Source organism: Cyprinodon tularosa, unplaced genomic scaffold (assembly GCF_016077235.1).
Source record: "Cyprinodon tularosa strain WSP-4 unplaced genomic scaffold, ASM1607723v1 ctg267, whole genome shotgun sequence".
Lineage (NCBI taxonomy): Eukaryota > Metazoa > Chordata > Actinopteri > Cyprinodontiformes > Cyprinodontidae > Cyprinodon > Cyprinodon tularosa.
Window position 1 is genome coordinate 517,811 of NW_024038971.1, and position 130,910 is coordinate 648,720.

The 130,910-nt window shown below is 38.0% G+C and overlaps 8 protein-coding genes and 2 non-coding genes across 24 annotated transcripts; 2 read left to right on the forward strand and 8 right to left on the reverse strand.

The window, feature by feature from the left end:
• Positions 1-2,407: 2,407 nt before the first annotated feature.
• On the reverse strand, positions 2,408-15,682 carry fam131a (family with sequence similarity 131 member A). 2 transcript variants are annotated; one of them, XM_038289295.1, is made up of 5 exons: positions 15,325-15,682; positions 11,660-11,771; positions 11,394-11,576; positions 3,464-3,598; positions 2,408-3,329 (listed from the first exon to the last, which is right to left on the reverse strand). In XM_038289295.1, exons 2-5 carry the CDS (start codon positions 11,748-11,750, stop codon positions 2,809-2,811), a joined length of 930 nt encoding a protein of 309 aa, XP_038145223.1. In that variant the 5' UTR covers positions 11,751-11,771; positions 15,325-15,682; the 3' UTR covers positions 2,408-2,808. The 2 variants fall into 2 exon arrangements, with proteins under 2 accessions (XP_038145223.1, XP_038145222.1); XM_038289294.1 differs by lacking the exon at positions 15,325-15,682 and adding an exon at positions 11,947-12,227.
• Positions 15,683-18,163: 2,481 nt separating this feature from the next.
• Positions 18,164-48,730, reverse strand: eif4g1a (eukaryotic translation initiation factor 4 gamma, 1a). Of its 13 annotated transcripts, none has more exons than XM_038289283.1 (33): positions 48,311-48,730; positions 46,551-46,685; positions 46,380-46,460; positions 45,032-45,064; positions 41,860-41,880; positions 40,493-40,669; positions 37,147-37,243; positions 36,128-36,238; positions 35,576-35,718; positions 35,230-35,322; positions 33,007-33,079; positions 32,062-32,928; positions 30,728-30,810; positions 30,459-30,642; positions 29,860-29,993; positions 28,760-28,876; positions 28,270-28,653; positions 27,924-28,070; positions 27,591-27,827; positions 26,593-26,697; positions 26,264-26,512; positions 26,027-26,144; positions 25,837-25,936; positions 25,300-25,691; positions 25,079-25,191; positions 24,809-24,981; positions 24,596-24,721; positions 22,037-22,118; positions 21,846-21,944; positions 20,394-20,537; positions 20,131-20,212; positions 19,413-19,553; positions 18,164-19,174 (listed from the first exon to the last, which is right to left on the reverse strand). In XM_038289283.1, exons 2-33 carry the CDS (start codon positions 46,623-46,625, stop codon positions 18,993-18,995), a joined length of 5,163 nt encoding a protein of 1,720 aa, XP_038145211.1. In that variant the 5' UTR covers positions 46,626-46,685; positions 48,311-48,730; the 3' UTR covers positions 18,164-18,992. The 13 variants fall into 13 exon arrangements, with proteins under 13 accessions (XP_038145211.1, XP_038145208.1, XP_038145213.1 ...); XM_038289280.1 differs by having other exon boundaries at positions 30,459-30,645; XM_038289285.1 differs by having other exon boundaries at positions 28,778-28,876; positions 30,728-30,813.
• On the reverse strand, positions 27,469-27,542 carry LOC119786192. Its single transcript, XR_005281158.1, has one exon. It is a non-coding gene; the product is annotated as a small nucleolar RNA SNORD66 (small nucleolar RNA).
• LOC119786191 lies at positions 28,160-28,236 on the reverse strand. Its single transcript, XR_005281157.1, has one exon. It is a non-coding gene; the product is annotated as a small nucleolar RNA SNORD66 (small nucleolar RNA).
• Positions 48,731-52,158: 3,428 nt separating the features above from the next.
• tfa (transferrin-a) lies at positions 52,159-59,778 on the reverse strand. Its single transcript, XM_038289292.1, has 17 exons — positions 59,618-59,778; positions 59,385-59,533; positions 58,411-58,513; positions 58,129-58,320; positions 56,913-57,042; positions 56,723-56,778; positions 55,629-55,792; positions 55,381-55,534; positions 55,123-55,286; positions 54,916-55,012; positions 54,790-54,810; positions 54,533-54,697; positions 54,247-54,397; positions 53,451-53,518; positions 53,167-53,348; positions 52,584-52,773; positions 52,159-52,470 (listed from the first exon to the last, which is right to left on the reverse strand). Exons 1-17 carry the CDS (start codon positions 59,655-59,657, stop codon positions 52,427-52,429), a joined length of 2,070 nt encoding a protein of 689 aa, XP_038145220.1. The 5' UTR covers positions 59,658-59,778; the 3' UTR covers positions 52,159-52,426.
• A 7,897-nt stretch (positions 59,779-67,675) lies between these two features.
• On the reverse strand, positions 67,676-90,117 carry ubxn7 (UBX domain protein 7). The gene is made up of 11 exons (XM_038289293.1): positions 89,986-90,117; positions 77,903-78,056; positions 77,650-77,714; positions 77,499-77,564; positions 77,244-77,356; positions 74,619-74,765; positions 73,869-73,959; positions 73,604-73,734; positions 73,009-73,507; positions 70,619-70,698; positions 67,676-69,667 (listed from the first exon to the last, which is right to left on the reverse strand). The coding sequence occupies exons 1-11, from the start codon at positions 90,053-90,055 to the stop codon at positions 69,506-69,508; spliced, it is 1,578 nt and encodes a 525-aa protein (XP_038145221.1). The 5' UTR covers positions 90,056-90,117; the 3' UTR covers positions 67,676-69,505.
• A 2,173-nt stretch (positions 90,118-92,290) lies between these two features.
• ppp1r7 (protein phosphatase 1, regulatory (inhibitor) subunit 7) lies at positions 92,291-100,036 on the reverse strand. Its single transcript, XM_038289316.1, has 10 exons — positions 99,929-100,036; positions 98,735-98,830; positions 98,493-98,548; positions 98,262-98,327; positions 97,964-98,094; positions 97,726-97,888; positions 97,533-97,649; positions 97,347-97,451; positions 96,928-97,014; positions 92,291-94,440 (listed from the first exon to the last, which is right to left on the reverse strand). The coding sequence occupies exons 1-10, from the start codon at positions 99,966-99,968 to the stop codon at positions 94,264-94,266; spliced, it is 1,038 nt and encodes a 345-aa protein (XP_038145244.1). The 5' UTR covers positions 99,969-100,036; the 3' UTR covers positions 92,291-94,263.
• Positions 100,037-106,925: 6,889 nt separating this feature from the next.
• Positions 106,926-110,227, forward strand: LOC119786169. The gene is made up of 6 exons (XM_038289329.1): positions 106,926-107,168; positions 107,997-108,179; positions 108,266-108,517; positions 109,443-109,541; positions 109,756-109,773; positions 110,101-110,227. The coding sequence occupies exons 1-6, from the start codon at positions 107,102-107,104 to the stop codon at positions 110,181-110,183; spliced, it is 702 nt and encodes a 233-aa protein (XP_038145257.1). The 5' UTR covers positions 106,926-107,101; the 3' UTR covers positions 110,184-110,227.
• Positions 110,228-113,485: 3,258 nt separating this feature from the next.
• On the forward strand, positions 113,486-119,297 carry cdc20 (cell division cycle 20 homolog). Of its 2 annotated transcripts, none has more exons than XM_038289227.1 (11): positions 113,486-113,643; positions 114,002-114,209; positions 114,335-114,471; positions 114,547-114,643; positions 114,741-114,866; positions 114,953-115,149; positions 115,228-115,322; positions 115,396-115,633; positions 116,624-116,749; positions 116,836-116,953; positions 118,853-119,297. In XM_038289227.1, the coding sequence occupies exons 2-11, from the start codon at positions 114,023-114,025 to the stop codon at positions 119,029-119,031; spliced, it is 1,500 nt and encodes a 499-aa protein (XP_038145155.1). In that variant the 5' UTR covers positions 113,486-113,643; positions 114,002-114,022; the 3' UTR covers positions 119,032-119,297. The 2 variants fall into 2 exon arrangements, with proteins under 2 accessions (XP_038145155.1, XP_038145156.1); XM_038289228.1 differs by having other exon boundaries at positions 113,497-113,648.
• Positions 119,298-121,248: 1,951 nt separating this feature from the next.
• Positions 121,249-125,496, reverse strand: elovl1a (ELOVL fatty acid elongase 1a). Its single transcript, XM_038289345.1, has 8 exons — positions 125,172-125,496; positions 124,520-124,612; positions 124,064-124,254; positions 123,878-123,958; positions 123,023-123,079; positions 122,820-122,925; positions 122,546-122,685; positions 121,249-122,460 (listed from the first exon to the last, which is right to left on the reverse strand). Exons 2-8 carry the CDS (start codon positions 124,578-124,580, stop codon positions 122,158-122,160), a joined length of 939 nt encoding a protein of 312 aa, XP_038145273.1. The 5' UTR covers positions 124,581-124,612; positions 125,172-125,496; the 3' UTR covers positions 121,249-122,157.
• Positions 125,497-130,910: the final 5,414 nt, after the last annotated feature.

Below are 130,910 nucleotides of genomic sequence, written 5' to 3' on the forward strand. Positions count from 1 at the left end.
ATAAAAAGATATCAGCGGAATTTTTCTTATTTTAGAGGTTTAGTTCGATTAATTAAAACCTGGTAATGACAATTTACTTATGTATGTCACTTTAAAAAGGGAAAATTTGGAAGAATTAATTAAATATTTTGGTGATTTTTTTCAAATTCTTAATGCAGTAAATAGATAAGGCCAACAAATTTGTAAAATTTTTAATTTTAGAAATGTTTCCCTTCTGAGAGTAAATCCTTTCAATTTACAAATTAAATATTTGTTTCTCTTTTTTGCATGAAAAACTGCTCCATTGCTCTAAATCTCCATTAAGTTTGTCAGCACTGAGAAAGATGAAGCATCCAATAATTTTGTCAAAGATATCTGCACTGCCTTTGGACTTGATTAAAACAGTTGACCAACACACAGAGATGAAGTGGTTCCCAAAACATCCCTGACATCACAGCTAACCTCTGGCAAATTTGATTTTGTGCTTCTCCACCCCTCTTGATTTACAAATGAAACACAAAATCTACTCATAAAAGACCTTGGACCACTTAGCAACAGGCCAGCCCTTTTTTTTTCCTTGGCCAAGTAAGAACACAATTTTTTTCTGATTCAGGAGTGGGTCAACACAAGGGATGTTAAAGTTGTAGCTCATGCCTGGATACCTCTGTTAATGGTGCTTATCTGACTCCAGCTGCAGTGAACGCCTCGTCAATCTGCCCCAAACCATTCATTAAAGGCTTTGCCTTACACTCAACTTTCCATCAATACACTGTCCAGTCAGAAGTCTTCCCCATAACCGTGTAAGCCTGGATGCAATAGTTCTATTGGGAAATACATTTTGAATTGGTTATTCGTGACACTTTAATGATTTTATATGCTGTGAGAAATTCCTTAATACCTTTTACTTACTTGATCTAAAGTGGATACAAGTGGTTGAAATTGCATAGGTGGACACTCCCTTAAAGAACTTAAGGAACTCAGCGTTTAGGGAGGGGCTTGGAGTAGAGCCGCTGCTCCTCCTTATCGAGAGTCAGCTGAGAAGTCTGCCATTTGTTTTAGATGCTTCCCTAGGGAGATGTTCCAGGCATGTTTCACTGAAAGCATGAAGTCTAGCACCGAACCATCTCTATCAACTGGCCTTGGAAAGCCTCAGGCTTGCCCTAAAGGAGCTGCAGGAAGTATCTAGGCCAGAAGTCTGCAACCTGTAGCTCTATAGACACTCGACAATGACGCTTCATCAGTTTGGCTAAACAATGATGAAGAGACAGCTAACAGATGCTGGTTAGTGTTGTAGTTAGTGTTTTCTACCTTAACCAACTGCATTTCCAAAACAACTTGGCATTTACTAGAAATATATGCTTGATCTTTTTTAAGTTGGAAAAATGTTTTTTTGACCACATCAAAATATTTCAGCAACCCATTCCCTCATTTTAAAGTCTAAAATTTGAAATAGTGTGGTGACTATTTAACGAAAGTAAAAATCTTTGGTAGATATTGAATATAAACGAGCTTTATTTGTTGTTCTGAATATAAAAATGTCTCTTTGGATTGTTAGGGTTGCAGACCCCTGGTCCAGACCATTCTGACTGTATGATCTCTAAAGTGCCTTGAGGATGAGAATCAGCACTATATGAATAAACTGAACTGCAGAAAAAATGGTCTGGGCATCTCTGCTAAAACTTCTGCCCTCAAGACCCGATCCTGGATAAAGCATTACGCAATGACAAGAAAACTAAAATAAATTATTTTTAACAACATCGCAGATGGATAACTTTTGACCTGAAATGTTAATTTACTGCGATACACCTTCAGGAGAGCAACAGGTGGGGTCAGTGCTCCATTACTCTATGCTCCAAAGAGATAACAAAACAAAAACAAAAATCATTGTAGCACTTCTTAGCATCTAATTAATATCATTTGAAACTTATAGTAGTTTTATAACTTGTTACTGGCCCATGCCTAGTCAGCTGTAAATCAGGCTTAATTCTTTGTTGCTGCAATAAATATCTAAACGTTTTGATTGCATATGGAACATTTAGTAATGCTTGCATTATTAGGTCATTTATAAGAAATAAAAGTTGACAGGATCTGAGCTCATTTACAGCGTATCTAGTTAAGCAATAAATCTGTAGTATCTCCCTTTATAGTACACTGGCCTGTATATGCGTTGTACATAAAGAAATACACAGATGACTCATTTACATGCTGTTGTACATAGGAGGGTTGCACACTTGGAGCTCAGCTGCCATTGTTATTTTTCAGAGAACATGAGATTGTTTTTGTACATGATGAAAACATTTAAAGAAAAATAAAATTATCGAAAACACTGAGAATTTCTTTCCTTTTTTTGTATTGTGTGTTTTAGTTTGTGCTGTGTTGTTGTTGTTGTTTTTTTGCTGCAGGGGCAAAAGAAAGTACCACCAGTCAATTTTGTTTCAAAAATCATATATATTTATATATGCAGGACACTCATGCTTTCCATATCAAACCCATGGTACACAGCATGACCTGGAAAATAAATCACACTACAAAACATCCATAGAAAACTGACAAATGAACAGCACATAGACTCTTCACCAAAATGTACAAAACTCGGTTTGAACAACAGCTTTACGTCCCCATTGAACTCTCTGACATGTATACTTTTTTATGGCAGCGATAACCTGTGAAAGGAGGTCAGAGAAAGGCCTGGAGGGGTGAGGGATGAAAAGCTCCCAGTGGAGGAGAGATGGAGAGAAAAGAAAAAGAAGGTTCACATTGTAATCGGAATAGATCTATGTCATATCAGAATCAACACCGACTCAGAAAGACATAAACAGAGACGACACATCACATCAAATACTCCTTCTTCTCTTCCTCTACCTCCTCCCTCTCCTCCTCCTCGTCAAAAGATGCCACTCCGGAAGACCTCCGGTCAGAGAAGAAGCCTCTGGGGCTGCAGTGCCAAACTCGCACCTCATGAAACACGCTGCCTTCCTCCTCCTCGTCCTCCTCATCCTCCTCTCCGGGGGACTCAGAGTGAGAGGTGGAGTAGCAGGAGTCAAACCTGCTGCTCCTGTTTCGGGCCCTCCACTCCGGCTTGCTGTGGAAGCAAACATCGCTGTGTTGTTGCTCCACCAGACCATTCAGCCGTTCTTCATCTTCCTCCAAGAATGGACACATGCAGCTGCTGCGGGAAGTAGGCGAGTCGTTCTGTAGGTCGTTATTTGTAGGAGGCCTCTCCTGGAAAGGGCCGCCGCTGCCGCCACTGCCGCTGATCCAGCCTACGGGGCCGATAGATGGTGGCACCTTGACGCCTTGGGTCTCATGGTGGCATGGCACTCCACTGATGGATTCGGACACAGCAGCGTCTGAGAAAGCATTAAACAGAACATCTAAACATGGGTGCGAGGAACTATGGGTGCAGAAAATGAGAAGATGAGCACTTTGTCAGTAGTGACACATGAAAACAGTGAGCGTTATATGATATGAGGATGATGGATACCTGGACTCTCTGTGGACATGGTGGTCTCTGCATTGGTGTGGGATTCTTCATAGTTGAAGTCGTCCTCATCATCATCATCTAGAGATGCCCAAGCACGCAGCTTGGCCTCAGCGATGGCGAATTGCTCAGCCACTCCTAGCAGAAATAAAAGCTTAGTCAATGTAAGCGTGACATCACCGACGCCCTCTGGGCCATGACTCTTCTGGGTAAAGGTCAAATTAAGGCTTAGTAGACTTTCAGGACTGTTATGGTACAGTTACAATATTTTTACAATATTCAGTCTTGCCATTGATTTCTTATGGATCTATGTCTAGAATTTGACTGAACCATTTTCACTAATACATATGAATTCAATCAGCCCTGGGGATCCTCCGTTCCAGTCTCAATACTACTTCATAGTAAGAAGGTTTTCCTCCATGGTATTTCTGTATTACATCTTTACATAAACTCGGACTAGCTTCCCTATTCCCAGAGATAAAAATCATTCCCAGAGCATGATGCTGCAACCTCAGGGTTTCAGTGAGGGGATGGTGTGTTACACTGTTACCTTACCACTACTCATTGAATTTTACATGTAAAACAAGAAATATAACTTTGTGCTAATCTGACCACAGTGCTTTTTTCTATGTTTCATGTGTCTCTTACATGGCTCTGAAAAACTGCAAATGGGAATTATTATGCCACTCTTCCAAAAAGGACTTATTTGTGCACAGCTAATCCTTTAAGCTCATCTAACAAAGATTTATGAGATGTTTAAATCTTGGAATAGAATTTCTTAAAAACAAAAAGCTTGTTTAAATAAATCCCACCAAAATATTCTCATCTAAGTATCGGGGAGCTCTCTGCAGTGTAAGTCAGAGGAAGAAAGGAAGTTATGCCCAGGGGTTGCCCATGGAGGTGGTGGCATTATGATATGGTCAGGCATCACATACACACATCAATTACCATTACGCTTTATTGAAGGGAACCTTCATGCAGAAAGATATCAGGACAAGATTCTCACCCCTATTTTTTGCCTTTTGTGTGCCAGCATCACATCTCCTTTCAACATGACAATGACAGACTTCATGTACATCTACATAGAATTCCTTCAAACAGAGCACATTAAGGTTTTGGACTGGCCTGCATATTGCCGTACATGTCCCCAATAGAGCTTCTTTGGGATGTTCTGGATGGACGTGACCATGTTCCAGTTCCAAGCAATGGAATAACATTGCACAGGCCACCATAGAAAATCTGATCAACTCCATGCAAAGAAAATGTGTTGCTCTGCAAGATGGGGCTGGTGGAATAACAAGTAAACTGTCCTTGACTGACACTGAAAATTAAGATTCCTCAATTTGACCCCTATAATTTTTAAAGGATTGTCAATCTGCAACAAACGGCCATACCAAAATGTTGGAAATGCCGATATGAAGGTCAGTAATTACTGCAAATATATTTTCAGTTTCTATGTATTTTATAACCCAAATATTCATAAAACTCTTTGTAATTTGTCCCAGAACATTTTATATTTTTGTTCACTGTATTTCTGAATGACAAAGGGAGCTTTAGAAAGAAGTAAATAGGCTGACTCCTGATGAAGTTCCCTAAAATGCAGTTTTGCAAGACCTATTACATCACACATAAAACATGATTTCTATATATGAACCTAAATACATTAACGGGGAACAGACACCATAATGCTTCTCAAAGCACCAGGACGTCTCTAATTGGTCTGCCCCAGCTGACTTGGCATGCAGCATTTTGGATGAATGTCCCTTATATATATAACAGCAAACATACAAGAGAAGAGAGGATTACTTTGTATTAATAAAAAAAGAATCAAAGCTGTTCTAAGTTGTCTGTGCAACATACAATACTGTGAAAACAGACTGGTTCTCTTGTCCACAGCTTTTACTGATAAATCACATCTGAATTCTTTATCAAATACATCTTTATAAAACCATTTTCAGATGATTATTTATTTAATAGTAAAGCTCTTTAAACCAACCTGGTCCGATTTAGAAAAAATTATTGACTGATAATCTAATATTTGGTAGCGGCACCTCTGTTGACATCAGCTGATTTGCAGGCTGTTGTAAATAACAGGCAGAGACTCCTTTACAACAGTGTGGATCAAATCTCAGTCACTCTCCTTTGAAGAATAATTCTAAATTTTCCTCACTGAAGATTATTCTTTGACACAGTATGGAAGCCCGTTTCCGCCACTCTGTAAAAAAAAAAAAAAAAAAAAACTATCTCATTATAATGAGATACTATCTCATTAAAATGAGATAGTATCTCAATATAATGAGATACTATCTCATTATAATGAGATAGTAACTCAATATAATGAGATAGTAACTCAATATAATGAGATAGTAACTCAATATAATGAGATACTATCTCATTATAATGAGATAGTATCTCAATATAATGAGATACTATCTCATTATAATGAGATAGTAACTCAATATAATGAGATAGTAACTCAATATAATGAGATAGTAACTCAATATAATGAGATAGTAACTCAATATAATGAGATAGTATCTCAATATAATGAGATACTATCTCATTATAATGAGATAGTATCTCATTATAATGAGATAGTATCTCAATATAATGAGATACTATCTCATTATAATGAGATACTATCTCATTATAATGAGATACTATCTCATTATAATGAGATAGTTTTTTTTTTTTTTTTACCAATTTTTTAAGTTAAAATTGAGTATTTTTGGTCAATAGCTCCCAGGTCATGTGACCTATTGATGCAAAATCAGTGTGAAATTGTTTTACTAGTCTCTGTAGATGGGGCACACTCATTTGTTTTTCATTTTAACTCTTTTTTTATTTTTTAGCAATTTTTTAAGTTAAAATTGAGTATTTTTGGTCAATAGCTCCCAGATCATGTGACCTATTGATGCAAAATCACTTGGAAATTGTTCTACTAGTCTCTGTAGATGGGGCACACTCATTTGATTTTCATTTTAATTCTTTTTTTTATTTTTTAGCAATTTTTTTAGTTAAAATTTAGTATTTTTGGTCAATAGCTCCCAGGTCATGTGACCTATTGACCCAAAATCAGAGTGAAATTGTTCTACTAGTCTCTGTAGATGGGGTACACTCATTTGTTTTTCATTTTAATTCTTTTTTTTTATTTTTTTTAACCAATTTTTTAAGTTAAAATTGAGTATTTTTGGTCAATAGCTCCCAGGTCATGTGACCTATTGACCCAAAATCAGTGTGAAATTGTTCTACTAGTCTCTGTAGATGGGGCACACTCATTTGTTTTGCATTTTAACTCTTTTTTTATTTTTTACCACATATGGACACCCTTATGCTTGAACATGGTGTTCGTTATGGACAATCCATGACGAGCACAGAAGTCCAACAACAGAACACCACTCGAGTTCAGATCGGGGCGACCATTCCTCCCAACCATGCCCCTCCAGGTCTCACTGTCATTGCCCACGTGAGCGTTGAAGTCTCCCAGCAGAACAAGGGAGTCCCCAGGAGGGGCACCCTCCAGTTCTCCCTCTAAGGACTCCAAGAAGGGTGGGTAATCTGAACTGTTGTTTGGCCCGTTAGCACAGACAACAGTCAGAACCCGTCCCCCCACCCTTAGGCGGAGCCCTCTCGTTCACCGGGATTAACCCCAACGTACAGGCACCGAGATGGGGGGCAACAAGTATGCCCACTCCTGCCAAGCGCCTGTCACTGTGGGCAACTCCAGAGTGGAAGTATGTCCAGCCCCTCTATAGGAGACTGGTTCCAGAACCAGAACCATACGTCAGGTGAGACAGACTATTTCTAGCCGGAACCTCTCAGCCTCACACACTAGCTCCGGTCCCTTCCCACCAGCGAGGTGACATTCCACATCCCAAGAGCCAGCTTCTGCAGCCAAAGAACGGACCACCAGGGTCCCCTCCCCCGGCCAACACACATTGCATACGACCCTTATGGCCCCTCTCACGGGTGGTGGGCCCATGTAAGGGGGGACCCAACAATTCACACTGATTTTGGGTCAATAGGTCACATGACCTGGGAGCTATTGACCAAAAATACTCAATTTTAACTTAAAAAATTGGTAAAAAAAATAAAAAGAGTTAAAATGAAACATAAATGAGTGTGTCCCATCTACAGAGACTAGTAGAACCATTTCACACTGATTTTGGGTCAATAGGTCACATGACCTGGGAGCTATTGACGAAAAATACTCAATTTTAACTAAAAAAATTGGTAAAAAAAATAAAAAAGAGTTAAAATGCAAAACAAATGAGTGTGCCCCATCTACAGAGACTAGTAGAACAATTTCACACTGATTTTGCATCAATAGGTCACATGACCTGGGAGCTATTGACCAAAAATACTCAATTTTAACTTAAAAATTGGTAAAAAATAAAAAAAAAACTATCTCAATATAATGAGATAGTAACTCAATATAATGAGATAGTAACTCAATATAATGAGATAGTAACTCAATATAATGAGATAGTATCTCAATATAATGAGATAGTATCTCATTATAATGAGATAGTAACTCAATATAATGAGATAGTAACTCAATATAATGAGATACTATCACATTATATTGAGTTACTATCTCATTATATTGAGATAGTTTTTTTTTTTTTTTTTTACAGAGTGGCGGAAACGGGCTTCCATAACACAGCCTCTCCAAAAGCTTTTCTTTTTTTTTATCAGATTTTTTGAGTGGACCTGGTCGTGTATCCCTTAGAGCAGGACTACCCAAGTCAGCCCTGAGGGCCGCTGTCCTGCAGGTTTTAGAGGTTTCCCTGCTTCAGCACAGCTGATTTCTATTGATAGTTGATTAACAAGATTTCACTGAACTGCAATAATCAGAATCAGCTGTGCCAAAGCAGGGAAACCTCTAGACCAGGGGTTCTTAACCCTGGTTCCCAGGGCCAACTGTCCTTCATGTTTTAGATGTGTCTCTACTCAAGCACACCTGATTCGAATGACTGCCTTTTCTCCTCAACAGCCCTCAAATGCTGCAAAAGCCTGGTAATTATCTTTTCAGCCAGGACAGGTTTATGGTGGCAGGGAAGCACCTAAAACATGTAAGACACTGGGCCTTGGGGACCAGGGTTAAGAAATCCTTCTTCAGACGCTCAAAGGCCGACTTTGGGCAGCACTACATCAATATCTCTTTGGATAACCAAGATTTAGAAACTTAGTCTTATGATCAACATAAGACCAACCCACATTATGGCATTTGCTTTCAGGATTTCTGCAGGTCTCATCTGTTCATCAGTTTCATTGGGCCATTTAGGTTTTCAGGGCACTGGAACTAAAACCTTTTCAATGCCTATTCACTTTTGCCTCATCAGTCTGTGGAATATTTTTTCTTTCTCACTTTTTAACCATGAATTTCATCTAAACTCGTTCCACATCAATAGTTGTCAGAAACCCTGATTTTATCTGTTCTTAAATTATTATTATTATCTTTTTTTTATTGACTATTGTTTCTCTTTGAGACCGTTTAGGCTATTTTATGACCTACCGTATTTTGACTCAGATTTCATAAGCAGTGGTTCTCAATCCTGTTTCTCAAGTACCAGTGGCCTGTGAGTCTTAGGTGTCTCCTTGCTTCCACACTCCTGATTTAATTGAATCAGCCATCTGCAGCACTTGATGGCTGCTGAGAAGTCTGTTGCTGTGTTCGAATCCGGCAGCTGCGTCCACCTAAGGCCAGATTCGTCTGCCAATTATGTTACAGCATGGACCCATGGTCTCTTCAGATTCAAAGACTCCCTCGTATGCAGCCAACATGCAGCCTTCTTAGCGTCCAGTTGGAAGGACAGGACCATTGCATCCTCCATAGCCTAGTGCATCACATGATTCATTGCGAGTCCAACCAAGATAGCTGCTCCATGCTCAGAAGAAGAAGGGAAATGGTGCCGAACAATGGTGAATATTGCAAGTCAGTTTAGTCTGTTGGGAGCGCCTAGGGCTTCCCCCAACAGAGCTGGAGGAGGTGTCTGCGGAGAGGGAAGTCTGGGAGTCTCTGCTTAGTCTGCTGCCCCCGCGACCCGGTTCTGGATAAAACGGGAGACGACGAGTTTGAGTACGAGTTTAACATAATACAAGTATGTGAATAGTTCCACTGAAATGAATGAAAATGGTTATTGAGTCATATATGTGGCGGGTAATATTTGGTTTATTGAAAGATTTTATCTGTCCCTGTGTAAATGGGTTTGGCACAGATTATAAATATCTGCAGAGTGGAAACTACAATCTGATATCTGTGACAACAGTACTCCTGCTGAAGATCCCAAAAAATGAAATGATCATACAGAACAGAAGTGATAAGTTCAGCATCCATTCTTTGCCTGCTTTGTGAGTCAACAGTCAGGGTTGCTAGGCGACAGAGCTTACCCTGAGTGAGAATAGGAGAAGGCTAGACCTGTTTTGAACCATAGCTGAACTTTTCTGGACTCATTTTTTTTTTTTTTTTTTTTTTTTTAAAAAGGACCCAGGTGATGTAGTGTGACTATTAAGATCTGTATGACAATGTAAAAAATGTAATTGTGCAAGAAAAAAAAAAAAAGATATCTGTGAGAGGGAAAATATTTCTTCCTAGCACTGAATAATCTAGGATACAATCCATTGTGGTTAGATTTAATAAATATTTCTTTCTGAGAGATAAATAAGGTATATTGGTGCTACAGCAAGACTTTTACAGACCGGCTTTATCAGTTATCTAATTGGTTAAAGCTAATAAGTTTAGGACCAATTGTTTAATGTTGCAAGCATCTGTGCTTTAAACTTTTTCAGAAATATCTCTATACGGTTAAATAAAACAACCAGCCAACATTTGCCACTATGTTAGGTAATTACCAGCGTGACTGACTTGTTTAAAATAAAGAAATAATTATTTTAACCCTTATTTGATGTCTTTATTTTAGTAATTTATTTCTTCTGCAGGTTGAATGTCTGTACAGTATAGATAGTCAAATGAACGATGAAGTCGCAGGACCCACCAGTTTAAAGAATTGCTTTAAGTCTGATATTGATTAAAAAAAAAACTATACAAATATATATATATATATATATATATATATATATATATATATATATATATATATATAAAACAGAATATGCTAAACTACCTTTTTTATTATTTTTACATGATTGTGTTTGAGTGATCACTTATTTTATTAGACTTAGAAGTGAAATCTTTTAAAGCCCACATTGTTTTCTCGGCATTCAAATTTTCATTTCATTATTCAGAGAAGTTCATGGTTACTGTTTAAAGATAGTCTATTAACAGAATATGATCATATTCTGTTAATATATAATATTAGATAATAATCCTCTGGTTGCCTTGAAAGTGGCACAGACGTAATCAGCTGCCAGTAAAAGGAAAAACAATAACTCTGTCGCTGCTTTTAGTTTTAAATGCTCGCAGTGAGGTAACCTTTAGGCATTTTGCTGCATTAATTAGGCTATCAAGAAGAAGAGACTTCATAATGCATGTGATGTACGCTTGCTTCGTCTGCTCCCTGCTCTCCTCCCCCTCACATTATCTCCTCATCAAGCTGCAGCGATGTCACCGGCGCCAGAAAGGATGAGTCACAGCAAAAACAACAAGCGCTGCTGTACCGTTGGTGGGCAGTGAAGTGTTCTGAGAGTGTGTCTAATAGGCCACCCTCTGCTGCTAAGACAAGCCAGTGGCCAACGGATCCTGCCACAGGGTGGGGCCTTCCACGAGGAAACAGGAGTTTTGAAGGGATTAGTCTCATGACAGAAGGTGGGCGCCGGTCACAAGATGATGCTGTAGTTAAAACCATGCTAAGTAACGGGATGCACATGTACACTCAGATAGACATGTAACTAGTTTACTTTAAAAACTAAATTTGAACTAGGAAACCCTCTTGTTTCTCTGAGGGTCAGAGCGGGGAAAAGTGGTGAATACCTGCAGCAAACCGAGCCTCCTTCTCCCCTTCAGTCAGACGACAGTAAGAGTTGAACTGGGAGTGAGCTCCTGGTGGAGGACCTGTAGGTTTAGGCCACCCTTTCCACTCTATGAGGTGGGCCACCCGGCCCTGAGCCAGGGAAGTGGGTTTTGTCACATGGTCCCTCACTGCCTGAGAGATGCCTGGATGAAACAGAGATGTAGAGGTCAGAAACCTGATTTGTAACTCCATTGTTTGATAATAGAATCAAAAAAAGTTTTCTCACCATTTAGTGAAGATCTGGCAAGCGCCGCAAATTCATGGATGCCGACACTTTTCCTGGAGTCTGCTGGAGATTTTCCTGACTTCGGAATCATTTCACTCTCTTTAAATCTCACCTGTAATAAACAGGGAATTTTAGAATACAGTGCATATTTATTTTCTGCATTAGGGCACACGGTCTACTTGATCTACTTCAGCAAAAAAGGTGTCAACTTATCAACATACCCTACATATGCAGTTTTTAAAAAAACAACATATGAATATACAGCAGTAATAAAAACAAGCTGTTACCTCTGTGTAAAATTGTCCAACCTCTTCCACTCTTTGCCCCTCCATACTTTCAGTCCTCCTAAAGCTGAATGTCATGGCAGACAGTCGGAGAAGGTTTCAGAGCGCTGTAAGCTCACACAACTGAACATCCATGCTCCGCTTTGCTAGTCTAAACAACCAGTCAGACAAGCAGACAGCAATGCCCTAAATTTGCTGCACAGATGCTGCTAAAGCCACAGTAAGCCGGTGAAACCGGTTCGAGTGGTCATGGGTGGAGGGAGCAGAGGGCTTGGGCAGCAGTCTCCATTGGGTTGAGAAGACATATGGCGTGTGGGTAAAGCAGTTCCAGCTGGGCGTGCTCACGGCAAAGCCACTGATTGAAACCGATACTGCTACCTAATGAACTCTCTGCCCACAAAAGGCAAACCCACATGGCCATTTAGATCAGTTAAACCGAGACAAAAAAAATGTCCTGTTTCTAGAACTTTTAACAAGCTGGAGACATGTCCCTGGAGCAAACATGCATGACTTAACAGATATTGTTAAGCAGATTGGCTCCTAAAGAAGCTAAGAAAGAAAATCTTTCTGGCGGTGCTAAAAGGCTTATTCTGAAGTCAAGCATGACAGAAAATGAGAGCAAACAGGCAGATGGGGAAATCCATGAGGAAGTGATATGAAGGTGGAAACTGTTTCAGCAGCTCAGGTGACAGTCAACACTCCCCAGAGGAGAGATTCAGCTTGAAAAACACACCCATAAGACAAGGCTCATGTTGAATGCTGACAAACACAGAAGGAAGTGGAGCTTTGAAAGGCCCCCTCCTGAGATTCAGAGACACAGATTTCAGCACCACGGACAGCTCAGCGCTGTGTGCTTCCTACATATTTCATTTGATTTGATTGCAGATATGTCAGTTATTTGGCCAAGTAAAGAAGTGAAACAATCCAGTCATTAAACATAACTAAAGCTGTACTGATTTTATCTACATATCGACAGTACAAAGAAATGTACTTTAGTTTGTAAAGTCTTTTTTAAACAAATTCATTAAAATAACTAGAGAAGCAAAGCAGCAAATTTCTCCCTGACAAATTCTGACATCCACCTTTAGTTAATACCTTTATACACTGAGTGTTTCCAAAAACGTAACCTATTTAATACACACATCACAGTTCACATTTTTGATTTTGGGGCTAAAAAGTTACACTTTTGTTTATACTTGGTTGAGTCATAGTTCTTTTTTTGTGAAAATAAATAAATTAAAAAATTCACTTTTTTTCAGTTGAGCGTGAAAATGAGAACACAATGAAAATATGAAGAAAATAAATTAATTTACTTTTAATGTTAAATCATAAACAACCAATGTTGTATATGATTTGATACATTATATTGTTTTTGCTTTAATAAAGATGAGTTTTATTTTGTTCCTAAGGTGATGCAAGTTTTTATATTAAGTTTTAATTTGACAAGGATCTTAAACTGTCCAGGACATTTGTGTGACTAATTGTCAAAGCTATGAAATTAAGCATGTTTTATGGCATGCTGCATTTGATTTATTTCTTTTTATTCTAAAAGAACCTAATATTTCCCCATTTTCTAACTTTTACTTTTCAAATGTAAATAAAAATAATAGAAAAACCACTTGTGTATTTGAGATTTAAATGTTAAATTATTAATTATTTTCTAAAATGATTTAGGTTTCAGTGAATTTTGTCTGTGTTCTTTGTTTATTATTTGGGAATTAAAACTCTTACTGAGGGGTCCATGTCATTATTGTCATCACTAGTTAACCTCTCTGAAGACCATAGAGAAGCAAAGTTGTTGATCTTTACATTAAAAATAAAAACTGAAATATTTACTCAAACTTCAGGGGTCTTTTTTACCTTTTGATAGACTTATGTTTAATTTTAAGATTTTTATTTTGCTTAGCTGTTTTTTAATTTGATACCTTTGATATTCTTTATATTTGTAACGTTTTGTACCAGCATTTTATACTTCATCACAAATGATACGATTTTACATGTTTGTAGTCGGGCTAAACAATATGTATGCACTAACATTGAGTACTAAGTGTTAATTTAATAAAATACTGATTTTGAATTTTTTATTTAAAAAATATGTATATATAAAAATAAAAATCCTTTAAGTACCTTGCTGATGAACAGTGAAGCAACATCCCTGTCAACAGGTGCATGAGTCTTACTGAACGTTTCCTGAATATTACAGAAAACATCTGATTTCAGTGATTGCCTCAGTGTTGCTCATCAAAATTTTTGTTCATTAGCTCCATCATCAGGATATATATATATATATATATATATATATATATATATATATATATATATATATATATATATATATATCAAAATCAATGGCACGATAGAGAGTTTTTGTCATTTATAATTACTTTTATCAGTTTATTTATTTATTTATTTTACTGGCAACTGATAGTTTTTCTGTCTATAATGGAAGGATAAGTAAACTTTCAAGCACAGCTGTATTTAGGCATTTCAGTTATTATGTCCTAACCTGCTCAAAGACATAAAACAATAGTGTTAAAGGAAATGTGTTAAATAGATCCAACAGATGCCACCATTGTATCAATGTCTGGTAGGTAGTTAACTGTAATTGCAACCACCTAGTTGTTCTGTGCATGTTTGGAATAAAGCTTTACACCCTCCCTCCTCCATAAAGGACCACATTTTCCTAAATCCAGCCCTTTTCTTTATTTTAATTAAAAGTTACAGACTGGCAAATTCTTTTTAGTGAATTATGAAATTATTTGCTGAAAAAATAAACATGGCAAAACATGTATGATGCGTTTATGCTATGGAGTCTTCACATCACCTCCCACTGCAGATTGAGCCCAGTGTCTCTGATCAGTTGAGCTAATTAAGCCAAGCAAATTGGATTTGTGACTGCAGCAAAAAAAAAAAAAACACTTGTTTTCTGCATCATTTCTCCCCATCTACCTTAAATACCCTCTCAGACAAATGCCCTTCCTCCTGGCACCTCTGGACACTCATTTTGACTTCTATGACCAACAAGTGGGAGGATGAAGCCACTTTGCCCGCAGCTCTGTGAATGAAGTGAAGCTGCAGTGCAGAATGCACACTTATTGAGGGTTTTTCTTTTTTTTCCCCCCTCCTGGAAATGGTGCATTCAAGCAGCAGAAGCGAGACGCTCACAGCTGAATAACGCATCAATCCGCCATTGATGAGCGCAGCTCTGCAGTCTGCAATTATGATGGAGTGGAAATAAAACGATGGAAAGGTGAGCAGAAGCCTGTGAAGTCTCAATCTGCATACCAATAGTTCCATACCTGCACCAGATAAAACAGATCTCCTTTATGAGCCTCCTTCTTATTCCCATCACAGCTGCTCCTCTTTTTCTCGGCCACCTACCTGGAAGTGTGACCGCGGCGGCTCATGGTTATTGCGCTTAATTGTCTCCCGATCCGATCAACAGATGATACCGAGGGGTTTGTTCTCCAGCTGCGGCGAAGCAGAGGCGCTACAGCGACCGAAACATGTCCGTAACTCCAAGGTTCACAGGCTGCGCTTCATCCCCCCCAGCTACTGCGCACCATTTGTTGGTCTGTGTATGGGTTGCATATAGGCTGAAGGATGTCCAAATGTCTCCCGATGGCGAGCGTCATCAGCGCAAGGCGGTGCCGTCTCCTCTCCGCCCCCACCTCCTCCTCTATGTGCCTCCAAAGATCCAGAAAGCTGCAGATTCAGTCCAACAATCACTGCTACATGCTGCTGTCAGAGGGCTTCAGACATCTGCAGTCGCTCAGTAAACAACTAGAAAAAAAAAACATTTATACACACATACAGGATAGTCTGTGTGTGGAAAATTACTGACATCTGAAAGGTCAATAAGTTGGATTTTCTTTTAGAGTGGGTAGTATGTGCAATAATTTCTACAAATGAGATCAAATGTACAAGTCATATACAAAGGTTTGATTTTTTTTTTATTCTATTTGGAGTATTATATTTAACTGCATACAATTAAATGTCTTTTTATAGTTATTGCTGATTAAAGTCCCAGAAAAACCTCTTCATGTTAAATTCAGGCTTAAAGTAGTCCTTGAAAGGTCATTGGAGACATGGGTCAGTCTGCTAAACACAAAAAGATATGAAAATCTCCCTAATCCTTTCTTTTGACGCCCCACTGAACCATTTCATTTTTCTGTAATTCTGCTAATTAAAACAACTAAATAGTTTTCTTATTGCAACACATATGTAGGATGAACCAACTATTGCAGTTAGTTTTCCTACCGCATGGAATCCACCGCCCACCTCAACTAACCTGCTATGTTTAATTAGACATAAAGCATTAGTCTGGTCTTCTAAAGTAACATTCTCAGATTCGGTTAATGTTTTTGTGTTTGAGAAGCAGGGAGATGAACAGTATTATCCAGACAGAAGGCAACAGTTCTGAGGATATTTTTTTTTGTAGCAGCAGCTACAAATTAAATAGATTTTCCTGAGAGATTATTCCAGTTATTACCATGGCATAGCTAAAGGGAGTTTCTGATTATGGAGTGGGGATTTCCAATTTGGTGGAGATTTAGAGAATCTTCCTTTAAAACAACCAGAAACATGCTATGAGATGCATTTCTTGTAATTTTCAGGATACATGTATAATGGATGAGGTGTCAGTTATTATATAGATTTAAGGATGACAACTTGCCTTAAATGGAAATGCTCTAATTTTCCTTCTGTAATGGAACAATAATCCCAAACCCACTAGGGTGGTGTGCTGATTAAGCGAGTTATTGTTGATGTGGTCCAACTATTTTATATCACTACCTGCTTTAATCACGTTTTTATCTTTACTCACTTTTCTTTTTTAATTAATGTAAAGCACTTTGAATTGTCTTTGTATTATAGTTTGCGATAGAAATAAACTAACCTTGCCTGTTTAAGATCAGGAAATTATACTGTATTCCAACAGTTGCTGTTTCAGTCTTCTGAAGAGGATGCTCTTTATGAACAACATGGGGGTTTCCTCTTCAGAAGACTGAGGCTGAATCCCAAACCACCCCCTATCAGGTGTCACTCCCAGTGAAGTCTCAGTCGGAGCTGTGGAAGGTGCCTTGATTGAAGGTGAGGGGTATGAACGAGAATGGGATGGCCACTTCCCTCCAACGGAAAAGGAAAGCAGTCGTTGCTATGGCAACACAGTGAAGCCCCATGTGCGTGGCTGTAGCTCTGTGGCACAGATTAGCATAACATTAAATATTTGCCCCTTTCTTAAAACAAATGTATACGGTCAAATAAACCAGTTCAAACAGGACGGTTCACTGGCCCGATCCACTACGGGGTTTGGGATGGCGCTTCATGTGGCAGAGCCACTGCAGGAATGCACAAAGGGTTAGTGTTTAGGGGCTGGTTTGGGATTGGGTTTGAGACACTAGTAGATTGAGATTCTGTACTAAACAGGCTACTACGACTGTTCAGTACAGTCGATATTTACATGTTTACTTTTTTGGGCTCAAAGTATTTTTGATTCGAACTGAAAACTTGTGGGGAGATATTAAACTACTGTTTGAGGAAAAACCAGGAAATGTTAAGGAATCGGGAAAATCCCATCACCTATGGCCTGAATAGGCTACTTGATCAGTTTCCAAAAGTTGGTCGGATCCATGCAAAATAAATGTGAAGCAGTTCTCAGTGCTTGAATATCCATGTTCAGTTTAAGAATTTAATATGATGGCATTATGCACACTTTGCAAAAGAAAAAATGGACAAGGAAGCAGAGCTGATGTTTCATTCTCCTGCAGTTGCTCTAGTTTACACAGAACCATCAGCTTCAAATGATTAGTATAAAATCGCCTTCAATCAAACTACGTAGATAGAGGAATTCAACATATTTCAAGACTCAAACTCTGCACAGCAACTTAAGTCATTTATTGTAATGTTTCTGTCGCCTCATTCTTCCAGTTTCCGATGCAAAAGAAGCAATCATTTCTTAAATAAAGAAAGCAACAAAAAAAAAAAAAAAAGATATTTACAAAATTGAAATAAAACTAATAATCATTGAATTATCTAAAGCACCTCTCTGCATCCGGACAACTGTGGTTTCGGCTGGAAAATGAGACACTGCAATTACATCAGAAATTCATAGTTTCTGAAAAAAATAAAACAGAAAAAGTTCATCATTATATATTTACAGAAAGGTCCTGAAATTAGTTTCCACTTGAAGTAGAAAAGGCTTCCGGATCATTTCTGTGTCGTTTTTTTTTTTTTTTTTACCCCTCCCCCCATTGTATATATTTCATTTTATCAAGTCATTTTTTTTCTGCAGATTTCAAGTTTTCTAAAGGTGATTGGGTCACTAAGTGTCAGGTAAAAGTAGAGAAGAGGTAAAGATGAAGAGTCAGTCAGTGTGATTCACTACCGGGGATGGGAAAGGATGGCTTAGAGGAAGCATTAAGACCATCCCCCTGTAGTCAAAGTCAACATTGGCTCTCTGTAAGCTCATGACGGGAAACAGGAAGAGAAAAAATAGACAACCTTTGCATTAAAAACTCCCTCTGTCCAATTAAGTCCAAGTCCTTAATGTCAAACATTTTGTCCTCTGAAGCACACTTCTATCATGCTGCACGCTCCAGTTAAGGACAGATGAGGCCCATGAGTCAGGCAACCCACCACACCACACACCCTGCGGTTGCTTCTTGCAGGTCAGAGGATATCAGGCAGAATAGTCTACAATGAAAAAGCAGCCAGTTGGTTTGTGTTACTGTGATAAAAAAAAAAAAAAGAGGGGGTTTGTAGTGATGTGTGAATTTCTCACACGTCATTAACAAGCAGTCCTGCCGAGCATGTTTTCAAGTTTATTTCATGAGGACACTTGCTGTGTAAAGCAGGAGAGGAGGGAAGGGAGAAATGATTGTTTTTCAGAGTTCATCCCTCAAAGAAAACAAAAAGGAAAAAATAAAGATTTATCCTCATTGAGGATTCATTTGAGTCTGCCACTCTGGGCTTAATATACTGTCTCCTACTCCTCTCAGTTGCCTGAAGACCCTCGTCTTGATCATGGCAGGACTTCTTTAATCACTTCCTTAGTCCTTGTCAGACTCCTCTTCGGCATTGCGGAGGAAGGTGAAGAAGCCGGTGACGGATTTCAAGGCCACACCTTTGCCCGTTTGCTCTGCTGGATCTTTGCTGCTCTCCCACTTGTAGAAGACCTCTTCTTCGATCACGTCCTCATCGTAGAGGGTGTTGAAGAACATTAGCAGCAGGCCTGCAGAAACAAAGCAGAGGTCAGTGTCCACATTCAGAGCTCAGAGACTGCTGCAGGCAGGTACAAAAAACTATTACAAGAAACATCCGGTTGCTTTTGAACTTGGCTAAAAACAATGGACCATCTTTTTTTTTTTGCACAACACCAGAATAACCAAGTTGACAACATTTGCTATCAGGACCCTCCAATAAAGGTTTTTTACTGCAAAATCATAAAGGGGAAAAAAAAAAGAACTTACTAGCAGGCTGTTCCATATGCACCATGAGGGCCTGGAGGGCATAGAGGGCTTGTAGCGCCTTCTCCTCGTCACAGAGGTACCTCTGCAGCAGACTGGCTCTCTGTTTGATCTGCAGGTCATCCACCTTGTATGGGTTGTCACCTAAATTGTCGTAAAGAATATACTTCTTATCACAATGGCTGCCAGTACAGTGTGTGCACTTAAGAGGCCAACAATGGGGACAGACAGAAATACACTTAAAGGCCACTATTAGGTAGGTACTAAATCATCTAGACATGACAGTTTGCTTGACTTTAAATGTTAGAACAGTAGCAATAGTGGTGCTAAGAATATATTAGAAACTGTTTGTAAAGAAGCTTTTAGGGAGCAGTAGTTGTACTTTGTCAATATCAGAGAGAAAAAAAAAGGCGACTGACTGCCTTAAAGTGTGAGGAAGACAGGCAGAAGGAATTATTGTTGCATCAAAGGTGTGCAGTTTCCTCTCAGTGCACACAACTACAACAGCAGCAGACCCCAGGATGACACTCCTGTCAGTAGCAGCTACAATTAACCAGGTCCATCCCTTTAAGACCCTGGGACCCTTCTACTGATGGCTCAATTAACCAGGATAACACATCATACCATGGTTCTAATCATCTCAAAGTGTATTTAAAAATGGCCAGAGAGTAAATATACTACAGTTCAGGGAAATTCTACATGCTGGATTTGATCTACTCACATATAATGGCAGACTGGCACACTGATGTCATCAATGCTCGTAGAAAGTGGCTGGAGGTTACCTGCTGTTCATCCAGATTGGCCTAATACAGGACAGCATGATAAAATCATGAATGAAATCAGGAATAAAAAAAGAACATCTAAATATTCTTTACGTTTCAGTATTGGTTAATTAAATATTACCTAGGTGATTATTCTACAGATGTTCCCACTATGAACCTGAATTATCACACTATAGAGCCTCCAACTTCTCATCACACACACCTCAATCCAGTCTCTGATGCGCTGGTTGTTGGCCTTGTCCTGTAGCAGTCTGTCCAGTTCTTTGCTGATCTCCTCTCCACTCAGGACCTTGTTCTTTCCATCCTTCTTTGACTCTGCCTCTTCAAGTGTCGTGAACTCCACTTTCTGAGATATAAACAATATGTAAACAAGACTGAAAACAAGGCCCAGCAAATCTGTGCTGATAGTTCCTTAAGTACAAATAGATATATAAATAAACTAATTAAACTAAAAGTATGCAGTAAAAGGACTGGATCAGAAACTAGATTAGCCAACTGAGTTAGGCCTCATATTGACTCTCTGGATCAGATACTTTGCTTAGACTGTTAACATAAAGCCTGGCTATGGAAACAAACTCTAAAAATGGATTTAAACCCTCCTACCAATTCACTGAGCTACATTTAGTATGTAGGAAATGTCCCAACTGCATTTATTGCACAAGTTGCATTCAATTAGTGACACACCAAGCCCTTGAGCACATTTAGTGTGAATGCTATGGTGCTGAATTTGATCAGTGACTACAACAGCTAAGAGTTCATTGATTAAGAGAAGTAAATACTCCTGGCATTGTGACGCATCAGTTTCTCCTGTGTAATGGGGTTGACAAAAACATTAACAAAGGTATTTGTATCAAACATTTTCCCAACTATCTGTATTGTTTGAAACTTAAAGCGCTGTTTTTTTGTTTTGTTTTTTTACATTGGCCCCTTAATTTTACATTTTTACATGATGTTTTACTCACTCATATTAGTTTTGTGTAATTTGGAGCTGTTCCGAAGATATTCGGTTTTGTTATTTCCAATTAACGTCTTCCTATGGGCAACGAGTTGAAGGCACAAACTAAACTGTTCATAGTTTATTCTTTTTGGTACACCAGCATTCATAACATGTAGGCAAATAACTGTCCCCCAGACATCCGCGGTTATATTTGTTATATCAGTTTACAAACTAGCAGGCTGTTCCAGCACAAACTAACAGTTTAGTTTGTGCCTTCTACTCGTTGCCCATAGGAAGACGTTATTTGGATATAACAAAACCGAATATCCTCGGAACAGCTCCAAATGACACAAAACTAATATGGGTGAGTAGAACATGATGTAATAACGTAAAATCAAGGGGCCAATGTAAAAAAAAAAAAAAAAAAAAAAGTGTTCCCCTTTAAGTATATTGCACCAAATGTTACATTCCAGTTAATTGCATTACATGCATCATAAAATGGGTTTTTAGGCCTTACTTTAAACACACTCTTGTTTAGTTATCAGGAAGAAGGGAAAAAAAAAAAAAGTGTAATTGAAAAAGAGTCCGATTCAGATGACCAATTTGCTCTGCGGTATAAAACTTTTTCACCACCTAGTTTTAATAATGCAATCATCACTATTGAATACAGATATCAACGCTGATCAGAACTGCTTTTGAGGTCCGTGTCGACAGTACCTGATCTGTGACAAACTTGTTGACATCTTCATCCTTAGACAAGAAATCTTCCCATTTTAGACCAGCAGCTTTCCACAAAGCACCGACCTTATCGTTAGTCTGTTAAGGAAAACAAACCCAAATGTTTGAAATTTACCCAAGATGAGGACCGACTAGTTAATTACCGTCTCTGGTTTTAAGACTCAACGTACCATTCCTTTGCAGAGCAACTTAAGAATCTGTGCCAGCAGTAAGCCAGCCTTTTCCAGAGGCACGAGAGGCTTCGAGATCTCTCTAAAATAAAAAATAAAAACACAATGAGAAGGTATGAATGTTTAGTTTCATAAGCTTGTAGAGTGCAATAATATTTAGTGGTTTTATGCATTTGTTAATATTGTATCTGATGGAAACTTTATATCTTTTTGATTTAAGATATATGCTGAGGCCTTGGGGTTAAAAAGATGAGATTTTTTTTAAAAACATGATCTGGTTATTATTCCTCTTTTATTTAAACAATTACTTCCAATGAAGGATTTTGCCTGATAATGAAATAAATCAAAGAGAATTCATAAGAGGAAACAATTTGTGTTTAAAAAGAAAAAAAAAAAGTCACAACTGATCTGTAACTTTAGTTACAGATCAGTTGTGACTTGGCAGAGCGCCATTGTTATTTTGCCCTGATCTGTAACTAAAGTTACAGATCAGGGCAAAATAATAATGGCGCTCTGCGCTGTTAGTCCAAGTATAGAATAAAAGAAGCAGATCAATTGTTAACCTGCAAAGGAGCAATTATTATTGATCTAAAACCCAACATTCGCATTAAACTAGTATAGGCAGTGGAGATTTACATTTTTATTTAAAGATTTCTGTGGAATGACAGTCTACTTTACTAATAAAACACATAATTGGGATGGTAGGGATAAAAAGGTTATCAATAGCAGCAACCAGCTTTAATTAATCTAATAAATATTCAGATGAAAGTATTTATCAATAGATTTTATTGACCCAACTGTATAAAAGTCGCCACAGGCAGCCCATTTGTTTCACCCCTCAACTCACCGTTGACCACAGCTAGAAAACTGGAGCTGAGTGTCTCCAAGTGGGTGGAACAAAATGAGCCAAAATCATAAATATGTTTGGTGCAACAAGTGCTGCAGTGGGAGCAGGACCGTCAGCATGAGACACTGAAGCAGTCCTATTGAGTGAGCAGAGCAGACTGTGCTGGGGTGATAAACAGCAGTAAAAAGGTTGGATTCAGAGGAGAAGAGAGGTGTGACCAAGTGGGGATAGAGAGGGAGGTCAGAATAGCTTTAAGAGTCCAGTAAGAAGAAGCTGAAAATGTTTGAACTGCCAGATTGAAATAAGAACCAAGTTAATGTTTGTCTCTAAGGAAAGTTTTCACAACTACAGCAGCAATGCCAAAGGATGGGGGTTAAAACATGGATACAGTAATAAGGAGACAACATGTGTCTAAATTATGTTCAATTTAATGCAAAAGAAATATTTTATGCAAGGACAATGGAGGGTGCCTCATTTTAAGGCTGTGTTTGGAGTTAATACTTTATTATAGTAAAAATATAGTGCGACAATTAATTCAGGCAGACAACATAGTTCCAACACCTAATTTATAAAAAAAGATTTAAAAAATGCATTTTTCAGTTGCTGATTGTTTGTCTCCCTCCCAGCACAGGCCAGGATGCGTTTTTATCTGTGGGAGTGGAACGGGACAGATATTCACTTCTTTGTGATTCTCTAATAGGGAAACGTAGATAACTAGGATAAAACAACACGTCCCTATTATTGTAGCAGTTAAAAGCCTGTGGAGGAGCTCAGTTTGCTCTGATCCGTTTGCTTTCTGCTAACTTAGAAATCTGTCTCTATTATATGTGCTGCAGCTTTCCCTGAAGTCAAACAACTGGGAATTTTGACCTGAGCACAGCGAAAGCTTCACTGAGCAGCATGCACCTCCACCCAGAGGTGTAAGATCTGCTTGAGTTCACTTTTCTCAGTACAACACAAGAGTGTGCATAAAATAAATTGAGGAGCACAGCTGAGCTGATCCTGCTTTCTATGCAAGCACGGTTTAACCTTAAAACCTAAAAGGTAAAAAAGGCACAGATACCTCAAACACTGTATTTGGGTTTAGTTTTGAAATGTTTCCTTGCAGAGACCATCTGTGGTGGAATTGGACTTCCAAATGAAGGATAAAAAAAAAGTGAAGTTTGAGAAAAAATGTCTACATGTAGAATCCTAATGCATCCATTAAGACCAAGTGTAACCCCTTGCTTCCCTTGGATGTGGAAGCAGTGCGTTAGAACTGCGGCGCAGCCCTGTATTTGCATCCGATTGCTGCGACAGTAGTCGGTCAGGGTGCTTCCACTGGGTGCACCTCAGTGCGTTTCTGAAGCATCCCGATTCAGAGGCAGTTTCTCTAAAATACAAAGATGTTCTATTTTTGTCGTTTGCTGCACAAGCTCGATTTACATCTAGAGCAGAGCGGATTATTCAGAAAATCCAGGTGGATCCAAGGAAAAGACTGTAGATTTTTGCTTACATTCCAAAATTTTGTCAATCAACATACATATTAAATTTGAGATGTGAAGTTTCAGTTATGAACCTAAATTTCTTTTCTCATTGTTTTGCTATGTTCAGAAATGACTTTAGAAAAAAATAAACAAACAAATGTAAATAGCGATTATAATATTTGTACTTTTTCTGTTGTGTCCACAGGTCCAAAGGAAACTGAAAACTTAATTGTCTATATTACTCACGTAAAGAGCTCCCCCATAGGGATGCCGCCATCATGAAGCATAGGTGTAATAAGCTCTGCTAGGTAGAGCCAGATGTGGGGTATATCTATGGCCATGTCCTCTGCTACTTCCAGGATCTCCAGTAGCCTAAAACAGAACAGACAGAACTTGTTGCCTTCACATCTGGAATTTAAACTCTGTTTCTGTTAAGACAACAGTATGACCTCTGCTCACCCTTTATAGTACTGCTGTACAGGCATTGTCCCTGCCTCTACGAGTTGGTGTAACAATAATCCCATGCGCACCCTAGCAATGGTGCTGCGTTCAAGCGTCGACTCAAGGCCAACGCGCACAAATATGTACAGTAGTGAGGCACTTTTGAGCTCTGTCACACACTGCAGCGCCTCCTACAGATCAAGAAGGAAAAAAAAAAATCAGATATGGAAAACAAAATCATATCTGTAACCATAACAAAATAATAAGACTGACTACACATAGCTGTACCTTGATGTCATTGATGTGGAGGTACTCTTCAATAATGGCATTGGACTTTTTCTCCACCTCTTCCTCTGTCATGGAAGGTTTGGGAAGAGAAGCAGGAACATTTTCACGCTTGACTGTAGAAAAAAAAAAAAAAAAAAAAAGGTGGAAATAAGTAAAGTTTCAACATTAAACAATGTGTTATTCTTAATTTCAATGTTGTCCTTGTTCCTTAATATTGATACCTGGGAGGTCTTTGCTTGGACCAGTCTCCCGGCTACCCTGGTCCCGGCTTCCTCGATCCCTACCACCTTGATCTCTGCTTCCTCGGTCCCTACTGCCTTGATCTCTGCCTCCTCGGTCCCTGCTTCCTCGGTCATGACCTCCTCTATCTCGACTTCCTCGGTCTCTGCTTCCTCTGTCTCGATTGTCCGTCATGCTGGCAACGCGCCGCACAGGTTCTGTTGAGCCCCGGCTGTCTCCGCCCCTTCCACCGCGCTCCTGTGATTCTCTGCTGAAGCTCCTCTTGGAAAACTGGTTCCCATCCTGTCTCTCACTGCGAGCAAATCGGTCATAGCGATCTCTGTCGTGGTCATTTCTGTCTCTGTCACCACCACGTTCCCGACTGGCGCTCGACCTAAAAGGCATAAATTAATACATCATAAATAATAGAACTGTACATTTATTAAGAGCATTTCATAAAAAAAATTAAATGACTTCTAGCAAGAAATTGGATTTTAAAGGAAAGTAAAGCAAAGAAAGAATTTTAGGGAGGAATGTACCTCTGAGGAACTCGTCGATCAGTGTCTGTTGATGACATTGAACCAGACTGCTGCAGTGCTGAGAATCGGTTCACAGTGCTAGTGGCTGGACGCCCAGAGTCTTTACAAAAGAAGAGGGAAGAAGAAAAACAATTTGGGGTAAAAACCTGTAAACTCAGAATTCAGGGTTCTATAAAGATAAGTGGTTTACCCTGATCTCCACCAGCTGGTTTAGCCCCACTTCCTCCACTGCTGCCCTTTCCCCAGCTACCCCACATCCCTTTCCCATCCGGAGCAAGTCGCTGATTGTTGAAGTCCATGGCCCCGGGCTGTAGGAAAACAAACATGTCACATTTAGAAAGAGAAGCTTCTTAAAACTTCAATTATGGAAATAACTGAAATTCCAAGAATGGAATATCAAAGTCAAGTGTACAGATTTAGATTTCACCTTCGTAATTTTGCTGAGGCGGGTGATGTCAATAGGTCGATTCTTGGAGATGGGCACTGTGTTCCAGCCCTCGTCTTGGGGCTGGTTAACCCGGCCCCTTGCTGGGGTATGTGGACCACGGCTTTCCTTCCTTGACAGGAGCTGCTGCTGGACTTTGATCTGTTCCCTGTGCTCTTCCATCTCTGCCTCTTTGTGGATCTGGTCGATCGTTTTAGGACCCTGGTCTCCTCTACGAGGAACCCAGTTATTCTGAGAATCAGAGAAGGAAAAGAAGATCAGTACCAGCATCACTCATGAGCTAATTTACTGCTATAGGAATTACCATTTACCTTTCTGAGGTCCAAAACGTCTTGCAGCATGAAGCGGATTCTGGAAGATGTCTTCCTCTCTTTGATGATCTTGTCCATCTGGTTGAAATACTGATCCATGCGAGGCTGAAGAAAAAAAAAATTAGCTATTAGATGCCCCGGTTCCTAAAGCAAAAGCAAACATTTTTTTATACGAATCCTAAAATTATTTATACCCCTTACTTTCTCACAATTATCCTTTAACAACCTCAGACTTAATAACAATGTATTTTATCTGGGATTTATGTCATTGAGCAACACAAAGTAGCACAATATTTTCCAAGTGTCAGATAAACACTACTGTCAAACTTATTTGATGCTAAAAATCCAAACTGAAAAGCATGGCTTATATTTCTAATAACCTTGCCCAGCTGAATCTTTCATAGAACCATCTTCCACAAAATCTACATCTGTGAGTCTTTGTATATCTACAGACAAGAAATCTGAACTGGATCAAACCTTTGCACAGATTCTCATTGAAATTTATCTCTGGACCCAACTCCATTTACTCGTAGACTTTCACTAGCTTTTCTGTTCCTGCTGAAGAGACACATCCCCGTAACATGATGCTGCAATCTCTGTTTTGTTTAGAAAGCCGAAAACGGGTACCTGTGTACACTTATGAAAATTACTTTGCTTCTAACCATAAACTTTGATGTAGGCAGAAAATATTGGAACTGTCATAACGCCATTATTAAACAATTATATTGCTATTTATACAGATTAAGAATTATTGTCTGTCCCTAATTCTGCACCACTTTGTGTTGGTCATTTGCATAAAATACCCCAAAAAATAAATTGAACCGAGTCAGAGCTGAAGGGGTACGAATAACTTCAGTAAAAAATAAAAATGCATGTCCTCTCAGTTCCTCAATCCATCATAAGAATCAGTGGCCCAGACACGTGGCACAAAGATATAGTCATCACAGAAGACCGTTTCATATCACTCACTCTCTCACATGTGCGTCTAACCTACTTACCTTGGCCTTCTCAAAGTCCAGGTCTTTGCCAATTGTGGAAAGCAGTCTGCAGAGACACTCGAGAGATTCTTCATCATGGTTCTTCAGTAGTTTGACCACACAGTCATGCATGATGGCCTCTGTCAGCATCTTCAGCTTGAAGAGCTCACCGATAAACTTAATGTTACCCAGTGAGCGCCTTCGAGCTTTGTCTCTGGACTCTTCCAGCGCAACCCTCAAAGTCTCACGCTCCTCATCCTGCAGAGAAAACAAGAAATGTATCCTTGTCACAGTCACATGATCATTTTAGTCCAAAACCTTCAATGGAGAGGAAAAAAGACAAACATATCATACATTCTTTGAAGCTTCCATCTCTTTCTGCTTTCTCTCAAAAATCTCATCGTCATCTTGGTCCTTTTCAAACTCTTTCTGGCAGCGGTTAAGCAGAATTTTGCGGAAGTTCACAAAGTTTCCAGGTTTATCTGGGATGGGCACTCTCAGCTGGAAAGGGACAACAATGATGCACAGTGTTACTAGATTTTTATTCAATCATAATGTGAGAGAACATTTAGATGGAAAGCTACTTTTTGCTCATTCAGTTCCTCAAAGCCATCATGAGCTTTCAGTGGCCCAGACACGTGGCACAAAACTCGAGTCATCATTAGAGCAGTGAGAGTGAGGACAGCACACCATGACTCACCCCTATAAGGCAGCGGCACATGTTGGCGTAGGCTACAGCAAAGTTGGGTTCTGAGATGGCCTTCTCAAAGATGAGATCAATGGTTCCCTTCAGCCTCTCTTCTGTGTCTATCGTCAGGTCCATCACTTGCTTCATCAGCTCCTGGAACTTCTGTGGGGTGAGCTTGTTCAGAATGCTGCGCAGACGCTTAAACACCTCTTGAGTCTTTTTCTGCTCAGCGTCAGTCTCTTCAGATTTGCCGTCTTCTGACTTCAAGGTAGAGGGTTTCCAGGCGTTAGCAGCCTTGTTGAGCTGCACATTGTCGGTAAGAGACCTGCTGTTGATGATGATGATTTTTTTGGGCTCTTTTCGCATACCTTGCTGGGAGCGATGTGACCCAGAGGACTAAAAGCATAAAAGAAGACATTCCAACAATTATTTTACTTTTTTTTTAATTAAAGACAACTTAAATGATAGAAAACAAAAGTAGGAAGATGTGAATTTAAATAACCTGTGGTCGTTGTCCTACCGATTTGCTTCCAAGACCCCCCAAAAATGTAGGAGTGAAATCAGGACCCGTATTCATCAATCTACTTGGATCAATGGGCCGCAATGGAGTCTTGTTTACCTGGAAACGTAAATAGACTTGTGTCTTTCACAAAACATTCTGCACTTTAAAAAATTAAAGAAAAAAGGTCAGTTTATAAATATTAATTTCATGTCATGTGTGCCATCCAATGCAGATCATTGGCACCATCCACATCTAGTAAAAACTAGTGCAATTGGATGAGTTATATAACGCAAACACTCATTGGTTAGCTAAGGGAAATCATCAGAAGCAAGCAGGTGTTCTTTAAACTGCAAACATGAATTATCTATGCCATGCTACAATGATGGATTCAGAAAAAGATGTTGAAATGTCTGAAAGGTCGGACACAGGCGAGAGCATATCCGCAAATGGAGACCAACAAGACCTCCCTCATCCTTGGCCTTATGTTAAAAGTATTTTTAGAAATAATCGAAAAATTGAGCTTTGAATTCATATACCGACATCTGGCTGTTTTTATTAAAGGTTACTTTATACTTTAAGTAGTTTTTTGGAGCTCATACTTTTTCACTTTTACTTGAGTAAAGAGGTCAAGTTGATACTTCAACTTTTACCAGAGTGTTTTTTAAACTGCAGTATCTATACTTCTACTTAAGTAACAAATGTGTGTACTTTTGACAACACTGTATATATCAAAATCAGTGTATTTGCACTTCATTTAAGCAGTTAATCAGAGGATCTCCCAATAGAATGACTATTTCTGCCTTTAAAATAAGATGATTAGATATTATGCACTGGGAATAAGGTAGAGTTGTTTTTCCTCATTTTACACATATTTTATTCCACTGGCAAATGGTCTTACATTTTCAAAAAAAGCAATATACATTTTTAAGTAGTTGGTTTTATCTATCTTTAAATGAGGCTCTAATATCAATGTCTATTATTTTATTATTTGTTATCGTAGTTGATCTCAGCACCCTATACTGGTTGAAAACTTTGATCAAACATGTACTTTAAAAAGATTTTAGTTATCCTGATCTTCCCACAGTAAAGCCACAGCTCACCTCATCCAAGACCACATCACTGATGACAGGTAGACCCTCAGGTTTATGCATACTGGCACTGCTAAACTGGAAGCGTAACAGGAACTCTCGGTCATATCGCTTCTTTGCTTCTGGGTCTATTGGCTCCCATTGGTCTGAGAAAAAAAAAAACATTTGAAATACATTCATGAACCTGCTCTGTGTGCACGCTTTAACTTTCAAACAAGGATTTTAATGCTAATAGTGAGAAAAGTGTTGCTTAAAATAGGATAAAACAAATGGGAAGTCTTCACTTACGACTTATAGTAAAATCTTTTTCAGCAATGACAAAAACATCAAATGTTTTAACTGCATTAATTTGTTTGTGGCTGTCAAACAGCTATTTGACACAGACTTCAGTTTTCTGATACTTTTATGAAATTATTTTAGTCCAGTCACAAGCAACTGAAATGAACATCAAGACTAAAGCATTGTGAGAAAATATTTCAGATCATCTTTGAACAATTTCTTTCTATAAAAAGTTAGTTTTAAAAAAATATAATCCAAGTATTTTTGATTATTTCAACATCATCAAAACAATTTTCTAGAAAGTCTCATGAATGCTTAAAAACATAACTAACTTTCTTTGAACTGATATTTCTCCTCAGCTGGCTCAAGTGTTGATTTAGGTTTGTCTGGTTCTGCGTTCTGCTTGTCCTCTTTTTCTTCCCAGGTCTCCTCCACAGCTTCAGCAGGAGGTTCAGTTGGAGCTGGAGGGCTGACCTGAACCACTGATGGTTCAGGAACAGGCTTGGCATCCGGCTCCTGCTAACATAATGTTTAAGCCCGATTACAATAGTGATCGGCATGAATGCTGACCTGCTCTTAAACCAACTGTGTTTCTGCTCACCTCTTTGAAGGCATCCAGGATGTCCCCAGTGGCTTTTTTGTTTAGCTCTTTCATGTTCTTCTTCTTCTTTGGCACAGACGTAGCTGCTGGCAACAGAGGAAATGTTATTTTTATTAACAGAAAAAAGAAAATACATTTTAAAATACATTACTTTATAAAGTGGGTCATTCCCCTCAATACTGAATGCATTAACCATTTTCTCTCAATCTGTCCCACATAGAAGATCTAATTTAGGAATAAAATGGACTAAAGTAGCGCAGCTATCTACCTACTTATTAGAAAATAAAGGTCCAATACAGCCTGGAGGAAAAATCTGATGCCGTTTCATTGTAAATCAGGGCCACAATAGTTGAAATGCCCTCTTCAAACAAAGCAAACTTGAGCAGTCTAAGAACATAACCAAGAGATGCTTTAATTCCCATTTGCTCTACAGAATCACTTAAATTCTGTATTGTTGCAGAGAAACACCAGAACCAAATGTTATGGGTTTCAATATATAATAAACACCTGAGGCACATAGAACTCAGTGTTTCCCCAACTACCCTTGTCCAGTGGGTGGAGTGTGCCCAACGAATGAGCCCATCCTTGTTTAGAAGGTAAAATTTGACAATGTGGACAAAAATATGCAAGATCTAAAAACTATGAAAATTGATCAGTAAAAAAAATTCTGCAAGACTGCGTGCTGATAATCTATGGACTTATATACGATTATAGAAGACAATAGATACTTACATAATAAGCGCATATATATATATATATATATATATATATATATATAAATAAAAATAAAGAAAGAAATATCTTTAAGTTCTGTTGTCAGCCCCCCCTATTTACATTATTTTAAGCCATGAACCAGTTGAACTTATGACCTGCTATGATGTTCATAGCATCAACCACTAACCACTAAATGTTCAGCTATAGAAAACGATCAGCACCACTGAAATCTCTCTAGAGAACATTCCCTCAGTGTGGGGGGCAGTTCTGGAAAAAGAGGATCTGACCCACAGTCAACCGAAACAATGTGTTAGTGGCTTCCTACAGGCTGCATGGACCATCATCTCCAATAGTGTACATAGTAAAGCAAGTAGCATCCCTATGCATTGATTAATTACCCTAAATCCTTTGCTCTGTGTGAGATCAAAATAAGCAGGCACCAACCATACCACTAAATGACATTTCTCCATGTTGCTAGACCTAACAAGCTTTTAGTTCAACTCCAACTCTGATAGCAAATTTATTCAAGTGAGAAAGGAGTTAACCTATTTTTGCTGGTGGACACCTTTAAGCTGTATGTTAACACCAAACATAGGGATGAGATATGAGTGATACCTCACCTTGCATAGTAGTTTCCTCTGGGCAGGTAGCAGAGGGTGGAGGGGCATCTTCAGTTTTTTTCTTCTGCGGCCGCTCTTCCTCCCTCGTTTCCTCCTCTTCCTCCTTCTGTGCTGGTGTTGCCGCTTTAGCCACAGGTGTGGATTCCTGAGATTGAGAAGGGTCTGGTTTGTCCTGGGATGTAGTGTCAGTAACTGGGACATCTTCAGAGAGTTCTCCAGACTCCTGAGGGAGGCCATTGAAGAGAGGAGGCTCCATCAGGTTAACTGGTGTCACTTCTGGTTCAGAGCTCTGGACCAGGCTCTGGGTCTCTGGAGCAGCAGGTTCTGGTAAAGTGGGGGGCGGGGGGACTTCGACTGACGGTTCTAAAGGAGTAACCTCCTTCGCAGTCCCCATGGGGGCTGCTGCAACTTCAATGGGAGGCTCCAACTTGGGGGTGGGCGTCCACCCCTCTTTTTCCAGTTTAACTTCTGGTTTGACATCTTCCTGTTCAGCTTCCTTTTCAGATGGAGCAGCCTGTGGCTCCTCTGTCTTTACAGGAATCTCTTGTGTTACCAGTGAAGCCGAGGGTTTGACCGGAGCATCGACTGTGTCACCTGCATTAGTGCTAACTGCATTTGCTGCTTCAGCAATACTACTGGTAGCTGCTGCTGATGGGAGGGCAGGCGGAGACTGACGCTCCTTTATTGACGGGGATGGGGAAAGTCTCTCAGTAGCAGCTGTAGTGGCCACAGACACAGTATCCAGTTCAGCCGGAGGAGGAGTAAGCTGTCTGTTTACTTCCTCTTTGGCCTCAAACACAGGCTCAGTGTTTACTGGAGCAGAAGGTGGAGGGCTTTCAATGGAAGCAGAAGGCTCCACATGTTCATCTGGTGAGTGTAAAAAATGCAGAAAAATAAGCACAGAGCCAACTCATCTGAAAATCCAATCTGGCTATATTTTCTCACCTCTTGTCACTGCAGCAACAGGCTGTACAACTTCACCATTGGTCTGGGCAATACTTGGTTCAGTTACAGATGCCTGAAAACACAAACAGAAGTGTTTCTGAAGCACAGAGTAAAAGAAAAAACATCTTTGTCCAACAAAAGGTCTGGATTTTACTGGGAACATTTATGCTTGCTTATCCCATACAAGCTCTATAGCCTTGCATGAAACTTCAAGTTAGGCCATTCACCAAAAAGTCACTTAAAGGTATTTTTCTTGTCATACACTTAGACACTTGTGGTGAGAAAGGTGAGCTTCAATTACTGGCTGAAACTGTAGCTCACCACACATTTTCTTGTTTTTTGGGGAGGGGGGGGTTACAGCATTGGTGGCTTGTTTTTTGGACAGAAGGCTAATAGGAAAGGGGGTATGAGAGGGGGAGAGACATGTGGTAAAGGACCACAGGTCGGATTTAAACCCAGTTAAGCCGCGTCAAAGACCAAGGCCTCCGTACATGGGTCGTGTGCGCTAACCACTGCGCCACCAAAGCACCACATAGATGCGGCTGAAAGTGCGCATGGGCAGAAAGGGTACAAAAAGATATCACCAGAATGACTAATAATAAGGAGGACCACTTATTTAGCTGATCCACCTGGAAATAAAAGATTGTCCTCTATACTATTAAGTTTAGTTAACTCGCATCTGAATAAGTTGAAAGTTGCGCCCCCTCAAAACCTGTGTGGCAGTGTTCGTGCTGCATGCAAAACCGGTCCCTTATTAGCTTATTCAATGGACTTAGTAGAGCATACACTGCTGTTAGCACTGAAAGCTGGATTAGACCTACCTGACAAAACCAAGACTCTCAGAAATAAGCATTTTTGTTTTCATTTTAACAAGTAGTCGTCAAAAACCTGATTTAATCTGCATCTCATTAATGAAATTTGTTAGAATTTTGGAACAAGAGGAAAGATCCCAACTCAATGGAAACCAAAACCCACATTTTGAACACAAGTCAGTGGAATCAAAATGCTGAGAGAACATATGTTCCTTTATTTGCTTTAAGAGGCAAAATAAAACATTGAAGAAATCCTAAGAAAAATGGGTCAAGAAAAACAAAAGTCTTATTTTCAAACTTAGCATGGTTTAATTATTGGAAAGTTGAAATTAAACTTCATAATTGGCATCTTTTGGTTTATTGGTAATGCTCATTGATGTTTGTGTTGTTTTCATATGAAAGTAAAGGTTTTGATTTTAAAATATCAACCCAATTTTAGGCAGGTAGCCTAAAACATTTTGTTCAAAGATTTAAAGTTAAAACAGGTTTCATTTCTAATTTGAAATGGAGAGGGCAGCTGCATGTGGGCTTTAAAATGTAAAAGTTTGTGCTCAGGGACATTACTGCTGCTGGCAAAAACAAATAGGTAAACACTGCATGGAAGGAGAAAACTAAAAAATGCAACAGCTTGTTTGAATTTTATTTGATAAAAAAAAACAAAAAACAAAAGGCATTTTTCATCAAATCTCTCACATAAAGTCATGTTTCCTCTGAGGTATGTTTGACCTACCTCAGATACTTTTATAATGTTATTAGGTTGGAAATCACTACTTTTTTGATGGACATACCATTCAGACTACAAACTTACAACATTGGCATCCTATTGTCGTAATGGTTCCAACAAAACAAAATACCCATCTCAAATTTTCAGTGCAGCTGCTAGGAAAGCTTTAACTAGAATATGTGTTCTTTTACAGTTAAACAAGGGACAAATAAAGAAAAGATGGAGTTGCATTTTAAGACCTAAATTTATTCAGAAAAAAGTTTGTGTGTAAACTTTGATAAAAAAACAGAAGATTCTGTTACATTTAAGGCATTCCCCAATATTTGTAATAAAAAGAAAAAAAAAACATCTAATTTTACTTGTAAGCTCTTTAACCAAAATAAAAAAAAAGATAAACCAAAAAACACGCTAATTTTAGGTGAAGAAATCTTAACAGTGAACAGGATACCTCAATAGATTTAGTAGAATCGATTGGCATTGGCAGTAGTTTGAAAGCCAAAATGATTTGCTTTTATTGCTCATTACTGATGCAGAAAGAGACTTTAAACAATATTCCCTTTTAGATCGTAATTGTTTTAGTTTACCAAAAGAGTATTAATGTTATTGTTCAACTGATGCAGATAGTATATTTTATTGTTAATAGGCAATTCTTTATTTAAGAGCTCCCTTTCTAAATCACAGCCTCACCTGTGGAGGAGTCGCTGGTGTAGCAGATCTTCCACCTGACATGATCTCCTTTGTTATATCACGGCCACCTTGGTTGGGGTCTCGTATTGTTATCTGGTAGACAGAGTAAAATAAATAAAATCAAGCTAGGAATTTTACTCCTCAAAATACACTAAGAATTTAAAATACAAAACAGTGTGTAAAATTCTAGTCCATTTTGAACTATTGAGCCCAAACACAACATACGGATCATTTTCAGGTGAAAGGGGAAGGTTCCACATTGACAAAACAAAACACTTTCTCTCTATTCACTAATTTTTCCCTTTTTAAACAGGATAAGCACCAGTCCTTTGTTAGGAGACACTACCTGTTTGCGTTCCCTCTTTAGTGGGCCTTGTGGCTGTGTGGGTGGTTGCTGGGGAGGGGGGGCTTGTTGCTGTGGGTTAATCATCACCGGCGGGGCCTGCACTGATGGAGAGTACTGCGGCTGAGCTGGATAGTATGCTCCTGCTGCTTGGAGAAACAGGAACATTTATAGTTTTTAAGTACAACGTTTCACCAGGTTAGCAGACACATTGTTATATTTATAATAAAAAAAGACAGAGAAAAAAAACAGGAGTCCAGACAAGCAAATATTATTACGCATGCATTACATACTTTTTTTTTCTCACAAAGTCAAAAGATGGTCCAAATACCGCCACCTTGTTCTAGCAATGAAAATCTGCTCTAAACTTTTCCATCACCATTCATTTTTTGTGTGTATTCGTGTATGTAAACCATAGAATTCAGCCCACTGACAGAAAGTTTTTATGACTGTTGCCCAAAGAAAACCTGTAGGATGTGATTAGAGACAGCAAGTGCCACAGCTTATTACCAATGAAGCTAGCTGGCCACAAGCGCGCAAACACACACTACTCACCGGGGTAGCGCTGGGAGGCGAGAGGAGCACCGTGAAGAGAGAGGCGGCCATTCTCTCGCCCGCCCCCTCTCCCCCCACCACCCCGCCTCTCCCTCGCAGCAAGAGAGGGCTCTGAACCAACGCAGCAAGGGAGAGGAAAGAGGGAGTGAGGGGACAGGAGGAGGAGGAGGAGGAAAGGGGAAGAGAGGGCAGGAGACAGATGCTGTATGAGTTATTGAGAGGACCCAGAGGAAGCAGGGTGTTAAGAAGGTCCCATGAAATTAGCATGTCTTTATTGTCCTACAATGGTCATTGAAACATGTCAATTCCCTTTAACAAAAGCCCAATCCAAGAAGTATAAAACAACTACTTTTAAAACAGTTTGAAGGTTGTACAGTAGCCTCTAGAGTGTTGCACAAAGAATTGATGAAGACCAGAAGAGCCAGAACAAACAGCTAAGTTAACTAAACTGCAACAGATTGGCTGAGAGAAACTAGCCCAACTGTTGGGACAGTTTTTCATCGTTTAGGATTTGAAAGCTAATCTGAAAAAGAACGGCAAAATGTTTAGAGGCTTATACGTTTGTAGATAAACTTTAATAGGGTTAAAGAGATGTAAGTTTACTCACCATACCACACAATAAAATGTATTATTCAAGCACACTTTCACTATGAGTTATAATGGTTGTATCAAAAATAAATTCCCTGAAACTGTTTGAAAAGATACACTACAACAAACCAGACCAACACCATTTCATGGGACCAACAAGGAAGTGTCAGATGACTGCAGATAGAGAAAACAGACCAAAGCAGAATCAAGCCAGACCACATGCAACTGGCACTAGAACACATAGCATTATTATAAAAGAAGCATTGGAAATATGTTAAAACAACCAAGCAAAACCCCAATTTAAATAGAGACAATACAGATTATAGGCTATATACAGCAGATCATTTTGTGAAATTAAGCTGTGTTGATTACATTCCTTCACTGAAGGTTGTGCTTGGTTGCTGCCGTTGGTCTAAGGCCAAAATCCTTACCATAAGGAGAGTATTCTGCAGGGCTAGTCCCAGGATAGTAACTGGTGCTGCTGGTCACAGAATACTGCTGGGTAGGAGCCATGTAGGGAGTACGGTACTGCAGGATCAAAAATCAGATTCAAATAAAAACATTTCAGCTATAGCCTAAAAAAGAAATACTGCACACTGCATATCAGATGGTGTTAATGATAGTTATCAAATTTAAACTAGCACTAAAAATTATTTATTATTCATATTTTTAATAAAAAGGGATAAATAATGATACACTGCTGGAGTCTCATACAAAAACAAAATGATCTGTTCCCATTCTGGGGGCTGTAATCAGTCACTGCAACATAAATTAGTTCAAAAAGAGAACATGCACCAGAAGCTTCCTGTTACAGTAGTTGCGTTTGGGATTGAGGGTCATATTAAGTTATTGACTTGATCTGATCCAACAAATGAAAAGGTCTTACTTTTAAATGGCCTTACCCTCCACAATAACATCTGAGTTTTCTGATATGTTGACTTTAAACCAAATAAAGGGATATGATCAGTTTTAGCCACTGATCTTTAGTTTTATGATTTTTCATGACTGTTTAAGGTTCCCCTTCTGGTTCTAAATGCTGACAGAATAATACACTACCTCATACGGCTTCTAGCTGGCTGTGACAACAGTAATTGTGGATTTTTAACAGATCACTCTGGGTGCTTTGAAAACTTCAGGCACCCCATTGAAATAGTAGCTTTATGAAACAGAGTGTTTTTAATTCAACAGTTTCTTGTTTTGTTTTTTTTTTAATTCTGGGACAGGGGAACCTTATGTATAAAAAAAAAAAAAAGACTTAGATTTTTAGTTCCAAGGAAACTAGACTGAACCTTTAAATAGAAGTTGTTACCCCATTTAACTAAAAAAACAAAACTCAAAAATGTCTTACTTTCAGTCATGTCAAGATAGTTTCAGGTTATTGGTTTTCCCCTATTTTAACAGACCGTCTTAGATTTTCCTGTAACAGCCCCTTATACAAAGATTCAATGACTGGGAGCTGACCAGGTTTTGCTGCTGCAAAGCATCTGCAAACCATAGCACCTCTTTCTCTGTGGCATTCAGCATTTTTGACAATTCACTGCACATTTTTTTGCAATCCTAACTCTAGAAGCAGATCTCAAACCGATATTGCTCAGGGCTACTGACCTTCTCTACACAGCCTTCTATAACCCCTTCACCTCTGACAGTGGAGAGATCCTCCAAAATTATCATCATAGTGATTACTTTAGGATCTCCAGGTTTGTGACACTGTTAATTCATCTGTCCACACATGAGACTCCTCCTACGTTTCCTGGTCTGCTGGGCACTGCCTCAATAGGCCGCATTTTTTCAATATATGTGGGTAGAAGTAAGGCTCTGGAACGGTGTTGATTTGTTCTTTATCTGTCAGAAAATCATTACAGAAGTACTGGTGTTTCTCTATGTCCTCTGCAGCAAACTTCCATCCGTCTTGTTCCTTTTCTTAGTAGAGCAAAGGTATTCAAAATATCCACATCTCCTGTGGAAGTTGAATCTTTTTTCTGCACTTAAATAGTTTGTGTTCAATGAAATGGCTGCCTGCAGTTTTAGTTAAAGCCATCTTTAAAACCCAAAAAATGAAGTTACAATCTTTTTTTCTGAAGACCCCAGACTTTGCTTTAATCTCCTCAAACCCCAACAGTCAGAAGCACAACAAACTATAGCGCCATTTACACTACGTTTGAAACCGTAAGAGATAATTCGCTTGACTCTCCAAAAACAACAAAATATCTATGATAAAACAAATATTCCTGAATGTCACAGGCGCCACCATGTTTATTTGCTTGTTTCCCTCTAGAGAGCAGTAGTACCGTAGGTCGTCACTAGGAGGTGAGGAACCCTACTGGTGTGGTGTGTAAACGGTTGTAGGGATCGGTTTTCGGAGGGTAGTGTAAATGTAGGGCTGGGTATTGTTAAAAAAATTTCGGTTCCGGTACCAATACCGATACCTTCACTTCGATACCGGTTCCTGAACGATACTTTTTTCGATACCAGTTTTATAATATCAATTCGAAAAAAAAGAAAATTACACAACATAAAAAAGTACAAATCTTGAGTTTTATTTTAAGCTCTGTTTTTCCATTTACATTTTTCCTCTTACATAAAAAAATAAATAATTCAGTGTCTAATATTCACTGTTACATTGTGAGGACCTTTTTACTTAGCAGTTTTCCTTTAGAAAAATTACCATGTCTGACAAACAAGCCCGTTGAATGGGATCCTACTGACAGCGCACCGCTGGTATGGGGGGGGTCTGAGCGGCTCCGACAGAAATATTGAAGGCAGGATGAACTGACTGCACTGATTACGTTTTCAGGTGGATTTTCCCACTTAAAAACATAATAAAACTACTTTATTCCCACTGATCACAGCAAATATAGCTGCAAGGCAAATAAAGGATAGAGTAGCTCCGCCCAACGCGCGTCTGACCCACTTTGCGACCGCGCAGCCAGAGCAGCAAAGCTTCTTCAGCAGCGCGTCAGAAGCTGGTACAAGCAGCAAAAATGAAGCAGCAGACGAGATTTTGCTGCTCTTGCTGCGTCCAGTTTGAAAGCAGCATGATTCACTCCGCTCTGGCTTTGCTCTGCCCACGGGCTGCTGAGAGGAGGATGGTCGCGCTGGCTGCGGTCCGCTCTTCTTGCAGTCAAACACAGAGCGACTTTCTGCTCTTAAATTATTTCCGTGCACGATGTATTGCATTGTGCACTATTAGCATCAGTCTTAATAAAGTGAAGCCGCACTTTTGACCTGGGGGGCATTTTAAAGGGGTTCCGCGACGCTGCAACCAGTTCACAAAAGATACACATGAACCCTGGCTGTAGGCGTGACCACCTGTGTATTTTTCCTGGATGACGCAATCACCTTAAGTGTTCCAGCCAATCACCGAAACTTGGTACCGAAAGACGAGGCATGTTTCGATACTCTGTAGAACCGAAGCATTTCGGTCGGTACCATAAAAGTACCGAAGTTCGGTACCCAGCCCTATGTAAATGGGACTTATAAGGCTTAAATGGGGCCAGTCCTATTTAATGAGTAATGTTCTGCTTGTGTGCACATGTGATAAGACTCTGCAGGATTTTAGAAACTTTTAGTTGAATAAGTGCAGTGACATTAGTGATTCCTCACATTTTTGTTAAAATGCAAGATGTTACATTTTCACTTAGTGAATTAATTTGTTTGTTTCCGTTAACCATCTGTTGATAGAATACCTAGATTTCCTTTCAGTGGACTGAACAGCTATCAAAGCACCTCTGAAAACAGAACTTAACTGACAGCTAATAATGGATGCCATAAACCAACCTGTCCAGTTGGGATAAAGTAGTTCTGAGAGCCAGCGAACTGAAGCTGCTGTGGGGGGATCATCATCATCTGGGAGCTGGGCTGGTAGACGTGTGGAGGGGCAACAGGTCGAGGGCCACTGCTCGTCTGCACCCTTGGAGCACTGGTGGCCATAGCAGCTCGACTTGGATAGTAACCCTACAGTAAAGATGTAGGACAATAGAAGACATTAGAAACATTGAAAGGCAGGGGGAAAAAAAAAAAAAAAACTGTTCATACATTTCTCCAACTATGCTATGTCTAATTCACATTCACACGTTGGGGGAAATGGTGTTGGTGCTGGTTTCCTATAAGCTCAATATGAAGCAATGGACTCACAGCACCAGGTTAACTTTTTGGAAGGGGGGGGGGGGGGGGGGGGGGGTCTGCAGTGCCTACAGTGGAGTTTCTTGGGTGTGGGAGAAGTTTGTGCAAGATATGATTGGTTGGATTAAGTTTTCTAGGAGAAGTTTAAGACAGCTCTGGTTGGTTGGATTAACTTGGAAGTTAAATGAAATCACAGAAATTTAAGATTAACAAATACAGATATTTAGACTTTATTTTTGTTGGATTAGGGACTTTTAGACTGCCTGAAGTGGCCAGGCATGCGTACTACAGGGTGGGTATGCCTGCCCGTCAAGCAGTGAAAGGCCTGCTTTGTGCGGTAGTCTGCAGCGGGAAGCCTGTGCAAGCCTCACACAAGCCCGGTAAAGTAAGTGCTGCGTTGTTATGCAAGCTGAGAAACCCAAACTTTATGTATGCATGTTCCTAGGTTGGCTCAGTCATGGGAGTGTGTACACCACCATGCTTACTAACTGAAGGCATGGAAACAGACCCTGGGTTTTTACTTTGAATGTAGTTGTATAACTGTCAGTCTAACACAGGCTTGGAGACATACCGATGTAACAAAATCATACAAACTGGTTAAAAGTTAGTATGCTGAAACAGCTTTGTGCAAATGTCTCAAACCACTGATAAATCTAACATGAATGCTATTTAGCTGTTTGTAAGCAGAAGCAGCAGGTGAGCTGTTTTTTTCTTGGGTTTTTCTATAGTCTTAACCAGTGGTTTCCAACCCTAGTTGCTGGGTCCCACTGTCCTGTAGCTTTTGCATAACTTTCTCCTCCTGCAGACCTGAATCAAATCAAGTCCCTCAACCACTCACTGCTTAGACAAACTCATCCCACACCTATAAAACCCACAATTAGTCACTGTAGAGACCTATGAGACTTGGCTAACATATGCAGTCAAGCTGAAGTTTCCGATATACTCATCTACAGTGTAAATTCATTCTTGTTTCCCTGACACTCTGAGGCTAGGAGAGGTCTGACGTAGAGAAAAGCCGTTACCTGCAAAGCTCTGTATCCACCCTTCAGCCGCACAACACATGAGCAGAGAGCAAGAGAAGGTGTGAGATAAAGGGGACAATGAGGACACGAGACAATGAGGAAGGTTGATATAGCAGAAATGTACAAGCAAGGGTTGTGACAGGAAGCAGCTTATACTAAAGCCTTAACCAGTTAAGTTTAAATAATTAGATGCACATGCAACCCTGGAACGACATCCCGGCCAAGTCCAAGGTAAGGGTGTAATAATGTCAAGTAGGGCTGCAACTAACGATTATTTTAAAAATCGATGAATCGGACGATTATTTTTTCGATTAATCGATGAATCGGACAAAAAATATTTTTTATATTAACCTCTTTATTCCAAAATAAACATTATAGACAGAACAAACAAGCACACAAGTACAGGTTGCTCATTAACTGTACTGGTGCAATATGAAAAATAAATGTTTGTGTTAAAACTACGCAAACTTACATGAGAAATGTAGATGTACATCCACAAAATATAGGGTACTTTGTTTCATAAAGCGCAAAAAAAGACATTTTTGTTTTTAAAAGCCTCTAAGGGGTTCAAACAATAGGCCCCCCCATTTCAACAAATGAGTTTTTTTTAGACTAGAAGAGTTCTGCCTTTTAAGACAGGAAAGTACAGCAGTTAAAGTTGCTGCTTGAGAAAATACTGAACCATAGAGATAAAAATAGCCCTGTGATTCAAATTATAAATTGTATTTGAAATAAAAATGAGAGAACTAGGGGTGCTAAAAAACACATCCTCCAAAGACAGATATTTACATGGGAATGTGGCATATAATTAATTGACATATTACTGATCTTGCTGGATTTTATTCTGCTTTACTTCCATAAATTGTAGAATCATCTTTACTTTATCTTTGCCAGATTTAAACTTTAAAAGTCTTGCCCTCATAATTTGCAAGTTAATTTATTTATAAAGTAAATGTAAACGCTGCTTAAGCTAGTTCAAATGAAATTTAAAGTAAAATAAGTAGCCAACCTTATCACTGTCTGTAACCTACTAACAAGATAAGGAAAGCATCAGATGAGCTACCTGAGAAACTAACGTAACGTTTCCCCACTTTAAAACCAAACAAACATGGTGGTTCCGTGCCATGTTAATTGCTTTTGAAAAAAGTTGCATGTTATCACTTTTTTCACTTTACAAAGCGCAGGCTATTTTAATTATTGTGATCAATTTGCGCCGTCAATCCCGGTGCATGCGCGCTTCATTTGCAGTCTGGACGCTGAGGCTCTGACTGAGAGGGACTCCTGCGGGAAAACGCGGTTGGGGTGGGGGAGGCGCCCCACGGCAGAGTAGGAATGATACATGCTTTCACGTAAGAGTCTCCAAAAGCCACCAGTGACACCGAAAAAAGTCGCCAGATTTGTCGCTAGTCGCTTTTTTGAAAAATAGTCGCTGGAGGGGTCTGAAAAGTCGCGGAGTTGGCAACACTGCACCTGCGGCGCTGACTCGCTCTGCCGTATTTTTTTTCCTTCCTCTTTCAGTCAAGAGGCAGTGATGACGGCGGATGACGCAATAATCGCGCGACACAACTAATCGATGATGAAATTCGTTGCCAACGCTTTTAAAAGTCGATTTTTATCGATTTTATCGATTCGTTGTTGCAGCCCTAATGTCAAGGACTGCAGGCCCATGCTGAAACTGGTGGGAAAAATATGAAAGCAACAAAGGATTCATCTTAAAGGGGCATAGTCGCGCAGGGAAGCTGATAGGTGTACAAGTAAATATCCTCATTATTACTGGTACTGGTGATAGGAATTCTTAGCTACAGCAGTGAATGTAAAAAAAAAAACAAGACAAATAGATTGATTGAAAAAAAACAGTTGATCTGGAGTCAAGTGATCTCCACAGCATGCATTTTTTCTACCCAGCCACTGAACCAAGTGAGTTAATTTGGAGGTAATTTCTACACTAAACCCAACCATTACAGGTATATACCCAGCCCTAACCTCAATTCACACCTTATTCCGAGACCCAAACCCTCCACCTAAAAACAGTAAAAATCTCCCCCAAAGGGACCTGGCAGAGGTCCCCACGATGTAGCGTTTTAACAAAAGAATGGTCCAAAAACCATGTAAGACAAGGCCGCAATACAAGCATACATACAAACATACACACCTTTTCATCAGGGTCTCAGCACATTCTCTTGTCGGTTTAAACAATACCAGTATCTACATCAAACATGTACTAAGTGCCCTACAGAAGGCTTAAGACTGGCAAGTACAGAAATACACTGCGAATATAAAATGACTAAATTCACATATACTGTATATATACACACTACACAAGGAGTTTTGAGTAAAGCTAATTTACATAGTGAACAAAATGAACGTGGTTTTACCATAAGCAACACTGATGTGTCAACCAATAAACTGATATTCAAGTAGAACCTGAAACATTCCCTTCTAAATTCATGAAGTAAGCAACACTTTAAGCTGTTGGTTAATTTGGAAGTTTGTACAAATAAGGGGACCTAATAGTTTCTGTTCAGTTACCATTCGATTTATCTGCTAATTCATTATTTTTAGCAAAGGGTTCCTTCAAAAAAAATTTTGACAGAATTAATCCAGATGAAACTAAACCTTTTTACAGGAGGAGTTCTGGATAGAGCAGGCTGACAGAGAAAAATGTTTTTTTTTTTTTTTGTTTTTTTTTTTATCGTATAGTAAATGGTTTCTCTGTTAGGTAAGGGAATGTTTTAGTCTAAACTCCAGCTAACAATTAATATATTACTAAAAACTTATTTCCATATTTGATTTTTTTCAGCCCTAATATTGATAGAATAAAAAAATACTGGTTAAAGAATTCCACTTTCCAATAACCTAATCTTCAGAAGGCCTTTTTAAATCTGTGTGCTAGTTTGAAGAGCATTTTATGGACAAAGGATGTTGGGAAAAAAAAAAATACTCATGTGAAGGGTGGATAAAAAAATAAATAACTTCTTTTTAGAATAATATTTTCGGACTCAAGTTTTAGAAAGTTTGGTGTGAAAAAAAAAAATTGGAATGAAATGTGGACCTATGGAAAGAAAAGGACAAAGTAAAATGTATGTCTTCTCTCTGAAAATGTGGTTCTAAGAACATGCATTGCACTAGTGACATAAGAGGGATACAGGAAGAAGAAAGTTAGAGTTAGTACCTGTTGGTGTAAAGTACGAGGCCCTGTGGCAAACTGGGAGGACAGCAGAGAAGAGTAAAGAGTCACACCAGACATTCAAGGCTTTTACACAGACACCAAGCCAAAGCATTGCAGCAGAAGAAGCCATGTCAGAAATTAAAGTGAAAGAACAGAAGAGACTTCGTACTCTGCACTAAAATAATACTAAAACCTTAACATTAAAAATAAGGTTAGGCGATTTGTAAAAATGTACCAACCGATATCAATCAGTCTAACAAATGGCGATGAATGATATATTTGTGCAGGTGACTTTGCAGGCAAAGACAAGAACCCCCTCAGAGGGCATCTTCGCATCTTCTGCACCGTTGGTAATATTAACCACCTGCACATGCTGCTAAAACCCAATGAGGTAAACGTGCTTTTTTTCCCCCCTTGTCAAAGATGCATACATTCGTTCAGTGGGAATAGTTTCCTCTTTTACAGTTTTTATGATTATGTCATGAGACGAAGTTTTTTGATTGTTATTCATTTGTTAATTTGAATGCACAAATCTAACAGCTTCACTGGAGGAATTTTCCTTTTATTTCTTATTTCATTTTGTATTTGCCATGTTAAAATGAAGATGGAGCGCCCTGTAAAGAGACTAAAATTAATAAGTAAATAAAAGATATCTTTCTGTGTTCTGGTTTGGCTGCTGCACGGTGGCACTTTGGGGGGAAAAAAAGGCTGCAGCTGGAAAAAAAAACAACCTTAAACAGAGGGGTGGACTCAGATTTCGGCTTTCAAAAACTTACAATGCAGGAAATGAGTCAATCCCGTCCTGCTATCATTGCAACCCCAACACCTCTAAAGGGGAGCAGAGGACCTTGCTTATTCAGCCAGGCCACCAATTCCCCTTTAACGGCAGCCCTTTCAGAGACTTAGACAGGTGTGGATTGTGTGCATTGCAGGCTAAACAAAGAAGCCAAACGACCCCCATTCCAAAGGGTGGACCCGTTTGTTTCAATTTGCATGTTTTCCAAACAAAAAACACGGTTTAGATGGGCTACTGTATAAAGCCTCAAACTCAACGCTATTCCTGACATTTTTAATTGAAAAAGCTTCCTGAATGGGAAACGTCTTCAAACTTGGAAACAAAGTCCAGTGAATTGTTCTTTTAACTTTTTTTTGGAATGCTGCTGGAAGGAGTTTGTGTGTACCATTAAAAACAGCATTAGGTTTTTGTCACAGGGTTACTCTTAACCCATAGGTCCAAAAAAATAAAAAAATAAAAAATATATATATATAAAAACTGTTGTTGAAGGGTTGAGTCTATCGTCGATCAAGTCTATTGTGAGGGTCAATCACCAAACCTTAATTCAAAACATACCTGTCTCGGCTGCTGTGCAGAGTTCATTTGTGGAGTGGGTGCAAAAACAAGCGATGGTGGCTGTCCGGGGCCGTAGGCAGCCTTAAGAGGACAGGGGGGAAAAATTTAAAAAAATGTTAAACAGCTCCAAACTACCCAATCAATAGGTAGTTCCAAGAAAGTATCCCTCACCTGTGTTAGTCCAGGGGATGGGGAGGGATTTGGGACAGAGGTGGGTCCCGATATAGGTTGCGGTGGTTTGTTCATTTCACGTTCTTTTACAGGTCTGCATCAGGGTGGCTGTGTGCTGCCAGCCTTTCAGAGAAACTAAAATGAGAAAAAAAAAAAAGACAAGTCTACATCTTTATGTATTAAATATAAGACCTCCATCAATCAATAACACTTTGGTGCAACATATGAAGCCTAAATATATTTCCAGCAATGCTAGGAAGAAACACCACTGTATGAACACATCTTTAGTGTGGCACCTCCATTAAGCAGTGAGGGTGTGGTCTGTGAGTTTTGCCAAAGATTACAAACATCCCCACCTCCCTCTCTTCCATATCGCAAGCATAAACAAAAGTTCAAATGAAATAAGTAAAAAAATACATTCATTCCTTGTCCAATCAAAAAACTTTACAAACAAACCCCAAAACAAAACAGGCCACAGCAGAAAATAGGGGGGGTGGGGTGTAATATCTGAAGAAGACGGATTTACCCCATTATCTTAAACTGATCGGAAATAACTCCGGCAATTCTAATTTTCAGTAAGTCTAAGAAAATGGATACCTCAGGTCAAAGTGCATTCACTGTGAAAACAGTGTTGTGCTAGGTCCATGTGAGCAGATAAATTATACCAGAACATTGTTACTAAGGAGATACGGCATTTAGTTTGTAGTCAAACATAACGGAAAGTTTGATATATTTTTTTTTAAATAGTTGAACCGCTTCGCGTAGGAATTATGGTGAAAATTTGATTATCCAAACAGAATTGACAATCTGACACACGAACCACCATTAGCTGCTAGCTACTAGAGCCGTGCTTTAGGGCTTTAAGCTACCATATGGTTGCGAAGCTTACAGTGATGGATAACCGGTCGGCAAACCGTGATTAAAGATGACAAGCGCTCAAATAAAATATTATTTATTAGCAAATATTCGGGCTAACGTTGTTTTTACCGAACCTCTAGCGTGGCTGCCGCTACTAAATGGTAGCCACCAGGCTGCGTGCTAACATTACGTGTCCCCCCCTCTACCAGACATTTTCGACAGTTACGCTACGTGGCTGTCCGCATTTAACCTCGGAGTACACGGTGTTCAATTTTCTATCTACAAGTAACAACCCAAGTGTTCTCCCAGAAAAAGCTAGAAAAGTAAACGCTGTGTTTCTTGGCGAAAAATGATTGACACGTTCTAGTAACAGTCGAGCTATTGTTGGTTAACCTTAGCTAGCAGTTTAGCTCCGACGGTGATGGGAGTAAATTAAAAACAGGCCTAACAGGCTTCACGACAGAACAAACCCATCCAACCTACCGTTTCACCGAAGCATTTACAGAGACATATTCTTCAAACAGCTTTACAATAAACACGCTGTCTATGCACTGTTCAAATTTGTTTTAAGTCAAAATGAGGTAAGAAGCAGCCGATGGTAATAAGAGACCGGTGAAGATTAGCCACCAACTGTCATTTCAGCTAACGTCAGAATAACTTTGGATAAACGCCTCCAACGGCTTTCGAGTATAAGCATCCAACTTATAAATGTAAAACAGTTATATATTAAACGGATTAAACGAACTTTTGTTCAAAAAACCTGCACTCGACTGCTTACTATCCAAGCGTGCGAAGTGACAGCCGGCGGGGCCTGTTCAACCTGCATGCCTTTGACAAAATTCATGCCTAGCTTAAGCGCACATAAAGCTAGCATCAACATGGCTAACCGACTTAATTCTTACCAGATACCAACAGTGACAGCGTTGTATATTAGGAGCGGTGGGTGTTCAGTCTTCTGTTAATGAGTTTTGTCTGTTTGTCCTTGTTCCAACAGACGAGTGAAGCCCTTGTTGGCTGACTTTAGCAAACTAGTTGGCTAACCGGCAGATGGGATGAGTGCTACTGATGTCACCTCGGTTTAAATCCCAGGATGTTCAAAAGTGAAGGTGGTAGAAAAATATAATAATATCGTTCTTCGGGAGTGCTATTGGTAATTTCGTTGACTCCCCAATGAGCCTCTGGACTGGAGGTCCATGTTCAAGGCGTCGATGGTGACGGATTGCCGGTTAGATAGAACTCTCGCTATGCAGGGCTCAGTGTGAGGCCATAGTGCGATGTTCTTGCTCTACGGAGCCGGTGCGCCTCCAGTCGCATGGGTTAGTTCCGGGGAAATTATCATTTGATGCCGGTTCCTTGGTCATGTGATGGTGGAATATGAATCATCTGAGGAAACGTTCAAGAGCCTTTGAGACTATTTATATAACCCATCAGACATGTATTAAAAATGTATATATTATATACAGTGCCTGAAACAATCTCATAATCTAATAAATATAAAATCTCATCAAATATAAAAGCTTCACTTTGTTTTGTTTTAGTTAATGTTACACAGGATTTGGTACCTAGGTGTGAATATATATCTAAAACTTTCATGAAAACGTTTTTTTTTTCCTGTTGAAAATTGGATAATGATGTTGCTTCTCATTTTTTGATGTTGTTAACATTAATCTTGTTTTTTGAACCTTTATAGTGCAATCAGTGAAATAATCCAAATTTCAAGCCAATAGTGTTATTGGAATCCAGGATAAGACCTTATTACCTTTGTAACATAAATAAAATATAGATATTTTGATGGCAAGAATGAATGTCAATGTAATAAGAAGAAACTCCAACCTGCCGAATATATTACGAAAAATAACAAAAGTGCTTCTATAAGAAATTCATGAAAAACACTCTGAGACTAAAAGAAACACATTTTTTTTGGTACAACATAACCTTAGAGGCATTAATGCTGATACTGGCAGTTATTTTTTTTAGTTTATAAACATAAATATACATTTTAACTAGGCTTATTAACTTTTTAACTTTTCAATTAGCTTTTTACGTTTTTTTCTTGACTTCCCTTTTTTTTTTGTACTTAACTTCCAGTAGGTAATATATCATTCAAGGGCTGCTGTACAGCCATGTAGCAGTATCTTTGCTGAATGGCTGGATATAGATCTTGTGCTTCTAGACCTATGCAAGTGATCAAAAATAGTCATTTAAAAATAGTGGTTAAAGAGTAACCACACTAATATACGACATGCAACGGCTTTATAGACATGCAAATATGGTAAAGAAAAAAATCAAAACATAATTTATTTGCTATAAACTCTCACCTTTACAGAAAATATTTGGATCACCCCAAAAACAAAGCAAACGGCATTGCTTTTTAAAAACTTACATATATGATTTATGTAGAAAATTAACTATACTTGTCCTAATAATGACTCCTAGGGGACACCGCAGCAATGTCAAAGTTGCCACATTTTCAAAAATAGTTGGATACTATTTAAATTAGGTTAAATTCAATTCAGAAATACTTCATTAATCCCCAAGGGGAATTCAATGTTGCAGTAACTCAAACACCTCTTCATCCACTTCAGAAACCCCCATCAAAAAAAAAAAGAATGTTGTATGTTTCTTTTTATCCATGGATGTGGTGAAATCGTCTATTAATTCTATAATTTATTGTGTCCTCATTTGATTAGCCTTACTTTGTAAAAAAAAATACAAATATATGACCCCTTTTCATTTAAACTGTATAGATTTGGTCTTTGAGGGGCTATTGTAATGTTGAGGTGCTTGTTCACAATTATTTAGTTTTTGTTTTTTTAGCTCTACAATGTTTGTCTCAAAACTGTATAGAATTTATCCAAGTGGTTCCAATTTGTTCAAATAGTACATGCAGGTATATGTCTACATCACTCAAACAGGCATCCCAGTGTTTTGTTATAAATACAGCTTACTCAAACATGCCTCCATTGCAGTCACCATGAGGCATTGTCTCACATTTTTCTGGAGCTGAGTTTTGATTTTAAATTTTGATTTTTTTAAACTTAACTAACGGACAGAGCCCAAGTCTTTAAAAATAAACCCCTCATCATAACATAAGGACAAAACTCTGCAAATTTAAATAGCCTTCTACTTACTTGTTATAATGCATTTACAGTTAGGTTTGATGACATTCATATAACTAATAATTGATTCAACGAAAGGAGAAGAACAGGGGAGCATAGAAAGCATAAACCTGGCCTGGGCTGATGAGAAAATATAAAAAAGTGAATAGTAAAGTCTGTTGGAGGTATTTATTTATAGTTGTAAGTACTAAAATAATAATTTAAAACAAAAACAGTATATTTATAAGTACATGGGTGTATCTCAACTTCAGCGTGGTCTGGAAGAATAAGTACAATGTTCAGATGAAATTAGAAATATATTTGAATATTTCTATATACCCCACACATTCTGGTTAAAAGCTATTTAGATGGTAACCTTCAGGTCCAGGGTATATAGTGCTAATAGTAAAAACAAACTGGCACAAAGAGTTTCTTTGCTCAGGCTGTATTTGTGATAAACACACTAAACACCTCACAACTAGGGTGGTTACTCTGCTGGAAATAAGTAAACATTTTGCAATACAATAAAAATGCCAGGATGAACACAAACATGACATACAGCTCATTGTTTTTATTGTATCTCTCTTAAGTGCTTTTATGTGTTTTTTGAACATAGGACTTAAAAAATGAATTGTGATTAATTGATTATTGAAATAATCGTCAACTAATTTAGTAATCGATTAATCATTAACTGGAGAATAGAGACTAATACAGGCCTTTAGCTGACAGAGCAACCTACTTAGAGCAGTAATTATACCAAAATTGAAAAAAAAAATTTAAACATTTCGCATTTTGTCAAAATACTCTAGAATGCTCCAGAACTTGTCAAGTGGAAAAGTTGTAGTTTCACCCAGTTTAATTTTGTAAAAAGTCTTCTTCAAGGAATCTTTGGCAATCCTATTTTTAATTGATTAATTTATAAATAATCCACGATTAATCAATTTGCAAAATAATCGTTAGTTGCAGCCTACTTGAATGAACTGATGATGGTTTTTGATGTTAACTATAGAAACTTCATGTTTGTGCATACAAAATTTTCCAGTAAGATATCCTGATTCAGAAAGAACCCACAAAGTTTCAGAAAATCATAAAACAGATAAGACCACAATAATACCACAAGGTAGGAAATATTACCTTGGTTAAGGGCTGAAAGGCAGGAGCTCAAAAAACATGGATCTAGCTTCACTATTACAGTTTGGCCCTCTCCTGATGCACAAGCAAAACAGCTTATGGAGAAAGGTTGTGCAGTCAAACGATACAAAAATGTTGCCACTGAGATGTTTAGACAAGGCTTTGAAAGCTACAAACATTACCAATTGTAGAGCTTGAGCTTTAAGGCAGCATCCTGCTGTGGAGCATTTTGGCTTCTACTGGTACTTACGAAGAGCAAAAACGGTTAAAGAAACAATTACCTTATTTTAAGATCTGCATAAAGTCAACTAGGAGGGTGAAGTTTTCCAACTGGACAATTATCCCAAATGCATTGCAAACCACTGTTTGAAATGGATAAAGCTGTTCATGAATTTGATTAATTCAAACAGCGCAACCAAAATTTTTCAAAAGTGCATCTATAATTAAGTGAAAAATGAATAAATACTTTAGATAACATACATTTTAGTACTGTTGCAACAAATAACATACGGTCCACAAAAAAGTTTTTGAGAAGTTTTATTTGGAAATAGTAAAGTGGTTAACAAAGCAAAATCAATCATGTCATGTTGGAAGTCTGATATTTTTTCCAACAGATAGCTAAAATAAAATGATCCCATGATTGTTTATCTTAAGTGTGTAATATTTCTGTTGTTATTTTGAAAAAAAAAAAAGCAGATTGCAAGATCAGCTCGCAATTTGATTTGGATGGTGAATGTAGGAAGTGTTGCTGAATCAATGATGGAATGATGGGAAACTGTTCACTACACTTTAGGGTTGCTGGCAAGTATGGAAAGTGCAAGATTTCTCCAGATCTGAAGGGAGGAAAGAAAATACATTTTCAAATACTGAGTTCAAATGGGCTCCAAAAGCAATGCATGTTTGCTGATAATTGAAAATCCTAGTAGCAACTTTGAGTAGCACAAACCTGAAGCAGTGTCACTGCATTCTCTCAGTGAGGACATGGCGGCCATGTACTCATTTCCCAAAAACTCCTTAAAAGTTCTTCCAGATGGAATTTCTTGGAGACATTTGGTGGAGTCCTTGAAGAGGAGGTTCTTTCCATTGGTTGATGAGAACATTCTGAACGTGGAATCCACGCGGGCTCCAAACTTGGTCTGTAAAGTAAACAACATTTTTTTTTTTTTTTTTTTTTAGAAATATGGAATCTATATTTGGTTAACTTTTAAATTTAACTGACTTTAATGTTGTCTAACAGTTTTGATTTGATTTCAAAATCAGTATTCTACTTCAAATCGGCCTCGTGAAGCTGCCAGGTTGATGAGTAAGACTAAAAATAAGGGTTAGGTACTGCCATCAGATGGAAAAGTTCAAAAATGTGAACGTTTTCTGGGCAAAAATTATATATATATATATATATATATATATATATATATATATATATATATATATATATATATATATATATATATATATATATATATAAAAAGCATTGTCAATCCTGTGAATAATAACAAAGCCTATAATTTCTTTTAAAATGTATGACTGACCTGCTGGTCCTGGAGGATGCGAACCACATTATCACGAATCTCAGGGCGGGTTACCACAGCGTGTGCTGGGACCTTGGCCAAGTGACAAGACATATACTCAGAGAGGGGCATTGGATCCTTTCCAGGGCAGATCAACTGGTAGTCATTAGAATTCACACCACGAGCCCATTCAGGACCGTTACCTTTGATCAGGAAAAAAAAGGGCCATAGGTTAGAGCGACGCTGACATTTTTTAGCTAACAATTCAGCAAGGTACTAGCGTGAAGTCAGGTAATGTTCTTTACCATCACTGTTTTCTCCAACAGTTGTGTGTTTAATGAAGGCTACATCACCAGCACCTTCAACCAGACATCTGCAATAATAAGCCACACATGGTGTCATGATGGTGTCATGATGATGTCACTGACCAGATTAATTAAGACTTTTAATTAGATATGATCAGACCTAATCCAGAGGACTTTGATATGTGTGAAACAGACATTTAATTATGTAACAAATAAGGAACCGTTGATCAAATATCAATCTTTAGCATCATTATCAAAAAACAGAACTAAAACAACTGGACTCTGTTTAATTCTTAGTCATTTCAAACTTTTCCAGGGGTCTTCATTAGTTCTGAATTCTTGGTTGAAAGTTGCCAGGTCTTTAGGTTCCTTCTTCAAGAATTAAAATAAGTCAATTTGTTTTTGATTCAGTTTTTTTTTTCACGACCTCCACTCACCTTATATTGTTCACAACAAAGAGCAGACAGAAAAACAAGCTACAGAAGAGTCATTCTGAATGCCAGCTAATGTTGCTTACTCTACAGCCAAAGTTTGTAGTTGATTTATATTGTGCAGAGGTCATTGTGAAAAACTTTACTACTTTTCAGCTAACCAGCCCAATGGAACCCCCCAAAAAACCCTTTACTTTAGCCAAAAGCAAAGATGTTGAAAACATTTTCTTATCAGAAATTATAATTGTCAAAGCCACACTCAGACAATTAAAGTAGACAACACTAGGCAAAATAGCAAAGAGAGATTACATGACCAACATATACCATAGACAATGTCATACAGTCACTGATGTGTCTCAATGTACCTGAAAGCTCCAGCATAACCATAGTACTGCTCTTCAGCACTGGCTTTACACTTGGCTTCATCTCCCACGGCTTTGCCGCTACCTTTACACTCACGGCAGAATGGAGAGCTGGGTTCGGCACCTGGGGCACAACCACTGCTGAAGAAATTAGCTGTGGAGAAGCAGGGTGTAATCAATCAGTCAGACTGAAAACGTTTTCAAAGACGGTTCAGGACGCCAAAAATCTGTCATTTTACGCAATTTTGTCTTGTAATAAAAAATGAGTAAGTAACAGTTTTGCACTGACCGAAGTTGCAGTCTTTAGTCTGGGAATAGATTTGGCCCATGGGCATGTTCCAGCCAGCTGTCCTGCCTACGCCTGTGTGGCAGGATTTCTTTCCCTTCAGGTTCTCCCAGTTCACTCCTGAAGTCTTCTTTACCACAGCAACAGCGAAATAGGAGGAGGCTGTGTCTGTGAAAGCAGAAGAAGATGAGTTACAGCAAGAACACCTAAATATAATATTTGAGTGTCTTAATAAAAGTATAAAAGAGATGGTGTAATACCTGAAGGACCAGTACACGCCTCTGAGCAGAGACAAAAGTTGAAAATGTTACAGATTAACCAAAGTTTTCCCAAAACACACATTGTTATCATCAATCAGGTTTTATGTAAATTTTTTGGCATCATACGTTCATCGTATTGCTCCACCATGGCAGGAACCAGACCGCACTTTCCAGCAGTGTACACCTGTCCTCCGTCCACAGCCATCGCATCTGCCTCTTTGCGCTGCAAGATGTTTCAAACATTTAGAAACAAGCTAAAAAAAAATAAGGGGAAAAAAAGAAACCAAGAATTCCCCTGTGAAAAGTAGAGCGCATAGATCTTTTTGGTTTTACCATAATTTTCTTGAAGCAATCCTCAACGGTTGGGGCATTCTGGCACTCAATAGAGGCGCTGTCATCAGTCACGCTGTTAATGCTCCACTCGTCACACTTTACAGTCTCTGCATGGCCAACAGCGCACCATCTGATGCCAGAGGATGCAGTTCCTGTGGCGGACTCTTAAAAAAAAAAAAAACATGTTTACGGCATGACTATTGACAGATGAATGTGTGAATCTGGATATTTCTTTCAACGGGTTTTCCCCACTTTTACCTTTTTTGAGGGAGTGGACAATGCTCACATAATTAGAACCCAGATACAGGAAGGAGTCTGTGTTTGGAGGCACTCGCAACAATTTCTGTGTTGAGTCCTTGAACATTAGATTTTTGGCAGGGGCGTAAGCCTCAGAGGAGAAAAGGTTGAAATTCTGAAGAGTCAAGAAACACACAAAGCACAGCTCAAGTTTCCTTCTGCAAGTTTGAAGTAGTCTCTGTATTTTCCTTATGCTTAATTCATTTTACCTGCACACCACTGAGACTGTTCCAGATCAGGTTAGCCAGCTCTGGGTCCTTGCGGGTGATAACTGCATGAGCAGGTACTCTGGCCAGATGGCAGTCTTTATAGTTATCAATGGGCGCTCTTGTATTATCCTTGCAAAGCAGCTCGTATTTGGACTTCTCAGAATCTAAACGAGCAAATTCAGAAACCATATTTTTATTTAGCTAAATTCATCTTGCATTTATAATTATTTTTATAATTATGTCCCATCTACAAATATCAGAAAAGCTAATAAATTGTGGTTGATTGTGTTTTTTTAATGATAGAATCTTATAAACTTGCCATTATCTTGATGCAGAGAAAAATGGAAATTCTACAACCACTGGCATCAACATGTATCCACCGTTGCTGGCTGAGCTTTTTATGGCTCATGTTGTTGCTCTTCAAATGGGTACACATTTGTAAATAAACTGCATTTATGGGCTGAGCATTAGAGTTGAGTTTGTACCCCCGACCAAGACAGAAATTTGAATAATTTTTATAAAAATTTTATTTATTATTTTATTACCATTTTCAAATACTTGAGTTGGTCCCTGAAAAGGTGTCCTTTGTTTTGTTCGCCATTGACATTATGTAAGATTGAGCTCAACCAATAAGAGTGGAGGTATATTGCCATTGACTTTCTGCCTTCAGATTATAATCCAGTAATGACAAGTTTCCTTTTTCAAGGTAAAGCATCTCACCATCACACCAGCTCCACAGTAAGCTATTTGGCTTTGGAAGACAGGGTGTTATACCTAACCCTGATGCACAACCCCCAAAAATGCATTTTTCTTACAAATATAACAAAATTTATGAGAAATTTAGAAGGGTTTCCAGTAGCATAAGATTTGATGTTAAGAAACATTGTCACAAAAAAGAAAATAATACAGAAATGCCCTTTATTTTTACGCTAAGCACACCATATTTGTGACACAGATGTGCTTGGCAATTTCTGACTATTAATTTTTAAGGTAAAATACAAAAAAAACACACACACACACACCAACAACAAAAACCAACAAAACAGCTATTATGTAAACGTATAAAAGACAATGATCCATTGAGCTATACTGACCGGGTACAGTGAGGTGCTTCACAAATGCCACATCGCCTGCACCCTCCGCCAGACACCTAGAATGTTAAACAAGTAGGAAAAAAGAAACAGAGACAAAAAAATAAGGATGTGAGACGAAGATATGATTCTTCAAGCCTGTCAGAGATAAAGAAAGCGACACTGGAGAGACGTGAGGATAGTAAATACTGACTGGAAGGCTCCAGAGTAGTCGTAGTAAGGCTCCTTTTGGGACCTGGAGCAGTCTCCCTTGCATATTTCACACAGTTTGGAGCCCCGTGGTGCTCCTGGAGCACAGCTTGATTGAAAGAAGGTGCTTACCGCTGAAAATACATTAGATAATTAATTAAAACCAAATAATTCCAAAACATTTCAGTCCTGTCAAAACATTTATGGAAAATGAAAAGCATGCAAAAGGCCTTAGCCCTGCTTACCGGTAATTGTTCATGAAATAATATAAGAAAAAAAACTTTAAAGGTATGGTGGAGGATTTTTGCGAATTTTTGAAAAGACTTTTCCGCTCCACTTAAAAAAAATGCATGCTTTGTTTAAAAGTTGCTGTTTGCATCGCCCATACAAGCTTAATTTCCAAAAGAAGATTTGCAATTTCTCCACTATGTCAGACTCACCAACAATAAGTGAAAATGGGTATGAGCACGTAGGATGGACTTAGGTAAACATATCACCAGAATGATTGGCAATTATTAGGATCACTAATTTTGATGGTACACATCAAGAACATCTTCCAATATGCCTTTAAATTTAATAAGCTTATTAGATAAAGGCTTGAAACCAAAGCAACACCATCTACATTGAAGGTGATAGCATGAATAGAATAGAATAGAATAGAATAGAATAGAGTAGAATAGAATAGAATAGAATAGAATAGAATAGAATAGAATAGAATAGAATAGAATAGAATAGAATAGAAAACCACTTTATTGTTCCACAATGGGGAAATTCTGGTGTTTATAACAGCAAAAAGAATATACAAAATATGATGTTGATGTTGAGGCCAATTGATAATATTCTTGCTTAAGGGGAGAACTATTTCAAAACAAGGCCATATGCTGCCATTATGTAACTGCCTTACATAGTGGTAATGCTGGATATAGGAATGAGTCTAGAACCAGACTTATTGTCTTACTTTTCACTGTACTGGTCTTAAATCTTTGTGCCAGCTGTCAGCTTTTTACCTTGACCAGCAAATTCCAGAATTATCTCAGAAGAAAATGTGGATTTATTTAAGATTAGAACTAATACTGTTTAGAGCTAAAGTAAACATACCTGACTGATTGTAAGTAGTCCAGAAAAATAACTCACAATTGCATAAGTGTACCTTTATACTGCGTAAACTATCCAAACACACAGTCCAGGGTGAGTTCAAAGAACAAATACAGATTTCTTACCTTCCTCCACAGGTTTGTCCTCAATGCCAGCCCACTGAAGGACATTCTCTGAAATCAGAGTTCCAATGGGAATGTTCCAGCCTGCAGATTTTCCCAAACCGGTGTGGCAAGATTTCTTCCCTCCGAGATCCCTAAAGCCAAATCCAGTTCCTTTCTTCACGACAGCCACAGCATAGTAGCAGGTGTCTGAGGCTGAATGTGTGAGAATAAAAAGAAGCAGTGAGTAAAGCTGCACTCTTAATGCTTGATTTATGTACAAAGACAGCTGCTGCGTATGCATACTCTCTCCGTAGTCTTCGGCAATGATAGGATGTAGATCGTAGTTGTTCAGTCCTGCTGTGTAAATGTCTCCTCCATCTACTGTGATTGCATCTGCTTCACCAGCCTGTCAAAAAAAAACACACACAAAAAAACAATCCAGAATAAATGGGTCTAATGTCCCTAACTGGACATATACTGGTAGAAAATTCCTTCTCTAACAGTAAAAATATTGGATTTGCAACAGTTATCTACTCTTAAATCATGTTTTTTTTCTATTTTGAAATTTAATTAATTTATTTATTTTACATATAACTTCCCGATTTGGATCAGTTCTGCAGTGTGTAAAATATATTAGTTAAAATGTTCCTGCATTCGGGGAAATAAAAAACAGCAGATTAAACACATGGCATTATATTGAAGTTAAGGCTTAAAACTTGATTTAGGTGGAATTTTGTGATTTGCGGATTATTGCTATCTCATCACTTTTTGTTTCAAAGTGCAAAACAGGGAGTGTGTCTGACATGTAAGAAAGTTAAAAGGGTCTCTAGAATTTTATCCCCAATCTATCTTCCTTTAATGAGTACAAACATCTAATGAATAAGCAAACTGGAAGGTGGCTTTGGGCTTTCAATTTACCATTTTCTGAAATAACTATAAATAGTATATTTTTTTATGTTTTTTCCTAGTCTGCTGTTTGCTGTCCCTTGGCAACATAAACTACAGATCTAGTAGTTTTCTTCCTGCTGTATCATCAGCCTTTAGCATCATATGGATTATGATCAATTATCTTTAATAATTGTCAGAATCACATAGTTTGTGTCAAAAAGGAAGAAAAGGGAAACACTTTTTTCAGATGGAAGCACAGTGCTGAAGTTTGGATAACAATGAAACCGTTATTGGATGTTTTGCAACAACCTCTATCATTTTAAAGAAAACTGCTGATGTAAATGATAAGTTAACTCAAAGAGAGTTATGTCTAAGGGTGATATGCTTACCTTGATTGCAATAATGCACTCAAGTGTGCTTTCCTTCTTCACACAGGAGAAAGCAGGAGCCGCGGCTACAAGATCCGTGCACTTCCTTAATTCTTGGTCCGACTTTACGCACCATCTCACTTTCTCAGCCGGGGCTGCAGACACAGCAGCTGTAAATAAAGAAACATATCAGTCAGGATTAGTCAGCAGAAAATTGAAATACATTTTTTTTTTGTTTTGTAAAGGGTTCTTACCAACGCATCCAAGCAGCGCCACAAGGAGGAGAGGGTTCATGCTGGTGGACTGTGTGGTCTCCTGACCTGAAGGACAGAGCAGATCTACTGCGAGGGGGCTGCTGCTTTTATAGCAGAATCTACTGGAGGTGGCCAAGAGATAAAATACCACAGTTTGCTCAAGTTTCCTAATGGGAGGGCGGCTTTGTACTTTGGTGTGCTGATAAATGAGAAACAGAGGAGTGACCCAAATTTCCTCATAATGGAATTTCACATCCTTAGAAATAGTTTAGATAACCAAAGGAGCTACTTTTGGACACATTCGGAGTGTTAGCTGTTTTGTTTTTGTTTTCCCAAAGTTTATTTCAGCGGGTTTAGATTATTAAACCATGTTGATGGTTCTATTATTGCCCACCTCTAAGTTGGCCTAAGTCGTCCCAAAGGCTGAGAAAAAAAAAAAATGGATTAATTGATTTGATCATCACCTTTGTTTCTCAGGCAACGTTTGTTTGGCCAGGACAAAACAAGCAGCAAATAGTCATGGAAGGAAAATGACTCTATTAAGTCAGGGTTCTAATTCATGTAGATTTAACGTAAAACAATGACAACTCTCAAAACCCGAGGAGCTTGTTCTTTTATTTCTCTGTTTATAGATTATGTGTATGCCTGGCTGCATTTTGAATTCACATATAAAATGTTTATTTTGTTCTTACTCTTTATGAAAATGTAAAACAGCTTTACACATGGATCAGATATTTCATTACAGCAACAGAAATAACATCCCTATTTACATGTGTTTGAGTCTCTTCTTGACAAAACAAGAATAATCACACAAAGAAAAGATAAAAAAAAGAAAGAAAACTTTATAAAAAAATAAAATAAAATTTGTGTACTTAAAGCTGTGGTTAGGCTCAGCTAATGTCATGTTTCTAAAGTCAATATTACCTAATACTGACTGAGCCTTTGGTTCATGTGGATTTGCAGAACGCCTCCTTCTTTGTTGCCATGTGCCAAATGAAATATTGCAAGATCTCTTAATGGCTTTTGCAATATATTCTGGTTTAACATGCATGTAAAGTTGCAAACTTTAGGAAACCAGGGATTTCCACCTAGACAGGGGGATTGATCAGTTCATCAGTTCTGCAACGTTTCACATCAGATAAACAGGATTTCTTTGGTATGAGAGCAACATCAATCTTATCCAGATAACCATTATGTTCTTTATGAATTAATTGGCGACATTAATGTTTCTGTCAGTTATAGGTTGTTGTTTTTTTAATACTTTTTTGTGCATTTCTTATATGTTTGTGCATCTTTTACAACCCTCGCAAAAATGCCTATTTTAATGGTACGATGAATATTTTTGCTATTCATTTGTCTGTCATTTTATGAAACATGACATGACTTAAATAGTGCAGAAAATAAAAGAATTTCCACTTTACTTGTTTGCTAGTGATGCATCTACAACAAAGGGGCAATAAAGTCACCTAATTATTCTGATTTTTAAATGTTTTATTTAGACATAATCTTCAGTCAAGCATAGAGCAGGGCTTCTAGATCTCTGTAGAACCAGGAGGAACCTTTAGATGCTACTGTCATGAACCTGAGAATCTTTCAATTGCTTATTTAAACCAATACCTAAACCTGTTGATATCATATAAAAATATTTGATAAAGAACATTTTAATTTCAAAGATTGCTACTGTTCTTTCAATAACATTTTGAAATCACACAGATTAAGTGTTTAATTTTTTTTTTTTTTTTCGTCTGTAGAAACCAGAAGTCATCTTTGGATGTCAAAGTTTAGGAAGAAATGCTTTTTCATCTTAAATGTGATAAGTTTTAGGTTCAAAACACAAGCAGAGTTTGGACTCTTGAGGCATTGATAGGTTTTCTCAGTGAGCCTTTATCTCCAGAGGGTCAGACTTATTGGTTAGATACAGTGTAAAATGTGACAGCCAATCACTACCAAGTGAACTACAGCTCATCCAATAAAAAAGGACCAGTATGTCAGTCTTTGATATATACATATCATAGGTTCCCACTTTGTATGTGATATTTTCTACCACTAGTCGATTCTATTATGTTACTGCACGGTGCCGTCAAGTACAAATATGGCAAGAGTATAACAGATGCTTTTTATCTGGGTGTTGAAAGCCACATATCCAATTCTTATTTTCTCTGGTTACTTTGGCCTTATCAAATCTAACGACACTCATATTTCTCCTCTTTCTGTCCTCATGTCTTGTTCTTAGTCCTCAAGAAGATACAGGCCACATGAAAAGACGTCTTTGTTCCATGGATGTCATAAAACAGGTATTTTAACCCATAAACTTTGAGTCAAAGAATGTCTCAAATCACTTGGTTGATTATTAGGCCATTCTTTTATGTTGGAGAAAAAAGAAGATGTGCTTGTGCCAGCCTTCTCTCTTACAACACAAGCTCCTGTTTTTTGTCTGGGGCAGACACTCTGTCTGCTGTTAAGACTATAACTTTGCTTTTTGATAAAGATTATAGTTAGATCAAGCTCAGCTAGCTCTGTAGTGTTTGACATACTCAGAAGGGATGCAACAATACATTGATCCACATAAATACATCCATAAATGATCCAATGGCATCGATGCCAAAGCTTTTTAAAGAAATACTGGATGCCTGTGGGAGCTTAGAAATAAAATTACCAAATCCATTTTGAGTTGTTTTTTTGTTTATTTATATTAATGAACAATCTGATGAGAAAGGCTGATTCTGTCCTAGGTTGCACTCTGGACTCAGTGGAGGAAATGGCTGAGAGGAGGGTGCTATCCAAGCTTACATCCATCATGGACGACACCTTTAACCCCCTGCACCAGACTGTAGAGGAGCTGAGCAGCTCCTTCAGTGAAAGACTCTTACACCGTTTGTAAAAAGGAGTGCTACTGCAGGTCATTTATCCCGGCTGCAATGTGACACTACAACGGCAATAACTTGTACAATATCTAATGTGCAATTACCTTTTAACACCCTGTGCAATAACCAGTTTTTTTATATGATACCCTGTGCAATATATATAAATACCCATGTTAATACCTGTGCAATAACCCTGTATAGTAATCCTGCTAAATAAGAGTCTTCAGCTGTCATATATATATGTTCACTGTATATACTGTATATATTCCCATGCACCTTTTCCTCCTTTTGGTACCTTCTTCTTTTTGACTATTGAGCCAATTAAACGAGTAATCAGATCAGTACTTGTGAACAAAATTATGTTGAATAGACTTTGTTGAATCAGGAGTCATTCTATTGTAACTTTGTGTCATAATAACCCTGATGATGATTTATATGCCTGATACTCACAATTACTTATTCTGGTAATTGTTCTTACTAATCATTATTCATACAAAAATTGGTGTCACTATCTTTATTTTCAAACATTTCACAATTGTTTTATATCTGTTTGGTCTTTGTACTGAGGTGTTTTGAAGACTCAGACTGTATCCAGCTAAGGATAAAATGAGAAATACACTTTTTCCCTCCATTGTAATCCTTTACTCTTATTGTTCTTAACTAATGGGTAGTGGGCAGCACCTTTCATAACAGCAAGGCTGCAGACACAGCTCCATGTCTAATGTTTTTTGTCTTTTCTTGGATTGGCTGTACCAAAAGGAAATTTAACATTTTGGAATCAATAAAGTGTCATTAATAAAATATGAAATGACTTGAGTAATAGCAACACTTTAGCTGTGACATCTTCTTGGAAGGTGCTTTTAGTTGAGCTACTGCTAACATGTTTTTTCAATGGATGGAACACTTTTCCTCTTTCATTTTGTCTCAAGATGACATTTAGATTCTCTAAAGTCTATGTAATGTTATGGAGACACTGTCCCAGATTCCACACTTTGCTAATGTTTTCTAACTAGTCTCTGCTGTCTTCCTTATTTGGGTTCATTGCAAGATAAATATGTATTTGTGTCAAGACTAAGGGGCAATAGAAACAGGTCTATGTGTAATAGTTTTATGTTGCAGTAAAACAGAAAGTCGTGATCAAAATTATGCTATAAATAAGTAAAAACAAAAAAAGGAGTCTTCAGTTTTAAAAGTGATGAAAGTTAGTTGTGCCATCGCAGTTTTGTGAAAGCAATCAATTCTTTAAAAAATATTTTTACAAATGAAATAAAGAAAAACTCAAATTACAGGTTGGATTTTAACGATTATCTTGCAATTCAAAATAAGCTTATTTTAAGTTTTTTTGCAAGTGCTTACAAGATGTGCTTGTTTTTGTGAAGCAAAGAGTTGAGTGAGAACCTTCCATTGGTTTCTTGTTGGTTCCAGGCCATCAACTGTTTGAGTCTGTAGACAGTTGATTTAACATCTTCAGATGGTGCTATTTCCATGTTTTGTCATATTTCACAGTAGAATTAAATTCCTTTTAAGTAATTTTATTTTCTGTGCCTTTAGAGGAACACATCACCCTTATCCTGATCCGTCTTTCACAGATGAGTTGGTGTTGCGTCCTCACAGATGGCTCGTTCTTAGTCAATCTGTACTGACATTTCACTCAGCAGCGTGATGATGGCTCATGATAACACAGTAACATCAATGTGTTTTACTCACTGGGGAGGTTGGGATTTTCCAATAACCTTTTCTAGAATCTGTACACAGTAAAGGTTTAGGATTTGAATGGTTCCCACTTCTGTTCTATAATGAACTTTGATTAATTTAAACTCTGGTTCTAATTAACCGAACACCACTGACTCACATCCCATTTAGGTTTTACCTATAAATGCCCACAGATTCTAAATTTGATTTAGATCTTGACTTTGACTACGACATTCCAAAACATTACCTTTGATACGTCCCTTTCTTAAATAGCCGTAGCCGTGTTCTGTAAGATAAACATCCACCCTAGTGCCCAGAGTTCGAGCCTCTTCAATGTTTTCCCTCATACTCTCCCCATCAACCTTTCCTTTAACCATGGAAAACTTGTCCATGCTTAGAGTCGCCACAGCATCATGCTCCCATCGTCATGTTTAACAATTGTGTTAAGAGTTCTCTGCCTGCTGTAATTTGTTGCGACAGTGGCATTGGATGGCTTTGCCCTGCAACTGGAGGGTTGTCAGTTCGAGCCCCGTTTCTGGCTTTCAGTTTCATTATGTTCTTGGGGGAATGACTGAATGTAGTGTAAAGCACTTTGGTCAAGTCCTCTGACTTGAAAAAGCTCTGTATAAGTACAGGCCATTTAACATTGAATTTTCTTTCACTTTAAGCAGTTTGCATAAAATGCAAATGTTCAGTCTCATTTGAAAAACTAAATTATTCACATGATTGTTGTACATCCTGCAGTTTGCTGGTTGTAATGTGAGAAAATACACAAGTTCAAGGGTATGATTACTTTAAAAAAAAGGGACTTAAGGCTTCATCTCCTCATCTGAAGGTGCTGTTTGAACAGAGCTCAGTCAAACCTAAAATCCTCCGCTTAAAAATTTTATTTTCCTCCATTCAAAATATACTAGATGTTTAAATTGTCAGATGTTTGTTTTTGACTGAAATTTGCATTTAATGAGCTATGGTGAATTACCACAGAAGCCTAATTCTAAGACTTGAGAAAAGGCCCAACCCCCCCCCCAAAAAAAAACGTCTTATTCAGAATTCGCAGACGAAGGGACTCTGAGCTGTACATAAAGTTGAGATAAATTTCAAAGAAACTCAAAGCTTTGACATCTCTGCTCTGCACCCAAGAAGCAGAAACTAAACTTTAACCTGTGGATTCAAATTCTACAGCCTACAATGTTATTAATTCTACATTCATTTTTTAGGTTGTGGATTGTCATCTTTATTTAATGGTTAGGTTTTTGTCATGACTTGTGCTATTTCATGATCCTTGAACTGATTTTCATGTGAAAAACTCAGTAACTCATTACTTTGAACTCAGATCTGAGATGGCCTGCTGGTCAGACATTAACTTCTATTGATTCTTTCTCAGAACCAGCTAAAAGGCCGGATTATGGTCGAGGGCAACAGCTTGTTATGCAACCAGGCAACCCTCTGCTGCCCCAGTTACATTTCAGAACTTATACATTTAGAGATTGTGCGAGTGTTGGCCTACTGGGTTAGAGCAGGGCGCTTGTGCTCTGAGAAGGCTGCAAGTCCCTGGTTCATTCCTTAAAGCCTTTACTCTGGGTTCCTGAGCAAAACCATTAACCCCACACTGCTCCCCGGGCGCTGTGCAATGACAGCCCCACTGCTCCTGAAGGGGAAGGGTAAAATGCTGAGAGTGAATTTCCCCATTGTGGGACAATAAAGGGATTTACAATAAAATGTGGATGTTGGCTGCAATCTTTTCTCATTTTAGGAAACGCATATAAGTGCAGGGCAGCAATTAAAGCTCCCAAATGGAAGAAAGGTAATTTTCATTCATCCATCCTCTCCTGCTTAGTCCTGCCAGTGTCGTGGTGGGGCCCGTGCATATCAGGCAGTCTATGGGCATGAGGCGGGGAACTCCCTGGACAGGTTGCCAGTCTGTTGCACGGCAACACAGAGACACACACTCACAGCTAAGAACAATTTAAAGAAGCCAATGAAGTCATGTTTTTGAACTGTGGGAAGAAGCCGGAGAACCCGGAGAAAACCCAACCCTGCACAGAAAGAACCTGCAAACTCCATGCGGAAAGACCCTGGGCCAGGAATCGAACCCAAAACCTTCTTGCTGCAAGACAGCAGCACTACCCACTGCGTCAGTGTGCAGCCAAAAACTTTTTATATATAAAAAAATGCACATATACTCTTAGTAACACCCTAGAGCAGTAAAAAGTACTGCATAGGATTAAAGATCTAACATTTTCTAGAAACATTTTCTGTTTTAAGTTGCTCTTTTTCTCTACTTTCCACATAGAACAAGAGGTGAATAACAGCGTATCTAAAACTGTAAAATGCACACAGAAAGGCAAGTGAAGCAGAGTCAATGCCCTCATCTATTTGTGCAGCTGCAAGACTTTTTCCCCCTCTAAACTGACCTTTGCCCCCGAACCGAATGATTGTTGCTAATACGGTTTGTGGCTCTTAAAAAATGGCTGGGCATTCAAAGAAAATGAAAATCAGCACGATGACAGAGGGAAACCCTTAAATAACAATCAACAGATACAAAACACAAACAATGCTTAAATAAAAGGCTATAATTTCATAAAATGGTGGAAAAATATGAGCAGCTTAGGATGGGTGAGAGATTGAAGGAGACGCCTAAAGGAAGAGTTTTTGTCTATTGCAGTCAGCTTCAGTAAGGTGTGTTATGTATGTAAGGTATGGCCGTCAATTTTCTATTTGAAAGGGACAAATCTAGAAAGGCTTTAACAGCTTTCAAAAATTTTTGCAGTTACAGTCTTTGCAGTTAATTTTTTTTTTTCCCGTTTCTGGGGTCTTAATATGTTATAAATAGGTCATAAACTTGCCAGTGTATCAATTTAGGTTCACACAATGCAAGTAATGGATGCTTTTTGAATGGTGGTCTAAACCTCACTGTGGCGATTTCAGACCCTCTTTTTACATTATTTTTTAGTTTTGGTGAACACCTTACTAGTACAATTCATATTTTTAAACCTACATCTATGCTCTACTCCTCCACGACCTTCAGACCTCAGGCCATAAATAGAAAATGATGTATGGGCCTGTGCCCACAATCACTATCTACAAGTGTCTCACTTAATCCATATTAATAGTTGAACATTTGGGCCTTTCACCTGTAATTCTTATTCTATTACACCAATGGATTACATGAACTGCATGTCCAAACAAATCTATGCTGCTTTACCTGTAAATCATTGATTTAGAAACTTGAAGAAGAACCTATGGTATATAAAACCAGTTATTAGCCAGTTGGTGAGCTTTAGGAGCTTAGATCCTAACACTGGCCGATAGATAATGTTATCCATCATTATGCTTCATTATCAGAAAACACCAATGTGAAGCAAGCTAAAAAAAGAACTGTGAAATAAGTTGTCTTTAATGTGAACTCTTGTGCTCTTGGGAGCCCTCTAGAGGCGTGGAAGCCCAAAGCAGCTGTTTACCAATCAGGCTTCTGCAATCGGACCCCTTCTCAGATGTTTGGTCTAGTTTTACTTCTTTTTATTCTGGTGATCTCTAAAAACTAGGTCATCTTGTGAAGGCCTCTGCCAGGATATTTTGTTGCATGATATCCCATTTAAAAAGGGTAAAAGCATACAAGAGCAGATAACAGGACATTACTCAGCAGTCTAAAGGTCTCTTTAAAGCAACCCTCTAACTTTTGACTCAAATATTAGCTTTACCTGAGACATATTAAATGATTTTTCAGGTCAACATACAGCTCCTGGCATGTATCGATGTTCCGTTCAGGCTGCTCTTATCCAAAACATGAAAGGGTGTGTAAGAACCCCCTCAGTCATCAGACGTGGAAGCGGGGAGAGGAAAAGTTTGACTAAAGTCAGAGGCTGGTAGAAGAAGAAGCTAATCTCTGAGGTTATTTTAGCTAAAACACGCAACGCTACCACTAGACTCCTTTTCCTTAGCTAGACAACACATTTCTGTTTATATTTTTTGTTTAATCACTTCATGAGTCATGTTCATCTTCGCTGGTCTCTAAGGAGGACTGATTTGAGCCAAAATAAAACAAAAAGAAAAAAAAATCACCTTTAAATTGGATATCATGTTTGTTCAACAGCAACAAACCAATCGTATCTGTATTACCAGTTTAAATTAAGAACAGCTTCAGGTTACCAGACAGCCCCTGGTTTTCAACTGGATAAAAAAAAACAAATCATACACAAAAACAGGGTGTTTGCCGAGAACCTTTAAAACCTTTCCTTTTACTATAAATAATGGTCTTCACATTTGTTGTTGGCATTTAAAGGCACGATACCACCACCAGCTGTTCATAAGAAAAAGTTCAGATTAAAATTTTTGGTTTAAGTGCCGAAACATTTGCTTCCACATACAACCGTCTCGGCACCAGAAGGAAAAATCAAAACCAAGCAGTGGTGAAAAGAACAGCAAAAAACATTTTTGCTAGAAAATATGGAGTCTGCCTAAAATTCTCCAGAACTCAGAAGCCTTTTTTCATTCTTGAGAGTTGCGCATCAAAACCCGAGTTACATTTTGACCTTTGATTAAAAACCTGCAACTATTTGAGAAAAGATCAAACAGAATATTTTAGTTTTTTGTGGGTATATTTCAACATCAGCATATTTCCTCTGGAGCATATAAAAAAGAAAGAAAATAGAAATGAAACAGTGACTACGGCTAAATGTCAGTCTTATTATGCTGTCTGTGTACGGTGTAGGTCCCTCTAATGTGCTGCACGACCTTCCCTTTCATTCCCTTCTGCATTAATAGACATTTTAGTCCGACTGCTATTTCTGGACCTGTTCTTCAAGAACTCCTGCATTCTGAGTTTCAACATTTGAAAAAACGATGAAGGGAAAAAAAAAAAAAAAAGCAACCTCCCTTTACTTGTTCATTTACAGAATAAACGAAACAAGGAAGAGCTAGAAAATAAACTCTGACATTTAATCTACATTTTGGGAAGTAAAAGTATTTTTTGTACAAGTCTCTGGTGGCCCACAGTCAATTAGTGATTCGTTATTTGAGGTTTTATGAACAGGAGATGACCTTGTGTTTTCTGCTCTAATGTGCTGTATTAGTGCAGAACAGACATCATTAGGAAAAAAACTGATATCTGAAAGCCATACTGGCCAATTCTTTAACATTTTAAAGGCATTAGACTGTCGGTGGAGATTTCAGTATTCAGTCAAAGTTAACCCTTTAACATCAGCCCTGACACAACAAGCGGCCTCCTTTAGAGCTGAATGTATCGCCATCAACGTCAGCCCAGGTTGTCGATGTGTGAAATGGTGAAGTCTATTAGAAATACAGAAGCAGAAAGAGAAAGTTTTTGGGGTGGCTAGTTCCTCTCCTGAACAAATACAGTCTCCTGTGGACAAAGCCCTGCCTCCTGCAATGTGATCTCATAGTCCAAGTGGGCAAGCTTCCTTCTGGGGAAGTTGGTGACGAGTTCAAAGCGTTCATTAGGGTAACCCTTGGACTGGACGTGTCTTACCAGGGCCTAGAGGGACAGAGTGTAACAATGCGTTAGTTATGAAAGCTGCAATTTACAATGTTTAGCACAATCTTTAAAAACTATTAAACATTTTTTTCTAAACTTCAATGTTTGTACAGATAAAGAGCTAATGAGAGGATCTGTTGGAGCAAAGTCTGGATTTTGACTGTGCATCCTACCACAGTCAGCATTTACCTAAAGCATGCTATTGTCGCTGCCTGTATGTTAGCGTTGCTGTTCCTCATTTTCTCAAGTCTTTGTAACTACAGGCTGTTACTTTTTCCACATTTTTCTCTCGCTCCCACAGAGAATTGCATAATTTTGCTCTGGTCTCACTGCTTGTTTTCGACACATCTGGGTAGAGATTATTTTTTTCTAGGCAAGTGTCCTACTACTGGATTTAGGTGGCGATGTTTATGCAGGAGCAGAGATGCCTTAAGTATCTGTTCAACTTAACACTGTAGTTACAGTTAAACTATGTCTTAGTTGGAATGGCCACTTCAGCACACTCACACCATTTTCTCTTTAAATCATCCTAGCGAGGTAGTCCACCCACTCACTTTTCTTCACTGACGTGCTTTAGAGGGGCGGACCTAAGCAGCTGAGTTTCTCATGCAGTATAAACACTTGAGGGCACTTTTTACTTCTTCTTGCTACTTTGAGAACAAGAAAAAGGCCTCAGTCGTAAAGTATGTAACAGCCTTAACAGGTTCTCCTATATATGTCAATCTGTAAACAAAACCTTTTATGACTTCCTTTCATTACAGGCTTTTGTCTTCTAATTCTTCCATAAAGCTTTTGTCATAAGCGTGATTTAAGCACAACTTTGTGTTCTTCCAGCAGAAAATCAGACTAAAATACACACTAATGGTTTTATTATGAGGAATATCAAATAAATAATGGGTAAGATAATACTGTAAGGCACTGTATGGTTATTAGATTATGGGTTAAACTCACCAAAAGCTTTGCTTTTGAGGATAGGGAGATCTGCTCTCTTTGTCCGTCTGGGTAACGAAGCATCAACCTGGCTTTAGGGCCTTTGGAAAAAAAAAAAGGAAAAAAAAAGCACCACATTAAATCCTTTTCTACAGCAATGAAGCTGCTTTCTAAACAGATCTTACTTAATTGTGCTGGAAAACAAAACTGAAACTCAATCCTTTCTTTAAACGGACGTTTTTTTTCTCTCTAAGATTCACCGACCTAAATATTTTAATCACAAAAATTAAAGCTGGAACACCTTTCTGCAGTGGTTAAGCCTGTTTTCTCTTTTAAATTGTAGATGGGATTTGAGGATAATCAAAAGAGCTTAATTCATCTCTACAGTATGTTAAATCAAGTCTACAACAAATAAATTTGTGTTTAAGGATATTATCAGACCTGGCAAAGAAATGCACTTAAAGATTCAGAGAGGGCTAAAAAGACAACATATCCTAGTTCAATCAAACATATTGGAGAAAGGAAATTTCAAGCCAGAGATCTCTGTTCTTTATGTTAGTTTTAGAAAAAGTATAAAAGCCCATTTTTACTAATTCTACAGTGAGAACGAGCCTAAAAGAAAAGAAAAAAGTGAGAAAGAATAAGGTCACAAGGAAAGAAGGAATTAAGAAAATGAAAGAGATAGGACACAACAAAGGGCAGAAAGAAGAGAAGAAAAAAAAGCAAGGATGGGAAACAGGCACAGTGGTGAAATTATACCTCAAGGAAAGGGTGAGCTGCATGCTGAGTAGAACTGAGTAGCACCATGAGGTTAAAGGCCTGAACACACCGGCTGCGTACGACTATTTGATCTCCGCTCAGATTTTTTTTCCCCCCATGTTACACTGACTGCGACTAGGCAGGGTGAGCAGACCTGTGCAGAATGTTTTCACAACTGTCTCTGCGCTACAAATTAAAACAATTGACCAAATTTGACATGGACAAATTATGTTATTTAAAAAAAAAAAAAGACACCAGCGAATTCTATAAAGCAAAGCCCCACCTAACTGACAGAAAATGTTCACAGGCCTATATTAAAAACATGAGATCTAAGTCTGTAGAAAAGAAAAAAATAACAACAAAAAACGCGGTGGGGTGGTTTATATGCTGCCTCAGGCAGTGAGATGTGATTCTCAGAGAGAGATCTATGAAGTTTATAGAAGTTTTTCTTTTGTTTTTTTATAAAGAGGTGAGAAAGATACGCCGTGCTTACCTGCTCTATCTGCCCCTAACACATTTTTGTGAGGCTCAAAGAGGATCACCATTTCACTATATCCATTTTTCTCCTCCTGAAGTGATCCTTTTTCGGGGAGGTTGATGTACTGCGCTTTCTGTCCCTCTATGTTTTTGCGGGGCTCCAAGAGGGTCACAGATTTATCCATTTTCTGTCCTCCTGGATTCCTTCTATGGGTAAAGTATTAAATTTTTTAACGTTTCATTCATTGTTTTTGCATGAGTCTGTCCTGCTTGCGATATAAGCGATGTGCGACTCCAAAAAGGGACTGTTTACCCGTGCAATTAACAGATTTTATTTTGTATTTTCCCCCAAAGCGGATGTGTTTTACTTTATAACTGCGTCTCTCTCTTTCTGTTAATCCCATGAATTTGCGGCTGAATTTCTGAGTAGTCCGACTAACAGCGTCCATATACAGTGAACATGATCTGCCGTCTATCTTGGTTGGAGCTACGCAAGCCCACTTTCTGTCAGATTGGACGCAAAGTCGGATTTAAGGGTTGAAAACCCTTAAGGGTTTTCAACAGAGACAGGAACAGATTGTGTTTTGAAGATATCATCTTACAGCCTCTAATTAGGATCTATCTCTAACAACTAAGCCATCACTCCACATTAAAGGAAAGGGAATACCAGAAGTTCAAAATCCAGTTAACCATAAGTACAACCAAAAAGGGCTCAAGAAAGTCATTGCCATAAACAGATATACAAAGATGGAAGACAGGAAGGACATAAAGTATAGAAGGACAGCATAGTCTTAATCTAAATCCTCTGTCGAAGTTAGATATTAAGGATTGTGTCAGCAGCAAGTTGAGCGTAGGCTGAAAACTATTGTGATTTGCTAAATGTTTTGCCAACAAGCTAACCAAGTCTATACAGACATACTGTAAGTCTATTAATGTCAAGAAATGTGAGTCTGTACTTTATTATGCTGAATGCTAAGTAGGTCTAAACTCTCAGATGTAGAAATAAGCTGGTTTTCTTCTGCTATTCTTGTATGTTATAGAAACAGCAGCCATAATGAATCTGTCATCAAGGGAACATGAAGATCTCCAACTTATCAAATTTAAATGATGACTTAAGAACAAATAGAATGCACAATCCTCCTGCAACAAGCCTTTAAATCGGTACTTCTTCATACCATTGTCATCAGGACAGTCCGTGTCGCACGTCGTACTGATGATGTTGGACGCTCCGGGGCTTTTGCTTTGTGAGGAGCAGTGATTTCCTCCAGAGTCTGCTTCAGGAGGAGCAGGAAGTGGACTAGGAGCTGGGGGCTCCAGGTGGTTCTTTTTGCTCTCCTCTTTTTTGTGGCTGTGATTGTTCTCTTTGTACGGGGATTTTCTGTGGGAGGAAGTGGAACTATCAGGATGTAGACGCTGGGCAGTGGTGACCGAAGCACTCGCTGTGTGTTTGCTTGTAGAACTTCTCTCTTCGTGTGGCGCTGGCGTTTCGCTGTCTGAGCCGTCAACGGAGATGGGTCCCTCGCTGTCCGAGAAAGGCTCAGCTTCGGATTCATCCTCTGATCGTGGGGAGTCGGGGGCTTCAATGACATTTGAAGAGTCATAGTGGGTCTCCTGTAGGGAGGCTCTGATCGCTGCCTCCAGCTGGCTGTCTTCACTGGCATCAATCAGACTCTCCTGAAAGAGAAAACGCAGTAAGCAGCTGGAGGCGCCAGAGCAAAACAAAGTTTAGAAAAGGACTAAGTTGAACGGTATTACAAAGCTGGTACTCACTGCCCGAGCCCGTTTGGCAGGAGGGGCGTTGCAGGTGGGCCCGTCGAGCTGCCCGTGCTCTGCCAAGAAGCCTGTTGCCTGCTCCATGAACGACGCCACATCCAGCTGGTTCCACTCCACCATTTTTTGACCTGAAATGTTCACAAAAACACATCATCACATAATTCATTAAAAGGTTCAAAGCTACAAATGAAATTCTAAAATTTTTTTGTAACCAACATTACTCATCAAAACACAATCCATAAAATATATTAAAACCTTTTACCTGTCCGTGGATCAAGAATAGAAATGTAGGGAAACTTGTTCAGCTTGTAGAACTGGATATATCGTTGTCCCTCCTCACTGTCATGATAAACCTAGCAAGAGAAGAGCTGTACCGTTATTTCCTGAAATAAAATGCACGAGAAAACCGACGAGGAGAAGATTTATGCATTTATGATCCGTCCCAGAAAACACACAATTGTTTTTTGGACAAACAGTAAAAACTCCCAAAATGTCAAACATTTGACATTTATTCATAACAGAGAAACTTTCATTCAAAAGAATTGATGGTGTCTGTCGGACTTTGGGCAGGACAGAAGGATGTTGAGCTTGTACCTGAACTGAACAGCGTCCAAATACAGGGAACCATGATCTAATTTTACATGCTGCATCACTTTCAGCTGAGTTGCACTTATTTTCATTTTCATGGAGTCACGGTGATGAGATAATATGCAGAAATGTGAAGAAATTGGTATTTCCCTTGCAATGAAATAGATTTAGGAAGGAAATGGATTTCTGTCGGTGGAATGGGCGAATGGACAGGCAGATAAAAGGATAATCTGTTGTACGATCACTACTACTACTGAAAAAGAACCTCAATGGGCATATCCTGACTTTGTTTTAAGGAATCAGTAAAACTAACTTCATAATAATAGCAATAGAGCTGACCCCTTTATGTCAAACTGCATTGATCTCTTACTGGATACACATCACAAACACGTGACACTGCAATAACATGATATAACATGCGTACCTGCCAAAATATAAAATGTTCTCGTATGATGTTCTTCACAGCATCGTTGCTCCAAACATCCCTGTTGAGGCACTGGCAAGCAAAGTCCTGAACATTTTGTATGTTGATCATTAGCCACTTATTTTCAAGTTGTCCGCAGTCTTTAGCCTGTAACACACAGAAAACACTTTGATGAAAGTCTATAAAGCAGGTTTCAGTTATCAATGATAATGGTGAGGAATATAGATTTTCATATTTTGTGATACTGTCATGAGTAGGGATGTAAACAAATTATTGTATTAGGAATTTCTTCTGGTGTTGTAATGTTACCGCCTCTATTAGTTGTAACCGCTGGTCATTCTTAAGCAGAGCCTCACTGGTATTTACAAGAGAAGTTAAGAGGAGGAATGCTAGAGCAGAAACATGGAGTTGATCGAGGGTCTGGTGTGGGATTATTACAATGTTTAAAGCTCTTTATGCAGTTCTGTTTGTAAATATAAACATTTGAAACACTCCTGAAGTAATAACCTAATAAGTGGTGTGTTCACACTGAACGCGTTTTGGGCATCTAAAATTCTGATTTATATGCAAAGTCTAGGGGTTATGCCGTTGAGAGGTCCAGAGGCGAGTTTGAGCATCGGGAGTGGCCCATCCGATTATTCTGGCGCCGAACGTCCAACGCTAGAGTTCAGAAAATTGACAGTGTAGTGCCACCAATCAGAAAAACAGATCCATGAGTTTTTTGGGGGAGATAGACACTACATGCAAGCTGTTATCATTTCTGCAGCGCTTTCTGCATATTAAAAATAAATATATACAAAGGGGTTAAAGTGCTGCCAGCCAGCGGTATGCTGGGAGTCTGGCACTCCTGACTGCAAAGATTGCATTGTGATGAGGATTTTCTTGATTAAAAACGTCTTTAAACTGTTTTCCCAACTTACTGAAGTAAATAAAGCCAAGCTGCTCTCTCGCTTCTAGCATCAGAACAGAGTAGATAAAAACCAGAGCAGTGAGCATCCACAGGGATGAAGGGTCAGCAACTTTATCAGTGTCCAAATATCAGTGTTTAAACGGTTTTGATTCCCAAAACGTGTTCCGTATAATTTCTTTTCCCCTTTATTAACCCTTTTTATTATTTAGTAACTTAATAAGTTCCTGCTTTTTATATCTTATAAGTAACTATAATAATTTGCAAAACAAAATTATTGTTTGTACATTCAGTATTAATTACAGCTATCACAATAAATTATTGAAATGTAATCGGCCACTTTTATTGACTTGGCATATAGTAAAAAAATATTTAGCCATAAATGTTTTGAAAAGATCTGTCTGCTTATTAATTAGTAGGCAATTGATAAGAGAAATCAACTTTAGATTAATACATTAACAATAACTTGCATCCCTAATCATGACAACTAAACAATTATGAGAAAAAACTATGCATAACTTATTTGCAGTCTCTTTAATTTAAGTATGGCTACGACTGCATGGGGTAACAATTAAAGCTCTACAATCACAAATACCATATTTTCCAGACTATTCATTTTTGTCTGCACCTCACTATAAGCCACACCCACTCAATGTTTTTTTTTTTTTTACTGGAAACTTACATATATGTCACACCGGGCTATAAGTCACTGATATCTACTGAACTGTATCCAACCAAACCCGTAGGGGAAGCTCTACATTTTTCCCCTTAAAAAGGGAAAAATAATACTAGCCTGTTAGCTTGTTAGCTCACAGCAGTAAAAGCTTCTACTGAAAGACGGGGCTTCAACAGCTCTTTATCCCAGTCTCTTCATTGGTTCAGCAGCTTGAATGCGGCAAATAAATGTCAAAATGTGTGAATTTGGGACATTGTTCCCCGCTGTGCCTGCTGCTACCATGTTCTTGTGCTAAATGAAAATTAGCCCCCTATTCTTTCATTTCCAACTTTGACTTCCCCCTCTGGCGGTTAGGAAAAATCCACAGAAAAGCTGCATCTTCTTCTAAGCCGCATGGTTCAAAGCGTGGGAAAAAAGTAGTGGCTTATAGTCTGGAAAATATGGTACTTCTCTTGGAAAGCCTACCTATTTTAAAAATGCTTCTCAAACCTTTTTTATTTACAAGTATGATTTCTTTATCACTAGACTAATAAAAACACCCCAACTATAATTGCCTGTTTATCCACTTTATTTAGGCCCCTTAAAGTTTTGTAAACAAAACAACTCTTTAGAGCTGATGTTTTCTGCAACACATTTTCTCCATAGGGAACCCCAATTATTCTTTTAACAACATCCTGTAACCAGTTTCATTAAAGACAGGTCAGTCGCAAAAGTTTTACTGAGCAAATCTAAGCAGAAAACTTTAAATGCATTTGCATTTTAAGCAGATAAATCTTTGATTGAAGATGATATTGGTATGAACTTCAGAGCGCTTTTTTTAACTTTCTGTGACCAAGAATCCTCTAAACCTAGAAAACATTTTGTGTTAAGATTCTACATTATTCCCAGGCTTATGAATGAACACTGACAAATGAAAAAAGTTTAGGGCTTTTTTTTAAAACCCGGTTTCCCACCAAATTTACACAGCTACTGAATGAAATGACACATAAAGTCCAGTCAGACAAAAAGTGTGGTATAGGGTGTCCTGAGGGTGACTTCTCACCGTCTCAAAGCTCCCTTTGTGCATGAGCTCAATAGGAGGACGGAAAAGGTCTGCCAGAGTGCTAAGTTTCTTATCCACTGTTCCACCGTTCCGCAGCTCCTGTTCCTGACGGACTTTTAGACAAAAACATTCCAAGTCATTTTAGGAAAGAAAATACAACAGAAAGTTAAAGATACCTTCTTGCTGATTCCTGTAAAGGAGAATTCAACACTATCAAATTTTTACACAATCTAATTTAAGAAGTAAAGTACACACTTGTTTCTGTTTGGAAGTCTCTGAAGCCGTCAAATATTGATCGAGCAGGCCGTCTTCGCTTTGGAACTAAACAAATACACAAGAAGAGACTTTCATTTTATAATTTCAGCAGCCACGTTTTCTGCAAGACAGGGCAAAATAAGAATGTTACCTCCAAAAAGAGGTTCAGGTTCCACCAAAATGTCCTGCTTCTGGGGAATGGGTGCTCGTACTTCACTGAAATATTAAACAAAATATCAATATACACAACAGCAAAAAGTCATCCCTTCATTATACAAATTAATTCATGGCTTTGTTCAATCATCTCAATACAATGAAAACTAGTTTGCTTCTGATGCTAAAGGTGATAGTGTGAGTCTAACTTTAGCTAGAATCAGGGTGGTAGAGTTAAAGTATGAGCTCACTCTGTAGGGGGAGCTCTGCTGCTTGAAGCTGCCGAGCTGGAGCTGGTGCTGGGCTCCTCTGCCATCCCACCCCCATCCAGGAACATGGTCACGGCCATCTCAAGGTTATTGTTGCATGCCTCAAGCATGTGTTTTCCAACACTCTCTGTGGCCCCTGAACACACAAGAATGAAATAAAAAATCTTAGTCATTCAATTAGAGGTTTTGTTTTTCCCTTTAGAAAATCTATCAGGAAATAATCAATAGTGAATCCTACATGCTCAGGATCTCTTTTCATGCATTCAATACATTTTAGGACTGACAGTTTATTTTTAAAATGCTGATAAAGACAGGCAAAATTTAAATTTCCCAAGGGAAAAAGATTTAAGAGTAAAAAAAAGCTCTTTTTTTAACTGAGTCAAACTCTTTTACAAATTGGGTTAAATGATTTTGAAAAATATTTTTGACAAATATTGATATGATTTCAACTAATGATGTTAAATCATCCTAATCACTTCCATGTAGAGTTTCCATCCAAAGTTTCAGTTTTTTCCATGGCCTTGAAAGCTTGCTCGTCCAGAGTCCATTGTTACATGACTTAACTGTAACCTTTGTGTGAAAAAGTGTTTACTTTGATTTACATGCCTGAATCTGTCTGCTAGATGCTAATCTCTTTCTTTTACCTTCTGTGTGACAGCAAACCCAGTTAAAGAGTTTTACCACCACCTAAAGGGCTAGAGTGAGAAATTTAATGTCATACTCCTTTGTACTCTGTGACGAAAACTGAGTGCATCTGCGATTTAAAAAAAACTATAAAATAAACTATACTGCACATGCAATTAATTGCCCAGCCCAAGAAATTTGCTTTATAACTCTCCTTTAAGAAACAAAAGTTAAGATTTTACCCCAAAAGATCCACAGGGTTAACTGGTGACAACAATTACAGCCTTAAAAATGGTTAAAAAAAAAAAATTAATAATAATAATAAAATAAAATAAACTCTTCAGCCATAAAGCTGTCACCTGCTATTGTTTTTTGTTTTTTTGCAACAGCAGGGCTATTCCTTAGCTGCAATCTTTACTGTACCAATTTTTTCCCCCTCATTTCTTATCTATGGACAGATGGTTGAGATTTTTCCCTGGTCTGTTTGTAAGGGACATGATGATACTTGTTAGAAACCACAGCATTCATAAAAAAAAACCCTCATAGAAAGTGCAAAATAGCAGCTTTTCAAAATAAGTTGGGGTAATTTGCACAGATCTAAACAAAAGAATTTTAAATCAGGGGTCTTAGAAGTTTTCCAGGCCAAGGACTCCCAAACTGATGGCGAGATGGATCAGGAACCCCCTAATTTTATATATATTGTATGAAATTGTGTTACCGTATATCAAACTGGTCCTACATTCACTCTATGACAAATGGAGTAACGTAATGGAAGTTATTTCGCCCTGGGATCATTAAAGTATTTCTGAGTCTGATTTCTCGTTGATGGGAGAGGTGTTCTGAATGAAACGTTGCCCAGCTTGAAAAACCTCCTGCGTGTTGCCGAATATTGATGACTGAAAGACATCTTTTGCCTCGCCTCCATTTATCTGTTTACTACAGTGTGTTGAATTAATATTAATGTGTATTTAAAGACATTTCAATTAGTGGAAAAAGTTGCAGGGGGGAATATATAAAAAAAAAGTTAAATCAACCAACAACAGGGACTCCCTGTTGAAGACCTCCACTTTAAATGGTTGGGGACCTTTAAAGGTAACTCAACACAGTGAGCATACCATAAAGAGTAATGCAGTTGATGACTTATAGCCTAAACAGCTGCCATACTTGTGGGTGCCTATGTTGCGCCCTGAAGGGTTACTATCCTGCAATTGTAAACATGCACGCCTCCTTGAGAAAAAATTAATCAAATGAGTGAATTCTTTCATATTCAAAATACTGATAAAAAATTATAGTCAGACGGACTCCATTTATTTCACGTTGAATCCAACATTCATCACTTCTAAACTTGCTTTGATGAACTCCGATAGCTCAGTGTGAAAAAACAACTGATACCTGGCTTTTCTTTATCCAGTCTGTTCCTCTGCTTGGTTTTGATGTGTGTCAAAGCTAAAGATGAAAAAATATAACTTTTTGGTCGAAAAAAGTTTGTTTTATTCTTTAGTTGGGCCCTCAGAAAGCAAAACAGATCCCAGCCCTACTTTAATTTACTACCTAAGAAATTTAATTTTTTCATGTACCTCTTGCAATGCACTCTCGGACCAAAACGTGTGCGTGTACCACGGTTGGTAATCCCTGCTCTACATCAACAATATTTACACTAATCTCACCATTGTGTATTTTCATCTTTATGCTGATGATACAGTAATGTACCCTTCAGCACCCAAAGACAACCTGGCACTCACTCTGCCGTAGCAAACCTTTAAATTTGTAAATTCAATTTATCATAAACATAATGTATTTTTATCATAAAAAGTAAGGTTTGTATCATTTGACATGTTATCAAACATCCCTTTTAAGGGTTCAAAGGCTGAGCATCTCACAAAGAAAATAAATTGAGGTTTTACTAAGTGATTCTCTTTTATCTCCATTTCCTTAGATGCTGGTTAAAGAGTTTAAACCAAGATAGTTTGTATTTTAGAAATAATAATAATGTTTTTATGAGACAAAAAAGGAGGCTAGCTTTATCATGCTTTATATATACACTGGATTATGGTGATGTCATTTACATAAAGGCATTACCCCAAAGCCAACACTGTAGAAAATGTCCTTTTGTCATTTAAAATTGAATTCACAACTACAGTTTCCTATAAAACTCTCTACCTTATAGATGAGGTAGTTATCTTTATATCAACATGGCTATTTTATGTCAACTGCTATTTCTATGACATAAATTCAGCTGAGGGTCACAGTCTTCTGTCATCAGAGTCTGGCATCACAGAGGGATGCATTGGTGCAATATTTGGTGTGCAGGCCAAGAGATGTGCATCCCGATGAAAACTTTTAAAGGGCTGCATGAGTTATATACTAGGGGTGGAACGGTTCACAAAATCCAAGGTTCGGTTCGGTTCACGGTTTCTGGTCACGGTTTTCGGTTCGGTATATGTTGATTGTTACCCTGAAATCCAATAATAATTAATGAAATGAATGAAAAAATCCCAAAAAATTAATGAATTGTAATTATTTTTAATGATCCGCAGAAACCATGGATCCTTACGGCATGTTTTGCTGCTTTGAATTTAATCATCTCGCGCATGCCCTCTACGATCTCCAAGGAACTCAGAGCAGAGCGGACGGGAGCCACAGCGGAGGCTGTATGCTTTGCTTTGCCCAGGCGGTCTGGAGCGCAGCGGGGCGGAGCGGGGGTTGCTGACGGAATATGTGGGATTTCTGGGTTAGCCTGACATGTTGGTCATGTTGCTGTTAGCATAAACAAAACGTGTTACACAATGCTTGCACACTGTTGCACTTTTATCCACAACTTTCTTTCCGCCGTCATCGTAGGTCACTCCAAATGCAAAGTGGTCCCATACAGCAAACCTATAAAGTGCTGCTGACGCGTCTTTCAACTCCTGTTCTTTCCCACTCCCCATACCCACACAATTCTCCACAACTACTGATTTTTTTCTGCTACACCCGGCTAAACTGCTTCGCTTCTTCTTGTATACTACTGGTAGTTGGCTTTGGTTGCAGTACCGCCACCTTCTGCTCTGGAGTGTAAACGCTTCGCCTATGAGAAAATGGAGCAGCGCATGAACCGAACGAAACAAACGCGAACCGAACCGAGGCAGTCGAACCGAACGGTTCACACGGTTTTCATAAACCATTCCATCCCTATTATATACCCAAACCTAACACCGACTCCACTGACAGTGATTCTTAAACTTAAGAGCGGACAATTGGAACATTGTCATGTTGGGGAAAAAAAAATAAAAGTTAATAAAAAAAAGCTGTCGTATTCACATCAAGCATAAATATTGTCGTGCTTTACCTTCGGGTGGCGTGGATGTTCTGATGAAGCACACGACAAGGAATCTTCTTGAACTGAACTTTACTTTCTCCAGCAATAGGTGAGTTACAGACACAGCTGATGGTTTATACACTGCGTTGTTTTGGCCTCTAGCTCTGGCACAGACAGCGTTTTAGCAGTGTCCGTACAGTGAGCCTTGAGTGCCTTACAACCAGAATCATAACAACGAAAACTCTCGCGATGATAAGGTTAACTAGACGACCGTGTTGCATTTACTGACTTAACACTAGGCTCGGAGAAATCAAAACGAAACAGAATAACAGTCTTTTATAATCATAACAGCCTAAATTGCCTTACACTACCCCCCCTTTTCAAGACTACTGAGTCCCTTCAGTATCTTTAAGGTAAAGAAACAACTCTGGTAAACAGAAATAAGTCCAAAATTACGAAAAAACAAATACCATGGGGCGATAAAACTAACCAATCCCCTGGTTACTTTTAGTTTTAACATTTAAGTTTTAACCATAACATTTAGCTCAGTATAACTTCTACTAGTGTCTGAATCTCTCTGGTCGATTGACTATGCGACCACTCGATGTTTTAAAAGTCTTTTCCGAAGATTGTTCATCACCTCGTCTGCCTTCCTGGTGGTACGCTGGACCCTTGGGTTGAACAGTCTGACCTGAACCTTCATCCTGCGATGCCTTGTCCGGATCGTCTGGCAGTGGTAGCACTGCCGCCAAAGGAACATCCTCCGCATTTAGATGGTCTTGATCCTGGCACTGTTGCAGTATTTTACTCCTTTGACGTGAAACCCAAACTGGTATCACCTCGCTGTCATAGGGCTTAAGTCTGTCATGATGCATTATTGTCCTGTGCTTGGGACCTTGGATCTCATACAGTAAAGGACCACGGTGTGCTGCCACAATCAGGGGACCCCTCCATAACGCTTGAAGCTTTGGGCTAAGTCCCTTCTTTTTTGTGTCGTCTTTGATGAACACTAGATCTCCGATACTGTAAGTGTGCTCGTTTGCTCGAAGGTCATACACCTTTTTCTGTCGTTCTTGTGCAGTGCGAAGATGACTTCTTGCCAGGCTTTGTGCTTCCTTTAAGCTTTCTTCAAGATGATAGATATAATCTACAACTTCCATTGCATTTGATTTGAGTCTTGCAGTACCACACTGGATATCGTGTGGCTGGTGGACCTCCCTTCCAAGCATGAGTCTGTTCGGTGTGAATCCTGTTACCATGTGTCGTGAACTACGGTAGGCCGCAGTCAGCAGGGGCAACTGTTCATCCCAGTTCCTCTGGTTTTCGTCCACATAACATCGAAGCATCTGCAGCAAGGTCCTATTGAACCGTTCAACCTGCCCATTAGAGGACGGATGGTAAGGTGTAGTTCTGGTCTTGGTTATTTGCAGGAGCTTACACACATTTCGAAATAGCGAACTTTCAAAATTACGCCCTTGATCTGTGTGTAGTTCTAGGGGGGCCCCAAACCTGGCAATGAAGTCGTAGACAAGTTTCTTTGCAGTCGTTTCCGCACCTTGGTCAGGATTAGGAAAGGCTTCAACCCATCTTGTGAACTGGTCAATAATAACAAGAATATACTTGTTGCCAGAGCTTGACACAGGAAATGGTCCAAGAATATCAAGGTGCAAACGATCCAGTGGTGCTCCAACCTGGTAACTCTGCAGTTTTGCTCTTTTCTTCGGTCCCATAGATTTGCATGCACTGCAGTGTGGGCACATTTTAACAAAGAGGTGAACATCTCCACCCATGCCATACCAATGATAACTCTGGCGCACGCGTTCCAGAGTTTTGGCTTCTCCCAAGTGACCAGAGTATGGAGGGTTATGGCATGACTGTATGACTTCTTTCTGCATAGTTGTTGGAACTAATAGCAGCAAAGTTGGGGACTGGTTCCCAATTTTCTTCCAGGAGTAATAAAGGACTCCTTTTCTCAGTGTAACTTGGGGCCAACAAAGCCAGAATTTTCTCACTGCAGGACTTTCAAGCATCACCTCGTCTCTGCTGGGGAGCGTCCCTATTTCCTTCCATGTATGAAGGATGGCGAGGACAGGATCTGCTTTCTGGAGTGTAGCAAGTTGCTCAGGGCTAAGCGATTCTAGCCAGTTGACCTCTGGGCTCTCTGAGAAGGATGCAGATGACTGTACTGACTGAGTACCATTGCAATTTATAAAGCTTTGAGGCTCTATGCAACGCACAGCTAGTGGCACAACATCATCCACGTCTTCTTCAAATTTTTCCCACCGCTCATGAATTCTCTGGCAGTACTTGCACCCTCTGCATGGCAGATCTGCCAGATTTACCCCTGCTTGGTAACAGTCACATTTTTCCATATTTTCTTTTGGCAGCCTTGACATGGCATCTGCATTAGCGTGTTGCTTACCAGCTCGATGCTCAATGTGGAAGTCGTACTGGCTCAATTCTTCAAGCCAGCGAGCTAGCTGTCCTTCAGGGCACTTGAACCGAAAGAGCCAGGTGAGACTGCCATGGTCGGTCCGAAGTAGGAACTTTCTTCCTAGAAGATAGTGGCGGAACTGACGTGTGAAACGCACAACAGCGAGTAATTCACGACGTGTGACACAGTACCTTTGTTGAGCTGGCGAAAGCTGACAGCTGGCATAGGCCAAAACTCTCTCTTCTCCCCATTGGACCTGTGACAGGACAGAACCGACACTGTTGTTGGAGGTATCAGTATCGAGAATGAACTTGCCTTCAGGATGGGGATATCCCAGCACAGGTGCAGTGGTCAGTCTCTCCTTGAGCTTAGTAAAAGCAGCCTGATGTTCCTCTGTCCATACAAACTCACTCTCCTTTTTCAGAAGATGATGAAGGGGGTTTGCCAGTTCTGCAAAATTTGGGACAAATTTGCGATAGTAGTTGCATAGCCCCAGGAACGCCTGTAACTCTTGCAGATTTTCAGGGGATTTCCACAGCTGTACATCTTTGACAAGAGCTGGATTCGGTCTGATTCCTTCTCCACTCACAATATGGCCGAGAAACAGGACTTCTTCTTGAAGCAGGTGACATTTTGATGGCTTTAGCTTAAGCCCGTGGCTCTGAAACCTTTGAAAAACCTGCTCGAGACGATCTAAGCTTTGGTCCACTCCGTTTCCAACAACAATGACATCATCCAGGTAAATAAGGAGGGTTTCCCATTGAAGGCCTCTAAGGACAAACTCCATTGCCCTTTGAAAAGTACTCGGAGCATTACAGAGTCCAAATGGCATTCGGGTGTATTCATAAAGGCCCCATTTTGTAATGAAGGCTGTCTTTTCACGATCGTTTTTGTCTACTGCAACCTGCCAGTAACCAGACTGGAGGTCTAGTGTAGAGAACATGGTAGCTCCCCCAACAACATCAAGGCATTCCTCAATCTGAGGTAGCGGATAAGCATCCTTGACAGTCAAACTATTTAGACTGCGGTAATCTACACACCACCTTACTCCTCCATCTTTTTTGCGTACCAGGACCACTGGAGAAGCCCATTCAGAAACTGATGGCGTGATTACCCCGGCTTCTAGCATGGATTTAAGATGTGCTTCCTCTTCACCCTGAAATCCCAGAGGGGTTCGCCTAACAGGTTGGCGTACAGGTCTAGCAGAACCAGTGTCAATCTTATGTGTAACAGCAGACATGTAACCAAGATCAGTCTCATCTTTAGCAAAGATGGACTGGTATGAGAGTAGCAGTTGAATAAACCGCTGCTGTTGTTCTTCAGTTAGAGCTTCACTTGTAGCAACAACCAGGCCTTGGAGATGCTCAGGAATGTCAGAAATTGTTGCTACTCTTCCCACTAGCAATGGTGATGCACTCTCTTCCATACAACTAGGCTCATCATTTTGCTCCAGTTTACATGTGGGTTCAGGAAAAGCTTCAACGAGGACTCCAAGGCATGCTCCTTTTGGTAAAGCTGTTCTCTTGGTTGAAAAATTGCACACTCTGACAGGCACTTTTTTTTTCATTGTGACAACGACGCTTGCAAGGGCCACATTTTCTGCAATGTCTGAGGGCTCTAGCACTGCTGTAACATCCGGCCTTGGCTCCTCCACTTCCCCCCACACAACACATTCAGATGTAGCTGGTATGATGATGGTTTCCCCAAGAGTCACTCTAGCTACACAGTAGTCTGACCCATTGTCACGTACAATTTTTGAGGGCACTAGTTCACTTCCAATAAAAACCTTCCCACAGGTATAGATGACAACATCATGGGCTTTCATCAGATCCAATCCAAGGAGAACAGAGTCTCTTATTGGAGCGACATGCACATCCCATTTGAAAGTCTTAGATCCAATTTCAAACGTTACTGTGAGTCCATGTTTGGCTTTCATGCAATCTCCAACTCCTGCATTCAGTAGGTAGGTCTGGCGAAGCTCTACAGGTGCTGTTTTGCTTTCCAGGAGACTTTGGTACAGCTCTTCCGATATCACAGTTGTTTGAGCTCCTGTGTCTGCCACTGCTTGTGTTGAAATGCCATTTATGATCAGAGGAACTTGTAAACTCTCACCTCTCTTCTTGGTGCAGCCAATCTGCCGTCCTTGTAATTGTGGATCTGTGATAGGGGCTCCATTTGACTGCAGCATGTGGTCTGTAGGCGTTTCATTATAATTACATGCCACAGGGCTGGGTGGCCTACCACGGTCCTTTCTGAAATGTCCTGTCTCTCCACACTTAAAACATGGACCGGCTGCTCCACGATTTGGGCTTGGTGTTTGTGAGCGCCCTCTGTTGTTTTGCACCTGTTGGTAACTTTGCTTTCTTTCTGGTACAAAGCTCTGGGCTGCTTTTTGCTGTTGGGCTCTTGTGTTGCCAGGCTGGAGACTTTCAACCTGCAGCTTCAGATTTCCAACCGTGTTAACAAGAGTCTTAACTTGTTCCACTAAAACAGCAAATTGGTCAGATGTAACATACTGGGGAGTCTGGACCCTGCGTGACACTGTAGCTGTGTCTTCACACTTGTCCTCTTCGTCAACCCACGAGATGCGTCTTGCTCTGTTTTTTATCTCAGTGTCGCGGCCTACGGTAGCTTTGAAATTATGCTCATGGGCCTCCACCAACTTTTGGGCCTCAACAAGGGAACTTGGATCACGATTCATAACTTCATAGGCCACCTTTTGATTTCGTAAGCCTTTGAGGAAAGCATCAGTTGCTAACTGATCCTGTAATTGGAGGTCTACTCCTGAATAGGCAAGTGTGACCAGGCGTCTCACCTCTTCTGCAAACTCAGCTGATGTTTCCAGTCCTTGTCTGAGTTCTCCAAGTTTCCTCCTTATGGTGGTTGGGGGGTCTTTTTTCCCAAAACGTTGAGCGAGTTGCTCCACCAGCAGAACATAATCTTCCCTTGTGCGTTCTGGTAATGAGCAGACGTACCGCACTGCAGCTCCTCTTAAACACTCATGTAGTCTGTCCACTCGCTCTACAGCACTCCATCCATACTTCCTGGCTTGACGTTCAAACGGCATCAAAAATGAATCCCAATCCTCATTTCCATCACACGTAGCTAGTTTAGGCCTCTGGGGTTCTGGCAATGTATGGTAATGGGCTGTAGAAATATTTTGCCTCCTATCATCATGGTAAACAGGTATGTTTTGGGCTTCACGCTCAGAGTCTCTTATCTCCCTGCGTCTAGTGTCAGGTTCAGAAGCTATAGTCCGCCTTGACGGCCCTGTGCTTCGAGATCTTTGATTTATGACCTCTAGTTCAGCTGCAAAAGACGCATTATCCCTTGGTCTAGTAGTCATATCAAAAGAGACACTTGGCTCAGGTGCATGCCTTTCTCTTGTCTGCATTGGGATTATATTCACCCCCCCATTAGCAGAAATAGGTGATGGTGTGGGTTGTTGTGCAGCTGATTGCCCTGTAATGTGTGAAAGGACAGGGGCCAGCATCATTTGAAGGTTTCTTGTTTGTTGATTTTGATTTTCCAAGACAGCTTGTAACCATTTAGGAGCTGTTTCTGCCTCCCCAGGGGCTGATGTAGCGCCTTGTAATTCTTCTGTCATTTTTTTCGTTAATTTTTTAACGCTTTTCTGTGTACTTCCGGTTACGCTCTTATTTTGAAGGACCGCACCGGAAGTTGTCCGCGGCTGCGCTTCAGCAACTTCACAACGTTTTTTTTTTTCTTTTCTTTTCTTTTCTTTCTGTAGCGTAACTTGACTTATTAGTTCAGGATGCCGTTTTCTTTTTTTTCTTTTTGGATTAACACAGAAGTTTTAAGAAGATCCCACTTCTGACACCAGTTGTCGTGCTTTACCTTCGGGTGGCGTGGATGTTCTGATGAAGCACACGACAAGGAATCTTCTTGAACTGAACTTTACTTTCTCCAGCAATAGGTGAGTAACAGACACAGCTGATGGTTTATACACTGCGTTGTTTTGGCCTCTAGCTCTGGCACAGACAGCGTTTTAGCAGTGTCCGTACAGTGAGCCTTGAGTGCCTTACAACCAGAATCATAACAACGAAAACTCTCGCGATGATAAGGTTAACTAGACGACCGTGTTGCATTTACTGACTTAACACTAGGCTCGGAGAAATCAAAACGAAACAGAATAACAGTCTTTTATAATCATAACAGCCTAATTTGCCTTACAATATGTAACATTTGTTTCCCAACTATGAGTTTTATTAATGTTTGCTGTCTATAGCCAAACGCAATAAAATAAAAACTAAATTAAAAAGTATTTAAACTTTTCTGCTCCCTACAAGCCAAACCAATACTATCTATTTTAATAAATCATAAATATGAAAGTCTAACTGAGGACTATTTTGCTAATGATTAATCCGTGTATTATTTATTTTTCAATTAATCAATTCATAATTTGTTGACAAAAGGTTTAAGATTCTTTAAAGATTTGAAACAGGATGTTAATTAAGTGAAGCGAAAACTGTGCCGTTTGAGGACCTCTAAACATATATGAGAACCAGAGCCGTAAAATGTTTACAGTCGACTTTTAAACTTTAATGAGAACCCCCATATCGTAGAACTACAGCTCATGTAAAACATGCAGCAGTATACGAAGGTCCAAAGGAAATAGTCATCATGAAAATGTGTACATAACAGCTCTATGGCAACATCACGCAAAAGTTAACTAATTCTGACTTTTTTCTCACAATTCTGATTTTATTCTCAGATTTTTTCTCTTCTTAGAATCCCGAGTTTAATCATAGAATTCAGACTATTTTTCATAGAATTCTGACTTTTTTCCCCAGAATTTTTTACTTTTCCTTCTAATTTTTAGTTTAATCTCAGAATTCAGACTTTAATCTGAGAATTCTGATTTTCATCTCAGAATTCTGAGTTTAATATCAGAATTCTGACTTTTCTCCCCATATTAAACTGAAATGAAATTTAAAAATCAGTTAACTTTTTTTTTTCTCTCCAGTGGCCCTAATCCTTTCCGTAAAAACTACATTTGTTCACTTTCAAGCACATTTTAAAGCGTCGAAAACTCCACAGCCATTAGTAGCCTTCCGTCTGTACTGCGCATGACCGCGTCACTTTTCAAGTCCATTGGTCCCTGTTTTCACTCGCATCTCTTCTCCAATAAATAACTTTAGAGAAAGGCATCGCACACGATCTGATAGCGTTTAGAAACTATTGCGTATCTACACACTAATTGTGTAAAAGAAAGGCGGTGTCTCTTTGGACATTTTAAATGACAGCGGCAGTGACGATGACAGTAGCACAAAATGAGGCTGGCAGTGAAGAGGAGGGAATGTTCTACAGCCGACGTCCATTCCACTCGCGGAAAAGAAGCTATCCAAAGAGCGAAAAAAAAAAAAAAACAGCCTCAAGACTAACATGTTTTAGTGTTATGAGAACAGTGAGACAGTACGTTATATGATGAATGGGTATGAAAATCTGATTTCAAAGCAGTTATTCGTGTCAGCGTTTTATGTGTGATTTTACCACAGTTTAGTTAAAAAACTGCCTGGTTTTTTTCCACTCTGCATCGCATTGACAGCGAAGGAGCCACAGCGAGACCAAGCGTCCATTTTCCTTATTTGCGCGCTACTCCATATGTTTTGTGGAAGAATAACCTATCCATTATAACCCCCCATGAGACCCTATGATTTACAAAGCTTAGTAAAAGCTTATTTTTACCTGTTATTGCTGTAAATTGTTGTATTAACCCGTTCACCCCCGGAGCTGAAGAGTCTCCGAGCGCCGCCATCTTACCGCCAGGAACAACAACATAAAAGTTGGCACATGCGCGTTGCGGTCTTTTTTTCCTCAACGTCTGGCACGGCGCGAATCCGCTGCTGTTGCATTATGGGTGATGTAGTCAAAATAAACAGACCTTTACTGTGGATATGCAAAGCCCCTAACGATACTGAGTGCTTACAAAGGACATAAGAACAATACACGTTTTTGAATATTAGATTTTGCATAATTAAAAACCCATAAGATTTAAATAAAAAAGGTATAACACATTTTGTAAGTAGTCAGCAAATCCTCATGGGATGCTTTCCTCTTTTTGTCAAAACAAAGACAGGAGCTTCATTTGTATCTCTAAAAATGCCTATAATTACTTTATACTTTAAAAAGATGGAGCTGTGATAAGTGCGTCATGCGTTTTCTGATGATTTCCCTACACCTATTTTTAAAAAGGAAAAGACAAGAAAATATTCAGTGCTTATTAAGAAGAAATAAAGCTTAATCAACTAATAATTAAAATCTCTAAAGCTAACTCTTAAGTTAACTGTAACAATGAATAATAACAATAATCATGCCAATGACAATGGTTTGGAAAAAACTCCCTCTTATATCCGACCCTTTACATACCAAAAAATAAACATATCAAGTTTACTTTGGTAAAATTAAACTAATATTGACAATCTGAACAACAAATACCACAGTGTAAAATTAGAAAACAAAAATATATTCTAATACTTAAAATGATTTGTTGTTGAATGGTTTCTTTTTAATGAACCGGTAGACCTTTGCCATGTTAATGCAGATTCTGAAGCTTTAAAATCACTGAAACTTAATGTAGTTCAATTCAAAGATACTCAATACCAAAGAATTGGATGTGTTGTATATTGATCTTTTAGCAGGTTTATAGATTAAAAGAAAACAGATTGTTAATCAAAGATAAAATAGAGTTATTCCATGATCATCCCAGTCCCCATACCTTGATATCATACACGAAATGAGCAAAAATGTTTTTGTTTTTTTATGACATGGTGCTGTATGCTGTAAGAACACAACAATTGCAAGCTAGCCATTCTAGGCAGGGGCCAGAAGGGGCCAGTGCCTCTTAGTAGAGCTGAGCCTGGTCCCTCTTATGGCATCTGTAATAAGGACATAATATAAAATGAATTTATGATAAATGAGTTAGGATACGAGAAAAGCACTCTGAGATCGCAGACCTCACCAAGCAGAAAACTTCGCCCTATATTGTGATTTACACTTAGAACTAAAACTGGCACATGATCTAGATCATTACCAAATTTTAATGAATTATTCCTTGGGATGAGGTAAAAAAAAAAAAAAAAAAAAAGTCCTTAAAATCTGTTCATATGTTTTAAATTGATCCTTTTCTCCCTTTTCTTGTGTTTTTGTCTTCAGTAAAATACCTCCAGATGTTTTGAATCTGATGCTGAAGCTGTCAATAGTCGGTTCTGCCACCCTCAGGTTTATTTGGAAACAGCCATGCCAACAATTCCCTCTAAACGACCCCCTTTCAGATAGACGGGTATCGATCTTGCAGGCTAACAAAGAACCCAAACAACCCTCATTCCGAAGGAGCAACCAGTTCTTCCGGTTCACTTTGCTTGTTTTCTAAGCCAAAACAAAGATTTGGCTCTAAAAATCCTCGAACTGAACACTATTTCTGACATTTTGAAATGAAAAAGCTTCCTGGATGGGAAGCGAAATGTCTTCAAACTTGGAAACAAAACTCCAGTGGATTGTTTTACTTTTTTCCCTTCAATCAATTATTTTTTCTATTTTTACAGTCTTATGATTAAATAATTAAGTTTTTGCACTTTCAGCTTCAGTCATATTGCTATAAGATCAGTATTTAACTTCTAGACCTGAAGTTTCCAGAACTGCTCTTTGGTTTACTTCATATATGTAGAAATAAACTTTTTGTTTTTCATTTCATTCCTTGACTTCATAGACCTCTTGGCATATTTGGTCTAGAAGAAAAAGTATTTAAATCTGAGATGGATACATAGAGAATTCTAGGGCCCGTAATTTGAACACTAGAAAAGACTCAAAAGATTGAGCAAAAATGACAATGTTCACCTATATTAACTGGAAACCAAAGTGGCTTTAACCAAGCTTGTTTAAAACTATTGATTACTCAATCATTAAATAAATAGTTTGTTTTAATGATCACATATAGTCACACAATTTCAACTCAAGTTTTAAAAATGTAGTCTGTGGTCAAGACAAGAACACATTTTCTGCTTAAGTAGTGTCACTTTATTCTTGTTTGCATATTACATTCATTTTGCAAAGAGCATCAACCAGGTCCCAGACCTCAGGACGCAGATCTGACAAGAAGGATCTGAAAGCAGATTGCTTTAATGCTCCTACATGACCAGAGAGGTTTTGTTCTGTTACTTTTCTGAATCTCACAGCAATCTGTTGTGCTGCCTGGCACAAACGACACAGTAAAACATCACTTTACAAAAGGAAGGGTGATGATGGCACATGACACCCATATCATGAGATGTCCCATATTTACAAATACACACTGTGGCCCTTTCAATTCAGCTCGCAATTTCATCAACTAAATAGAAACTTACATTCGTATTAGCTGTGGGTACTGTTCTTTATTTAATGGGTCTATAGTTATTACACAGCCTCATAGTTGGTCCTGACACAATTTTTAATAAGTTGCTACCTTTTAAATACATCAATTTTTCCATCCAAGCAAGCTATAGTTTTATCTCGCCATTTTTGACAAAATTTTTTTCTTAAAAATCTTTTGAAAATGTACGTATTTATCGATTAAAGGCTGTAAAGAGGTTTGATAATAGAACAAAAGTGCACAAATTGAAGCACTTTTTCTGATGAGTTATTCTGTGATCTTCTATCCCTGAGGTGCGGCATCTTTTTGTGTTAAAGAAATCACCAGTCAGTTGGACCAGGGAGTTATTCATCAGCGCTCGAGACTAATACAAAAACTTACCGGATAATTTTGTATAGATTAGGATGATTTTGATGCCATTTAATCTAAACAATCTTTAAAAGAAATTTACAGTTTCTATCAATGAATTTAAGCCATACCACAGGTCAAGAGCAGAATATTCATATCCAAATGTAGTTGAATGTCTTTGTGCCAACACTGAGTTTATATTGCATTCGTAAACACTTTGTGAGATCAGTCCTGCCATTAGAATATAGTTAATTCAGATAAAATCTACATTTTATTGTGTTTAAACAGAGAAAAAAACAAGCTGCTAAAACTAAATGAGACCAAATGCTTTATGATTTAGGGCTCACTTAAGAAAATAGTGCGACGGTATAAATATCTGTATGGACAGTTTCCTACATTCTCACAGGCTTTACTATACTGCAGAGGTCTTAATAGTTCACCAGCTAGAAAATCTATGCAATTATGTATGTGAAGGAATGGACAAGGCTGCCAGACGCATAGAGGTGTCCCTTTGTGTTGATGTCAGTTTATTTAATACGACAAACAAGTTAATGATGTTATTGCTAAAATAAAACTGCATGTGACACTTTTCTGGACTAATTTTAATTTTCAGATGTTTTAAGGCTTCAGTTTCTGCGTTTTCCTACATTTCTAAATGTGGATTTTATTTTTTTTGCCTGAAGCATTTAAAAAAAAAAAAAAACCCAACAACAATTAGGTCAATTTTAACTTGGATTTGTTTCTTCTACAATCTCCCTTTGAGTGTTTGATCTTTACCTGGTCTTCAGGTTCACTTATAGAAAAAACATAATACAAAACAAAATCTCAAAAGCAGTGGGATTTCCCCCCCCTTTTTACTAATATGGAAACAGTGCAACATGATGTGTTTGGTAAGACTGAGTCCTGTTTTTCCTGATGGCCATAGAACGTCAGAGGTGCCCACTGTATGCCACATGCGAATAAAACAAAAAGGAAAAACAACAAAGTGCAGAGGAAATATGAGGAAATGAGTGTAGGGAAGTTCTTCCGTATTCACAGTTCCACCTTAATAAATAAAATCTTTCACACAATATCTTTGATCGAGGTTTGTATGAGTGCATACATGCAAACCTGTATGTTGAGTGAGTTCTGTGCTGGAATGTGTATCTTTTTGTGAGTGAAACTATGATGTAGTGAGGACAATATGCTAAAAGAGGTGTTTTAGTGGGCAGGGCAGGCAGGGAGGTGAGGTGACACACATGTTTGGTGGTGGGGGGGTGTTACACTGCAGCTTAGAAGCGAATAAACGTAGCATCGATCTGACGCACACTGGGCAGTGCCAGCATGATCTTTCTTCTGTACTGAGGATCTTTTTGTAGAGGATTCCGCTCCAGGTACACCGTTTCAAGGGACTTGGCATTCTTCAGCTCGTCAAGGTCTGACCAGTTCTCTATCTGATTATCATTCATCTGAGGAGACATGCAAAGACAACACTGCCATAAGTTGGACTTTTAATGGAAAGAAAAAATAAAATGGAATAGGCAAGAGTGAATATTGGAAAAATTTAGAGTTCTCAACATAATAGTAATGATTATTAATATAACAACGTGCAGCATTTTCCAAATACAAAGGTATTGACCACATTTATATGTTATTAATGTCCTCTTTTTGCTTTGGCAAAATTATTCAGGTGCAGCTTCACGGGACCAGGAGAATAACCAAAATATCCTAGTACAGCCATGGTATCAGAGAGTAAGAAGGGATTTCAGAGGATGTGTGACCTCTGCAGCAATATAGTCTGGGTGAAAGCAGAGATCTTTCAGTGTCTGTCTAATCTGATAAATGCTTTGATCAGCAGAACCTGTTGTCAGATTCTGCTGATCAACATTAATGTCATGAGCTTTTAGGGTTATTGAGGTCTAAGCTAACTTAAGATTATGATATATTTACAGTCATGTTTGATAAATTACTTTCGTTCTGATGATGGTGAATCCTAAAAATAAAAGTTGCTTAAAAAAAAAAAACTTTAAAAGGAAGATACTCATGTTATAGTAAATGTAGTAAATAACAAAGAGATATACATAGATAAAAGAAAGACCAAAAGCTGTTTGATTACGATAAACAAAAAGGTAATATACACGAGGCTAGGGCTGGGAAATATGGTCTAAAAATAAAATCAGATTTTTTTCATTTTTAATTCGATTTATGATTTTTTTTTTCCAATTCACGGGAAAAAAAAAATAAAAATAAATAAATAATCGGCAGGAACAAAAATTCAGAATTGATTAATTGAATCGATTTTTTGCACAGGCCTACACCAGGCTTCCACTCTGATAAAGTTTACCATCGCTTCCGTAGAATAACAGTAGTATCAATACGACTCAGGACTTTTACCCATGTATTCATCAACTGGACAGGTACATCTGAAGGTTTTGTAACATTAGCTTCCACTTCAGTGAACATAAACATCCACACTGTATTCCAAACTGTATTCAGGTTTTTATCGTGCTTAAGCTGCAGTCAGACCTAGCACAGTGTCAGCAGTTTTTTTTCGCGAGCACTGCGGGGAGTTCACCACTCTGCATTTCACATGCAGAGTTCACACCGTGGACCGTGTGATCAAATTGAAGGGACACTCCATCCTCATGAAAAAATTCAGCAATTAGAATGAAAGGTTATTGCTTCATTAGAGCAGGTAGGTGCACTTAAAATGATCATTTATAATAAATAAAAAAAAATCATATGTGCTACTTTTTATTTTTTAGGTCATCCAGAGGTCAAACATCCCATCATTAGACTCCAAATTATGTAATTTTCCAGTGCCACTTGATTTCTGCAGGTAAAACTGTTGTTTGTGCTGATTGGGTTTTAAGATCAAATCATTTTTGACTATGGCTGATGACGTCACCATTCCAGCAGACGTTAGTTGGCTGGTTAGAACAGCTTTTTTAAAAGCCAATTAAAAACATCTATAGAGCATCCCTTGGGTAATTTTATTTCCGCCATGTTCCATTCTAACTGAAAAAGCTTCCCCTCAGCTGCATGACTTTCACCTATTTCACAACTACAACCAGTCCCCTATTGGTTGCCTCAACACGATTTCGCAGTAATGTTCAGATGTCTACATCTTCAGTGACCAACGCTCGTCTCTCTCCTTGATACACGTGGATGAAAATGTTCCTTCAGTCACTTGGGGTTATGGTAAATATACACATAGTGGCTTTATTTACTTAGAAAGTGGGTAAAACAAACAAGCTGAGGATCTTTTTGTAGAGGTTCCCCATGGGGGGGGTGTTATATTTTTATAGAAAAAATGCATTCAACCACAGCGAGATACTTAATACAAAGTCTCTTTTTAAAGGTCTAATGTAATATTTTGATATTTAATAACAGATGGCACACAGGTCTGTTTGTGTGTGCTCATTCCAACCTGTGCTGAAATTCTATTTAGACTCAAAAAAGGACCATCTAAACCAGAGGTCACCGAACTTTTTAGATTTAGCTCAGAGCTACTTCATGGGTAATGAGTCATGAGCTATCAGTACTGACTGATGAGGAGGGGTTAGCGTTAACCAAAGCTTCAGGCATAATAAACATATTCTTAATGTTTTTCTTATAATTTCTAATTTTCTGTCATTTTGAAATCTCTACATGTGATTTGAAAAAGAAGAACAACAGGATCAAATAAAATGTTAAACTTAGTCCACTGGTGAGTTGTGCTGTTTTCATGGGGCCCCTTGAGGGCCCATGGCAGAAGGTTGGTGACCTCTGATCTAAGATGGAGTTTGCTAGCTTATTTCATCATGATCCAATGGTCTCTGATTTTTTTTTTCTAAAGGCATATAATGCAACTATGCAAATTTGATATGATAAAAGGTTGTGCTCATTTCAATAAGTGCTACCTGAAAGGTAAAATGTAATTGATATATTGATATTATCTTTGAAACAATCCATACCCAAAACTCCTGCAGCTCTGTCAGGTGGCTGATGTTCTCAATTTTCTTTACTCGATTGGCAGCAACATCCAGCGTGGTGAGTTTTTTCTGTATGAGAAAAAAATCATATTAATTACAAACTGTTGGAAGATAGAGGACCAAGTAAACACTTTTCCTTAAATCCCTTTTTAACAACAGAAGTCTCCATAACTTTCCGTAAAAATTCAAAAAATATCCACTGGACTTGGTTTTCAAGATTTGAAGACGTTTCGCCACCTCTCCAGGAAGCTTTCTCAATTCAAATGAAAGCTTCCTGGAGAGGTGGCGAAACGTCTTCAAATCTTGAAAACCAAGTCCAGTGGATATTTTTTGAATTTTTACGGAATGACTATGACCTGGATGACTGAGAACCTTCATCAGCACAAGTCTCCATAACTCACATTGTTCTCCAGGCCCTCTATGACCTCAATGCCATTGTGGCTCAGATAGAGCTCTTTCAGGTTGACCAGGTTCTGAAGTCCTTCAATTTTGGTTATCCGGTTGCTCTATAAGGAAATACGCAGGATATTATCCATCAGTCTCCTTTTAAGCCCCCTAACCCCAACGCTTAAGTGAAAAATTGGTACCTGAATGCTTAAAACAGTCAGATTGTGTAAATTGTCAAGATTCTGAAGCTTTGTTATTTTATTGGTTCCAAGAAACAAACTTTGCAAAGATGAAAGAGCATCCAGGTTTTCAATCACCTGTAAATACAAGACAACAGGATGAAGGCACGGCTCAAGTATAAATCACAGATGAAACAGACTCTTTATGACTCACTCTAATGCGGTTAGAGCCCAGCTCCAGCATCTCTAGGCCAGTAAGCTTGTCCACGTTGGAAATGGCTGTGATTTTGTTGTGGACCAGAAACAGCTTTTTCAGCTTGGTTAACTCTTCCAGGTTTTCCACTTTCCTCAAAATGTTAAAGGAAACATCGAGCACCCTGTGGATTACATGCAAAATGAACATCAAATACCTCCACATATGTGTTTTCTGGCTAGACATATACAAGACTTACTCTAAATCCTTGAGACTGCTCAGGTTCTCTAACTTGCGGATTTGATTGTCATAGAGATCTAGTTCTCGAAGCGAGCTCAAGCTCTCAAGGTTCTCCATCTTTTTGATGAGGTTCTGTCTTAGGGATAGAGTCTGGATAAGAGTAGAGACAAGGGATTAAAAAAAAGAATAAAGCCACTCAGAACCACTCTTTGAGTATAATCTATTTTTATGGATCAAAAGAGTACAAAAATAAACTCAGTTTTTCATCAGCACTAAAAAAAAAACAAAAAAAACAACTAAATATCCAACATTCTTACTTTAGCTTTCTGTAGCACCTCCAGTCCTTCAATTTTTCCAATACGACAATGAACTAGATCAACATCCTGGAAAGAAAGAGAGAAATTAAGATGACACAAGACATGAACAGTCCGTGAATTAAAATGAATCCTGCTGTAAATTATGTCAATTTGCAAACTTAACTTCACACAAGATTTGTTTTTGATATTAGTAAATAATAATAAAAAGAAAAAACATTCAAGTTTTCTGACCTCTTCCTCTGGATCCAGGGTTATAGTGTCCATGTCAACAGGGGACTCTTCTTTAACTTAAGGGAATGAAAAATTAGATAAGAACATTTTAAGGGGAGATAAAAAATAGGGAAGATATGACACAGAAGAAAAAAAAAATCTATCAAAATTAGCACTTTATCTCACATTTATTCCATTATGTGATTCAGAAACATCAAATAAATCGGTTTCTGCTGAGCATGTGGGAGCTAATGATGACTCACTTGTGCTTGTGGGCTGATTTGGGTCCACATCACCATTGATACTCTTTCTTCTGGTCTCATCATCACCAGACTCCTCAGACTCACCCCTACGGTCGACTGAAATGTAGAAAAAATTCCTTACTTTACTAAATTGCTGCAATTAAAAATGCATGTCATTCAATGTCAACTTTAGTTACTATAAATCTGTGACTGATATCTTTGTTTCAAACCCTTGAATTGGAATAAAACCACACCCTGTAAGGCCCTTTTAATAACAGCTTTTTATTTGCTATATGGGATCCAGTTTTTACTATAGCCAATGACCATGGAAGCATACTCATTATACCCTTCTTTAATTCAGCAGAAAGGGCTAAAGCTGTCCAGTCTCCATTAAATCATCAATATGGTACAGATGTAACCTTAAAGTGTTACACAGTTTCAGTGTAATATTATAACTTGGTTCAGCCCTGAGTTAAGCTTTATAAAAGCTCTAACTACCTTAATTTCTACTCCACAAACATGAATCTAATGTAATTTAAGAGCTCTTTTAATGCAATGTTAAAGCTGCATCTAACAGCTTAGTTGAAAAAAGAAAATCCAATATCCCAAATGAAACATCCGATGATGTCTTAGTTAGGAGGAGCATTAAAGACTCCCTGTAAGCCACCTATAGCTTTATAACAATACATTTGCTCATAATAACATGTTTAGGTTGGATTTAAGCAAAATATTACCACTTTAGTTTATTTAAATAACAACGTTAGCCCCCTTAATGTAATGCCTCGACGATATTTCAAGTCTTACCAATCGTTAGCACAGGTTAGCTGGTTGAACTGCACTCTAAAGGATGCTAAACATGCTAAGTAACTGGTTAACTCAATAAACGACTACTAACGTTCAAGTTAGAGAAAATTTAAGTACGCTAAACGCAGAGGTATTCCTAATTATATAATTTGTATGCGTCCAACCAGACAGCATCAACACTTAGAGCAAAAAAACGACGATAAATACAAATATTCCAGATGTTAAATGGGTTCAGCTAACGCTTTGTGCTAGCCAAGGAAACCAAGATGAAGGTCTGGGTCTTAAAATAACAACGGGTCGCCCAGAGCGCCAACATTAAACAGCAAAAAGCATTTTTCAAATGATTTATCCTCTATCAAAACTATACCGCCAAACCACGATGGGTTTTTTGAACATTTTCTTTATACTCACCTTCCATCTCTTGATGCTCTCCTACAGACAGAGAAGCCATGTTTCCTGTAAACACTCCTGACAACCGCTTAGCGTATCCGGGGAAAGTAGTTACTGACTTCAGACAGAAGAGGGCGCTGTTGTTAAACAATGAAAACTAACTCAATCCAAAGATGACTTGAATTAATCGTACACGGTAGATATTAATTTAGTACAGTTACATTTAGACAGTTATAATCAATATATTCAAATTTATACAGATGCATCAAAAATAACAAGGAAAATAGGAATAGCTTTTGTAATACCAGAATTCAAAATAAAAATAGGAAAACGAATTTCAGATGGATTATCAGTATACACAGGGGAAATGTTGGCAATATTACTAGCTTTACAATGGGTAGAAGGTATAAAACCATTAAAAATATTAATTTGTTCAGATTCAAGCTCTGCATTATTAATTTTAAAATATAATCAGTTAGATAGTAGGATGGACATTCTATTAGAAATATTTCATACATTATTCAGAATAAAAAATATGGGTTTGATTGCTGTATTTATGTGGGTTCCAGCACATACTGGAGAAAAAGGAAACGAGAGGGCAGATAAAATGGCAAAGAGGGCAATTCAAAATCCTTTTAGTTTTACAGTTAAAACAAGTAAATCAGAGGTAAAGAGTATTATTAAAGAAAATTTGATGGAGAAATGGCAAAAAGGGTGGGATGAAGAAAAAACAGGAAGGTGGTTTTATAAAATTCAGAAGATAATAGGAAAAAGAAGAAATGGAAGATGAAATAGGAGGAGGAGAGAGTGATAACAAGGTTGAGATTTGGGCATACAGGACTTAATTATACACTTTCCAAAATTCAAAAGATACTACTGGCAAATGTGATTACTGTGGTAAATATGAAACAATAGAACATCTTATACTGGAATGTCATAAATATGAAAGCAATAGAAGATATATGAGGAGAGAGTTTGACTGTATTAAGGAAAAGATTCATTTATTAGATATTTTGAGGTAGAAATTGGGAAGTAAACAAATACAAATAATTATTTGATTTTTAAAGCAAACAAAATTATTTAATAAAATTTGATTATAGAGAGGGCGAATGTGTATGATATAGACAGGTAGATACAATGTTATGTATTAGTATTTATGTTTTTGTTGTTTTTATTTTTTGTCTTTTTTTTTCCTTAGAAATTATATATATTTATCAATAAACCAATAAATCCAACAAGAAGAAGAAGATGACTTGAATAGTTAACACAACAATATCCATCCATCCCTCTTCACCGACATAGTCCTGTCAGGGTCATGGTTTGCTCGGTGCTAATCTCCAGCAGTCAATGGGTAAAAGGCGGTATACCCAGGACAGGTCGCCACACTGAGACAAAGACACACAACCATGCACACACACCCTCACAACTAAAGACCATTTAGAGAAGCAACACTCATGTTTCTGGACTGTTGGAGGAAGCTGGAGTACCCGGAGAGAACCCATGCATGCACGTGGAGAACATGCAAGCTCCATGCAGAAAGACCCCAGGCCGGTATTTGAACTCAAAACCTTCTTGCTGCACGGCAGCAGTACTACCAACCCTGCATCCCCCACAAACAAAATATGTACTCCAAATTTTGGTATCTAATTATCTACACTGCTACAGCAAGGAGGTTATATGGAATTAATAATATTGATTACAGCAACTTAAAAAGGTTTTAGGAAGGGGTGGGAACCTTCTTGACCAGGTCAAGCAATAATCTTCTTTACATAAGTAAAGGATTATTCCGGAATAAAGGATGGTGATATTTTATCTTGAATGTAATTTGTTGAAAGTTATTTTTCGAAAACAAAAAATTTCAACTCTCTGTTTTTCATGGCTTTCATACCAACCATGCAGCCCCAAGGATGTTTCCTCAGATAATTTAGATCAATTAGACAGTTAGACAGCCTGGTGACTTTGTGCATGTTTGTGTGTCTGCGTGTGTTTTGTACTTTTTTCTCTTTTGTTTTAATTGTAAAAAATAACATATCTTTATTTCTTAGGGAATACATTTCCTGCGTCTTTCCCTCTTATCTTTGTGACACGAGTTTATCTGACAATACCTTATTTACAGTAGAGATTAGAGTTGTTGTTATGAACAAACAAAACGCTTGGCACTATCTTGTACAGGAAGTGTGGTTTGGAAATTAGATTCAGGGGTATTAACATCTACTAATCTTTATGTTTACAAAAGTTCCGGTCAGGAAAACCTACAAAAACATAGTTTCCAAATGATTAGCAGATATTGCTCTAAGAAAGATCACATTATTGTTAAATGTGCTTTATTTATTTTAATCACCATCTCAAATTTCCCTTCCCCCCAGTATTTTTATCCCTACCCACTATCCAGTTCTGTCTTCATTTATCATGTTGACTTGACTTAATCCCAAAGAGAGACTGATTTATACTTGACATGATACAATTATCTTGTCCACAGAACATGCTGTTTTCCTCTTGATGCCAAATCTCTATTAAGAGTTGATTATTTCTGTTCAAACTGTGCTCCATTTTGCTAGACTCATTCTAGAAATACAAGACAATTTAGAGTAATGGCTATTTTATAAGTTAAAAGTGGCTTTTTTATATGGGTATATCTCTAAATGTAGCATTTCCCTCTGCTCAGTTTAAAACTAGAAGAGCTGTGCAGCAATAGCTTTGATAAGATAAACTGTTGTGGTCTGCAATGTTAAACTAGAACAAGAGATTTACTAATTTACATAAACATGAAGTAGTGAGCTCCAAGAAAAACTGCACTCTGTTCCCTCACAGAAGTTTGTTTATACAGTCACTTCCCATCTGCATAGCTTCCCATTTTAGAACACGCCCGCACAAGGTCCAAACTCTTACAGTCATCAAAAGAATTGATGTGGACAAGAGGATTCTAACAATTGTTAATCATAGCTGAACCTTTGCTGAACAGAACTGTAGTAGTCAGCATTGTCTTTTCACTTTAAACAAAGCCTTGTGTTAAAGATTATCTTTATGATTATTTTCCATTTGGTGCTTTCATTTGCGTCAACAATTCTGTGACCGGTTTGCTGGGCTTGGTAGAAAAAAAGGGCTTTTCTCACTTAATGAGATTTTTTTGGTCCTGTAATATATTTTAATTCTGAGGCTCTTTTAGATGGGTTTTATTTGGTAGATGTAGCTCACACCCTGGAATACAACTTGCTGTGGATTGGCACAAACACTGGTAGTTAAAAAGAATAAATGTATTAAATATGTAGAGGGATACATGTTGTATACAGTATAAATAATAATGATTGTATAAATTAAAACAGAAGCCTTTATTTTGTCGTTCTGAGTCATCTATGAAGTTGCCTTTCTCGTCTTGCTGGCAGACATACAGAAAGAATCAGAGATACAAAAGGCAACTGGCAGTCAGCTCCACAGGCGGCCCCTTCCAGGAAACACATAGCAAGAAAGACAAGCTCCTAGCCAGCTCCTATGTCAGAGGATGAAGAGAGCACATCTAGTTAGTCACAGTCAGAGAAACAGGACTACACCTAAAAACAGGCTAAGCTCCACAATCTATAAACAAAGGTATTGATGGCAGCAGCACAGCTGATATTTCTCTCCAGGATGGAATCACAGCCAAACAGGAGATTGAACTAGCAAATTCTGCAGATTGGGAGAATATAGATAGAAGGAAGCAGAATGATGAAAAAGGGGTCCCTATGTCCTCCAGCAGTCTAAGCCTATAGTAGCATAACTATAGAGATAGCTCAGGATAACCCGAGCCACTCTAACTATAAGCTTTATCAAAAAGAAAAGCATGAAAGTTTATTATGGTGTAAGTGGTCACTAACTAACTAAGCTTACGTCTCGCCACCAGTTACCCATCTTCAGTAATTCTATTACCTGACTAATAAAGATAATCAAATTCACAAGGTTACACACACTACCTTAATATTAATGATATTAATATTTTTATTTATATTATTATTATAATTCTAGGACTGTCTTTTACTCCTTGAACTGGGTCAGATGTTTTGGGTATTCAAAGACGTCTTACAATGGTTTGCGTTTAAACAAATCTGGGAAGCCTAGGTGAATATATTAGAGCTTTGTGAGCCTCCGAAACTGAATTATTCAGTACATTTGAGTTCATTGGAGGTACGCCTTCACAGCTTCTTCTTCTGTGACATCATGGGGAAAAAAACAAAAACAAGCTTAGATCTATGGAAAAGGAACTGCGTACCTTTACAAGTCTGGTTCATCATTGGATACAATTTTCAGATTTCTAAAGATAGCTCATCTATGGAGGTAGGAGAGCCTCAATATTCACAAACTCAAAAATGTGATCCACAAAAGCAAAGGATAAAGATCCACATGTGCATATAATGGTTAAAACAAGCACATAAAATGTACATATTCAAAACACTAGATTCACAATTCACTCTATTTGTGATGTAAACATAATCATATCTGTATCTATAAACTACCAGTGGTCTTTTTTTTTAACAAGCTATGATTATAGCTTACTTGACTCATTTGTTACAGCCAATCACAAGAACATATACCACATGGGTGATAATGTTGCTGTATGGAAAAGTAGGATGTTGCAGAAAGAAAGAGGTGAAGACTGACCGCATGTCAGACCCATACCATATTTGCACGAGATATCCTGCTCCAGCTGCCATTTTCCATGTTCTGTTTTTGTTTGTGTTTTTATTTTAAAATCTACTTTGGTCACTGTTGTTTCAAGTTTATTAAGATAAATGTTTTAGAACATTATATTAAATACAAAACAGTTCCACATTAAAAAAACAATAAAGTAATAAATTAGATAAGGAGAAGAGTGCAGTGGAAACAAAGCTTTTTTCAATCAAAGACAGAAAATCTTGATGAAGTAATGAATGATATTTAGAGGTTTGTGGAAGGCTTTTAAAAGAAATTATTTATTATTCGTCCTCCTCATGTAGGTTCCAGAGCTGACCGCTGGACCACTCTGCACTCTGATCAAACTCTGTTATCCTCCTCCAATAGAGAGTGCGCCAGAGCAAGACAGAGTACACGGACTGTACCCCACTCTGTAGCAAAGAGAGCTGACAGTAGGAGATCATAATAATAATTTAACTTTATTGATCTCACACTGGAGAAATTTACCTCTGCATTTAACCGATCCCCTTGGGGAGCAGTGGGCTGCCATGTGTGGCGCCCAGGGAGCAGTGTGGGGTTAAGGGTCTTCGCAAGGAGCTAGAGTCGCAGTCTGCAGGAGTGGGGCTTGAACTAAAAACCTCCGGCACCCAAACACAATGTTCTAACCATTAGGCCACCGCTCCCCCTCCAGATATAGCAAGGTGCTACTCTTCCATCAATTAGTTGTATATATTCTTGTGATTGGCTAAAATAATGAAGTTAACTAATTTATTGCAAATCATAGCATCAAGTCAAGTCAGATCAGTTAAAAAAAAATAAACACACAGATGGAGTACAAAGAACACTGGTAGTTTATAAATCAGGATATCTTGTCTTGTGAATAAGTCAATTTTATGTGCTTGTTTGAATTATTATGTGCATTAATTGATCTTGTGCTGTTCATGTGTGGATCTTACACGCACATATGGTGATCAGGATTCTATTGGCAAAATACGCAAATGGTGAGTTTAAAAGACCAAAAATAAATCCAAAAAAGGAGGATGAAAAGTCCTCTATGTCTGAAGGATTTAAGAGAAACAAAATTGATGTGAGTGTAAACAACAACAAATACCTGCTCTGATATATCGTGCTATGGAAATAGACAAGGAGCCAATTAAAATGCTTTGCAGGGAGTCAAAAACAAAGGACAGATGACCAACCCACATCTAGCAGCCCTGGTAAACACTGTCACCTATAGCTGCCTGCAGGAGGCATACTTTTTGAAGGACTCAGCAAACCCTGCTGATCACCTGTTTTAACCTCTGTCCCCCGCAGTATGGAGGACCAACTCTGCCATATTTAAAAATAAATACATATATAAATAAATGCTCAATAAATATATAAGCATACAATTAATTGGCAACAAAAATACAATAAACAAATAAATGTAAGTAGAAAATAAAATTAAAAAGTGAGACATAAATGTATATAACTCTTAATTAGCTTCTTTATTTATTTGCCTTTGTAATATTTACGTTATTTATTTTTTTGTCCTTTATATTCTTCATCTTTATTTTTTAATTACTTATATTTTATATTGCCAACAAAAATACATAAATAATGTAAATATTACAAAGGCAAATAAATAAAGAAGCTAATTAAGACTTATATACATTTATGTCTCACTTTATAATTTAATTTCTACTTACATTTATTTGTTTATTGTATTTTTGTTGGCAATTAATTGTATGTTTATATATTTATTGAGCATTTATTTATTTATGTATTTATTTTTAAATATGGCAGAGTTGGTCCTCCATACAGCAGACATTACAGAACCACTAAAAACTATTTCATATGAGGTTAATTTTTTATTTCTTCTTTCTAAGCCAATAACAAAAACTCTGCCGTTTACACATATTGGAAATATCTATTTCTTCCTTATATATATCTAAACTGAACACAAATCCTAAAGAATATTTAAATACCAAAAACATAGCTATCACTTAGAACGCATCCATGTTAGATATTAAGGTAAGCGGTATCAAGAAACCTTTGGTTTCCCTAGTTGGAAGTAAAATCCAGGGGGACTTTAAGTTAGAGAGTTTGGGGAGTGTTGCCCTAGTGGTTAGAGCAGTGCGCTTGTGCTCTGAGAAGATTGTGAGAACCAATGGCATTGTCAATGGCAGCCCACTGCTCCCCAAGGGGGTGGATTAAATGCATTGTGAGATCAATAAAATTCAATTATATTTTTAAGTTATTTTGTGCTGTTCCAAACCAGGTAAACCTGGTATTTACAGCTACACCTGTGAAGAGTTCAGCAGTGCAGGGAGCCAATCAGAGGCTGTCAATCACCATATCCTCCTGCAGAAGAAAATGGGCGTGGAGCGACCAGTCCTGTCAAGCTGCAATCTGCGTCTTTTAAAGGCTGCAGTTGATGTGTTGGGGAAATGCTGTGGGCTCTTCTTAAATGGTCTAAAACAATCTTCCTGAGTGTCTTTAAACTGGGAGAAGTCATTAGGTGTTGACATTTCGCTGAGTTCAAGACTTTAACGGACTGCAGTCGCAGATATGAGCTTGTTTGGATTTGTTTTGGTTGTTCTCACTCATTTATCGAGCGCTATTCCTCTTCACGTAGGTAAGAAACTTTATATCTGTTTCTATTCCGTTATGAGAATAAACAGGAATAGTGTCTTAAAACCTGATCAACTGGAATGGAACAAATTTATACGTTAGTAAACCAGTGAAATCAGGTTGTCGGGGTGTCAAAATATTTGACACGGTGTGTTTGTTTTCATTACTTTAAGTTTAGTTTCAACAGCGCCACATTTGACAAAATCCACCCAATAACAGGGGCAGGTTATTATCAACAACATAGATACAAGGCACATAGATGTTTGGGCGGACTGAAATAAAAAAAATAAAAATAAAAAAAACAAGGAGGAGCTTCGCAACTTTCCAGACTATTAGTCGTATATCATCAGGGATTTTGCTTTTGGTTTTACTTTTGTTTTTCAGCAACAACTTAAACTATAGTAAAATGTGTGTCTTAGATCATAATAAAATATTTAAATTTTATTTTTATTTTTTTGCCAATACTGCTTATAATATAATGTAATATTGGCAACATAAAATAAATTATGTTTTTCAACATGTGCTTTTATTGTAATGCAGGTATCACATTTTCCTCTTTTTGTAGAATAGAAAAGAATCGAATAGAAAATCGCTTTATTGTACCACATTAGAGAAATTCTGGTGCTTACAGTAGCAAAAAGATTATAGAAAAAATGGCCACACTAATGTAGATCTTAGAAAAATGTAGAATAACATAAGTGTAAAGAGTTAAAACAACAAATAAAAAAATAAAACTATCATAAAAATAAATTAAAAATTAGAAAATAAACAAATAAAATAGTGTACTGTTTGAACAATGTAAATTTTCACCATCTTTCTAATGTCCTTCTAGATGCCATCATAGTACAGATCCAGCAATGGGGAGTGGTGGGACACCAGCATGTCACAGAGCAAGTTCTGCTCAATGGAGTCTCTCTCTTAAACCCAAACCAAGAGGTCAAAAGTATTATTAAAAGCATCTTTACCCATGCCCTTCTACCAGCTGGAATTGACAACAATCCAACTACAGCTCTGAGTAAGAGCAGCAGAATTCTTTTTTTATTTATTTTTTTTTGTCCAAACACAGTTTGGTTATCTATATTTGTTACACTCTGCCCTTAGACAATCATACCATTCTTCGGTCTCGGGAATGCATCATAGAGGGGTCGCGGCTCCACTGGGCTGACCGGGTGTTTTACAATGGCAAGGTTTTTCTCACCCTTGAGCACAACGACACCTGGGCAGCCCATGTACCAGAGGCAACAGCTCTAAGACAGCTATGGAACCAGGAGCACTCGCAGATGGAGAGGAGACACCTGCAGGAGGGATGCACAAAGCTGATGAAGGAGCTGAAGCTTTCAGAGGAACAGTCAGGTATCGATATATTTTTCCGGCATTTCATAAAAACCTTAAGAATGCGTTTTTTATTGGTTTCCCATCTAATTAATGTGAAGATAAAAGTTTACCAGGTGATCAAAAAGATGGATCTTCCCATGAGGTTTGGGTAAAATTTTGTGATCTTTTTTTATATTTTGTGAATGTCTTTTTTGGGGGAGTGTTGAATAATCTCTCTGACAGCTAATGTATACAACTTATCAAAGTCTACTATATACACATGGCTACATATTGCTTATAAAAAGCAAACGCATTGCCCCTTTTCTTCTAAATGTCTACATTAAATCCCATGCACTAATTTAGGTCTGTGAGGTTCACCAATATTGTTTATATTGGCTTAATTCCAGCTTGCTGAAATATTTTTTGAGATCTTTTCTATTTTTACATTTTATTTCTGACATATTTCAAAGATAAAACTTTTTAGTATCTGTCTGGATTTTCTTTTAAACAATATGGTTCTGGGCCAAATGTTTTTAGTATCACTAAACTTCCCACAACAGTTCGCCTTTTGATGATGTCACTTCATTTATCAAATTCAATGGTTCTGTTTGATTAAAAGTCAATGTTTTACAACAGTAAGATGACAGAATTACACACAACAACTATAATCTACCACTGAATTTAATACCAAAGAGAAAATTAATAATATAAATCAAATATTTTTTGATTCAAATAGTTGTGGATACTGATGGCTGTGGGAAGGGCAGATCTTCTGCAGTGATTTCTCTTAAACCTGCTCCTAAGAAACCTCTAACAAAAGGCACTATTGTTGTACAACAGTCTGGTGATCCAAATACATTAATGCGTGATATGGTGAACAGATCTTGGAGCAGATAGTCTGTCAATATGTTGTTTACAGTCAAAACATAGATGTGTGAAATGTTGTTTTTCTTCCTTTCTTTAGCTCAAGAAGTTCCTCTGCCCAGATATTTGGTTCCTATTTTGGCTGTGACTGCTTTTTTAATGCTTATTATAATGACCATTCTTCTCTCCAGAAGCCCAGGTAAGCAACAGCTTTTTTTTTTTTTTTTTTTTTACTTTTAAATCGCTAAACGTTGCTTCAGGGAGAAAAATCCTATTGGTGTTCCATATTTTCTGCTTATGCCGACATGCTTTTATCTTAACACCCTGATTTGACATGTCTAGTCAGTATGGCATCCCATAGTAAAAAAAAAAAGTAATATCATGTGCTTTTTCTTTGTTTACAATCTGTTTAGGTCTAAGAAACCCTGGAGGTAAGAACAACAACACTTCTACTGTTTTCTCGAGTTTTTGAAAGCTTCAGCTGAAAGTCTTAGGAAAAGATTGATAAAAAAGTTAAATATTAAATAAACTACATAGCCTTTGGACGAGTATGTTCTACTTGATGATTGTGGGTCTGTCATGTGTTTTTTCTTCTCCATCCAAATTATATATTCGCAATCTGACCTCACTTGTCTTTGCTGATTTTTTGATAATTAACATTAAACTAGTGTGGATAGAATAATGAAAACTGCTTGGAAGGCTCTTCTTTTTGTGTCAATCTCTTGCTCTTTAATGAAGAATTTTTTTTTGTATCATAGGTGTAATTGGCTCCATTATCCATTACCCCAAGGATATGACTGACACTGCTCCTACAAAGAAAGGTTCTTACAGTACACTGTGACTCAAAGGCTTATGAATAAATGGTTGTAGCATATTGTTTGTAAATGTTGTTTCTTTGTTTTGTTTATTTGTATTTTTCTCTATTTTTGTTTGTTTTCTGTATGCTCTGTTTATCGTATAGCATACTTTTAGAAAAAGTAACAGAGGTGCTTGGTAAACTGATCATTTGTGAAATTATTGTCCAAACTAATAAATTTTTTACACCAAAACCTGGTTTGTCCCTGACAACACTCTTAAATCATTAATTAATCACAGCTCTGTCAGTATTTATCAAATAATGGTTTATTGTTGTTACTAAAGTCTGCAGCATTATAAAAATGCTGTAAATCTGATCAAACTCCAAATAACGTTCCTATTAACATATACATCATAATTGATTATAAATTATTGATGGTGGGAATCACCCTATAGTTTAACTGGGAATTATATTTAAACAAAAATACTTCATATTTATTAGGCAAAACTCTTATAACACTGTGGCTGCTTCTTTAGGTTTGAAACAAGGCTAATGATTTGTGCATAGTTGGAAAAAAATCTGTCTTTCAGCAGGAATATTCTATAAAAAGTAGTTTATGAGCAAGAAAAAACTTTCAGAGTTCAAATGAAAAGTTAATAATTTATGCAGGATTTCTTTTGTGAGTGCATTTTAGGTAAATGTAGGTTGACTTGGACAATGGTTGACAATGTAGAGGTGCACAAGGGTGCTGTAAACTTACATGAATTTGAGACCATGTAATAGGTAGAAATAATTAAAACATCTGGGTTTTTCAAGATAATTCATGTATTTAAGAAAAAGTTGGAAAAAAAGCATCACAGGGGCCAGGTGTGTGTGTGTATATATATATGTGTGTATGTATGTGTGTGTGTGTATATGTGTGTGTGTGTATATATGTATATATATGTGTGTATGTGTGTGTGTGTATATATGTGTATATATATGTGTGTATGTGTGTGTGTATATATGTATATATATGTGTGTGTGTATGTGTATATATATATATATATATATATATATATATACACATGTGTATATATAATTTTTTTTAATGAAAAATAGTTTAAACTCCAAAGCCCTCCTTAGGTGATATATTAATATGAATAAAAAGTGTATTTATTCAAACAACTGGATTTAAATGCCAAACCTCACATATAGATTCCTTAGTTATATATTTAAAACTTTTATTACAATGACTTTATGTTTTTGTAGATCTAAAACATCCACCGATCCAGCATCTCAGTCATTATATAATCCCCCAAAAGGAATTTGATTCAGGAATGTTCATTGCATCCTTACAGGAGTTACTAAAAACAAAGCCTATTTAAAATTTGTTCACAGGTGATTCAAAGGCACAGATATATCATACACATCCGATATCTCTGCTACATTTCTTATTATTTACACTGTTTTCCACTCTACTCCTTGAGAACACTAGCAGTATGAAGTTGGTGAGATTTGTGGAATGATATCTGCTGGTTTTTGATCCACTGTGTTTAATCAAGACTAAAGTAAGGACAGCCGTCTACCATATCAATGTGTTTTTTGCAACATGTTTTTTTTTTTTATCTCAATGTTTACTTTTGACCACTGCTGGCACTTTAAGAAATAGAAATGTCATGAGAGCTGTACAAAACGAAATTTCGTTTTGTATACTCTCTGTGTATATCAAACAACAAAGTTTGTCTAAGCCTACCAGGAAATTTTTGTCCTCCTCTTTGCTGACATGCTGATTTTTATTTCAATAGCACTGAAAAGGTAAACAATGCTGTTGAGGAATCTGGGACCATTCATATACAAGTTAAACTGCAAAACTGATCTAGGGAGTTCTTGAGCTATATAATCATAACCAGAAAATGCATCACAATTCTTTGAGACATTTTAACTGAAATAAAGTATAAAGGGTGGACATGATGAACTCATTTGAAAGTGAGGATTTTTTTTTCCACAAAAAAAAAAAAAAAAAAAAAAAAAACAGAAGTAAAGAATTTGGTAATGATCTGTGTCTGTCTTGCAACATTAGGATTAAGATTTAACCCATCCCCTTGAGATCTGGGATCTTGCTCAGGATGCCTTGGTTTCAAACCAGGAACTTGCAATCCGCTGGGTCCCAAAACCCCAGAAAGGCACCGCTGGGTTTTAAATCCAATATCTCCTTTTTGCTCAACAGTGTAACTGTGACATACATTCCTGTGATTTTCTTTTAAAATTATGATTTTTAAAAATTATAACCAAAATAGGAAATTTATGGCAAAAACATCAGAAATGTATTGGGTGTTTAAATGTGATTGTACATTCAATAATTTAAATATTCTAAATATAAACTTTTTTATATAAATTATAAAAATATGTTTTTTGTTGTTTTAACCCTTTATCTAATGTTATTATGTGCAATCATAATCTAATTCTAGAACCATAGCTGTTTGGTAAGACAGCTGTCATTAAAACCTATGCATAAATGTCTGCTTTTGTAAATGAAGATCAATAATGTAAATACATTTGATTAGATTTGTTTGTTCATTGTTAACACTTAGATACATGTGACCTCTGATCATCTGTGAGAATACAATTTATAGAAGTTAAGAATGCAAGACAGAAAATAAAAACTTTGCAATAAGACAAATTTAAGAATTAGAATTACTCAAACTCGATCATTTATGATTTGTGCTCCTAAATTTTTTAATTCATGTTCCTAAATGTCTAAGTCTTACACAGAAATGTGTAACTCATAATTGTAAATCTGTGATTTGTACTCGTAAATGTGTGACTTTTGCTTGTAAATTAGTGATTCATACTCATACATTCTGGAATTTGTGATGTGTACTTGGATTTTTGCAGTTTCTAACTACCTAACTGGTCTGCATAAGATTTCAAAACTGAACATTTCTGATTGACAAACACAACTCTTAAATCTATTTGCATTATTGACTTTCATTTTCAAATTTAGAAATCCATGCGCACTGTTTTTATAGACAGATAGGCTATTTTACTCCGTACTTAATAATAACCAGTAGGTGGCGACATAATTTTAGAGAGGTTCTTTTTTTTTTTGTTTATCCCCCGAGAGATCAACGTCGGAGTATTAAAAAGGTATTTTAGGGACAGATGGAGATAGGGAGGAAATTTTGGTTATTGATAAAGCATTGTTTTTATTTTTACATAACACAAAAATAAAAATAGAATATAGTAGGTGGAACTATAGAGCTACACACTCATGAAAGAAGAAGAAGAAGAAGGTCAACGTCACAGGATATAGAAACCAACCACCAATGAGAATAACGCTTGTGCTTACACTATCGTGGCAACGAAACTAATTTAACGGCAGCGTCTTGAATGAGCCAATCACAGAAGCCCGTCGTGCGATTTAAACCGTGACGCAACAAATTTGAGAAATTCAAATCTGAAGCAGAGACGTGCAGAAGTCGAGTCATTCTTCCAAACAAGTAATCCACGTTTTCAGCTGGAGGTGAGGTTAGAATGTCTGTGTTTTTTATCTGAAGATACAAATAAGTGCGAAGTTGCCTCTCAGCTTTCGATTCGACTTTTTTTTTTTAAGACACGTCTGTTCTACACAAGCTAATTATGTAAAACCCCGTATCGTTTTTTTATTATATTTTTAGATTAATTCTTAAACGTATCAAAACTATCCCTATTACTATTAAGGCGTAACTGTTCAGCTTTTGAAGTTATTTTTAAAGATGAAGCTAATGCAAGTTTAGGAGTTGGAGCTAGCATTAGCACGTAGCCTAGAGGCATATTTCCAAACGAAGATCATCAGCTTCGGCATTAAGTTTGACTATTGTTGGTTTTTGGTTGATGCTCAGGTCTGTTAAAACGTGGATAAGATGGCGCAGTTTGGGTTCGAGAACGACATTCACAGCATCCTGAAGCTCGACATGCCGATCACAAACGCTCCCATGGCGAGGTGGCAGAGAAAGGCGAGCTCATCCAACACCTCTGGCCTCAGCGCTTTGTCCCCTGGAAAATCTGCTAATGTATCACTGAGCTCCAAAACACCCACCAAGACACCAGGTAATCCATATAATCTGACCAAAGCATTTTTGCTGATATGGGATTGAAATACTGTAAAATAATGAAATTAATGAAGTTATGTAGAAATGTTTAAGGGAGATTTGTAACTGGGATGATTTCTACAGGTAAAGGCAAGAAGACTCCCTCAAAGATGGGAGGCGATCGCTTCATACCCATCAGGAATAACAAACAGATGGACGTCGCAAACTTCCTGCTTACAAAAGAAAATGAACCAGATGATGGAAAAACTACTGTCTCATCAGTAAGTGGCTTGAAAAACCAAATTGAAACCCTTCACTTGTTTTGTTTTTTTTAATGCACGCCCCTATGTTTAAAGGAAAGCAAGAAAGCTTGGTCTGTGACACTAAATGGTTACAACATTGAGGATGCAAAGATCCTGCATCTTGGAGGGAAGCCATTGAATGCGCCAGAGGGTAAGAGCTGCACCTGCACTGTCCCTTTTAAGGTTGAAATATTTCACTTCGCTCAGCTTATCTCCTGATCACAACTTTTATTTTGTGTTTTTCTAAGGTTATCAGAACAACTTGAAAGTCCTCTACAGTCAGGTTACGACACCTGCCTCTCTCAAAAAGACCAGATACATCTCTTCGAATCCAGAGAGGATCTTGGATGCGCCTGAACTTCTAAATGATTTTTGTAATCCATACAAAATCTGTTTATTTTTCATTCTTAAAGATTTCCAGAAAAAAATATTTCATACTAACATACCTTCTAACTTTCAGATCTAAATCTTCTTGACTGGAGCAGTCGAAATTTTGTTGCCGTGGCACTTCATAACCATGTGTACCTCTGGAATGCCGCGTCTGGAGATATCCTCCTCCTCATGAAGCTGGAGCGTGATGAAGATTACGTATGCTCTTTGTCTTGGACCAAAGATGGAAGCTACCTGGCTGTTGGCACCAGTGACAGCAAAGTTCAGGTAAATATTTGTACATGTGCTTATAGTCCATATTGGTAAATGTTCCTACTAGCTAAATGTATCCATCTTTCTATTTAGTTGTGGGATGTCGAGAATCAGAAGCGCCTGCGCAGCATGGCTAGCCACACAGCTAGGGTTGGTAGTCTAAGCTGGAATGATCACATTCTTTCCAGGTATGATTGCTCTAATTTATGTGTGGAACTAAACTAGAACATTATTTATATAAGCATTTATTTCCTCCCCCAGTGGTTCCAGATCAGGACACATCCACCACCATGATGTGAGGGTGGCAAACCATCACATCTCCACTCTTGCTGGCCATTCACAGGAAGTTTGTGGCCTCAAATGGTCACCTGATGGGAGATACCTGGCAAGTGGTGGCAATGACAATTTGGTTTGTCTATGGCCCCGTGTTCAGGAGGGAGGTTCTAACGGTGAGGGCCAGTTCATCCGCAGCTGGAGCGAACATCAAGGAGCAGTCAAGGTGAGTCCATACTAGCAGAGCTAGTAGGCATTGAGATTTAGCAAATATCACTGTATGTGTTTTAATGAACTATAAATGTTGTTTTTTTACCAGCCCTTACATAAACTTAGTGGAGTTTTTTTATTGTTAAAATAAAAAATTAAAATCTTGCATAATAGTTCCCATCAGGAGAACTCTAAATGCATATAATTGACCAAACTTGGCTTTAAGTGACCCAAAAGTTGTGCTGGTACAGTTGTATTTTATTCAAGCTGAATTTAATGTGAACAATATGAGAATCGGAATGCCATACACTGTTTTGCAAGCCACGTAATGCATGTCTTGAACATCCTCCTGAGATCTGCGGGAAAAATACTTTAAATTCCTTTATGTGATTTCATAACTATGTAGGCCAAAATGAAAGAAAAATTAAATTAATTTTTTTTTTTACATACATTTTAATTTTGAATTTAGAGCTTGTCCATTTCATTGAAAATTAAGAAATTTGTTTTTCTGATTTTTAGATTTGGCTTTCTACATTTTAACAAAAGGCAAATAATTTTTGATCTTCTGTAAAAAAAAATTTTTAAGGGGCAAAATTCAATTTTTTTTTCTTTTTTTCCCCAGTTCTTCTATTTTATTTTTTTTTTATTGTTTGTATGAAATGACCTTAAATTATATAACTCATACATGCTAAAACTAGTTTTCCAGTCTCTCTTTCTATTTTAATAGGTGCTAATCCATGTAACACCTTACATTTGGTCATTTCTTATCAAGTTTATCATTTATCTTTTAACTTAACTTTCTACTAGCCATTCTAATTAAGGAAAAAATATCACATGACCCATCATTGAAAAGGTCAGGGTGTTCTCTAAAGAGTATATTAATGGATTATGAGTTAATCCTAAATTGTAAAAGATTAGGGTGAGCAAAATGTCTGTTACAATGGACACAAATGAATGTTCTGGGTCTCTATTGTAAATTTATCGCATCTTGCATTTCTTTTGACAGGCTTTGGCCTGGTGTCCGTGGCAGTCAAATGTTCTTGCTTCTGGTGGCGGCACCAGTGACCGTCATATACGCCTCTGGAACGTGAACTCTGGCTCCTGTTTCAGTTCACTTGACACTCAGTCCCAGGTAACCACACTTTCCTCAACCCTTTAAGTTCTGTGTGCTTTTATAATGATTTTTCCTGAGCTTAAAACAAATTGCTTAAATTGCAGATTTCGTCACTTGTGTTCGCACCCAATTACAAAGAATTGGTCTCTGCACATGGATACGCCCATAACAGCATTGTCATTTGGAAGTACCCCTCACTCACAAAGGTTGCAGAGCTTGATGGTAAGAAACGACTTTAATTTATACAGGTGCTGGTCATAAAATTAGAATATCATGAAAAAGTAGATTGATTTCAGTAATTCCATTTAAAAAGTGAAACTTGTATATTATATTCATACATTACATACAAACTCATATATTTCAGATGTTTATTTTGTTTAATTTTGATGATTACAAATGACAACAAATGAAAATCTCAAATTCATCATATCAGAAAATTAGAATATTACTGAAGACCAATAAAAACAAAGGATTTCTAGAAATGTTGGCCAACTGAAAAGTATGAACATGAAAAGTATGAGCATGTACAGCACTCAGTATTTAGTTGGGCCTCCTTTGGCCTGTATTACTGCAGCAATGCGGCGTGGCATGGAGTCGATCAGTCTGTGGCACTGCTCAGGTGTTATGATAGCCCAGGTTGCTCTAATAGTGGCTTTTAGCTCTTCTGAATTGTTGGGTCTGGTGTATTGCATCTTCTTCTTCACAATACCCCATAGATTTTCTATGGGGTTAAGGTCAGGAGAGTTTGCTGGCCAATTAAGAACAGGGATACCATGGTCCTTCAACCAGGTACTGGTAGCTTTGGCACTGTGTGCAGGTGCCAAGTCCTGTTGGAAAATGAAATCTGCATCTCCAAAAAGTTGGTCAGCTGCAGGAAGCATGAAGTGCTCTAAAACTTCCTGGTATGTGGCTGCGTTGACCCTGGACCTCAGAAAACACAATGGACCAACACCAGCAGATGACATGGCACCCCAAACCATCACTGACTGTGGAAACTTTACACTGGACTTCAAGCAACGTGGATGAAGTGCCTCTCTTCTTTTCCTCCAGACTCTGGGACCTTGATTTCCAAAGGAAATGCAAAATTTACTTTCATCAGAGAACATGACTTTGGACCACTCACCAGCAGTCCAGTCCTGTTTCTCTTTAGCCCAGGCAAGACGCTTCTGACGCTGTCTGTGGTTCAAGAGTGGCTTGACACAAGGAATGCGACAGCAGAAACCCATGTCTTTCATACGTCTGTGTGTGGTGGTTCTTGAAGCACTCACTCCAGCTGCAGTCCACTCTTTGTGAATCTCCCCCACATTTTTGAATGGGTTTTGTTTCACAATCCTCTCCAGGGTGCGGTTATCTCTCTTGCTTGTACACTTTTTTCGACCACATCTTTTCCTTCCCTTCGCCTCTCTATTAATGTGCTTGGACACTGAGCTCTGTGAACAGCCAGCCTCTTTAGCGATGACCTTTTGTGTCTTGCCCTCCTTGTGCAAGGTGTCGATGGTCGTCTTTTGGACAACTGTCAAGTCAGCAGTCTTCCCCATGATTGTGTAGCCTATAGAACTAGACTGAAAGACCATTTAAAGGCTTTTGCAGGTGGTTTGAGTTAATTAGCTGATTAGAGTGTGGCACCACGGGCCATCAATTTTGAACCTTTTCACAATATTCTAATTTTCTGATATGATGAATTTGAGATTTTCATTTGTTGTCATTTGTAATCATCAAAATTAAACAAAATAAACATCTGAAATATATGAGTTTGTATGTAATGTATGAATATAATATACAAGTTTCACTTTTTAAATGGAATTACTGAAATCAATCTACTTTTTCATGATATTCTAATTTTATGACCAGCACCTGTATTATCTAGTCTATCTCTGTATGTTTTTATCAAGCCCTACCTTGTGGGGACAGTTTAGGAAATTTGTCAGGGAATATGCTGTAATGTTTGGACCTAACGTACATGAGAAGTTCTTCTTGGGTTGGATTTATTATGCAAGAAGAGCTATGCTCGATCTTTGACAGTTGGTACGAGTTTATTGCATGGATCATTACAAATTAATAAATGTCAAATGACTGTGGAGAAAATGCACTCAAAGACGTTAATTTTATTTTTTTATTTAGGTCATGAGGGCAGAGTTCTCAATCTTGTTTTAAGCCCAGACTGTTCAACCATGGCAACGGTTGCTGCAGATGAAACCATTCGAATCTGGAAGGCCTTTGAGATGGATCCTGCAAAGAAGAAGGCTAAGGAGAGGATGGCCAAACCAGCCACCAGCGTCATTAATCAGTCAATCAGATAGTTTCCTAAAGCGTTGACATTATTTATCATATGTTATCTAAGCAAATGTTTTTAAAATGCAATAAAACTTACAATCCAGTTCTTTTGACTGTTGGAAATGTTATGTGTTTTAATTTTTTTTAGTCTGTTAAGAGAACTGGTAGAGGTGTGCTTTTTTTCTTTTTCATTTTAACTAATATTTGAGAAATGTATAGCTTGCACTGGTTTTATCACCATGTTCCCTCTACTATTGGTATCAGGATTTTAATAAATTGCATTTATGACATGCACCTGATGTGGTTCTGTTCATATTTTTCAAGATCAGTTGTGGCTGTGGTTAGGAGTTTCATTTCATTTTAGGTCCTATAGTTGAAAATATAGCGGAGTATCCATGTTCATCTTATCAAGTGAGCACAAGAAAGGTTGAAGGGGGAAATGTGTTTGACTGTTTTGGGTCAGCTCCTTTTTGAAGTGTCCTTTTATGACAGGCATCCCCAACCTCGGTCCTCGAGGCCCGCTGTCCTGCAGGTTTTATAGGTTTCCCTGCTCTAAAACATCAGATTTTAATGACTGCAGTAGACCAAAAGTTTTTTTTAATCAGCTTTCAATTAAAATCAGCTGTGCTGGAGCAAGGATACCTCTAAAACCTGCAGGACAGCGGGCCTCAAGGACCGAGGTTTGGGATGCCTGCTTTATGACACTTGCTCAACCAGAAAGCTTTCATGGGGATGATTATTTAATCTGCCACTAGATGGCTCAGTGAATCCGTGCAACAGAACGTTCCAAAGTGGAGGCATAATGAACCTAAAGGTTTAAATGGTGATCATGGCAACTTATTTGAATGCCATTTCACTTTGGGGGTGGGATTTTGGTTACAATGTCACTTTGGACATAGACATGCAATAATCTATGCATATGGGAAAATTCTTTAAATGGAGGTTTTATAATTTTGTTGCCTTAAATTATTTTTGGATGTGCAAATCAAGTTATGAGGGCTTTTCAAAGCTATAACTAGAATTGTCTTTTCTTGTACTTTTGTAAGGTGGAATAACCATCTGCCCCTTTAAGAACAGGGTTGGACTAGTCTTTTGTCTCTATCTGTAGGTAGATAACTTAAAGTTGCTTTAAAGACTTTAGGACCATAATTCACTACCCAATGTTTAGACATTTTTTCTGATCTGCTCATGATTAGGAGTTTGCATCCCTATTGTAGACTGTCAACTTGTAAAGGTGCAACAATCAAAGCAGTTTGCAGAAACTCAAAGTGGAATGAGGATTTCAAGATGGATTAGTGCAGGTTACGTATTTATTTTCAAATGTTATGCTGTATTACATGAACGTATTTACAGATGTTTGTTTAGATAAGCTGATTCCAAAAATATCCTATCACTAACAGGCCCAGAAACAAGCTTTCAGGTTTAAGTCTAGAATGTGGTACCATTGGAATTTCTTTTTTTTTTTTGGTGTGTAAATTCAGGACTTGAATTTTTTCTTTATGTTCCTATTTGTGTCTCTTAAGTAAAAATGCACAAACATGGTTGTGGCAACTATTTCAGTATCCTGTGTGCTTTCTCTGCTGGCACAATGTGAACAAGTGTGGCATTGACACCTACGGAAACTTAAAAGGTGAATATTTCAGACTTTAACCTTGAAATTTTGAAGTTGAATTTTCCGGTTCTTAAAATTCTGCCTAATCGAAAATATATTACATTTTTTTTTTTTCTAATACTTGTCCTAAGTGTGCTATCACATTGTATTGCTATCAAAGGTTTTACAAGTTTCCAACAAGCAGATATTTAAATTGCATCGTTAAAAAAAAGTATTTTATTAAATCTTTTAGTTGCAAAGATGCTGCAGATTTGTTGTGGAGATTGCAACTTATTAATCTTTCATTTGGCATTAGTCCGTGACTTGCAGCTCTAAACCGGGAGAAAAGCATGATTATGATCCAGGGACTGCTATGAAGTTTCTGAAAATTGTGCAAAGTGGGATTCTATCTACAAAATGTCCTACTGAATGTTTTAAGCCCGAGGATCCCGTAACACTGACTTCACTAGAAGAGATCATTATCCCCATTTCCATCTACAACATCCAACCCTGAAAAATATTAGATTGGAGTTCTTTTGGGGATTAAATATTTTCAATTTAAAATTATTTTGACCCTCATCTGTTCTATTGCACAACGCATATGCATCCTGGATTTATTATGCATAAAATTTTAGTCATGAATAAAAACACATTTTTTTCACCCCACTTCAGTGAATATTTTTATTTCCATACAAGTTAATAGGTTATATGTAGAACTTTGTATTTTTATGACAGTAACAGCTGCACTGAAAAAACAAAACACAAACATTGATAGATTTATTTTCACAGCCGTTTGCACAAATCATTAAAGCTTTAAAACAAAAAAAACTTCATTGATGTCATGCCCTGTGTACTGAGAGATCGATCAATACAGAGTCTTGAAAGAATGTATGGAAGGACATGTATAACAGTGTATGTGTCACCGTCACAAAAAGGCAAAATTAAATGCATCAATACTGTAATATACAGTATAATAATTCTATAGTTCTTCATAAAAAATTAGATGTGGCATGTTGCTCACTCAGTGCACATAATCACTGCTTTCTAAATGAAACAGACCTTTATATTTGATTTATTTCAAAAGATAAATAAAAAAGAAAAAAAACCTTAATATTTGACATTTACAATGAAAAACACTTATGCATGAAGTTCATAGTAATATTTACACATACTTGTGTTTAGTGGAAACATTGCCATACTCCCAAGCAACAAAAGGGCCTCGTTAAGCCGAACAGTGCTGCAGGTCAAGCCTGAGTTAAAGAATACTATCAGTGACAAAATGAGCACCAATTTTCCATTCAGTGTTCATCACAGTAAACACCTTCTGCAACAACATACAGGGTGTTGCATTCAGAGATCAATGGCATAAAACAGGTTTGCCAATCATATCCCGCAGGGGTGATAATTCAATAAAATATAAGATTATATACAAATTCTCTAGTTTAGAGGTAGCATATTAAATTACTGCACTCAAATATGCTACTAGATATAGATGTGTGGCACATTTGAGGTGGTGATATCTACTAACCGCTCATGTCTCCTTTCCCCCACCCAGAGTCAGTTAAATTTCCTTCACTTTCCCCATGACTATGTTACCATTTTCATATGGGTGAGCATGACCGTTTGCATGGTGTTTGCCATTCATTGCAATGTGTCCGTTGGTGGAGCCGTTCTGGTTTGGCTTATAGTCTGCAACAGGAAGTCGGTTGCCCTTAATGTAAGCCTGCACCCAGAAGTTGGAGAAGAGGAGGAAGAAGAAGATGCCGTACATCCAGATCAGATGGATCCAGAGTGGCATCTGGTAGTCGCACTTCTCCATGAAATAATACTGGCTGATGTGAACGGAGATCAGAACAAACTGGGTCTGGAAAATAAAATGGAAACGAACATCAACGTTGGCTCACCCTTTAGTTTCTTACGTGACAAATCTATTTTTAGCTGAAACATACCAGCTGGATGGCTGTCATGTGCTTCTTCCACCACAGATACTTCTGGAAGCGAGGCCCTGCAGCAGAGAGTCCGTAGTAGGTGTACATGATGACATGGACCCCTGCGTTCACCATAGCATGGAAGGATCCCATTCCTCCAGCTTTAAAGGAAACAAAAGCAAGGATGGGTTTAATAGAAGGGAAACCCCTTCTTGTTATCCAAAATTAACTTGCAATGGGTTAACCTAATGTTGCCCCAAGTGTGTAGTGCATGTTTTGGTTCCTTAACACTCACCAGGAGTCAGTGCAACACCCCACCACCATGACCAGGGCATGAATGAGTGATGGAAGACATGCAGAAAAGTGATCTGGCTTTGCTTCTTTCTCAGCACAAAGAATACCTTGGAAAACAAAAGGAAATTTACTTTTTTTTTTTTTTACACTCGTAAATATTTACTCCATGAATGTCGAAGAAAAAAGGTGTTAAAATGTCCTTACGGTGTCGAGGAGCTCGATGAATTTTGAAAAGTAAAACAACCAAGCTGCTCGGATCATCTGCAGGAAAGAAGATGTTTGTCTGGTCAAATATCAGAACTGTTGCTAATCAGAAATATCATTAGCCCTCTGTATACCATTAGGGAGTTTGCCCAACACAGAAGCCCTTTAATTTTACACAACTGCTAATTTATGGTTAATTTTGTATAAACTGTTCACTTAATAAATGGAAATGAAACAAAAACATATGTCTATACTTTTTGGAGTATTCAACCATAATGACGCATATGGTTGCTATTGTGGACTTTCAGAGTTCAGGTGTTATTTTATTTTTTAAACAAACATTCACCCGTTTTCCCATATTCAATTATATTTCCACACTAACGCTTTAACTAACTAGTTTTACTTTGGAAACAGTTTGAAAAATCTAATTATACTTCTTATTCAACTGGGCTGCAGTTTAAACCAATGTTTAGTTTCTGCAGATACAGTTTATTTGGATTTGCATAGAACAATTAGTCCTGAATTACAGTGCTTCTCCTCATCTTTATACGTTTTCTAAATGTTGAATCTTTATTAACCTGTTTTTATTCCTCTGCCAAACCCCAACAAAGAGTAGAAATAAAGGTTGAACTCAAAGTTTTTTTTTAAACAACCTGAAATCTTTTAATTTGGATTTTCAAATATATGTATTACATAAATTCTTCTAAAATCCAGTGCTTAAGATTTTGAAGCCTCTTAATTTTAAATATAGATATACAATTAGCACAAAAACATTTTCCTTGGATACTTTTGCACACTATATTCTAGTCAGCCAAAGTTTAGAGCCAAAGCTACTATGCCGATTTGCTGACTTACCCTGAGAGCTTGTGGGCTGGTGCTGAGATCAATAAGGTCACATTTCCATGTGAAGGTGGTGGCCCATCCAGACATCATGAACTGAATTTGTAAAAAAACAAATAAAAACAAATTAGCCATCATTACATGCTGATGCCTTTTATTTGACTGAACACATAATTTTTCTGTCTTTTATATTGTTTTTACCTCATACACTATGTAGGCATTCAGCAAAACCATGCTGAGGTTGTAGATGATCATTGGTCTGTTGAGGGTGAAAGGCTTGCGGTTGGCCATCATGCGTGGGCCGACGTACACAGAGAAGATGACATAAGTCAGGAGGATGCCGGTCATCTGCACAGGACTCTGCATCAGAGGGTAATCCTTCACTCTGCCATCTGGAAAAATGCACACACACCCTTGTCATTTTCTCACCTCAATGCTTACCGAAACATAAAGGTAGGCTTATGAAAATCTGTCAGTTAAAAATAATAAAAACTTAATTTCAATAAAGAGCAGACTTTGTCTGTAAAAGGAGCTCTATAAATACATTTTACCTACTTGACATTTCAGTATTTTCAAATGTAAAAACTTTTAACTTGAATTAAATATAGTGAGAGACAAAAATAATCCTTTAAAGTAAAGCATTTAACACACTCTTACCAGTTCTGGATATTATGTAACCGTGGAGTTTGGTCACACTTGTAAAAGCTTCCCGCAGCATAGTGACGGTTTGTTTTTCTTTCAGCCAAATTCCTGAAACGCAAAAAAGTAAAGAAGTTTGAAAATTTGATTGAAAGTGGACCTGATAGTGAGAAAGGATGGAATATGCTCTGTACTCTGTGCGCCTGCTTCCCTATTGACTGAACAAACAGAAGGCAGCTGCTAATGCTCAATAAATGTCCCTGTGTGACCCTGACTTCTCTGCCTCCAAGACTAATATGCATGCAGAATGTGCAAATGCAGGTTCTGATGCAGTCAAAGCGCTTTCTTTAAGGTAGTGGCAGTTTGGGGACGGATTAAAAAACATGACGCAGCCATAACAATGAAATAGTCATAGCTGACAGAGCAGGTCCAACAGGTGAGGCAAACGTCTCACCCCATGTGGCTTTCAATGAACTGAGGCATGAGGAGTAAACTTGAGTTTCTTAATAATAGATCAAGCTTAGAGAAAGTGTTTAAAACAGCAGCAAAAACGAGTGAATTGAAATGAAGGTAAGATCAGGTTCTATTATCTAAAATAATAATTTGAGCTTGAAAAAAAAAACAGATGTGAGGAGGATACACAAGTTCAGCTTTTCTGTTTGTAGCTCACCTAAAAAACAGGTCTTCAGGACTCCTGTGAGGAAGACGGCAGCTCTGCAGCCAGAGCAGACAGCACTCAGTCCAGAGGATCCAGCAGATCAGCGGTGAGAGGGATCAGGTGAAGGCAACAGGTACACTCAGGTAGCTAACTTGTGAGTGGCAGCCTCCAGCTTCCTTCAATTGTGAAGTTGTATCATGAAGAATAAAGAAAAAAAAAATCCAACAGTAGATTAAGTGCTGGTCTGTAAAGAGTAGAAAGTCTCGTGAGGAGGCAACCAGAAGGGAGTGAGTAGAAGTGGCTGATCAGCTGGGATGATTGTGGTTGCTGGGCTCAAGCAGCTCAATTTAAAGTCCTTGGCCTCTGCTACAACCCTCCAAGTTTCAGAACCACACCCTGTTTCAGTGTCATGCTCCACCCTCATGTCCTGACTGAGCCTTGCTGTGATTGGGCTTCTTCATGAATGGTTATGAAGGGGACGGGGTCACAAAGGCTGCAGGCCTTGGATTGAGAAACAAATGTGTACCTGCAGATTCTCACTTATACAATAAATAATCAGATGATAATTTGAAGAGCTGTCTCTGGAAGGAGAAACTAAATGCACTGAGATATAAAGAAGACACAGTAACCATCAAAGTAGCTCTAGATCTTCTACTTGTTCTCATCTGCCTTAATGAGATGAATTGGGTTAAAGGTCAAAAATCAAAGCAAAAAGGGTAGAAGTGCCCATCCCCACATGGGCAGAGGTGGAGTTGCTGCCAGACAGGTTCTCCTGCACCTCTAGTTTGACCTGTTCTCCAGGCAGGCGAGAGCAGGGCGTTAGCCCAGGATGTGGCTGTCCAGCATGTTCACTGGAGGAGCACTGGAATGACAGGCATCCATGCACGGGAGAGAAGGCGAGAGGGATGGAAGTTTGGAGAATTAGAGGAATTTTTGCTAGCTGTTTACATATTGTGCAGCACGTGATGCCCTTTTCACTGACAATACATCTAAAAGACATTATCTAACTTAGTATAAGGGGATCATTTAGCAGCTTAAAACTAGAAATGTTAATGGAAGATAAAAAAATATCTCTGTTTAAAATTCATTTGGGGAAGTAAGGCAAATCACTGTTCAAAACTGATTTTAAACTGAATAAAGTGACTACTTTTTTAATACAGGTTTTGGCTTAAGAAAATATTTATTATAGCTAAACGGCAGATCCATTTTTTATTTAGTCACTTTCTTGAAAGTCAAGTTAGATCAATATTAGTATGTCATTTTATTAATTTAGGAAAGTCTGAGTGAGGATTTTTTATTATCCATGGTGTGAAGCAAATCCTTGTACACTCACTGAATTACAGAGTAAGAGTTTGCAAATGTACAGAGGGACAAAGACCTCATCTTTTGGAGATCTGTAGGCTGATCAAACAAAAATTGTAGTGTTTGGCCTTAATTTCCATTGTTATACTTGGAGGAAAAAAGGGGAAAGGTTACAGGGTTGAGAACAAAATCCCGACTGTATGGATGTGGAAGCCTGATTTTGTGTGGGTGTTTTGCAACAGAAGGGACTTCACTCTACAAAATAGATAGCATTATGAGGGAAAGCACATTGTAGAAAATTTTGTAGCAAAACTTTAAGACAAACGCAAGATGAGAAAAGCTTACTTGTAACCAATCGCCAAACTACCAGGCCTATTAATGACAATAAAGCCAATTTTTTGGACTGAGTCCAAAAGGAACATTAAAGGAAGGGCTCTAAAGTATTTGAGAACAAGCAGGCTCTGTTGGGAGGAATAGGCCAAATTTACGGCAAAGTATTGTCACAGATTAAGGAAGGATCCCCATATTGTCCATATCGTTCACTTTAACAGTACTGTATACAGCTACAGGTATTGCTATTGATAATGACATAAACATCAAAATCTGACAGTAAAGAATCCAATTAAAAAATTTCTCTAAAATTACATCTCTCTCTCTCAATCTTCTGACAACAGAAATAAATAAGTTATCCAAACTGACCTGAAAGAAAATAAAAGTTCTCTGAGCAAACATTGCTGTAATAATACTCTCATCTTTCCTTGTTCTAATAAACTTCTGTCTCGAGCAGGAAGGCTTCCTTCTCATCTGGATCTTAAAGCAATTTGTTGTTTAACTGTCAAAATATGGTATTGAGCTTTGATCAGGAAAATGAAAATGGTGTAACATTAATCTTGGGGCTCATACCCCCGTTAAGATTAGCCTGGCAACGCCTATGAGAGAAACCCTGTGAACCTTGACAGGTAGCTTCTTGATGATCACCTTAACTCTTGGACTCCTTCAACATTTCAGTTTCACTCACTGACATTTGAATGAACTGAGAGGATTAAGGATGTTTACATTTCTGACAATTTAAAAGTGACACTTTTTATTTTTTTCCAATTTCTGTTCAGTAGTTTCTAACGAAGGGCTCCCAAGACTATGGAAAAATCAAACATGATTATGCAAGCTTTTTGTGACATGCATGTCACACAACCAGTCAGGCAAAAGTGCTGGCATGGCGGACCTGAGAAGAATGTGCAAAAAACAAACGGCGATCAATGGACTTTTATGAAGCTGAGAATTTGACTATTTTCTAATGTAGATTTAAGAAACTATTTGAACATATATTAGCTGATAGTAATATTTATTTTTCTTTTTTTCAAAGACATTAAATGAAATGAAAGAAGAAAAAAAAACATACCACAAACACTCTTTGTTAGTCTTGTGACTGGTTAATGTTAATATAAGTCAAGTTTTTCTCCAACTGCAGTCTGCCTCTCCAAAAAACAGGCACAACAGAGTTACATTCATCCTGACAGCCCCAACAATGAATGGATGGAATCCTCGAGACATGCTGGTTGTTTCCAATTAGTCCTGCTTTGAAAAATTCAGCTGAAAATTTGCCTCTAAAGTTAATCGAAGACTGAATGAACATGTAAACATCAGGGCTAAAAATAAAGATTATTTTGCTTATCAATTATTCTGTGGATTATTTTCGAATAATAAACGGATAGCTTGTTGGAGGAGGTGTTGGCCTAGTGGTTAGAGCGGTGCGCTTGTGCTCTTAGAGGGTTTCAAGTACCCAGTTCAATCCCCACAGCCTACACTCTGGGTCCCTGAGCAGACCCTTAACCCCACACTGCTCCCCAAGGGGATGGGTTGACTGCAGAGGTAAATTTCTGCAGTGTGTGCAAGTTCAAAGTTCAATTAAAAATGAGCAAAAGTTACCTAAAGAAGATTTTTTTTTACAGAATCAAACCAGGTGAAACAATAACATTTACACTTGTGGAGTTCTGAATAGAGTACATTGATGGACATTTTTTTTTTTATTTCAAATGCAAATATTTAGATATATATACATTACTGTTCTACTATAGTTATTGCTCTAAGTGGATTGCTCTGTCAGCTAAAGGCATGTTTTAGAGTCTCCAGTTGACGATTAATCGATTACTAATATATTTTACGGTTATGTCAATGGCAAGGCAACTTTCTTTGCACTGTAATAGTCATTACATGGACGATTTAAAGTGCTCAATAATCAATTAATCACAATTAATCTGATGAGTTGTTTCAGCCCTAGTTGATATGCATGTGAACATGTGTCTTTTAGCATGTTAGTTTATGAAACACCTGTTATCTAACACCACGTTCACATGGCCACCATGTCTCGTAAATAAACCTGTGACACTGACATCCGTGGAATGCGTTACTTTCTGGTACCTCTTTGTTGTGGTTGCATAATGAGGTGCAATGACCAGCAGCCCATTGTGAGGAAAATCTGCAATCTTTGCAATAGTGAAATTCTTGCAAGACAGCACAGTTTCTGACCAAAAATACTTTTGTATTTCTTTTTTCGACTGACACAAAACTTGGAAAATTTAAAAAGACCCCTTCAGAGAGAATGAATTAGGAATATCATGATTTTTTGTTTTTAATTAATGTATGTTTAGAGCTGTTTCAAAAATTATTTTTATTTCAGCTTTTTCCTACTCATCTCTTAAAATTAACCACAATATCAAACGGAAAATAAATGTTTTCTGCCTTTTTTTCAAGATATTGTACTGCCTTTTTTTCAAGATACTGTGGAATATTCCATACACATTAGGATTCACACCCTCTAACAATTGCAAATATGCTCTGGTGCAATGGCGAGCGGTCTTTAAGGACTTCTAAAGTTTGAGCACACCTTCCTATGCAGTTCATAAGGATAGCAAAAAGTTTTTCTTTAAAAATTACAACCGATATTTTTAGAATGTATAAAACATTTATTCTAAAATATCTATTATAGGAAAATTCAGTTTGTTTCTCAGAATTATATGGATCTGAGTCATTAAGCAACAAAGAGGTATGCAGGATTATTAGGCAACATCATAACTAAGAATTTTTCCGATCCAACTTGTTTTTTTTGTGTGTTTTTTTTTTGTCTCTCTTGTATAACAAAGGAGAAACACCAGTGAGTGATTGTAGATGGTTTGTGTTTTCTTGTTATTATTGCGGGCTATTATTATACCATGTTCTACTTTTTTTTATTTGTTTGAAATTTTTAATTCATCCATGAATGATTAAAGGTTGCCGGTGCGTGCCTGACAGCAAATAAATTATAACCATAAAGTGTGTTATTTTGATTTCTCTCTAGTCTCTTTAATCCCTTAATGGGAAGGATATGTATATATATATCTCTATATATATCTCTCTATATATATATATATATATATATATATATATATATATATATATATATATATATATATATATATATATATATATATATATATATAGCTCGGGTCCTCTACCAGCGGCCTGGGAGTTTGAGGGTTCTGCGCAGTATCTTTGCCTTTCCTAGGACTGCGCCCTTCTGGATGATGTTTTACCTGGAATCTGCTGTAGCATATAGCATATATATATATATATATATATATATATATATATATATATATATATATATATATATATATATATATATATATATATATATATATATATATATATATATCATCAGAAATAATTTTTTTAATGCTCCAGTTCTTTATTTTCTACCATTGTTTAACATTTCATTCATTTTAACACATTCACAAATCTCATCGCAAGAATGACTTGACCCAAACACAAACTTTAACCTTTTCTTTTCAGAGGTTATTGTTTCAACCACGTTTCGGAAAACCCGGACAGTCCAGACAAGTAAAAGTTCTAGAAATTCTAACTTCCTGGTAATTCTCTGTTATGTTATCAAATCAGCATCATCTTATAGTTCCCTGTATTGCATTTGGATTTGTAGAGTTTTGACCTTGAGGCATCTTTTAAATCACTAGTTAGTCACTTTTAATCAAGGTAATAAAGTTATTTCATACTAGTCAACACCTGAACATCAGCTGGGTTTGGTTTGATAGGACCAGGATGAAAACAGTTAGTTTACAACAATATCTTACCTAACTATTGTGCATATAGAGCTCCAAAGTTACACATCAGGTCAACCAGGTTCACTTTCAATGCTTTCACTGCCTGCTGTAATCCTTCCTTAGTGTTACATAAAAGCGTCAGTAAAAGTACAATAAACAATCTGCAGTGTTTTTATATATCAGATTATCACAAGGGTTTCTGTTTAGGTCCTAAACAGGAAGAGACTCCCAAATGCTCCAAAACCAGCAAAAAGTGAATGTTTTAAGTAACAGGAAACACTGTAAAAGCTGCAGGTGAACTCTGGGCCTAAATTATAGAAAACTCCTGAACAAAACAGACACAGAAAGAGCCATC

Excerpts from the sequence above, each read along its gene's own strand:
- ppp1r7 (XM_038289316.1), bottom strand. The coding sequence starts at position 99,968 with ATGGCTTCTCTGTCTGTAGGAGAGCATCAAGAGATGGAAG. Across the intron at positions 97,889-97,963 it reads AGCAGTCTCAAGGATTTAGA|GGTGCTCGATGTTTCCTTTA; the intron begins GTAAGTCTTGTA and ends TGTAATCCACAG. Across the intron at positions 97,650-97,725 it reads TGGGCTCTAACCGCATTAGA|GTGATTGAAAACCTGGATGC; the intron begins GTGAGTCATAAA and ends TTGTATTTACAG.
- eif4g1a (XM_038289277.1), bottom strand. The coding sequence starts at position 46,625 with ATGAACAAACCACCGCAACCTATATCGGGACCCACCTCTGTCCCAAAT. Across the intron at positions 30,814-32,061 it reads AGAGGAAACTACTATGCAAG|CAGCTACGTCTGTGCCAAAG; the intron begins GTGAGGTATCAC and ends CTCTGTTGCCAG. Across the intron at positions 20,213-20,393 it reads GCATCAGAGACTGGATTGAG|GCCAATCTGGATGAACAGCA; the intron begins GTGTGTGTGATG and ends GTCCTGTATTAG.
- ubxn7 (XM_038289293.1), bottom strand. The coding sequence starts at position 90,055 with ATGGCGGCGCTCGGAGACTCTTCAGCTCCGGGGGTGAACGGGTTAATA. Across the intron at positions 74,766-77,243 it reads ACAAAGGGAGCTTTGAGACG|GCTAAAGACTGCGGACAACT; the intron begins GTGAGAAGTCAC and ends TGTGTGTTACAG. Across the intron at positions 73,960-74,618 it reads AACATTTTATATTTTGGCAG|GTTTATCATGACAGTGAGGA; the intron begins GTACGCATGTTA and ends TTCTCTTGCTAG.
- cdc20 (XM_038289227.1), top strand. The coding sequence starts at position 114,023 with ATGGCGCAGTTTGGGTTCGAGAACGACATTCACAGCATCCTGAAGCTC. Across the intron at positions 115,150-115,227 it reads CCAGTGACAGCAAAGTTCAG|TTGTGGGATGTCGAGAATCA; the intron begins GTAAATATTTGT and ends CTTTCTATTTAG. Across the intron at positions 116,954-118,852 it reads AAAGGTTGCAGAGCTTGATG|GTCATGAGGGCAGAGTTCTC; the intron begins GTAAGAAACGAC and ends TTTTTTATTTAG.
- fam131a (XM_038289294.1), bottom strand. The coding sequence starts at position 12,021 with ATGACATTCAGCTTTAGGAGGACTGAAAGTATGGAGGGGCAAAGAGTG. Across the intron at positions 11,577-11,659 it reads TGCCAGATCTTCACTAAATG|GCATCTCTCAGGCAGTGAGG; the intron begins GTGAGAAAACTT and ends TGTTTCATCCAG. Across the intron at positions 3,330-3,463 it reads CATGTCCACAGAGAGTCCAG|ACGCTGCTGTGTCCGAATCC; the intron begins GTATCCATCATC and ends ATGCTTTCTCAG.
- elovl1a (XM_038289345.1), bottom strand. The coding sequence starts at position 124,580 with ATGCTGCGGGAAGCTTTTACAAGTGTGACCAAACTCCACGGTTACATA. Across the intron at positions 123,959-124,063 it reads ATGCCTACATAGTGTATGAG|TTCATGATGTCTGGATGGGC; the intron begins GTAAAAACAATA and ends TTACAAATTCAG. Across the intron at positions 122,461-122,545 it reads ACATGACAGCCATCCAGCTG|ACCCAGTTTGTTCTGATCTC; the intron begins GTATGTTTCAGC and ends TTTATTTTCCAG.
- tfa (XM_038289292.1), bottom strand. The coding sequence starts at position 59,657 with ATGAACCCTCTCCTCCTTGTGGCGCTGCTTGGATGCGTTG. Across the intron at positions 58,514-59,384 it reads AGTGCATTATTGCAATCAAG|GCTGGTGAAGCAGATGCAAT; the intron begins GTAAGCATATCA and ends TTTTTTTGACAG. Across the intron at positions 54,811-54,915 it reads GGTGGAGCAATACGATGAAC|AGGCGTGTACTGGTCCTTCA; the intron begins GTATGATGCCAA and ends GTCTCTGCTCAG.
- LOC119786169 (XM_038289329.1), top strand. The coding sequence starts at position 107,102 with ATGAGCTTGTTTGGATTTGTTTTGGTTGTTCTCACTCATTTATCGAGC. Across the intron at positions 108,180-108,265 it reads CAATCCAACTACAGCTCTGA|ACAATCATACCATTCTTCGG; the intron begins GTAAGAGCAGCA and ends CTCTGCCCTTAG. Across the intron at positions 108,518-109,442 it reads GCTTTCAGAGGAACAGTCAG|CTCAAGAAGTTCCTCTGCCC; the intron begins GTATCGATATAT and ends TCCTTTCTTTAG.